This window comes from Mustela erminea, chromosome 5 (genome assembly GCF_009829155.1).
Source record: "Mustela erminea isolate mMusErm1 chromosome 5, mMusErm1.Pri, whole genome shotgun sequence".
In the NCBI taxonomy this organism is placed as follows: Eukaryota; Metazoa; Chordata; class Mammalia; order Carnivora; family Mustelidae; genus Mustela; species Mustela erminea.
Window position 1 is genome coordinate 133,159,518 of NC_045618.1, and position 140,294 is coordinate 133,299,811.

General features: G+C 47.7%; 5 protein-coding genes, 1 long non-coding RNA gene and 1 pseudogene across 12 annotated transcripts in view; 2 read left to right on the forward strand and 5 right to left on the reverse strand.

The window, feature by feature from the left end:
• The first annotated feature begins 8,813 nt into the window (after window positions 1-8,813).
• On the forward strand, window positions 8,814-77,701 carry MIDEAS (mitotic deacetylase associated SANT domain protein). Of its 3 annotated transcripts, XM_032344993.1 has the most exons (14): window positions 8,815-9,115; window positions 11,016-11,995; window positions 55,704-57,397; window positions 58,623-58,922; window positions 64,121-64,466; window positions 66,408-66,474; window positions 66,968-67,110; window positions 67,214-67,317; window positions 67,804-67,879; window positions 68,486-68,574; window positions 71,081-71,230; window positions 72,379-72,591; window positions 74,531-74,727; window positions 75,128-77,701. In XM_032344993.1, exons 3-14 carry the CDS (start codon window positions 55,937-55,939, stop codon window positions 75,306-75,308), a joined length of 3,327 nt encoding a protein of 1,108 aa, XP_032200884.1. In that variant the 5' UTR covers window positions 8,815-9,115; window positions 11,016-11,995; window positions 55,704-55,936; the 3' UTR covers window positions 75,309-77,701. The 3 variants fall into 3 exon arrangements, with proteins under 3 accessions (XP_032200886.1, XP_032200884.1, XP_032200885.1); XM_032344995.1 differs by lacking the exon at window positions 72,379-72,591 and having other exon boundaries at window positions 8,814-9,115; XM_032344994.1 differs by lacking the exons at window positions 8,815-9,115; window positions 11,016-11,995 and adding an exon at window positions 35,612-37,459.
• Window positions 77,702-80,101: 2,400 nt separating this feature from the next.
• On the forward strand, window positions 80,102-82,031 carry PNMA1 (PNMA family member 1). Its single transcript, XM_032344997.1, has one exon. The coding sequence runs from the start codon at window positions 80,158-80,160 to the stop codon at window positions 81,217-81,219; it is 1,062 nt and encodes a 353-aa protein (XP_032200888.1). The 5' UTR covers window positions 80,102-80,157; the 3' UTR covers window positions 81,220-82,031.
• Window positions 82,032-87,275: 5,244 nt separating this feature from the next.
• On the reverse strand, window positions 87,276-120,872 carry DNAL1 (dynein axonemal light chain 1). 2 transcript variants are annotated; one of them, XM_032345003.1, is made up of 8 exons: window positions 120,764-120,872; window positions 115,041-115,079; window positions 111,564-111,673; window positions 107,969-108,024; window positions 106,395-106,450; window positions 95,066-95,192; window positions 92,989-93,129; window positions 87,276-89,437 (listed from the first exon to the last, which is right to left on the reverse strand). In XM_032345003.1, exons 1-8 carry the CDS (start codon window positions 120,764-120,766, stop codon window positions 89,397-89,399), a joined length of 573 nt encoding a protein of 190 aa, XP_032200894.1. In that variant the 5' UTR covers window positions 120,767-120,872; the 3' UTR covers window positions 87,276-89,396. The 2 variants fall into 2 exon arrangements, with proteins under 2 accessions (XP_032200894.1, XP_032200895.1); XM_032345004.1 differs by lacking the exon at window positions 115,041-115,079.
• LOC116592049 lies at window positions 99,813-99,962 on the reverse strand (annotated as a pseudogene).
• A 1,800-nt stretch (window positions 120,873-122,672) lies between the features above and the next one.
• On the reverse strand, window positions 122,673-126,504 carry LOC116591774 (bile acid-CoA:amino acid N-acyltransferase-like). Of its 4 annotated transcripts, none has more exons than XM_032345002.1 (4): window positions 125,984-126,504; window positions 125,618-125,768; window positions 124,572-124,632; window positions 122,673-122,802 (listed from the first exon to the last, which is right to left on the reverse strand). In XM_032345002.1, the coding sequence occupies exons 1-3, from the start codon at window positions 126,395-126,397 to the stop codon at window positions 124,574-124,576; spliced, it is 624 nt and encodes a 207-aa protein (XP_032200893.1). In that variant the 5' UTR covers window positions 126,398-126,504; the 3' UTR covers window positions 122,673-122,802; window positions 124,572-124,573. The 4 variants fall into 4 exon arrangements, with proteins under 4 accessions (XP_032200893.1, XP_032200891.1, XP_032200892.1 ...); XM_032345000.1 differs by having other exon boundaries at window positions 122,673-122,924; XM_032345001.1 differs by lacking the exon at window positions 122,673-122,802 and adding an exon at window positions 123,629-124,088.
• A 1,836-nt stretch (window positions 126,505-128,340) lies between these two features.
• Window positions 128,341-131,881, reverse strand: LOC116591773 (acyl-coenzyme A thioesterase 6-like). The gene is made up of 3 exons (XM_032344998.1): window positions 131,281-131,881; window positions 130,594-130,796; window positions 128,341-129,052 (listed from the first exon to the last, which is right to left on the reverse strand). Exons 1-3 carry the CDS (start codon window positions 131,735-131,737, stop codon window positions 128,447-128,449), a joined length of 1,266 nt encoding a protein of 421 aa, XP_032200889.1. The 5' UTR covers window positions 131,738-131,881; the 3' UTR covers window positions 128,341-128,446.
• A 6,368-nt stretch (window positions 131,882-138,249) lies between these two features.
• LOC116591777 overlaps window positions 138,250-140,294 on the reverse strand; it is a 10,359-nt gene continuing 8,314 nt past the window's right edge. The window contains exon 3 of the long non-coding RNA XR_004286159.1: window positions 138,250-138,425. This is a non-coding gene — a long non-coding RNA (uncharacterized LOC116591777). The remainder of the gene's footprint in view (window positions 138,426-140,294) is intronic.

The following is a 140,294-nucleotide window of genomic DNA, read 5'->3' on the forward strand; positions in this document are numbered from 1 at the left end:
CTCCCCACCTCTACTGTTTTTTGCTTAATAGTTTACTTAAATCTGCCTCCCGTTTTGCTTTAATTAATGTAAAAAGAGCTCTGAGATATTAACCCAGAGGTCATCTAATTCACCCGCATCCAGTGTACAATTCAATGTATTTGGCGTAGTCACAGAGGTAGGCAACCATTACCACAACCAATTTCAGAACACTTTCATTAATTAATTTACTTTTTTTTTTTTTAAAGATTTTATTTATTTATTTGACAGAGAGAAATCACGAGTAGACGGAGAGGCAGGCAGAGAGAGAGAGAGAGGGAAGCAGGCTCCCTGCTGAGCAGAGAGCCCCATGCGGGACTCGATCCCAGGACCCTGAGATCATGACCTGAGCCGAAGGCAGCGGCTTAACCCACTGAGCCACCCATGCGCCCATTAATTAATTTACTTTTAAAGGAAACTCTGTATCATTTCCTTAAATGGCAAACTTGCATTATTTACCATCAATGGAAGGCAAAACAAACATAAGCAAAGTAGCAACAGGAGCGAGACCCTATTACCGACACGGCCTGTGCAGTGTCTAAGCTTTAGACTTCTCTCTCTTCGCCAAAAAGGGAGATTAGCAGGTACTACAAAGCTGCAACGACACACTGACATTCAAACGCGACCGTCTCTTTGGCATACTCAGGACAATAAAAAGAGAACTGAAAGAAAACTTACATTCTCACTGTGTAATTTCACGCCACATCCCTGAGCCACCGAAAATCATCTTTTGCCAAAACTGTCTTCCCATGCTTGCCTCCTTCTGGTAGGTTGAGTGACTTGTCCAACATCACACAGCAAGGCGGTAGCAGACCCGGTCTAGAATCCGGACTTCTTTACCTTTTATTTTTTAAGATTTATTTATTTCTGGAAGAGAGAGAGAGAGAGGCCATGCGCCACACGCGCACCGGGAGAGACAGATGGAGAGGGAGAGAGGAAGCCGACTCCCTTCTGAGCGCACAGCCCCACACAGGGCAGGAGCTCAATCTTTTGATTGGAAGATCATGACCTGAGCCAAACCAAGACTGGATGCTTAACTGACTGAGCCACTCAGGCACCCCCAGGGTTCTTAACCTGCACTGCTATCTTCTTTCAATTAACATCACAGTCGTCTTTGCAATCATTATTTTAAATTAAGTCAAGTGCCTAATTTTTATGCTGGACAGATGTGTTACAGATTCATAAAGCACGCATTTTATAGCTAAGAAGGAACCTCAGAGGGAATACAAGCCAACTCATTTCATAGATGAGAAAATCAAGGAGTTTGTCCTTCTAAGCATGTTTAGAATTGCTTGCCACTGGGGCGCCTGGTTGGCTTAGCTTGTTGGGCAACTGCCTTCGGCTCAGGTCACAGTCCCGGAGTCCCGGGATCGAGTCCCGCAGTCCTGGGATCGAGTCCCGCAGTCCTGGGATCGAGTCCCGCATCGGGCTCCCAAAGATCACAGGTGTGAGGGGAATTGGTTGGTGGGTCAAGGGGCATGACATATAAGAAAGAAGTGAGAGGTTGTCAAGAACTGTGAAGGCTCTGAAATTTAACCCTGCTTGCAAGCTAACACGTTAGCCTGCCACAGCTCCATGGAAGCTGGCAGAACACACAAGACTTCTGGGTCAGAAACAAAGGACTGCTTTACTCACTGCAACAGCTGCAGCAGGAGCATTGACATTTTCTTGTGCCGGTTTCCTGCTATTCCCAATTCCCAAAGGCAATGCAAAGAGGTACAATGAACACTCATACACACAGTGAGGTCCATTCCAAGAGAGGAACCCCAAAGCTCAGAGAACCAGATCTTAAATAATGGACAGTAAGCATGCCTATACTTTGCTTTGAGAAACATACGGTCTTTAAAAAGATAGTCTGAACCAAAGGGTGTTCCATGACTCTGCTCATGAGGCATGCAGAAATGTGATAGACCCATCGAGAATTGACTCCCAACAAGTGTTAAGTACAAATACGGAAAGTGAGCTCACAGTCCTCCAGCCGCATCCGAAGACAAAGGTTGGGGAAGATGGGGACGTGGAGGTATAGGGTAATCAATCCTGTCCTTTCTGTATGGATTCTTACTGGTGGTCAGTTATGGCAAGAGCACATGGGGCTCGTTTGAGGAGACTGGCGTGTGTCTCCTGTTTTGATGTATGTCGCCCTCAATTCACTGCCTTGACAGGGTTTAGACAAATCCTATCACTTCTTCGCATAGCTGTTAAAAATCTCTAGTAGCTCTCAAACTTCACAGAGGAGGGAAGAATGCAGGCTTCCAAACATTATCTGCTTCCTGGAGACAGTATGTACTATGAGAACGCAACGTGTCCACACTGTAGGTTGGGGGGTGGTGAGGCTTTGGACCCCTCCTTTGTATCATATCCATCAATACTTACAATAAATGCGGTAAGGGGTGCTCACCGCTATGATGCAGTCCACAAGACCCCTGACCTGGTCTTGCCTCTCATTTGAAACCACAGCTAGATGGGCCACGAAGTCAGGCTTTATTTGTTACCTGTGCTCCATATTTAAGGTAGCTGTTTTGTGGGGCACCTGGGTGGCTCAGTGGGCTAAAGCCTCTGCCTTCAGCTCAGGTCATGATCCCAGCGTCCTGGGATGGAGCCCGACGTCAGGCTCTCTGTTCAGCAGGGAGCCTGCTTCCTCCTCTCTCTGCCTGCCTCTCTGCCTACTTGTAATCTCTGTCAAATAAATAAATAAAACATTTTTTAAAAAATAAAAAAAAAAAAAAGGCATCTGTTTTGTATCTATAACTAAGACCCAGAATCCAGGCCTCTGGCTGACAGGCCTTAAGGCTGTTAATTTTGTTCCTTTGCCTAGAGGGGGATGGATCCCTAGGCTGAAGGAAGGACAATGCAGCTCAGGACAGAAGCTCACAGATATTGCCAGAATTACTTCAGGACCTGGGATATGGTCCGTGGAAGGATTCTGTGGCATTCCATTGGTCCTCAGGCTCTCTGCAACCACAGGAGATGGGAGTTGACCAATCATCTGGAATCAGGCAGGGAGAACCTGGCTGGTGAGTCACCGACCACACCTTCTATCTAGGGTCAAAGGGCAAAAATTATGTCACGAAACTAGGTAAAACCCAACACTGCCCAATGCGGGGCAAAGGCCATTCAGGGGGGTTAGCCTTAGAGAGTGATTCTGAAAGTGTGATAGAGGGATCACAATGATCCTGCTGAGGCAGTGGGCTGCTCTAAATATAATGCATTGTAAATATAAGTCAGAGCAGGCCTCCCAATGTGACCTTCCCATATCACTAGAGGTTATTTAGAATTTGGGAGGTGGGGGCCTCTGGGTGGCTTAGCGGGTAAGCTCTGACTTTGGCTCAGGTCATGATCGTGGGATCCTGGAATCGCGTCTCATGTGGAGTTCCCCACTCTACAAAGTTGGGCTCCCCACTCAGCCAGGAGTCTGCTTGTCCCTCTCCTTCTCCTTCTGCCTTTCTACTTGCTCATGCTCTTTTTTTCTCTCTCAAATAAATAAACAAAATCTTTTAAAAAAAAGAATTAGTAGGGGCGCTTGGGTGGCTCAGTGGGTTGAAGCCTCTGCCTTCGGCTCAGGTCATGATCCTGGGTCCTGGGATTGAATCCCGCATCGGGCTCTCTGCTCAGCGGGGAGCCTGCTTCCCCCTCTCTCTGCCTGCCTCTCTGCCTACTTGTGATCTCTGTCTGTCAAATAAATAAAATATTAAAAAAAAATTAGGAAGTAGGAGATAAATTAGAGGGTCCACAGGGTCCTTTGCCCTGTTCAAGTAATCTGCAAACTACAGCTTTTACACACAGTTCCTTGAAGCTACTGTAAAGAATTTTAGCTCATGAAGATATCTCCAAATAGCTGTAGCTCCTTTGGGACACTATATACTGCCACAGTATACGGTCCCTTGTTGTAATCTCTATAGATATTACCCCACCCAGGAGAGGAGGACTTCCTTCTTCCCGTGAGAAGTCATAAGACCCAAAGTAATCTCATGAATGTCTAGCAACTTCTTGGCCTGAGACTTCAAATGACACCACCCATGTTAATGCTGGGACTAATGTCCCAGGGCCAATATATATTACCGGCAGTTGATTGTGTAAGGGCTTCCTCCCCAAAATGCAGTAATCTCAACCTTTGAGCTGTGCATGCCAATATAGTCACCTCTCTCAAACAGCAAAAAGCAACCTATGCTCAGTGATTGAACTCTGGCCCCGCTAGCCACTCTGGAGCCCAGAAACACTGTGCACATTGCCTTGACTCTTGGGTTTGTGTTTTTCCCTTCATTGTGAAAAGAAAAAGTCATTTACAAACTCCAGGTGGTGGTATAGCCTTGCTGGGGATCTGTGGTCATCAAACACACAGAATTTCCACAACAGCTTTTGACAATGAACTCTGGCTTACTTTGTTAGCCACTTTTACACTCAGCCTCCACACTGTGGCCTGCTAGCATCAACAGTTGGCAAGTCTGAGAAGTTCCAAGAAGAGGTTTGTGGATTAGCGTTCATGCCTAAACCGGGGGACTGCTTACAGATTGAACGTTCAAGGTACTGAGTTTCTAGTGGCCGTTACTCAGCATGGGACTTTGCCTGGCCCAGCCAGCCTTCTTTTCCAACTTACAGTCTGAAAACTGGGGCTCTTTTTTTTTTTTTTTTTAAGATTTTATTTATTTATTTGACAGACAGAGATCACAAGTAGGCAAAGAGGCAGACAGAGAGAGAGGAGGAAGCAGACTCCCTGCAGAGCAGAGAGCCCGATGCAGGGCTCCATCCCAGGACTCTGGGATCATGACCTGAGCCAAAGGCAGAGGCCTTAACCCACGGAGCCACCCAGGTGCCCCCAAAACTGGGGCTCCTAATACACAGTGTAGCACATGCACCTAATACGTGAAGCAAACACTTCCCAGAAAACACCTTATTTAGGACATGCCACTGTGTTCATTTTCTGTGACTATTGTAACAAATTACCACAAAATCAGTACCTTAAAACAACACAGGCTTTTATCTTATAGGCTGAAACCAAGGTGTCCGTAAGGTTGCATTCCTCTCTTGAGCCTCTAGGAGACAATCTGTTGCCATGCTTTTCCAGCTTCCAGAAGCCACCCATAGTTATTGGCTCCTGACCCCTTTTCTCCAGGTTCAAAGCCTGCAACATGGCCTCTCTCTGGCCATTCTTCCGTAGTCACTTCTTCTCTGACTGATTCCTCTCCTGCCTCCCTCTCCTTCTAAGGATCGCTGTGATCACATCGGCCCATCCTGACAATCAGGATCATCTCCCTATATTCAGATCAGCTAATTAGGAAACTTAACTCGATTTCAATCTTAACTCCTCTTTGTCATGTAACCTAATATATTTGCACGTTCTGGGGATTGGGACATGGGCATTTGGGGGAGAACTATTATTCTACCTACCAAGTCCTTTCCTGAATTACATTTGGACAATCAGAGGTGAGCTGAATGTAAAGACTCGCTCGATGTCTATCTTCCCAACTGGCCCATGTAGAGGGGGCAAACCTTTTCACTTGCACAATGTCGTAAATGTACGATTATAGCTGATTTGATTGTCCCCAGGAGCTGATGGTTGGTGGGGGAGGGGGATCTGTAACAGAACGTCCAGTTTGTGGGTCTTGGAGACATTTGATATCCATATACAATTGTTTTTGTTGGTGAATGATTTACTTATTTAACTGACACTTAACATATATATCAGAGCTTTACAAATTCATTTATTCTTACAAGAACTTTATCAAGTCCGTAATATTGTTATCATCATCCTCATTTTGCAGATAAGGAAACTGAAGCATACAAAGCCGAAGTAACTCCAAGGTCATATAGGTAGTATGTGGCAGAGGTGGGACTTGAAGCCTGGCAGTGTGTGGACAGTCCAGAACCCTTGTTCCTGACCACGGTGCTGAGCTGCCTTTTCCTCTTGGTTTCTGACTGTGCCCCAGGCTCCTGCTGCTACCAGCTTTGGTAGGTGGACGGGTGCTCCCTTCTTCAGCAACACCCCTTCCCACTTCCCAGCACTGGCTTTTCCCCTTTGCAACCCGGTGCTCTTTTTCCCCTCTGTTCTCCGTGGTGCAGACCCCTGATCCTCCCCTAAGCTTGCCACAGGTTGCCGTGTGCCACCAGGACAGCCATACAGCAGGCCGCTTGCTCTCAATGTGATGTCCATGCCATGTGGGAACCACCGGGACTCAGGAAAGCTGAGCCTCAGAGCCTCTCTGCATACCCAGGCTTGATCACCAGGTCACTTTGACATGGCAGCCCCTAGTTTGGTATAAAACCACCTTTGGTGGCTCAGTCGGTTAAGTGTCTGACTTCAGCTCAGGTCTTGATCTCCGCGTCCTGGGATTGAGCCCCACATTGGCAGCCTCCCTGCTCAGTGGGGGAGTCTGCTTGTCCCTCTTCCCCTTACCCCATTTTCATGCTCTATTTCTCTCGCTAAATAAATAAATAAATAACATCTTTAAAAAAAGAAGAAGAAGAAGAAGAAGAAGAAGAAGCAAAACACCTTCGGGGCAGATTCCTCTCAGTATCCCGGTGAGGGGACATTTTGGTGGCTCCGTCTGTTGCGCATCAGGTCATGATCCTAGGGTCCTGGAATGGAGTCCCACATTGAGCTCCTTGCTCAATCGGGAGCCTGCTTCTCCTTCTCTGTCTGCTTCTTCCCCAGCTCATTCTCTCTCTGTCAAAGAAAGAAATAAATCTTTTTTTTTTTTTTTAAGATTTTATTTATTTATTTAACAGACAAGTAGGCAGAGAGGCAGAGAGAGAGAGGAGGTGGCAGGCTCCCCGCTGAGCAGAGAGCCCTATGTGGGGCTCAGTCCCAGGACCCTGGGATCATGACCTGAGCTGAAGGCAGAGGCTTTAACCCACTAAGCCACCCAGGCACTCCGAAAGAAATGCATCTTAAAAAAAAAAATACCAGTGGGAAGTTGGGTGAAGGCCCCTGCCATGCTCAGAGTAAGGCATGGTTCCTGCTCTCATTCAAGGAGGGAAAAGCATGGGGCACCTGGGTGGCTCAGTGGGTTAAAGGCTCTGCTTTTGGCTCAGGTCATGATCTCAGGGTCCTGGGACTGAGCCCCACATCGGGCTCTCTGCTCATCAGGGAGCCTGTTTCCTCCTCTCTTTCTGCCTGCCTCTCTGCCTACTTGTGATCTCTGTCTGTCAAATAAATAAATAAAATCTTAAAAAAAAAAAAAAAAGAAAAAGAAAAAGGAGGGAAAAGCGTGAAGCACTTCTGACCCTCCTCTCTCTCTCCTCTTTTCTCCTTCCCACCATCTGTCTGGCCAGAAAAGAGGTGACTATTCACTCTTTCGTTGCCTTAGAATTGGCCTAACAGTCCTGGGGGTCAGGGCCTGGTGCTCTATTCAGAGAGGAGTCAAGGAGCTGGTCCTTCAGGGTTGGCCTTGATTTACTAAGGGAGGAGAATTTGGAAGGATTTGGAAAATCTCCTAAGTCCCGGCTAGTTTCTTCAACTACACAGTGCGACAACACTTCGAGCCAAGCCCGTCATAAGCCCCCAGTGCTTTGGGGTGTTTAATATTCTCTAAACCTACAACTTTCACACTTCTTGGTCTATATGTAGGAAATATGTTTTACACTGTGACTCATACAAATGTAAATATGTACATTATCAACAATGGAATTAAAAGCAACACAGACAATACTTACTACTTAATGCAATGCATCTGATCATTATTTATTTATTTATTTATTTATTTATTTTTGCATCTGATCATTTTTAATGCATGCCTTTTTCTTTTTCTTTTTCTTCTTCTTCTTCTTTTTTTTTTTTAATAAAAAGAAAAACCCTGGCGGTGACCCATCACTCCTATTCCCAGGCCAGCTTACTTGCTTCCTTCTCTGGGATCCACAGTCCCCTATGCAAAGCTCCATTGTAGCACTTCTCAGGTCACATTGTAATTTACATGCCTTGCTCTCCCTCTAGGGAGAGACTTTGTCCTTTTCATCTTGGCATCCCCAGCCCAGCTACCAGCAGACATTTAGTAAGTGTTGGTCGAAGGGGTGGAATGAAAGCCAGTGGTTTCTCTTTTCACAGCACAGGTCACCTCCTTCTGGGGTTGGAGAGCTTGGACCCTGTCAGTGGGAGACCTGGGCTCAGGGCAGGATTCCTGGGCAAGTTAGTTTATAAGCCTCCTGCAGAATGGACCGTAATGTGCAAAGAAGGAAGACCAGAGACTTTATTTCCCCTCCTTGGATTTTTTTTTTTTTTCTAAACTGACCTGTTTGCGTCCCCACGCCAGAATGGCTTTACATCCCGCTCCGCAGACACTAAAGGCTGCCAAACTGACTGTGGGACGCCAGATCCAGGGCACTTGGCATTTTTGCAAAGCTAGACTCTAGGAAATGTTCTCATTGCTGAACACATTGGATGTGGTTTAGGTAGCAAAGCAAATGACCTAACAAGGAATATATGTGCTGAGCCTAGTTCTTGTTAAATTAATAGATTCACGTCCTGGCACATCCACGACGGTACAAGTCATAGCAACCGGATGACGGCATGGCAACCCAGCAGCTGTGGCCACGGCACATGAGAACAATCAGAGCCTGGTGTCTCCGGAGAGAAAACAGAAGAGGGCCCTACAACTGCCAGCTTGTACGGGGTTGGCCGAGGGGAGGGGGGATGCGGGATCAACCGCCAAGGAGACCGCCTGCCCTAGTAAGGGATGAAGGAGTGTGACCTCGCTCCTGCTTCCTCAAACTTTGTTTTGTGTTTTCAAAGCGAATAATTTGTTCTAGTGGGAGAGGAAATGATGTCGAGAGAAAGATACCATCACGTGGACAGCATGTTCTTTGTGGCCCTGGAAGGAGTGTGGAGGCGATTCTTATCTGAGATTGTCCACCACCTGCTGTTCAGCCGCGGGCCCACGAGACTTTCCTTCCAGTTTTAGAGCTGTGCTGAATTCACCACCTCTTTTGGCTGCCAGGCTGGGGAGCCCTCCTTTCCAGCACTCCTTCCAGGACCAAGGCCTGACCCCACCACCCCTTGGGGTGTGCCGGTGCCTCAAGAACAAGGTCGGCGATCTGAGCCAGAGGGAGAGGACACCCGGACAGATGTCAATTTCTCGTGATCAAACACATCTCCACATCCTCTCAGGTGGGTGACATCCAACCCCACTACACCCTCTGAGCTGGTTTAAATTCAAGGATGACCCCGGCTCTGCCTTCTGTTCTTAGGATTCACGTGTTTCCCTTTAGCTCTGGTCCAGGCCCCTGCCTCTTCCTCCATGTTCTGCTTTCCAGGTAAGGGACCAGGAAGCCGTGTGGGGTTGTCACTGGGCTCACACTGACTTCTCTTTTGGCCTGTGCATTAGTTACCCACAGCTCTCCAACAAATGACTATAAAACCCTGCACCTTAAAACAACAAACATGTATTATTTTACAGTTTCTGTGGGTCAGGAATCCCAGCAGCTTAGCCGGAAGCTTTTGCCTCAAGGGCTCTCTTGAAGCAGTGGGGTTATAGGTCTCATCTGAAGGCCCCATTATCATTGGCGAAGGGAAGTATCCCAAGCTACCTCAGGGGGGTTGTTGGCAGACCCCACTCCCTCTCCACAGGGCTGCCTTGGGACATGGCAGCTGGCTTTCCCACAGTGAGTGATCCAACCAAGAGAGAGCAAGAGAGAAAGAGCACTCACGATGGAAGCCGCAGTTTTTTAAGAATCTAATCTCAGCAGAGGTGTCACGTGATTTCTGCCATATACTATTTGCTGGGAGGGAGTCAGTGAGTCTAGCCCACACTCAAGAAGCCAGGATTACACAAGGGTGTGGATACTGGGAGGCAGGGGATCACTGGCGGGGGAGGAGGGGAAGAGGCGGTGGCGATACTGTCTCTGAGACCACCTACCTCCGCTTCTGGGCTGTGGTCCTCCAGCAAATGCCACTCCCGTAGAGAGAAAAAGCAATGCATACGTGTGCATATGTAAGTGTCAGGCCTTCGCACCTTTACACCACCTGTTAAATTATTCCTGGGCATGCAGAAATTCTGAATATTCATGAAATTGTGACTGGGAATTCAGCATTGCAATACCGTCCTAGCAAATACGGAGCATCACGTGATTGTTTTTAGACTCCTGGGTGACCTACTGTCTTTATTCCCCTTGATTGTATCATTGCTTGCTGGAAGCAGAATGCACGAAACAATTGCTTCTATCTATCCCCAAACCGAAGTGGGCAATCCTTCTCACTCCCACCCCTCCAAGAGTGCGATGCAATAAGAATTTCAGAAAATTGTAATTATTAGGAGTCTAATAATACAAGTATACTTCTCAAAGCAGCGTTATTTTTCTTCCATGGTATATTTTGTATTTATAAGGTACCATTAATTATGTCTGGGTAGAAGTCAGAGCTAGTACATAAGGGCTGCAGTGTGGGGGATTTCATGTTGCTAGGAGAGCTTCATCTGCATACTCCCCATTTAAAAAAAATATATTTTATTTATTTATTTGTCAGAGACAGAGACAGAGAGCACAAGCAGGGAGGCGCAGGCAGAAGGAGAAGGAAGCTCTCCGATGATCAAGGAGCCAGATGCAGGACTCAATCCCAGGACCCAGAGGTCAGGACCTGAGCAGGTGGCAGACACTTAACCCACTGAGCCACCCAGGCATCCCCCCATCTCCCCATCTTCGGGTGAGTCTGCGTTTGTGGCTTCCCACTAGGTATTAACACAGACCTGGGGATCAATTTCCAGTTGTCATTTTCCACCAGTTTCACATCTATCTTTCTGGACAAAGCCATGCAAAAAGATGAAGCATTAGAACGGGAGGTTCTGTGATCCGGCCAAAGTGCTAGTAGAAGCAGTTATTTGGAGGAAAAGGAAAAATTGTTGAGCCCTAAGGGATGCTTTTGAACCACCTTTAAAAAGCTCCCTGTTTTCCACAACAAGCTACAATGAAGCTAATGTTTCTGTTATGAAAGCCCTCCACTGCAGTTTCAAATGTCCGAGTTTTGTTTTTTTTTTTTTAAACCACAGCAAAGTCTAACCCAGTTTTCTCTCCAGCTTTACAGGAGAGAATTCTTCCCTACAGACTGCCGTTTAACTACTTTGTTGCTGTTTATCAGAAACCAAAAAGGTGGTTTTTTTGCTTGCAGTTTTGAATACAGAGAGCGAATTTATGTTGGGCCGGAATGAATTTCAAGACTACTACTGCCTGAAGCTGCGCTTCTCAGGGCTCCACCCCAACCCTCTAAGGCGCTTTTGGCCCGCGATGAAACACGGAATGCATCAGGCCCCAAAGAGATCTTCTGAGAGTTGAGTGTAAAGGAAGAGGTGGAAGTCGCGGGGGAGGATGAGAACAGAAACCATTTTGCAGCGCCAACTTGGACGCTGGAACAGCCCCCCTGAAGTGTGATAAATGGTAAACGTCCTGCGCGCTTAGAACCCGTGGAAATGACGAAGGACAAGCGCGCAGACTTTTGGAGGGAACGTGGGAGAGGAAACCCGGGTTTTAAGGCCCAGCTTAGGCGTTCTTTGGCAAAACACAGAGCACTTCGCTTTCTGACTTGACCTAGCCTCAACGCGAAACTGAAAAACTTTCTCTTCCTCCTCCCCCATCCTTTTGTCTGTGGGGTTGGGTGTGTTTCGCCTGGAACCCCCAGCTCGCCGGGGTCCCGGAATTCCAACACCACCTTCCAGACCCAGGTTTGAGAAACAGGTTCGGTCGCGTTTCTTCCGCGCGTCAAGGACCCCGAGGGCTGCAGCCTCGGAGGACGACCGCCCGCGGCCCCCCGCAGCCGTGGGCCCGCCGAGCCGGGGAGTCGGCGCCTCCGGGGCAACCGGGGCGCGCAGAGCCGGGGGCGGGCGGCTGCAGGGCCCGGCGCGCCACCGCGCGAGCTGCTGGGTCACACGCCCGGGCCGCGCCGCCGGCTCCGCGAGGAAGTGACGACTGCGCCGTCCCGAGAGCAACAAAGTTTGAGTCTGCGGGCTGCGCTCGCCTGCGCCCCGCGCCCCTCTGAGCGGCCCCGGGATCCAGCGTGCAGGTGAGCCGCGGGCTGGGCGCCCCTTCGGCCGCCGGGGCGCCGACGTGGGGCTCGGAAACGCGGTGAGGGGGGGCGGGTGCCGGGGCTTGGTCGGGCGGGCGGGGTTGTGGGGGGCCGGGTTGGGCCGGCCGCGCTGGGCGCAGGGGTGCGGGCGGCGCGGCACGGCGGGGGGCTGGGGGGGCGCTCGGCGGCCGGGATCCGGGCCCCGGGCTGCTCCCCTGCTGTCGCCGGTTTGCCGCGGGGCTTGAAACAGCGGGCTCTGCAGCTGGGCCTCTCCGGGCGCCGTTTGCGAGAGGAGGGGTGCAGGGAGGGGCTGCCCGCGGCCTGCGTGCGGGGCTGGTCCTCCTCCCGGCGTCCCGCATCCGCACCGGCTGGGCTCACCCGCCCGCCCCTGCCCTGCCCGGTGCTTCCCAGGGAAACGTGCTCTTCCTCTTCGTAGCCCTCGGTGAGGTTGCAGGAAGGAAGTTAAAGGAACTTTCCCCCCACTTTTCTTCGCTCGGCCCTGCAGTGACGAACAGCAGAGCGACTCGGACGTTTGGGAAAACAACCGTACGCATTTCCCAAAAGCAAAACCAGAATGGGCCCCAAGCCCCCTTTCAACAGATCTCTCCCGACTCCCCCAACCCTTCCTCCTCCCACACCGCGTCCGCAACCTGACAGTAATCCCTAAGGCCTAACACTTTGCAATTTAGCCATAAAAACTGTCAGCACACCCACGTACATATGTGAGTGTTTTCTATATAAAACTCCGAAACCCGCTTCCAGTGCACTCTGGCATCTCGCTCTCTTCTGTTTTCTAAAACTGCCAGGGCTGCAGGGTGGTGCTTGCGAACTTTGCTGGTGCTTCCCGCCGCCCTCGGTAGCCTCGTGGCGCACGGCTTTTTAAAGACCATCCGAGAAGTTTATGACATCCCCACAGAGCAACTCGGGGCTGGCAGACTGGGCGGGAGGTGTTGGGGGCGGGGGGGTGCGCCGGGGCTCCCTGACTTGGAGGCTGCGAGCGGAGCAGCTGCGGCCGGAGCGGCGGGGCGAGTCAGGGTATGCTGGAGTGTCCGTCGGTGCGGTGGAGACTCCGGACGTGGGACGTCTAGAGGTTGGATGGTGCAGCACCTTGCTAGCAGCAGCTTCCTGCCGGCCTGTAATTACAGCGTGATTGCACAGTCAGGCATTGTTGGCGTGGATGTTTATACACAGGCTATTGTGCAAGACGTGGTGGCTGCGAACAAAACGCAGATTTGCATTGCAAATGTCTGGGACAGATCTGGGCTTGAGCAGCAAGTCACCAAGTTCTTTCTGGCCTTTAACCTTAGCTAGGTGATTTATTTCCTGGCCTCTCCCTTAACCTCAGACAACTTGCCAAACACCGGAGAAGTGGAGACCCAGGAGGGCAGGATCCCTGCACTCCCAACTTAGGCAGCCTAAAAACTATCCCAAGGACTGTACCCTTATTTGTGTCTGTAGAAAATGTGGGATGACGTCAGCAGGAAAAGGAGATGGGAGATGGCTATCAACCTCCCTAAACGGGAAAGCAGTTTGAATTAGCAAAATTGCATGGTGTTTGGAGTGGGGCCTGGTTGCAAAGAGGACACGTCAGACTTGTGTGACTGAGCTGGCGAGTTAGACTTTGAGCCTTGGTGTCAGCTGCAGAAACTTAGTAGGTGGGTCCTAATTCCTTTATTGTGTTCTGGGCAAAGGGAAAAGTGCTGGGGCTTGGAGACTGGGTGTCTGGGATGGTGTCTGGGGAGGGCAGGATGGGGCCGGGGCGTGACACCCCCTCCTCCCAGAGGCATGACTCAAGTACACTTTGTCCAGGAGGGCCCCAGGCCCATTTCCTGAGTCAGGCCTACAGCACAGAGAAGGGTGGGGGGTCCTCCTACCCGCTGAACTTGTGTGCCGCAGGGAGAGAGCCAAGCCTGCAAGTGTGGAAATAAGGCAAACTGGTTCTCCTCCACGGCCTCCGATGTGGCTAAGATACGGCTAACGGTAGTCCTAGTCGAGGGATTGAAAACACAATCAGAAAGCATGTACAGGATATAGGAGGGTCCTTCTGCTCCCACCCCTAGAAGCACCCCTGCTCTCTCCTAGAGACAGAGTGGCCTCGGTGAAAGATTCTCATGGGACAGCATTCAGCCCCGCACCACGGGGCTGCTCTGTGACTCTGTGGTACCCTCTCCCAGTGCTTGGGCAGCCTCTCAGCTTAGAGTGGCAGGAACAGATAGCCCTGGCACCCTGGAGCTCCCCATGCCTGGCCTTCTCCCCAGCCCAGTCACTGAGTTTCACCTGGAGGAGAAAAATGCCGTTTTGCAGGCTTGTGCCAACTGTGTGTCATGGGCACAGTGACAGTTTGCCAAAGCAAAATATTAGTGCATAGTCCCTGGCAGTCACCTATGTGCTTCCAGAGACTCGAGGAAAAACATGTGAAATCAGCATGTTTCTAGGAAGTCTGGAATATACAGGCCCAGCAGCCACAGGGGAATGAGGTTTAGAGCAAAACACCGCTATGGTAGGAGTTCCTGAGCTGCACGGCCTCCTGTTCCGGGTCCATTTGGGTTTTTCTTGAACTTGACTGTCAAGGTTCGGGTCAGCTGCATCCCCTGACCTACTGGTGTCCGGCACTAGCCTTGAGGGGGAGAGGAGGGGAGCATTCCCTTAGGACCTCAAAGAAAAGACAGCTCTGAGTCGAGGTACTTGGTGTTCATTTAGAACCTGCAGAGCCTCAAGGTGCCGAAAGGCCCTCCAGTAGTGTAGGCAGGAGAGTGGAGCAGAGGGACCCCCTCCTTGTAAAGGCCAGAGAAAGAAGGAAGGAGTTTCCCTGGAGTTGTGGCCCCACCAGCAGCCGTTGCCTGCCCGCATCTTCAGTTCAGCCTGGCTAGTTTTTGTGCCTAACTCAGGCCCTTCTCTTCTTGGCTTGCCCAGTTTTGCCTCAGCGTTCAGAGAGCTTTGCCTGCAGTTGTACCCAGCCCAGGGCGAGACCAGAAACAATCCTGACTTCCTCTCCCACCTTACATAAATGCTGATTAGTGGCCCAAAGTTGCTGCCCAGTTCATGCCCGCCCCCCCCCCCCCACCCCCGCAGCAGCCCTCCTGCCTCGCGGTGCACCACTAGGAACAATATTGAAAAAGCATGATTCAGAACCTGACAGAGTTTACACATCATTTTGTTTCAAAAGGAGAAACCATTGGAGGTAACTAGTAAACTCAGCAACTCTCTCAAACGCCCCAAAGTGCCACTGACAGAGGCAGAAGGAAAAGTCCCCTGCAAGACGGTGGTCTCCGAGGGAAGGCCTTTTATGCTCCCCAGGCCCGAAAGTTCTCTCTCTGTTCATCTGCCTCCTCCCAACTGCCTCACTCCCTACACCACAATCCAGTGTTTTGACACCACAGCTAACCTCCAAAAAAGGAGGCAGAACACCCCACCAGCTGAAAGAGGGCATGCCAGACTCTGAAGAAAGTGCCGCAGTTTTCCAGATGCCTGGCGGGTCAGTGCTGCACATTGATTTCCTTCTTTAAAATGCTCTCGCCTTCATTTCTCGCACTTCCTGAAGCATCTCTTTCTGAGACCCTTAAACTGCTTTTATTTCCCCCGTCTACATGACACAGGGCTTTGCTTTATGACTTTCTGTATCGAGTGCTACTTGAAATACACACAGGGCTTTGCATAAGCCTGGGATAAAGGGCTCTCTGTAATGTCACTTAAAATGCCTGGTTGCAAGGGTCACCCTCTTGCTCAGCAACCTTCAATGGCTCCCTGCTGTCTGCACGGTAAGGATCAAACTTCTAGGCTGGCGGTCAGGGCCTTCCACACAGGGGTCTGGCCTCTGCCGCTCTCCTGCCCTCACCCTCTTCACTGACCCAGTGACCTACTCTGTGTGTTTGTCCAACTGCCGGTGGCAAGCCTTCCTGCCTCTCTTGCTTCCCCAGAAGCCTGGAATGCCTTTTTCTTCTGTTCTGCTTGGCTCGGTCTTGCTTTCTCTCCAGCCCGGTTCTGTTCTCCTCTGGGACGCCTGGGTGGCTCAGTTGGTTGGGCAGCTGCCTTCGGCTCGGGTCATGATCCCAGCGTCCTGGGATCAAGTCCCACATCGGGCTCCTTGCTCGGCGGGGAGCCTGCTTCTCCCTCTGCCTCTGCCTGCCATTCTGTCTGCCTGTGCTTGCTCTCTCCCCTTCTCTCTCTCTGATAAATAAATAAATAATAAAAATCTTTAAAAAAAAAAAAAAAAAGAACTTCCCCATCCCATCCTGTGCTAACATTCACCGGGACCCTGTACCTAAGAAAAACCTAAAAACCTGGACTAAAGGATTTTTAACATTTCCTCTGGGCTTCAATTATACACTTCATTCAGCTTCTTCTTCTTTTTTTTTTTTTTTAATTTATTTGACAGACAGAAATCACAAGTAGAGAGAGAGGAGGAAGCAGGCTCCCTGCTGAGCAGAGAGCCTGATGCGGGGCTCGATCTCAGGACCCTGGAATCATGACCTGAGCCGAAGGCAGAGGCTGTAACCCACTGAACCACCCAGGTGCCCCAGCTTCTTTTTTTCTTTTAAAAATATTTTATTTATTTATTTTTCTGAGAGAAGAGAGAAGGAGCATGAGATAGGGGAGGAGCAGAGGTAGCGAGACAAGCAGACTCCATGCTAAGTGTGGAGCTTGACACTGGGCTCTTTCTCAGAACGGTGAGATCATGCCCTGAGCGGAAGTTGAGAGTCAGACACTCAACCAACTGAGTGAGCTAAGCCACCCAGGCACCCCACCTTCATCCAGCTTCTTTTTTTTTTTTTTTTTTTTTTTTTTTTTTTTAAGATTTTATTTAATTTGACAGAGAGAAATCACAAGTAGTCAGAGAGGCAGGCATAGAGAGAGAGAGAGGGAAGCAGGCTCCCCGCCGAGCAGAGAGCCCGATGCGGGACTCGATCCCAGGACCCCGAGATCATGACCTGAGCCGAAGGCAGCGGCCTAACCCACTGAGCCACCCAGGCGCCCCTTCATCCAGCTTCTTAATATGACTTTGGGTGGATCACTGTTACCATTTTTTTAAAAAAGATTTTATTTATTTATTTGACAGACAGAGATCACAAGCAGGCAGAGAGGCAGAGAGAGAGAGAGAGGGTAAGCAGGCTCTCTGCCAAGCAGAGAGCCCGATGTGGGGCTCGATCCCAGGACCCTAGGATCATGACCTGAGCTGAAGGCGGAGGCTTTAACCCACTGAGCCACCCAGGCGCCGACATTGTTACCATTTTTCAACCAAACTGGAAGTTCCTATTTTAAGTGTATTTGTATCTCCAGGCTGGGGGCCCGAACTCATAGCGAGTCCTAGTAAGTATTTGGTGGTGACGATGAAGATGATGGTGATGACGACAGTGATGATGATGATAAAATGGCAATAGCTATGCTGTCCTGTGTGCTTTGTGTGTAGACACGCGCAGCCACTCCAGGCTCCGAGGACCGTGGTTCTCAGGCTGTATTCTGAATGTTCACCTAGCCTTCCCTCCTCCCGGCGCCTCCTGGCTTTGGACGTCACCATTCTGTTCCATTTCCAGCCCCACTTCCCCAGGGCCGCCGGATAGTATCTGTCCAGCTTCCACACTGATTTGAGCCTGGTTGACCTGCCCCACAATGTCCTATACCTGAGCACCAGCTCCCCCGGGAGAGCCTTTGTCATCTGTGTTGGCCTGTTCTGCCAAGGGAACCAGTCTGATAGGAGGTAGGGCAACTCTCAGGCAAGACTTTGGAGGAAGACAAAGGTGCTTCCTGGTTCGTTGTAGCTTTGTTTCCCCCAAAGAGGCACTGAACCTACAAAGGTAGGCTAAACTAGAACACCGAGTCTCTGGGAGATTCTGGCTAAACCCTTACATTGGCCTTGACCGGGCTAGTTCTCATGCTGTTATTCTCAATTTTGCCATATAAGCTAGATTCTTTTCTTTTTGAATTGAGACATAGTTGAGATATAATTTGCATACTATAAAATGTACCCTATAAGATAGATTCCTGAAAATATTATTTTTTCAAAGATTTTTTTCTTAAAGATTTTATTTATTTATTTGGCAGAGAGAGACACAGCAAGAGAGGGAACAGAGCAGGGGGAGTGGGAGAGGGAGAAGCAGGCGTCCCTCTGAGCAGGGAGCCCAATGCAGGGCTTGATCCCAGGACCCTGGGACCCCCATGACCTGAGCCGAAGGCAGACGCTCAGAGGCTGAACCACCCAGGCACCCCTTAAAGATTTTATTTTTAAGTAATCTCTACACCTAGCCTGGGGCTCAAACTCACAACCCCAAGATCAAGAGTCATATGCTCTACTAACTGAGCCAGCCGGGTGGCCCCCACGTATATATAAATATTTTTAATGAAAATGGCTCATAGACTTCTTTTTTCTTTTTTAAAGATTTTATTTATTTATTTGCCAGAGAGAGATACCACAAGTAGGCAGAGCAGCAGACAGAGAGAGGGAAGCAGGCTCCCTGCTGAGCAGAGAGTCTGATGCGGGGCTCCATCCCAGGACCCTGAGATCATGACCTGAGCCGAAGGCAGAGGCCCAACCCACTGAGCCACCCAGGCGCCCCCCAAATATTGTTTTATTTAAAAATAAAATCTGGGGTGCCTGGGTGGCTCAGTGGGTTAAAGCCTTTGCCTTCGGCTCGGGTCATGATCCCAGGGTCCTGGGATCGAGCCCCGCATCGGGCTCTCTGCTCAGCGGGGAGCCTGTCTCCTCCTCCCTCTCTCTCTCTCTCTCTCTCTCTCCCTGCCTCTCTGCCTACTTGTGATCTCTGTCTGTCCAATAAATAAATAAGATCTTTAAAAAAGAATACATAAACTTAAAAAAAATAAAATTATTAAAATAAAATAAAATAAAAATAAAATCTGATAGATTCTCTTCCTCCCATTTCCTATTGAAAAGGTAATATTTAAATAAGGTTCAAATTTCAAAAGAGATAAATTATATAGTATAAAGTAAGTCTCAAAAGTCATTTCAACATTAGATAGGAGATTACATATTATGCCCACATATACAAATGCAGTAGAATTAGAAAAATATCTATTTTTAACCTTGAGGGAAGGAAGACCTTCTTAAGAAAGATTACAAAGCAGAAGCCATAAGAAAATACTGAGTGATCTGATAACATGAAATTTTCAAAAAATAAAATTCCCCTTCTCTAATGTTCCCATTTCTTCAATCCGTCAGTGTCCCTGTCTTGGGCAACTATGATTTGTCATTTTTCAACCATGCTTCCAGAGGTAGCCTTTGCAGACAAGAAAATCTGAATATGTAAGCAAAATTCTGGCATACTGTACCCAGGGTTCTGCATTCTGTGTTTTTCACTTAATGTATCTTGTCGGTTATCCTATAACAGTGCATTTAGAGCTGCCTCATGTTTTCCACTGGCTAGATTGTATTCCCCTGTAGGAAAATGCCATCATTTATGTAACTAGTTTCTTACTGAAGAGCACTTGGTCTGCTTCCTGTCTTTCTCCAGGACACACAATGTTGCAGTTCATATGTAGAGCCGACTTTGAATTGAAAATTCCTGAACAACATACATGAGTGAAACTGTGATTTACATAGAAAACTATTTCTGATAAGTTATGCCTAAACGGCATTTAATAAAGCAATCATTTCTAGAATCTGTGGTTTCCCTAAGTAATCAGCTTTTATTTGTCTAAGATTTTATTTTTAAGTAATCGCTGCACCAAATGGGAGGCTTGAACCCACAACCCCGAGATCAAGAGTTGCCTGCTCCACCAGCTGAGCCTGCCAGGCGCCCTGAACAATCCCCTTTTTAAAATTAATTAATTAATTAATTAAAGATTTCATTTATTTATTTGACAGATCACACGTAGGCAGAGAGAGAGATGGGGAAGCTGGCTCCTTACTGAGCAGAGAGCCTGATGCGGGGCTCTATCCCAGGACCCTGGGATCATGACCTGAGCTGAAGGCAGAGGCTTTAACCCACTGAGCCACCCAGGCGCCCCACGAATCCCCTTTTAGAGTTGACTAGGCCCTCAGGGATTGTTTTCATCCAGCTCCCGATTTACAGTAACTGTGGTAACAGCATCTCAGAGAATCCTGAGGTTAAGCATTTAAAGCCAGGAAGGGCACTTGTAGTAAATCATCTTTAATGCCGTTTCAGAGAGGGAAAGTGTCTTCTCTGAGATCACACAGCTATGGAGTGAAGGGTTGGGACACAAATTCTACATTCTATTTCCTTTTGCCATCCTGCATGGATTATCTCAGTCACCGTAATCATTAGTTCCCTCATGTCTGTTTGTGAGCCAAGAACTCGATCTCTTCAATTTCCTTAAGGCAGTACACAAAGACTTAAAAAGAAGAAACTTGGGGGACCTGGGTGGCTTAGTTGGTTAAGTGTCTGCCTTCCGCTCAGGTCGTGATTCAACGCCGGGACTGAGCTCCTGCATCAGGCTCCCTGCTTGGCGGGGAGTCTGCTTTTCCCTCTCTCTCTGCCCCGCTCTCATGCTCTCTCTCTCTCTCTTGCTCACACTCAAATAAAAAAAGTCTTAATAAATAAAAAATAAAAATAGAAAGATGAAACTTACAAACAACAACGAACAAGGGGGGTGTAGGGGAAGGTCTTTAAGAAGAGAGTGGGATACTTTTTTAGTAGGCTTCTTACCATTTTATCATCTCATTACAGACTTCATTGGTCTTAATTGCTGTCAACTTGTTGAGTCCCTAAAAACTCCTAACCAGGCCCAGCTGGCCAGTGATTACTGGGTATTTTCTGAGCGTAGGACGTGGGTTGGGCTACCTTGAGGAAATGGAGAAATACTCCTAGTTCCTGAGATCCCATTCGTCTCCTGAGGGACCCAGGAGAAGGCCCAGGAACACACTTTTCTCTGCCGTAAAGCACTAGCCCTCTGTCTGCTCTCCTCTGTCCCTCCCCAGTCTCCCTGTGGCAGCCTCCGTAAGGGGCCTGAGTGGGATCTTCCACAAGTCTGTGTCCACTTCCTCTGTGGCTTCCCAAGAGCAGGTGTTCTGTGACAACTTAGGAGCCAACAGCCACTCCCCAACCCCACTTCCACTTGCCCTAGACGTGGTGGGAAGCTCAGAATTTCCTCTACCATTTCCCCAGGGAGGCTCTGCTGAGCCACCCAGCTGGCATTTAGGATCTGACTTGCCCAAGGACAGAGAAAAAGAAACCAGCCAGAGCCGCAGTGGGAACCCTGCCCAGCATGGTTTACAGGGTACTTTCCCTCGCGTTCTTATTCCTTGTCATTCGCTCGTGCGACATGCATTTATTGAATCCCTACTGTGTGCTCTGGGCTAGGTCCTGGAGATACAAAGATCAGGATTCAGCCCCCCCCCCCCCCTTCAAGGTACTCATGGTCTGTGAGGGAGACAGACATGAGCAAAAGCCAAGGACAGTTAGTGGCATGGACATCAGTGTGATGGTGTTCGGGGGTCTGTGGTCACTTCTGCCAGGCCAGAGGAGACAGGAATGTTAAGAAGGGTCCACAGTGGCCTCAGGACCTTGCATGGTGCCTGTGCTTGGTGAATGCTGTGGAATGAATGAAGAAGGTGATTTTGAGTGGAGTTCTAAGAAACGAGTAGGTGTCCACCAGGTGGCAAAGAGAATCAGGGTATTCTTGACACGGGGAGCAGCTCAGGCCGGTGGAGTGGAGGCATGACACGACATGGGTCGCTCTGGGAACCGCAAGCAGCGGAGTGTGAGGGAGCACTGGTGGGAGAGAGTGCTGAATGGGGCAGGCAGAGGCCGGGGCTCATGCCAGCTGTTTGTGTCGGCTAAGAGGTTTGGATCTTACTGTGAGAGCAGTGGGAGCCGCAGAGGACTGTGTGTGAGTGTGTGTGTGTGTGTGTGTGTGTGAAAGAGAGAGAGAGAGCTTTATTATTATTTTTTTTATTAAAGATTTTATTTATTTATTTGACAGAGAGAGAGATCACAAGTAGGCAGAGAGTCAGGCAAAGAGGGGGAAGCAGACTCCTTGCTGAGCAGAGAGCCTGATGTGGGGCTCAGTCCCAGGACCCTGGGATCATGACCTGAGCTGAAGGCAGAGGCTTTAACCCATTGAGCCACCCAGGCGCCCCATTAAATACATATTTTTATTTTTATTTTATTTTTTTTTTTTAAGATTTTATTTATTTATTTGACAGAGAGAGATCACGAGTAGGCAGAGAGGCAGGCAGAGAGAGAGAGAGGAGGAAGCAGGCTCCTGCTGAGCAGAGAGCCTGATGCGGGACTCGATCCCAGGACCCCGAGATCATGACCTGAGCTGAAGGCAGCGGCTTAACCCACTGAGCCACCCAGGCGCCCTAAATACATATTTTTAAAAAATGACTTACTGTGTAGCTGCAGCTTCAAGACAAGTTCCAAACAAACTTGATTATCTCCCTTCAGCCCCTCTGTCTATCAGACCTCCTGGAGCAGACATTTGGGGATCCCAGAACATAGATGGTGGTTGGAGATAGGGAAGCTGATGACTTGACCCGTGAAGAGCAAACAGTAGAAGGTGAGGGCATCACCATTTAAGAGGTGCAGTGTGGGGGCGCCTGGGTGGCTCAGTGAGTTAAGCCTCTGTCTTCGGCTCAGGTCATGATCTCAGGATCCTGGGATCGAGCCCTGCATCGGGCTCCCTGCTTCCCCCCACCCCTCTGCCTGCCTTTCTGCCTACTTGTGATCTCTCTGTCAAATAAATAAATAAAATCTTAAAAAAAAAAAAAAAAGAGGTGCGGTGTGAAGGTATCAGCAGTAGAGACTGGGAAGGAAAGAACGGTGGGGAAGGAAGAACCCCAGGAGAGCATGGTGTCATGCTGAAGCGGGGGGACAACTTTGTGTTTTACGAAAACGGGACTGTGATTCTGTGCACCTAGTATGGCGGGCGGCACATGGAAACTCTCCGCAAGTATTTATTACACGGAGCTGAAATTGATTAACTGTTGATCACTGGGCACGTCAAGAGAGAAAGGACCAAAAAGAATGATTGATCTAGGAATTAGGGGGCTTTGCACTGGGGGCTTCTCCTTTGCTTTCACCTCCCTGTGAAATAGGTGTTGCCAGTATCACCTGCCCAGGGTTGCAGTGGCATGTGCAATCTGTAGAAGCCAGGTTTCCTGGCTCCATGTCCACCTTTCCCTGAGTTGGTGGAGAAATAGGGAAGAGTCCCAGGGAGAGGCAATGCCTTTCATTTCTTTTTTTAAAATTTAATTTAATTTTATATTATTTCTTTTCAGTGTTAATGCCATTCATTTCTTTCTTTCTTTTTTTTTTTTTTTAAGATTTTATTTATTTATTTGACAGACCGAGATCACAAGTAGGCAGAGAGGCAGACGAGGCGGGGGGGTCGGGGGAAGCAGGCTTCTCTGCTCAGCAGAGCCTGATGCAGGGTTCGATCCCAGGATACTGGGATCATGACCTGAGCAGAAGGCGGAGGCTTTAACCCACTGAGCCACCCAGGGGCCCCAATGCCATTCATTTCTGATAGTATTGCCCCAACCAGTAGAATCAGGGACAGAGAGGTTGTGAGAGCCAGCATTTATGGCATTTGCCCATATTTGCAACGCTTAGGTGGCTGTAGTCCTCTCAGATGTGTGGGTATTTAAGTGAGACTGCCTTCACAGAAGGTAAGATAGAAGTTTGAGTGTAGCTGTTATCTTGGGAGCCAGAGGAACCACTGTGGAGGTAAAAGGACATGGTAGGGTAGTCTGGCCAAATGAAGGAGAAAAGGAATGCATCGGGACGATACATGGTGTCTCCCTGAGAGCCTGAATAACAAGGGCTCGGAGTCCATCAGGACTGTGGGGCCTTGGGTGTCTAGAACCAAGATGCTAATGCCACTGACCTTGCATCTCAGTCCTGGATGCTGCTGCCCCCTCCAGAAGGAATTCTGAACTTGCAGCAGAGGCAGAACCCAGGCCAAGCAGCTGGTTGTCCAGCTTAGGTCACACGCCCGTGATCTCACTGCGGGGGGTGGGGGGCGGGGGGGGTGGTGATGAAGAGTGAGGCCGTGGAGGTTCAGGTGCCATCTCCCTGCAGCAGGTGGAGCTCTGCCTCCCACCGGGGCTCACTGCGGGGTGGGGGGGGGCATGCCTGAAAGTGGTCTGGGGAGGCAGAGACCTAGCATCCCCCCCTTAGGCTGCTGAACGTATCTACATCTTGATTGTAATCTCTTTTTGACATTTTTCTGAGTCCTTTAGCCTCCAGCTAAACAGCAGGATTCTTACATGCTCCAGAGAGCTCTGGAGTCTGAAAGATTCCAGTGGAAAAGACAGGTCACCCCGGCATCTGGATCCTCCCCGCACATTTGATTCCACTCGGAAAACTTTATCGCCGCCTTCTGAGGACGGAGTCCAAGGCTTGGCTCTCTCTAGCTAACAGCTTGAATTCTCTTTCTCCTCCGGAGTTGGGCGAGACTCTCGGGGCCATGAGGCACGGGGTGTGGGGGTGGGGCATCCTACCTTGCTTTTCAGACTGGAGGCTAGAGGTCTGGCTTCAGGCTTGGTCTGTGGCATGACTGAGGTCCCGGTGCCCCAGCTGTCCAAGACAGCGGGACTGGGCATCTCTCCAGTTCTGAAGATGTCAACCTCATTGAGATGTTCTACTCAGCATGCTGACTGAGAGGGAAAGCTCAAGGAACTAGAACTTGTCTGCCTGGGGTTGTCAGCGTCTACAGTCAAAATCCACAATGAGAGTGTGTTGGGTTAGGTGAGCACTGCCTGCCTTCTTACCCTCCAGTCCTCGGGGTATAGCTCTCTGAAGCAAGGGCACCCTGCCAGAAGTCTTGATCATTCATTCCCAATCGCCTTAGACAAAGGATTTAATTTCCTTGAAAAAGGGGAATGTACTTTTGAACTTAACTGGACTCAGGCCGGGGGGACTGGCAGCCTTGCGAGAGTCTTTCCCCTTGGTACCTGCAAGTGGAAGCTGCTGCTTCGGTGAAGCCGGGTGTGTGTCAAGGACGAGCTTACAGTCTGGACTGGAGGCCATTCCCAAGGTGAGGCGTGGTCGCCCGTGTAAGGTCATAGTGGTCCTCGAGAGGGATAAGCAGGTGTGTTCCTGGCCCGGACTCTGGCACAACTTCTACTGACTTGTGTGTGTTTGCCCCCGTGACGTGAAATCATATTAAAAGCAGCACTGAAATGTAGACGAAATCTTGAAGGACCTGGTTATTTTACTAAAACATGGCTTTGCTCACATCCCCCCTCTTACAAACCTCCGTGAGCTGCCCAGGTCCTTCGGGAAAAGGCTTATAGCCCTCAGAAGGCGCACAAGGCCCTCTATGGGGGCCCGGCACGCCTTCCTGCCTCTTCCCCTGCCACCGCCTCTTTCCCCAGCATGGCCTGTGTTCTCTCTGGGGCTCAGTGCACTTCGGCTCCTCTCCGTCTGATGTGTGGTTGCTCCCTCTCCCTGGAATGCCCTCCCTGCCCTTTTCCTCCTGGCAGCCGCCCACAGGAGCCACCGGAAGTCACCTGCTTCCCTGCCACCTTCCTGAGCCTCCGCCCTAGCGTCTCTGCCACAGAACTTACCACTGGAGGGGCCTGGCTCCTCCCTGGGGCAGAACTGTGCCTGGCACACTGTAGGTGTCCCATGATGGGCCCGGAAGGGCAGCCTGCGGGGACAGGAGGGAGCCATGGGCAGGCCCAGGACCCAATATGGACCAGGTGGACGCACGGGTGGACGAACTCTTTGTCGGCACGGCGGCCCTCCCTTGGCACCTTTCGGAGCCACGGCCTTGGTGGCTTTGCTGTTTCTCTGAGCCTGCCAGGTAGGCCCCAGTGAGGGTGTGAAGGGGACTTAGGACCCCCAAGCCTAGCACCTGGGTCCTGCTCACCCTGAGGAGGGCTCTGACGGGGCATCGACGCGGAGCTGGTTTAAAGGCGACACCTTTGAGACGCTTGGACTGCATGTGGTCCTTCCCTGCTCAGAAATCCCACAAGCCTGTGAGCAGAGTCTGGCAGGTGGTGTCTCTATGGTCCATCACCATGGAACCTGACTATTATCCAGGGCATTCCTGGTATTAAATAGTCATCTGGGGTCGGCATGCCACTTAGGGAGTACTGACAAGAAGCATCTTCCTGTCATGGCTGTGGGGGTAGACTTGTTTTCTTAAAGTTGAACCATGCTTAGGGCAGAGCCCACACATGTGTGGGCCTCCTTGACTAGTGGTGAATGTGTGGCTTATGTTGCTTGCAGAATATGTTTCCAGAACTTAGAAGCACATAGCATTGCTAAGATCTTTAGGAACCCATGCAAGTGTGTTTGGTGGGCTTAGGTGGTGGGATAGGTTTGATGTCCTTGTTTTGGAAGGGATAGTCTGTAGGATTTGCCTTTGTTTCTGCCTCCATGGGGCATACTACCCCCTGGTATCCCTCCAAGTCCTCTGCCTCTCTACCCACATCTCTCTGTCCTCCTTCTTTATCCCGCCATGGAAAATCAGCTGAGTTCCTCCGAAATCCATTCAGTCCTAGGATGTGTGCTTCAGATGCCAGACCCAATGGGGACTTAGGGAAAGTGGGTTTTAAGAGTAGACCTTGGGGGCTCCTGGGTGGCTCAGTGGATTAAAGCCTCTGCCTTCGGCTCAGGTCATGATCCCAGGATCCTGGGATTGAGCCCCGAATCGGGCTCTCTGCTTGGCCGGGAGTCTGCTTCGCTTCCTCTCTCTCTCTGCCTGCCTCTCTGCCTACTTGTAACTTCTGTCTATCAAATAAATAAATAAAATCTTAAAAAAAAAAAAAAAAAAGAGTAGACCTTGAAAAAAAAGTAGACCTTGATTGGTAGGATTGGGAAGTATGGAAAGGAAGGAAAGAATGGAAAGGAAAACTACCTTGGAAAATAGGCAATCCAGGTAACTGACACAGATATATATATATATATATATCTTTTTAAAAATGTAGAGCTTGAAGTTACTAAAAAATGTTAATTACCTATCAGTATTACTCTTGGGAATTTCTTTCTTTCCTTCTTTTTTTTTTTTTTTTTAAGATTATCTATTTATTTGAGAGAGAGAGAGAGAGAGAACACAAGCACAACTTGGGGGAGGAGCAGAGGGAGAGGGAGGAGCAGAATCCCTTGGTGAGCAGGGAGCCTAATGCGGGCTTGATCCCAGAATCCCGGGATCATGACCTGAGCTGCAGACGGACTCTTAACCCACTGAGCCACCCAGGTGCCCCTCTTGGGAATTTATTCTAAGGAAATAATTCTGAAGAGGAAAAGAGCTAACTGTATGGATAAAGATATTTATAGCAACATTGTTTAAGATAGCAGTAAACTGTAAACAGCCTAAATGTTCCCACATGGCTTTATAATTCATGAGTTCATGATACCTAAATCCAGTGACGTACTGTGCTGTTATGAAATTAATAGGAAGATGATACTGATTCATAGGAAAATGTTGATGGATTTTGGTGACAAAGTGGTTTCTGTCTTAGCAGGCAAAGTTACACATACACTTGAGTGACTAAAAGCTGATTACACCGGCCGTAGCGTAAATTGGCATAAGGTAGATACTGGGTTTAGGTGAAGTAAGTGGCCATGAATATTTTGTGTGTTTGAAATTGCTTAATATACACTTGATACACTTTTTTAAAAAGAAGACCTTAACGTATCAAAGACTTTGGATCAGGGTGGGAAGGCCAGGGGGAGGGACCTCCAGACCTCCCATCTGTTACCACTGGGAAGACAGAACTGTTGGGTCTTATCAGCCGCCTGCACTGCAGGGGCTGGAGAATTCAGATTGGCTAACTGAGTCTTTTCGTGATGGAAGGCCTGACCTCACCGGCTGGCTAATTGTACAACTGCTGGCCTCGCAGCTCGGACTCTGCGTGGTGCAGATGACCTCCAAGTTGCCTCAGAGCCCCAGATGATTGCTCACACCTGGTTTTGCAGGGAACCAGCCCTTTGAGTACGTGTGGCCCTGAGGCTCAGCTCTGAGCCACCCACTTACCTCCAGGCAGAGGGAGGCAGCCTCCTATGCTCTCTTCTGCAGCTCCGGTAGGCAGCGGCGAGCAAGCGTATGCTTTGCACACTGACCTCCTGCGGCCCTGCCTAACCCAGGTAGGGCCCTAGTGAGTTAGCATCTTGGGTGTTTGCAGTATTGTACATACTTATTATAGGATTGAAACTTTGAGTTGCCCTTCATGGTTAGCCTCGAAAAGCCCCCCACATTTATCCGGTCTGCCTCTACCTGCTTAGCAGTCAGCTCCCTCTGAACCCCCGTCTCGCCATGAGCTCTGCTCAGACTTGCAGCTGGAGGTGTGGCCTTGTGGCCGAGCAGCTGACCCTCTTCTGACCACTTTCTCCTGTCTCTGGCATCTCAGAACCTTGGGATGCCTGGTGAATAGGCTTCTCACCGTTCACCCCGTGCCGGTCCCTGCCTCCCCATGTGTGTGTAGACTTTTCTTCTTCTTTTTTTTTTTTTTTTCTTCTTAATGGGGCACTTTCTGGACATGTGGAGTGTCTCTGCAGAGGGCGCTTGATCATCCTTTCCCTGTGGCCGCTGTGGTTCGGGGCAGCAAAGGAGTCTTCCCAGTGTTGTTCGTGGAGTCCTCAGGCGGGTGAGAGCTGGAGAGCCCTGGGCAGACCTTGTGCAGGCAGGTTGGACTTGCTAGAACAGACCATGGCAGCAGCGGTGCCTGTGTGGAGAGATGTCGGGGCCCTGCTGGGGCCCTGGTTATCTCAAGCACCTATCTGCAGAAGCCAAATTCCAGAACTGTCAAAGGTTTGGAGTTTCTTTGTTCTGAGATCAGACTGAATTGAGGCCTTGTGGCTAGAGTTTGGCCAGGGTCAGGAATGAGTTGGAAAGCGTGTGGGCTCAGGGCTCATCTGGATACTCGGGAGGGGCACTGAGGCCAATTTCATATTTTCCGTGATGTGTTTGGAGGCAGCGGGGGAGGGGAGATATCTGTGTGCTTTCCTGGAATATTTCTAGATGGCCACGGTCCCACCCCACCCCGGACAGCGACCTCCGGCCTGCTCTCATGGGATCATTGCTGGTGGTGTGCAGCACAGTCTAAGTAACAAGCTGTCTTCTGAGCCCAGGACCCAGCAGTCACTGCTCGTCTCAGTTCCCTAATTTAGAGACCACGTGCGTGCCCCAGGGCTGTCAGCAGCTAGATTTCTTGAAGCTTGAAACACATTTCCATAGAAACAATGCTATAAATGGTGGTTGGGTTCCTAGGCTAGCCCACAGAGAGCCCTGGTGTCACCTCTGAAGTTGCTGAAATAAGGTATTAGTAAAATTGAGAGCGAAAATGCAGCAGCGAGATCCAGCACCCAGGACGTTAGAGGTTAAATGGTGTGGGTTGATTTGTGTAACTCTGTTTCTTTAGCGGGAGGTATCTTCCTGAGCCCTCCTGCTAAGGGAAGCTCTGGGGCCATCCTCCTGCCCTAAGTCCTGTCTCTCCTGGCTCCCATTCCTTCTTGCTCCCTCCTCAGGCCAGGAGTTGGAGCTCCCCGGCTTCCTGGGAGCTGGGCGGGGTATCTTTAGGGTCAGGAAATCGTACTCAATGGCCCGGACATTTTTATCATCATCATCATTGTTATTTAAACCATTTCCAGTTAGAGTAAACATTACACCTTAGCAATTTGTGCTGTCAGGATTCTCTTCTGATTGCTGCTCATGCTCCTGTGGATGTTTTAACCTCGTTTTGTAAGTCCTTGTAAGTCCGCCTGTCCTGTTCCTTCGTGCTGATTTTGTCACAGAGCGAGGTCAAATGGTTTCATCAGATTGTTTCCACGTGCTGATCCCTTTCAGGTTTCATTCTGAATGGATTTCAATTTGGGGGGGTTGGTCTATATATAGGTGCCATGAGTATCGTTTGTAAAAACTCCTTTGGGGGAGGGTATTTGAGATTATTTTCATGGAAACTGGTCTCCCAATCGTAACTACCTGGTCAAAGTCGTCAACTCTAGAAAGGTCTGAATGGTGTAGAGTGGCACAGCAGTGTCGGGGCGGCTGTCTCCGGATGGCCATGCCATCAGCAGCCTTCTGGTTTAATTTATTTACTTATTTGCACGTGGACTTGAGGCCATAATGGGTCCTTAATGGGGTTCTAATTTGCATATCTTAGATTGCTGCTGAGACTGTACATTCTTCGTCCTGATGATTTACTGTTTGTGTTTCCTCATGTGTCAAACTGTGTTTGTCCTCGGTGTCTGCAGAACCTCCCCACTTCCATCTGTCTCCTTAAACTACTCTCCTGTGGAGAGACGAGGGACGAGGGACACACGGTCCTGCCTGCCTCCCTCCTGGGGGGCGTGGGGGGGCCTCCCCTTGGCCTGGGCTAACCGGACTCCACACCTGCCTGGCTCAGCCCCTCACTGGCTAGGACTGGTGCTCTGGGTGTGGAGGGGGGGAAGGGAGGGAGAGGGACAGACCCTGGGGGCCCAGTGATGGACGTCAGAGGGGAGGTAGGGGAGAGGAGGGGCTTACCTGAGTGGTTCCAGTATAGGCTCCTGAAGTGACCTCCTTGTAGGGCTACAGGGGAGGTTCTGGGAGGAGCTACATAGGATGTCAGGGCTGGAGAGAGCACCGGGGTTCATCTGATCTAAGGGTCACCCACTCCAAGGTCCCATCCCCATCTCCAACAGCACAGGTGAGACGATAAGTGGTCAAGAAAGCAGTGGAAAATTGGGGTGTGGGCGTCCCACCACAGGGCTGCTCCTGTGGTGCTGCTGGTCTCTCCTAGTGCTACTCCCCTCAGGTAGCTACTCTTCCCCACCTCTGACAGGGAAGGTGGCCAGTGTTCCAATTTTTTTCATGACAAACCAGAAATCCTGATTTTTATTTTTCTAATTTTAAAAAAGATTTGTTTATTTATTTGAGAGAAGGAGAGAGAGCAGGGGGAGGGGAGAGGGAGGGAGAGTCCCAAGTGGACCCCGCACTGAGAACAGAGCCTGACACGGGGTTCAATCTCACAACCCCGAGATCATGACCCTGAGATCACAACCTGCACCCGAAACCAAGAGCCGGGCGCTTAATCAACTGCGCCACCCTGGTACAGTTGTATTTTATGTTCAGCTAAGAAGGAGAAAATGCTGTTGATTAAACCATGGCATGCTCTGTTGATTGTGGGGTGCATCCTGATTTCAGAGAGGTTAAACGTGCATTTGGAATGGGAGAAATAGTTATGAAAACAGTGATAATAATAATAATGCTATATGTGATTGCTTACCTCAGATTTTCTCATGTATTACTTGTGCATTTATCAGCAAGAATTTCCTGGGCACCCACTCTGTGTGGGCGCCAGGGATACAAGGTGACTGGCATCTAGACTGTTCTCTCTAATCCTAGTAAGGAGGTAGCTCAGTTAGTTTAGGAGCAGGGACAGAGGCAGTGAGGGGTGCTTGGGATTGACTCAGGAAGTGCTCTCAGGGGAAGGGATGAAGGAAGAAGGCTCGAGCTGGGGAGGACCTACTGTGGAAGAAGGAAAGAAGGCCCTACTGCAGCTGGAGCTGGCTCGCTTCAGCTAGACCCCACCGGGATCTCAGGGGTGTGAGTTGAACCATCACAGCATGGGTTCCACCTTGAGGGGGGGGGCTGAACTTTCTGACCCAGCCCCTTGCCCCACCCCCTATTCAATCATTGGCTCTAGTGCACTCTATCAGCAAAGGCTCCCTTTGAAAAGGGGGCAGCTTTGATCTCTTCTTAGTGACTAACACAGTGGTTGGGGGATGGTGCCCCAGTCTGACGGAAGGAGGTCCAGGAGGGCTCCAGGGGTATAAACTCCAGTGGGCTTCCTCTGTTTGGAGAGGTCAAGGAAGGCTTCCTGGGGGAGTTGCCATTGAGCTCAAGTCTGATGGGAGACTGGGGGTGTGGGGTTTACCTGTGGATGAAGGTGGGGGAGGAGGAGCATGTGTGAGCAAGCAGGTCTCTTGAGGAACTTCAGCTTGTTTGGTTGTGTGGCCTTGACGCTGGGGCGTAGGACAGAGCTGGTCATGTCCAAAGTGTCCGCACCTAACAGTTTGGCTAACGGGCTCAGCCTTTTGTGGAAGAATGCTGGGAACTCCTGAAAAGGGATGTGATCGCTCTGATGGCATTGAGGATGGTAAGTGTGCAAGACGAGACGCAAGGGGATGAATCAGGAGATGACAAAAAATGGTAACCAACACTTACGAAAGACTTCACGTGTGCCATATGCTGTGAAGATCTTGTCTCCATTTTGCAGATGAGAAAACCAAGCGGTTAAATAACTTGCTCAAGGTCATCAAGCTAGTGTGAGCCAAGATTTGGACTTAACCTGTGTACTCCCATGAACACAAATAAGGGGTTCTAGTCCATAACCTATCAGTATTTGTTTTCATTTAAGGATAATTTTTTTAAAAAAGATTTTATTTATTTATTTGAATGACAGAGATCACAAATAGGCAGAGAGGGAGGGGAGAGCAGGCTCCCCACCAAGCAGAGAACCGGAAGCGGGGGCTCAATCCCAGGACCCTGGGATCATGACCTGAGCTGAAGGTAGAGGCTTTAACCTACTGAACAACCCAGGCACCCCTAAGAATAATGTTTTACTTATTTATTTATTTACTTTTAAAGATTGTATTTATTTGAAAGACAGATCTCAAGTAGGCAGAGAGGCAGGCAGAGACAGAGGAAGGAAAGCAGTCTCCCCGCTGATCAGAGAACCCGATGCCGTGCGGGGCTGGATCCCAGCACTCTGGGACCATGACCTGAGCCAAAGACAGAGGCTTTAACCCACTGAGCCACCCAAGCGCCCCACGAATAATGTTTTGAAGCGTGCCCCACTGCACACACTCGATCTTGTGGGAGTTCCTCCTGGCCCATGGCCACAAGGTAGGGAAGCTGAGCTCCAGCGAACAGCCAGTGACTGGAGTCTGTCTGGGGCTGGTTCGGCAGGGGGCATGGAACTGTGCTGAAAGGAGGCCTTTGGGAAGCTGGCAGCCTTGGCTCTGTGAAGAAAGGGTGCTTCTGTCCCCGTGGCCCTGCTGGCCAGCCCTCCCTGGCAGCCACACCTGTTTTGTTCTTCCCCTACACCCAGCCAGACATCGCTCCCAGAGTGACAGCAGCAACTGGGGACATCTGCAGAAGCTCCCTCTCAGGCCTGACAAAGGCACTAAGAACGTCGTCTGGGGCCTGCAAGAAAGGGAGGTGGAGGCGAGGGTAGGTGGGGTAAAGGATGCGGACAGCTGGGCCTGGTGTGGCACACATGGCCCTGCCCCAGAACAGGTGAAGTAAATGTGAACGGAGCTTTCATGGGTAGAAGAGAAAACAGTTAGCACACGATGGCTTCACTTACTGGCTGGGGTGGTTTTGAGCTCCCTGCCCTCTCAGAAAGGACATGACAAAAAGTGGTGAGGAGAAGGCACGGCCGGTGGGTGGCCTGGGGAGGAAGTGTAGGGAAAGGACATGAAGAGAGACTGGGACGGGGGCCTTAGAAGGACACCCAGATGTCGGGGTTGAAAAGAATCTGGGACGAGCCCAGCAGAGGGTCACTCTGAGGCTCATGGGGGATGGACCCAGGGGTCTTCAGGGGAAAAAATATCTTGCCTGGGCTAGGTTGAAAGGAAGAAGCTAGATTTAGCAGAAGGGGATGTAGGCTAAAACAGTAAAAAGAGGAACAGTTGTAATCCCTTAAATGTACCTAGCAAGATACCGTCATAAAGCAGTGTTTTGCCCTTGGAGTTCTCCAGGCCCCTAGAAGGTGTGTGTTCTCTCAAGGTCCGTGGAACAAATTAAGTACATCTGCTACGGGCCCCAAAAGCGAGGCTCAGCGGTGTCAACTTCCCTGAGAGCACACAGGGCGTTAGCGATAGGCAGGACCAAGACTCTGTCCTGGTGACTGTTTTTTCCAAAACCTCTCTTTTCTTCTGTTGAAACCGTAGGTAAATGAGGTCTTAGAGGCGGAACCTTTATTCTGCCAAGTAAGGACAATAGGGACACAAGGAACCCAGCATCGTCGATTTGTGATTTTCCCAACAGTATTTGTTCCTTGATTCCCCAGGCTCCAGTACAGGTCGCTTCTCTTATTCGGTGAAGCACACCATCTGTGCCGGCCTCCATGGAAAGATCCTGACAGAGAAGGGACAATGGAAAAAGGGCAGGAATGCAGGCCTGGGGCTTGGTGGGGTTGGAGGCAGGGAGAAAACCCCTGTTTAAATAGTAACTGATGGCAGCAGTTACTTAATAGAGGTGGGTGGCTGGGTAGGGAGGACCTAGCTTCCGTGGAAGTTTTTTTTCCTAATAACACCTTTATTGGAATGTAATTCAATACCACAGAATTCACCCTCAGTAGCTTTTTAATGGTCTCGGGTTGTCCCAGAAGTGGACACTGCTGATGGTCACTCGGGGCCAAGTCCAGAGAGCTGGTACAGTCCCAGGAAGCCTCTCTAAGGCCATTTTCTGCCCTCATCAGGACACAGAGTTTGGAAGCCTGTCAAGGGTACTTTGCCTCCTGGAGTGTCTCTCAGCAGACACACTCCCTGGACACTGGAGCTCTGTGCTCCTCTCTTCCCTGCAGTTTGTAAAGGTCGAGAAAAGCTTGCTCTGTGGGGAAGGTCCCTGGAACACCTTTTTTTCCCCCTCTCCAAAGGGCACCCTTGTTGGCTGCCCCAGAGACTAGAGCTTCTAAAACCAAAACTTTCACTTCACATGTCAGTGATTCTGCACTGTCATATCTGCAGCAAAACTGACCTCCAGGGCTTTCTCGGAAGAGCTGCAGCTGTCTCTACACATCCTTGTCTGCCCGCCCGTGGGAGGCGCGCTTCTCCTGGGGAGGGGGCATCGGTCGCCATCTTGAGCCCTCCTCCCTTTGACGCACACATGCCCCTCTCCTTCCTCTCTTCTTTCTGAAACGGCCTGAGTCTGGAAGTTGAGTTGGGGTGAAGGGATATGCTGTTGCAAGATGAGCGGGACTACTCCGGGTCAATGACTTCTGTTTCCCACACACCCCCTGCCACCTTCCCCTGCTCCTCGCGCTGCTCCCTGGGCCAGGCCCAGCTACCCCACATGGGACAGGAGGAAGTCCTGGCCCGACGAGGCTGCGTGAGGAGTGCCCTCTGGAGTGGCTCCCATTCGTTTCCTGGAGGTTGGGCCCTGGCTCCACGGTGGCAAGTTCTTCCAGGAATGTGCTTCCCAGCTGGGTTTTCTGGTTGGTTGGGAACATCCCTGGGCTGGTCTGCCCTGGCTCTCAGGGGCTTGCTCCGGGGCTGGCTTGAGGCCAGATTTCAGGGTTAGGCCCGGTGGTGGGGGTGGGGAGGACAGGTTGGCCAGAGGCCTGCAGAGGAAACCTGGCAGCAGCAGGCACTGGACACCAAGTGGCTTTGCTTTTGCTTCCCTCACGTGGATGAGGTGTCAGTGGGAATGAAGAAATCAGACAAATGGAAAAAAACAAAAAGGCTTTATACACCAAACCTCTGCCTAGGAGTCCTGAGAATCTAGTCTCTTCTTGGGGGACCGGGCCTGCATGCCTCAGCACCCCAGTCCCCCAGCTGCTCACCGCCTTCCTCTGGGGGAGCTGGGAAGAGGAACAGAGAAGTGACAGATGATTGACTTGTCCTGTGATCTTGCGCAAGTCCCTTAACCTATCTGAACCTCCGTGTGCTCGTCCATAAAACCAGGGGGATAAAACTCACACATACATAGGGTTGTTAAGTAGGCTCTGTGTGGGGACATGCTTTAAGAATTGCCAGAAACAATACTGTCATAGGAGATGCTAAATCCCAGAGCCTGGGCTTTTCTTTGTTGAAGGTGGTTTCCCTGGCTTCTCCATGCACTTTTTACAATCACGGAATCCTGGATTTTAAACCAAAAGGGAGTTTTAAGAGGTCCTCTGGTCCAGTGCCCTGGCATAATGATGGCTGTTTTGAAGAGGAGACTGTTTTAGGTTGTCCTTCTTTTGCCGTATGTGTTCTATTCGGGTGCAGTAAGCCCTTTTCCTCCTGGGTGAGGTGTGAGCTCCAGGGGCGCACAGGTGCGTCCGCCGGCAGAGGCATGGAACAGGACTAGATGGTGGTGCTCCTCCTCGGGAGCAAGGCTGGGTCTCTGTCATCTCGTCCCCAACGGCAACCCTGCAGGCTCGGAGGGTCTGTGAGGATCCCATTCCACTGCCTCTCCCCAGCTCCCTGAGAAAGCAAGAGAGGCACTTGCTTCTCAGGACTGGGCCCAGGGGAATGCCGCTGCCAGGACACAGTGTTTTCTTCCTTCAAAGGCAAACCTCCTTCTAACCCATCTCTTTGGGAAAAACAAAAACCAAAACAAATGGAAAGAACCTCCCCTGGACTTTCTCTTGGCCCTGGAGCTTCACCGAATGTGGGCGCCAAGGAGAACCTCCGGGAGCAGAAATGTTCCCCATCTTCCTGGCAGCCAGGCCAGAAGGCATGGGCTTTGGGGTGGGGGAGGGAGGTTAGGAGGGAACGGAGGGGAAATGTGGGCCTCAGTGAAAAGCTGCCCCGACTCTGCCCTCAGTGGCTAGAATTAAACCCAGGAGCTTTTCATCACCTCAGTAACTGGTCTTTTATGGGGGCTGGGACGTTTCTCAATAACCTTTACACCACTAGGATGCCAAAAGTGAAACTTGGGGAAACATAATGAAGTGCCTTAGAGAGGATTGTGTATGATTTACCGGATCCAAAACCAGAGTGCTCTTTGTGGAAAGAAAGCGACTTGTGTCCTCCCCAACATCACATACACACTTTCCTGGCAGGACCGATGGGTTTCCAAGCATTTCGTCACCGTCTCCTTCTGACCTTGGTGTGAAAGGAACGGGCCGCGTGGCCTGTTGGTTCCAGCAAAGCCATCGGGGGCGCCGGCCTGGGCTGAGGGAGGAGGGCGACCCACTCGGCAGTGGAGGTGAGGTCTGCTGGAAATCCCCAGCCCGGCCAGCCGCCCGAGGTTTAAAGACGCCTTCTCCGGCCTTATTTGGTCGCAGGAAGTGGGCGGCGCCAGGCCTGCTGGCGGTGCGGCCGACCCGAGACAGTTGTGCTGATGGAGTGGTGGAGCTGGTTCCTGCTCGCCGCCGTGCCGCGCGCGCCGGCCGGCCGCTGGGCGCTCCGCGCTCCCAGCCCGGAGTTGTGCAATCCTTTGTAGCACGCCAGAGTCCTCCTCCTGCGCTGTTGCCTCTCACCCTCTCTCTCTCTCTCTCTCTCTCTCTCTCTCTCTCTCTTTTTTTTTTTTCAAGCTGTGAGCTCAACCGATGAGTCAGAGCAGTGCAATCCTGACACTGCATCGCAGGACTGGGGGTGACACGGAGGGAGGGAGAACGATCGCGAGGCAGACACCGCGGGCGCGGGGTGCGCCGAGGCTCCTGCGCCGCAAGCGTGGGGTGACAGCCCGCGCGTCCCGCCCGGGCCCCGCCAGCAAACTTCCCAGCCTTGGGAGGCGCGGGCTGGCGGAAGCCCTGCGAGCGCGGCGGGGAGGCGGAGGCGCCTGTTTGTTTTTAAAATCCGGGAGTGCGTGCAGGCGGCTGGAACCTGGGAGGCGACCGAAGGCGGCGGCCCGCGGCGGAAGGGGGACGGCCGATGCTGGAGCTCGGGCAGGAGCGGGGTAAGTGGGGTGCCCGGCTGGCTGCCGAGGCCTGCACGCGGCGAGGCGCAGCCCGCCCTGGCGGCGGCGGCGGCCCAGCGACCCGGGGCTGCGCGCAGGCGGTGGCGGCCGGGCGCGCGGGCTGCAGCTGTGCAGGCGCGGCCGGGAGCGGGGGCGCGGGGCTGCGGGGGGTGCGGCGCGTCAACTTCTGCGGCCTGGGCCGCCGGGGCGGGGTGTGCGTGTGTACGTGCGTTCGCCGCCCCGCAGCCCGCGCCTCCGCGGCCCGCACCTCCAGCCCGCCGCTGCGTGTGCCCCGCCAGCCCGCCGTGTTTGTGCAGCTACGCAGCTCGCGCGCGGCCCCCGCCCACTCGGGCGCGGCCCCGGCAGGAAAACCCTTCGGAGCCGCCTGGCCCGCCGGGGCGGCGGCGGCGGCGAGTCGGGAATCCGGCTCTTGCTCCGCCGGAGAGAAACGTGGTGTCCGCGGGGACCGGCTTGCGGGACCGAGCCCAGGCCCCGGAGGAGTCGGGAGGGGCTCGCGCGAGCTGCGGGAACTTGGCGCGGGAGCCCCTGACCCGGGTCCTGCCAGCGTGCACGGCAAAGTGGACGTGGAAACCGTGCCCGCGCCGGGAGTGTGGGGGACAGACGTGCAGGGGCGGCAGGGAGCTGGGACAAGAGCGGCAGAGGCCTAAGGGGAGCGCTTCGCGCTGGCCGGCCGGCCTCACCCCGCGCTCCCCGGCGCTTTTGGCGCACCTCAGACCTGTCATCCTTCTCGGCCGCCCCCGCACGCCCGCGCCTCTGCGGCCTGCTAGCTCTCCGCGCGCCTCGCCGCGTGCTGTGTTTGTGGGTGCCCGTCCGGAGCTCGGGGGCCCGGGTTTTGTCTGGACCCTGCACAGGGCCGGCGTGGTGGAGGTAGTCCTACCCTCCCCGGCCACGCTGACGGGAGCGGGAGCGGGAGCGTGTGCACCAGGTTGCCCCCCTGCAGGGCCCCCACCCAAGCCTCTGGCTAAGGGCCTGGTGCCGCCCTGCCATGTTCAAGCCTCAGCCCCGAAGAAGGCAAGACCTGGAGGAAGTACCTGCGTCCGGCCAAAGTGGAGGCCACTGGGTACTCCGGCCCAGCCTCCTGAGCAAGCTGCTGGAGAGATGAAAGGGGAAGTTGCGCGCCCCACTTAAAACTTTGTTGGTAACAACTTTGTTGGCTACTTCCTGCTTCCACCGTCCCACATCGGAGCCGTGTGCCCGCCTGCGGAGCCCGGCCCGTGGGATGGGAGGAGAGCTGCCTGGCCGAGGCTGACTGTGGAGGCCGCCGTGGCACGTGTGTGCAGGGGATCCCTGTTGGCAGTTGTGGCTGGGGGGGAGGGGAGGTCCGGCTTGCTCCAGCAGGGGGAGCCTAGCCTGTGGAGGTCTGCAGGGCTGGCCTCTCCTTGTCCCTGCAGCTTCGGGGCGGAGACTGGAGGCCTGATGAAGGTGGAGGGACCGCACCTCTGAGGAGAAGCCAGTCCTCCCCTGTGGAGCCCCGGGGGGAGGAGGGAGAACCACCTGTCCTGCTCTAGAGCCCCCCAGAGATGGTGTGGCACATACCGGAGAAATAGAGACATGCACCCTTTCCATAGGCGGTTGGATGGCTTCGGGACAGGGGGAAAGGAGAAACCTTCCTAGGTTGAGAATTTATGGGTCCTTTTTTTCCTCCTGCTCTGGACAGTGAATAAGAGGGGTGTAAACATTCAATTACTGTGATAAACCATCTCATTGCACGGTCCTGGCCTAGTCTCCATTCTAATCGTATTGGCCTCTGGCTGGTTACTCTGATCTCTGTAAAGCCTAGGGGACAAGGGGGTGAAGAACCTGGAGGGTGCTCCTCCTCCCCGCACCACCATACAGCTTGCTCTGGGACAGTCTGCCCACTGCCCGCTGTGACTTTTCCAAGTGCCAGGCCGAACTCTCCCCTTACCTTAGGAAAGGGTGTCCTGGAACGCCCATGAGGATGAGAGTTCAATTTTTAAATACGGGATTTAAAAGTAACCCAATTGTTTAGCCCTGTGGGCTGCTACTTTTAATAAATGGAGGGAGAATAAGGCAGTATGCAGCTACAGATTCAGTTAGGGGCCGCCCAGTGCCTGCAGAACCCAGGGAAGGGCTGCCCTGTGGAGCCAGGAGAAGAGAGGAGTGGGGGAGGGGGTGGCGGGGGGCGGGGCAGGCACCTGGGGCAGAATGTCTTAGAAGGGGGAACGGGCCAGTCTGGGAATCTGGCCTTGAGGGCCCCCTCCTGCCGCTGGGTCTCCCAGAAGGAAGCCTTGCTCGCAGAGGAGTGGGGATGACCACAAGCAGCTGGAAGAATCCTGCGGATCCTTTTAGGCCTGTTTCAAATGGTACTTCTTTGGCGACGCCTCAGCCTTCTTCCGAACACTCATTTCCGCCTTATGTAGTCATTTGTGTATATACCGTACTCTGGTGCTCAAAACATAAACTCAGAGGAGTCTCCCAACCTCCGTCGCATAGTTGTAGTGAGGAGTCTATACGTGAAAGGCCAAAAGTACGTCTCAGCATCACCCTCACCTCTGCCCTAGTATTTGTCCCGTGTTGTTCTCACAATGCCTGGCTTCTGGTAGGCATTTAGTACATGTTAGCTGAACAAATGGATGAAAGATCTCTGGCAGAAAAATGTGGACTTGCATAGGGCGGGCCCTGTGAGTCTGGCCGCTGCTGGGATTCATACCGCACCGTTGGCTTCAGGAGGGGTCACTCCACGAGTGAGGCTGGTGCTGGTGAGCCCAGTTCCTTGGCCCCACACTACAGCTGGCCCTCCGGAGAGCTGGAGAATGTGTCTGGTCGTTCTGACCCCAGCGGGACCTCGGGGTAAACGTGGGAAGCCTCCTGCCTGGGAATCTGCTAACCTGGGCATTTCCTTTGCCTGGGCCAAACTGGCGTCCTTTGTGTGCATGCGCGTGTGTATCGGTACAGAAGCAGCCGGGGTGGGGAGGGGGGCGGCGGCTCCGTTCTTCCCTGACTCACCAGCGGCTGCAGGAAATGCAGCCAGGGGTTGCATTCCGTTGGAGAGGTTGCTGCTGCGCCATGGAGCCGTGACGCTATGGGGCTGAACTTGCACACCAAGGCTGGAGCTAGGCGGAGTGTGCCGAAATCCCCAGGTCTTACTTAAGGGATCTTTCATTTGCATTCGAGGCAGCATTCAGGATACCCTGAGACTGTGAGCTCATTTTATGAATCAGAAGCATTACAGCATAAATTTGGTGTTGGAAACGGCTGCTTTGAATCCAGATTGCCTCTCCCTCCACCCCAACACGTGCATGCTTAAGGGGTCTCTCACAGCCACACACTTGGGAGTGATAACAGTTGGGGGGGGCATCAGGTCAAATTCCAGAGCCATCAGGAAAAGCTTGTCCACACCCACTTCCGCCCCCACACTTGGGACGTCATTCCTGTATGGTGTGTGGACAGTAACCGGGGCGGTGACTACGAAGGAAGCCCAGTAGGTGCACGGGAACAAGGACTGGGCAGACCCTGGGGTTCCCACTCCAGCTTCTCTACTTCCTGTGTGGCTTTGGGCCTTGCTAAACTTGCTGAGCCTCAGTTTCCTTACCTGTAAAATGGGGATGATCCTAGTACTTTGTAGGATTGCTGGGCAGGTGAAACAAGATCTTGCATGCGGAGGGGTGCATAGTAGGTACTCAACAGATGGGGACTGTCATTTCCCTGGTCCCTCCCAAGTCCAGCCATTTGCCTTTTACTCTTCCCAGGGAAGAGGAAATGAAGCGTGTCCGGCTTGTGGTGGGAGGGCCCTCCTGCAGGGCATTGGGGCATGTGTGAATGAAGCTCCTTTTCTAAGTCCCCAGGCCCAGGGTACAGCTGTGTGATCCTCTCACCTAGACAGGGCCAAATCCTGGTGCCTCTGCGCTTTTGCAAGGGATTCTGTCCCTGCAGCCCAAAGTTAAGGGCTCAACTTCCCAGAGATCAGATTGTGCTCTCGGGAACCTACCCGCCCAGGCCTCAGGCTGAACTGCTCACGTGGGTGGGAGGAAGGCTGCTTTCTCAGCCACGGAAAAAGTCCCCTTGTCTTTGCCTCACCTGAAGCCTCCCAGTGTGACCTCAGTGGAGGTTTGGGTGGAGCTGAGGGTGGGAGTTGCCCTCTAGAGAGCTCTTGGGCTCTTTGACCAGTTGAAGTACTCTTTCACCGATTGAAATAGCAGGGGAGGGGGAGACACCGAGGTATTATATAAGAAGAAAGTTGCCACATGTCAGAAAAGAGGTGGGTTTTTGCTGGGGTGGGGGTGGTGGGTCTCCCTGAGGGACACAATTACGGGCTGTGGTTTGCTGGGTTGGTAGGGAGGAGGGGGGCGGGAGCCTGAGGCTTCCCGGGCAGCCCTTCCTGCTCTTGCTCTTTGTGGAACAGAGCCCAGTGCTGTGGCCAGCTGGGGAAGGTGCTCCCTGTTCTCTCTGCCTTTCTCTCCAGCCGCAGGGAGCTTGTGGGTTTTTTTTTTTTTTTTTTCCAGGCAGTGCTTCTTCCTCCAGGAGTCTCAGGAAGGGGGGAGGGGAACAGCCAGGGCAAGATTTGACCAGGCCAGAGCTTGAAGTGTGGGGAACGTCTGCCTGGCTTGCAGCCAGAAGGGGGTTCCCTGTGAGGCTGCCCAACTTCTCTGGGGAAATGGGGTCCAGAGAGGAAGGAAAACGGTGAGGGATTTCAGTTCCCAGCTTTTTCCAGCAGTTGGACAGACAGAGGCCCAGTCCAGCCTGCTGTTGGCAGAATGTGCCAGGTCCTTATGGGGGAGGGCCCCAGAGCTCAAAAAGGGGCTCAGAAAAGCTTAAGTGATAACTGGCAACTCTTGAGAGTGCTCCTAGGCTGGCTTTCCTCCCCCTCTTCCTTCTCTCCTATCTCCACCGCTGCTGCCTCCTCCTCCTTTTCCTGGTCCTGCCCCTCCCCCTCCCAGCCTCCTGGCAGCTCCTGGGGAATGTACCTGACTGCTGCCCGGAGTCTTCTTCCCACGTGACCTTGCTGGGTCTGACCTCCCCAGCGGGCCTGGGTCACGATCCTGGGCTCCCCTGCTCCCAGGAGTCATCCCAGAGCTGGAAGACACTCTGGGACATCGAATCCCACTCCTTTGTTTTCAGATGGGGAAGTGCAGAGACAGTGAGTGCCTTGAGATTCCCCTCGGTGTCCACTGTCACCTGAGGCCATTGGAAAGAGTAGCTGCTGTAGCGTCCTGCTCCTGGTTCCTGCCCCTCCTGGTTTGGAAGGTGGGAGGGGCTGCCCAGAGGAGTTGTCTCCAGCTCCTGGGCGTGGCTCAGTCCCCAGCTGGCTCCCTAGTTATTTATTTGTCTGTGTGTGCGTGTGTGTCTGCATGTGTGTGTGCGTGCCTGCGTGTGTTTCTGCGTGTGTGTGTGAGAGACTTTTGTGGTTGGGAGACTGGATCTGAGTGAAAGCAGAAGTACCCATGTTATGTCAGCTATGTGACAGGCAGATGGGACCTCATAGGGACAGTCAAGAGAGGAAGAAAGGGGGCCAAGGCCTCCCCTGTGCAGTGGCCGCTGTGCTCTTTGTGTTCCTGCCTCAGTGCTCGCACGCTGAAGCATAAACACCCCTTCCATGTTGCTAGCAGCTGCCTTTCCTTGCTGGCTTTGGGCGGAAGAGGTGCCAAAAATAACCGGCAGGCACTTGGACTTGTAGGACATTGACTGTGGTCACCCCGGGGGCAGGCTTACTGGCTGGCTGCAGGCCGGGTGCCTTTGGCATCCCTGCTCATACTTGCTCTGGCCACCCCCCTCCCCAGCTTCCCTCCGGTGATGGTACTTTGCCTCTTACTGCTTTTCTTCGAATGAGCCCAGCGGGGTGTGGAGGCTCCGTGCTGGGCCTGGAAGCTCTGCCCGGTATCTTCCAGGGACTCTTGTCTCACCATGTCCCTACAGGCCCTGCTGGCACAGCGGAGCCCAGGAGGGGCCTGTGCTGGGTGTGCCCCTCCTGGGTCCCTAGGGCAGATGCCCTGCGTGCCTGCAGAGCCCGACACGAATGTTGGGACCGCTCAGCTCCTTGTCTGCTCAGGCAGCTGCGGGACGAGAGCATCAGACTAGTCAGGTCCTCCCAGGGTGTTGAAGACTGATAACGATGCCGCTCCTGCCCAGCAGAGGGGAAAGGAAAGCACATTTACTGAGCCTCTACTTTGTGCCACACACTCCATGTACCTGTTACCCTCATCAGATTCCATGGTAACTAGGAGGCGGGGATATTGTGCCCATTTCCTGATAGGGAAACTGAGACCCACAGAGAGGCTGGCGATTGGAGAAGCTGGGATGCATTTTGTCAGACCCTAAGGCCCTGGCTCTTCTTGCCGTGCAGCACCCACTACCTGGGCTGTTTGCACGTGCACAGGGAGCAGTGCTTTGAGCCTTGGAATGAAGTGCTGATGGTAGGAATTCAGGCACCTTTAGACCGCTGATGAGGGAAGATATTTTGGACTGGGAAGGGCACGGAAGACCCCTCTGAGGCCTCCCTCTCCAAACATGTCGGAGGGCAGTCAAGCCCAGCCCAAGCCACAAAGGCCCTCCTGTAGATGCAGCAGACACCTAAGGGTCAGCTGTCCCTGATCTGGAGGGTTGCAGGGGGAGTCCCTCATGCATGGGAAGAGTGGAAAGCCTTAGCATGGGTCTCCCCAAGACTTTCCAAGTGTTTCCTCCTCCCCAGACATCCCAGCCTCTGTAGTCAGCCCTGAGATCAGTTCTAGGACCGTAGGCCAGGAATGGGTGGAATCTTGGGTCTCCCTTCCTGGCTGTTGGGTCTGACCCTAGCGTCCATCATCCCAGCAGGTTGGCCCTGCTCTCAGAGAACCTGGTCGGTGTGTACTTGGGGCCTGGGCTGGATGTACCAGGGCCTGGGCTGGATGTACCGCTGGTGGCTGGTGCCAAAGGCCTCTGGGTGTATTTCAGGAACAATAAAGAATAAATCAACACAGGAAAAAAGGCCCTGCAGCAGCTGCTCAGAGACTGAAGAAACGCAAGGAATGTGTGAGCATTTGGCAGAGGCCCTGGATCTTGACCGGGGCCTGAGAAAGGGCGAGGCTCCGACTGGCTGGCCGGGCCAGGGAGGCAGGCGGCTCCGTGCCCACGTCCTAGCTCCTCCGGGAGGCCCAGGCAGCTGTGCTGACCCCCCACTGCAGCAAGGGTCTGTGCTTCTCGGACACTAGCAGGTCCTGGGGAGCCGTATTGTCCCCAGTCTTGTTCCAAACCAGCGAGACAGCCCTCCTCGCTGCCTGCTCTAGGCCACTGGGTGGGTGTTGGCGCCCACACAGGAGACCCCGGGCTGATGCAGACACCACATGCTAGTCACCCCTGTTCCACTTCCCTCCCGAGAAGGACATGAGCCAAACGTCAAGGACCTGGCCCTGCCGGGAAGTGCTGGGTGTGAGAGCATCCACCTGCGAGGCCCTGACCACACCTGATTACCCGAGTAATCAGTTGTGTGTCCTTGGGCACGTCACTTCACCTTGTAGGGCTTCAGTGTTATTTGTCATGAAATAGAGTTGTGGACCAGTGACCTTTGGTGTGGGTAGACACTATCTGTCTCCTTTAATCAGGATGTGCAATGAATAGCTCTTATTTAGGAATTCAGGTTCTTGAGAGGAAGCCTCCAGAAAGTCCTATGCAGGAGGCAAGTTGCTTTGCTGGGGCTGATAGTCAAAGCGCTGGGTGGGGGAGGGGGGATTGTTACCAGTGGGAACCCAGTCACGGAGTTGACCTGACCCAGACTCAGGTGGCCAGAGGAAAGGACGGGAGCCTGGGCCCCATGAGGGTTTGGGTTGTCTGACAAACAGAGGACAGTCAAGGCTTTATGTGTAAAGAGCTGTTTGCCCTGCCATGGGTGTGGGGTTGGGGAGTGTGGGAGGGGTGTGGCTTCCTCCTCAGCAGAAGGTGTTGGGACTTCCACAGACTGTCCCCTGTGGTGTGATCACCAGTAGTCTCTTCATTTTCAGAGCCGCTCACTTCCCACGCCTCTGTCAGCCAGCACCCTTGCCCAGCCACGCTTGCAGAACACCCTGGTGGTTTTCAGGCCCGCCGAAGCTGCTCTCCAGGGAGAAGACGTGAGCCATCCAGAGGCTGCCACCAGGTCCCAGCTACCAAGCAGGAGGCTGAGCGTGAAGCTTCCTGGGAAGGAATTTTGCAGAATGGGCCATGGGTTCCAGTCCCAGCTTCCCCTCTTTACTCCCGTGGCCTCGGGCAAGTGGCTGGACCCCTTGGATCTTCAGGTTCCTCATTGGAAAAAGGGAGAGAGTACTAATGCGTACCTTGTTTTGAAGATTAAACCACGTCATGGGTAGAGAGCGCTTAGCACTGTCCTGGCACACACATTGGCACCCTCAAGAAATGGTAGAGATGCTGGTGGTGGGAAAGGAGAAATGTGTGTGTGTGTGACGTTGGGATTGGCTCCAGGCCCTGCCCAGTCTCTTGCCAAAAGGTGTGGCTTGCCTGAGTGGAGGCACGAAGCATTGTTAATGGAGTTCTGGATTCTGGGCCCTGCTCTTCTCCTGGCTGTGCATCCGCAGGCTAATTTCTTTCCCTCTCTGCTGCTCTGTGGAACGAGGAATGGACTCCGTGAGCATTGGCATCCCTTCATGTTTGGAATCTGTTCAGCTTCCTCAGCTGGGTCCGGCTTGGCTGGTTGGCTCTGAAGAGAGGCACCGGCCAGCTTTCTCTCTGTGGTGTGGAGGCTCTTACTCCGGTGAGCGAGATCCTCCCGACCCTACGGCTCCTGGCTCACCTCTGCTGTCCCCTCACAGTCCCCCCGGTAAAAGTCCCCTAGGGATTTTTACCAATACCCCGTCTTGCGAGGAGCCTGGGTCTGACAGACCCGGGTTGGGATGATTTCTTAGTGGGAGTGTTAGAGACTGTGCTCTACTTGGAAGTGCTCCCAGGAAAAGCAGCCGCTGGGAGGGAGCATGAGGAAGGGGAGGGTCCACAGCCCGCTTTGTGGGGTTCTGGGGTTCTCACGTGTGGCATTCCTTCTGAAGCCCACAAGCGTGCAGTTGGGAGTTTTCTGGAAGAATGATGGAAAGACCAGGGACTCTGAAGGCAGGCAACAGAGACCTGAATCATGCTTCTGCCACTTTAGCAGCAGAGCCTTGGTTTTTGTCTAGAATGGAGACAGTAATATTGATGCTTAGATGGGAAGTTTGTAAGCATGGATTAGGGTATGTCAAGGGGCTGGTGTGGGGGAAGTGCTCTGTAAATGTTTGCTTCCTTTTGGATATTCTGTAGAGGGGCAGGGGGAGTGAAAATATTTGCCTGTGGCCTTCCCCACCTCCCCTCTAGGGAGAGGCAGCTGCCTAATAAGCTGTTACAGCCCCACAGGCCTCTCCCTCCCACGGCTGTTTGGATTCTGGGGTCAAGCTTGGGGTCAGGTTCAGTGTGTGTCTGGAACGGGGGATGATGGAAGAAGGGCTACGCAGGCGTTGGCAGAAATCTGAGATCTGCAGCTTCCCAGGATTGTGCAGAAGGTGCAGAGTCCATGATCTGAGGGAGTGGCCTTTCTGGGCTGGGACAACCTGACAAATTCTTAGAACCTTCATTTCCTGTAAATTCCCCAAATTTCCTTCTGTTGTTGATTTTTAATTGTTTCATTTTGATTGGAGGACATGCTTCGAATGGTTTCACTTCTTTTGAATTTATTGAGACATGTTTTATAGGCTAATTTACGATCTGTCCTAGAGAGTATTCCATGTGTTCCTGAGAAGAATGTGTATTCTGCTGTTGTTGGGTGGAATGTTCTGTAGGTATCTGTTTAGATCTGGTTGCTTCTTGGTGTTGAAGTCTTATGTTCCTTGTTGATCTTCTGGTTAGTTGTTCGGTCCGTTAGTCAAAGTGGACCATTATTGAAGTCTCTGGATATTACTGTTGGGATTGTCTGTTTCTCCCACCCATGCTGATAGTTTTTGCCTTACGTCTATTGGGGACTCTGTTGTTAAGTGCGTATATGTTTTTAATTGTAATATTCTCTTGAGGGGTGGATGCTTTTATCATTATAAGAGGCCCTTCTTTGTCTCTAGGAAGAATTTTTTTTTTTTTTTAAGATTTTATTTATTTATTTGACGGGGAGAGAGATCACAAGTAGGCAGAGAGGGAGGGAGGAGGAAGCAGGCTCCCTGCCGAGCAGAGAGCCAGCCCAATGTGGGGCTCCATCTCAGGACCCTGAGATCATGACCTGAGCTGAACACAGAGGCTTAACCCACTGAGCCACCCAGACGCCCCTCCAGGAAGAATTTTTGTCTTGAAGTCTGTTAGCATAATATTAGCATGACTTGTCCAGCTCTCTTTGGTTACCCTTCATGTGGTCTTTTCCCATCCGTTTACTTTCACCCTGTTTACGTCCTTGAATCTAAAGTGTGTGTCTTTTGTAAACAGCATATGGTTGGGGGCACCTGGGTGGCTCAGTGGGTTAAGCCTCTGCTTTCAGCTCAGGTCATGATCCCAGGGTCCTGGGATCGAGTCCCGCATCAGGCTCTCTGCTCAGCAGGGAGCCTGCTTTCCTTCCTCTCTCTCTGCCTGCCTCTCTGCCTACTTGTGATCTCTGCCTGTCAAATAAATTTAAAAAAACAACAAACAAACAAAAAAAACCCAGCATATAGTTGGGTCGTGGTTTCTTTTTTTATTTTTTAACCCATTTTCCCCACCTCTCCCTTTTAATTGGAGTGTTTAATCTATTTACATTTAAAATAATTATCGATAGGGTAGAGTTTATGTCTGCCATTCTGCTGTTGATGTCTGTCTTAATGTCTTTTTGTTTGTTTCTCTGTTACTCTGTTACTGTCTTCTTTTGCGTTAAATATCATTGCTGACTTCCAAAATGAGACTGGGAAGAGTGAGGGTTCAATGAGATGTTTGGCACCATGCCTGACAGTAAGTGCGTAGTAGACAGTGGTGGTCATGGGGGTGGGGGCCCTGGCCGTCTCAGAGCCATGGTCGGCCCTAGGGCTGACTGAGAGCAGAGTCCAGCCAGGGCTCCGTGGGATTCCGCTCATCTCCTAGGCAGGATATGGCCCTCTGGCAGTCGGCTCCTTTGGGGAGGAAGGAGCAGTGGGTCCTCGGAAACCATCTTATGCCCTTCCCCAACCCTGTTATCTGTCCCCTGCTCCAGCACGCGGCCACCACCAGGGCTGCCTGTGGAGCTTTGCAGCTTTCCACCCCCCACTCCTCACCGGACTCCTAAATCCATCTCTTAGGATAGGTTTGAGAATCACTGCTCAACACAGGTGGGCAGCAGGGTGTGATAGAGGGAGATCTGGTTTGGAGTTGCTGGACTTGGATTTGAACCCTGGCTCCTCACTGTGTCCTCAGGCTCTGACCTGGAACAAGTTGTTTTCAGAGCCAGCCTTTTCTCATCTCTCAGGTGGGAATAGTGGTTACACAAGAAAGCAGTACTCACACATATGGGGCATGTGCTCAGTGCTGGTGGCTAATACTCCATGTCGCAGTTGCTGGTTACAAAGGTGTTTGTCCTGCCTTGTTCCCTCCACCGCCCCCATGGCCTGCCCAAAGCTCCTAAATTCTTCAGAGGCAGGAACCAGGGAGCTGCAGCTTCTGGACCAGACATGGGTGACTTGGGTAACCAGTCCACGACACTCGCCATTGGGCCACACGGCCTCCAGGCCCTGGTTCTCCCAGTCTTGGGGCAAAAACAGAGTGAAGTAGTACTATGGGAAAATGATTAATACGGAGTTAGAGCGTGAAGATTCAGAAAGGGTGGGAACTGTGTGTGCCAGAGGCTGCCGGCAGGAGGTAGACAGTCAGCTTGGAGGCAAGGCTTCCGGGTGGAGGGAACAGCTCTGGCCAAGGCTGAGAGTCAGGGAACTCTCCGCAGGTCACCTGTTCCTGTATTTCTAGCCCCTATGGGCCACTGTGGGTTATAATCTGTGTGTCTCCTCCATTGGTCTGGGAGCTCTGTGCGGGTAGGGACCGTGCAGTGTCTCCTGTGTCTCCCCAGAGCTGGAGGGCTGCAACGGGTGTGTGTGTGTGTGTGTGCGTGCGCGCGGTGTGGAGGGGGAGCTGTTCGGTAGGCAGGGTCAGGCCCTGTTTAGGGAGGCCCCTGTGACACAGCTCCTCTGTGTCTTGGCCTGGGGCAGAGTCTAGCCCTGAGGCTTAGGCACAGACTGCAAAGAGCCCTGCCCCTAGACCTGCTGAGGAGCCAGCCTGGCCATTCCGAAGGGGAGATAGAGGTTGGAACAGCCTCTGGGGGTGCAGAGATTTCATATTTGCTGTATCTCTTCTGGAGAGAGCCAAAACCTGCCAGCTTTTACCTTGGTCCCCTGGGACTCTCAAATCCTGCCGGAAGGGATTTTCCTAGGCTACCTGTGATTGTTGGTGGCCCTTGCCTCAGAGGGAGGCAGCCAGTCCCTTCCGTGTGGGCAGAAGCTGGGCCTGGAGATTTGATCTTTTCCAGGCTCTTCCTGGGACTCTCTTTTCTCTCTGCTTCCCCCCTATAAAATAGACCTCGCTCTCGTAGCTTCTTTTGAACATTCTGGCGGCTGCCTGTAGACTTCCTGAGGGTGCTTGCTGGCGGTGGAGCAAAGGAACAGTGAGGGTAGGTGTCTGCATGAAGCCCCGAGAGTGCCTGGCTGAACCATCTCACCCGCTTGATGGATCAGATCCCTGGGACCCTGGGCTCTGCATTTCCGAGCTGAAGCCGGGTCCCCAGAAGTGCTGATCTGGGAACGCGTGGATCATACAGGACCTGCTTTCTCACCCCCTGACCCCCTCCCCAGGGGAAGTGACACTTGTCAGAGTCAGGTCTTTGTCCCTGTTGCTGGTGTGTCCTTCCTTACTGGTAAGCAGACTGCTTATGAACAGAACGTGTGTCCAGTGGTTTGGAGACAGGGGGCCCTTTAGCCTGGTGGGAACTTCTAGTTAAAGTTGGGGAGCAGGCTGGAACACAGCATGGCTGATGATTGCACTGTGGCCAGAGGAAGGGGGTTATCTAGGGCCCCGGCAACTCTAGCTAGCCCAGGATGACGGTTCCAGGCCACTTGCCTAATCTCGTGGTAGCCACAGACCCCAGAGTACCTGAAAGAGAACTTTCCAGGATAGGAGCGTGGGTGGAGGGCCAGCTGGGCCAAGGAGGGCCCCTTCTCACTGCTCCTGGCACTCTAGCCAGACACCTTGGTGTCTCGAGGCCCAGCCCAGCCTTGTCAGGGCACAAGGTAAACAGATCCACATGTTTCTGGCTATGGTCAAAGCAAGGGTGGGGGGCCATGGGGGAAGAAAAATCGGACAGGGCAGCAGGGGGGCTGGCACTTTTCCAGGTGGCCTGCCCATGGTGTGGGGCAGCAGCTGAGGGGGATGCGGTGGGATGGAGTTTGGATGGGCTTTTCACTTCATCTCAGGGTCACGGGGATCTCCGTTGTGCATCGGGGAGAGAGACTGGGAGCCAGGGCCTGGGTGGGAGCCCAGGGTGGCCATGCTGGCCATGAGTGGTACCCCTGGCCAGGCAGAGCTCTGACTCACCTTGGGCGCAGTCTTGAATGAGCATCCCGTGGGGCAGGTACAAGTCAAGTGTCAAGGTACAATGGTCTGCAAACTCTGCTCCGTGGAGCTTGCTGTCTACTGGGGACGAAGATACAGGCCTCTAGAGTTCTGTGTGCTAAGCGTGGTATGGGACGGGGAGGTGGGTGGGAGGTGTTGTGGGTGCATAAGGAAGCTCCTGGCTCAGCCCTGGGGTGAGGGAGGGCTTCCCAGAGGAAACAGTGTCTCAGACCTGAAGGACGAGTAGGACCTGGCCAGATGAAAGGGTTGGGAGGGTGTCAGGGGCAGAGGTTCTGCCTTGCCAAAGACCTGAAAGCAGAGCAGGAACAGCACTGAAGGAGAGCCCAAGCGTGGCAGGTGGATGTGGCGGGAACCAAAGTCTGCGGGTCTTGTAGGCAGGTTGGGGAGTTTAGACTTTGTCCTGACATAGCCTCTCTGGTGCTCTGGGAATTGGCTGGCCTAGGGATTTGTTAGATGCCATAAATAGGTGTGTACTGTCTTCGTTGGGGATGCGTGAGCTCTGACTGTCCGTGCTCCCAGCGCTGAGTTTGTGGGGCTGGGAGTGGCCCAGGTTGTGAGAGCAGGAGCTAGAAGCTTTAGGGAGAAGGGCCAGGAGGGTCCTCCAGTCAGCTGCCGTATCTGGGGCAGAGCTGAGCTCCTGCAGCTGCTGTGGGACCAGGTGAAGCATCTCCTTCCTGGCCTGGGTCACCTTGACTCACACTGGTTTCATCTCTCAGATGGCCACACTCGGTGTCTCAAGCTTGTGGATGGCTCTGGTCTCCTGGTGGTCATGGCCTGGCCCCACCGTGCCCCACCGCTGAGGGCTAGGCATGTGGCAGGGCTGTTGAGGACACTTGGGGAACTGCATACTTTCTAGCTGCCATCTCTGGAGGGCATGGTCTCACCATCAGCACAGGGCGCCCAGACACCCTTCCAGCGCCTTCCCTCATGTTCTGCAAAACACGAATGCGGGTTTAGCACTGTTTCCTTTTCTTGGTGCATGTTGCTTTTTTCCGTAGAGAGAAAGTGTTTTCCACCACAGATCCTCCTGAAAGCGTCATGGGTCCCCGGTCATTGAAAACAGACTCTTGCCTTGTCTTCAGCCCGGGGGCATCTCTGGTCAGAGATCAGCTAGAGCAGTGAGGTGCCCAGAGGAAGGGAGAGGGACTAGAGCTGGGACAGACAGTCGAACAGACTGGTAAGTGGCTTGCAATGTCTGGGGCCCCTCGGTGACTGTGGGTTTCCTTTTGCAGTGTTCCTGCATCCGCTGTTAGAGACCCTGCAGCTGGTCCCGGGGGAGGGGGAGAGCCACTGCAGAAGTTCCTCATTACACCCCCTTCCCTGTATCTTCAGGGAGTTGGCCCATAGGTCAGTAGCCTTTGGAAAAGATGGCTTCCTTCCTCTTCCTCACTGGGAGGAAGGCCAGGCTGACTTCCACCTGAGGAACAGAGAAGTGGGGTTGGGGCACAGGAAACAAGAGGAAGTGGCTTGGTCTTGCCCAGAGTTGCAGGCTGTGAGGTTCAAGTAGGGTATGAGAGCTGGAAGCCCCACCAGCAGCAAGTAGACCCGAGGCAGGGCTGAGTTTGCAAGGGTTGGAGAGTCCAGGCCCGGAGGACTAGACTGAAGTGGCTGTCTCAGGCCTCCTTGTGGGTGGCCCTTCTGTGGTGAAGCCCCATTTCTTCCTTCCCTTTCTGTAGGACTGAGGGCCTCAGCTATATGGGGTAGAAATAAAAGAGGTTTACCTGCCAATGGTTCAGGCAGGGGTGAGGGGCCTGTCAGTGAGGAGGTGTATCTGTGTCCAGAAGTCCTTGCCCTGAGATGGTGGGGTGCATGCTGTGGAAGGGGGGATGCAGAGAGGGACCTGGTGTCTTTGCGGCATGTCGTAGGGACAAAAAAGAAGAGCTTGGTCTGGGAGGCAGACAGACCTAGGTTCAGGTTACTTAGCCCCCCTGAGCCTCAACTAGTTCATCTGTAAAATGGAGGTTAAAATAGCAATACTTCATGCTTGGCCTTCATGCTGCCGTATAATGCTGTTGTGGAAACTAAACCTATGCAAAGCGCTTAGAACAGGCCTGGCACAGGTGCCCTTCTGCTGCTGCTGCCGCAGCCACCTGCATCCTTGGAGCCCTGCTGCCTTGGTGTGGGACCTCCCCTCCTTCCTCTAGGGTTCCAAGGCATCTTTCGGTCTTATCCCCCCCAGATCATGACCTACCTTCTCTGAGGGTTGTAGGTTTGGGTGTGCTCTTGGCACTCTTAGCCTGCCAGTGTGTGGGGACAGAAAGGCCTCTGCAGAAGCTTCTGGGGTGATTCAGCCTCCCCAGAATCTGCTGCCTTGGTTTCTTCTAAGGAAGGTCCCAGGCCAGTTTTAGAAACCTACTGCGGGTCCTTCTTGACATGCAGGGTGGAGGAGGGGAGGGTGACCAGCCTGACCAAGCAGCTGGTGAGCCAGCGTGGGGCCCAGGGCCCTAGGCCCCCAAGCAGCCCTGCCTTGAGCTCCATGCACAGCCTTGACCTCCATCTCACTCAACCCAGCCTGCAGAACTCACCCTCCCCGCTGGGCTCCCAAGTGGCCATCCGCCCCCCCACCCCCCACCCCGTGCTGCGTGCCTGGGTTACCCTCCACCAGGTGTACACGCTCACACGTGCACACAAGCTCCTCTGTCACGTGGGCCTTCCCTTCTTCCAGTCCCCAAGCCCATGAGCTGGTGCTGCAGCTCATCAAAGGCAATGGGGCTGTAGCTGGGGAAGGGGGGGCAGCCTGTGCCTGGAGGGCAGGGGAAGCAGGAGTGCACGTGAGCACCTGAGGGGCTGGGGGGGGGGGTGCTGAGGCACGTGGATCGGCCAGCTCCCCCTCGGCGCCCTCCCTCTCCCCTCGGGCATATTCTTCCTTCCTCTGGCTTCTGCAGCCCCGTCTCATTTGCTCACGCTGATTGGAGAGGCCGAGCTTGACGCCTGTCACCAACAGTCCCAGCCTGCGTCTTCACCCGGCCACCCAGGATTATTTTCATTGGGGAGGGGTCGCTGGCTTTGGGGTCTCTGGTCTGAGTCAGGTTGGCTGTCAGGGAATGAGAATTTAAAGGCAACAGAAAGGGGTTTGTTCTAAAGGTGGTTTCCATGGTCCTCTGCACTGCCTGCTTGTGCAAATTGTCCCCCTGCTGCCAGGGCCAGGGGGGCTTGGATGCCCACCTAGTCTCTCCCCACCCCTCCCCCAATTTCCATAAGTGAAGTCGAAGAGGGTGCTGGCAGGAAGCGCTGTCTGCTTACTGCGGGGCCCAGAGCTGAGGAAGGAAATGGAGGAGGAAGTCCCTCCCCTTCTGGGTGCTGGTGAAAGTGAAAGGCAGGTGGGGGGGGGCGCTGGAGTGAGTCACTGCAGCTCCGGGAGGGGAAGGGCTGGGGAGCTGCGGAAGCCTGGGAACGGCTGATAGGGGGCCTTGCACCGAGAGAGCCGGCCCTTACTCCCAGCCCCGGCCCTCCTTGGCTGGGCTGGTTTCCCGGGAACTCCTGGGACTACTAACTGGGACCTGGAGCTTGTAGGGTCTGAGGTCTGAGGTTGGTCTGGACCTGCAGGCTCATTCCCCCGGGGCTTCCTGAGCATCCCTCCTCTCCCTCCCCTTCCCTCCTGGCCTGACTGGCTCAGGACCAGAATCTTAGCGGCTTTGGGAGGAGGTAGGCTGAATAGCTCCCACCTTCACCAGCTTCCGGGGGTGGGGGTTGGGGGGGGAAGCCCTCTGACGAAAGACAGAGCTTTGAAAATACATGCAAGGTATACATGTAGGTGATAAAAATACACGTAAGTTATAAAATACTGGTCTTGATTTGGGCTGTCCTATAGCAGCATAAATAGAGCAACCTGCTTTGGGTTTTGGTTTTGTTTTGGTTTTGTTTTTATGAAGTTAGAAAATAAACACAGACACCATGAACACTTTTAAGTCACACCATGTCACAGAAAAACATTTCAGATCTAAGTCCTAGCAGTCTGCATCCCCTCGGTATCGTAGTGGCGCCAGTCCTTTGCCCAGGACGCCAGGAGCTCTTTGACGGTGGAGGAGGGTAGGTGAGGATTGCTGACCAGGTACCAGGCTGGATCCCGCCTCCAGCCAGCCAGGGCTGCAAAACAGGTTCTGTGCTGTTTTGGGAAAGACTGGCCACAGCAGTCCCACCCAGCAGCTCCTCCCAGGGGTGGGGCTAGAACTGCACCTACCCTTCTAGGGCCTCACCTGCATGCCTCGGTGCAAAGGACAGGGAGCTAGCCCTGGGCTCTCCAAGGACCTGGTGGGCTCCCCACCCTGGAGCCACATAGTTAGGAATGACCCCTGTTGTCTCCACTTCCTGTGTCTGAGATATTCTTGGAGCATCGCCGGAGGCATGGTGTGGATAGAACTCCTGGGTCTGCTGGGGAAGCTACTGTGTGGACAGACATACTCAGCCTGTGGGCAGCCAGACCTGGCCTGTGAGAAGGCCTTTGTTGCCCCTTTTCCTGTCGTGGCTGTAGGGGATCCGACTGGATCTCAGTCCCGATTGTTCCCTGGTAGATACCTTTGTGTCGTGTACAGATTATACACCCAAATGCTGCAGGGTGAGCTGGTGGGACAAGGAGGGTCACAAAGCACTGCCTTCTAGTTTTCCCACCGGAGGCCCTGGCTCCTGCCTCGCCAGGGCTGCTCTGTGAGCGTCGGCCCCTCCCTCATACTTGTGCTGACATCTGGGGCATCCTGGGAGGCTGTGACTGACGCTATCGCTTTTCTGTCTGCAGGCTCCAGGGCCCTGTGGAACATCATGAACTGGGCAGAGTAGCCGAGCCCAAGAACCTCTCCGCCAAGCGCAAGGAAGAGCCGACCTGCTATCTCCCCGTGCCTGGCCTCATCCCTCTCCCGCTCTGCCCCCACTGGCTCCCGGACAAGAGCTGGTCTTCCAGCAGGACCTTCCCACAGGGGATGGGCAACTGGTGAAGTAGGGCTCACTGCCAGGGGCCCGGTTGGCCACACCATGAACCTCCAGGCCCAGCCCAAGGCTCAGAACAAGCGGAAGCGTTGCCTCTTTGGGGACCAGGAACCAGCTCCCAAGGAGCAGCCCCCACCCCTGCAGGCCCCACAGCAGCCCCCTGCCCCTCCACAGTCCACCAGAGTGAAGGAGGAGCCTTACTTCGGGCACGAGGGCCTGGCAGGGGCGGCCCCGGTCTCCCAGCCTGTGGAGCTGCCCCCTCCCAACAGCCTGGCCCTGCTGAACTCCGTGGTGTATGGTCCCGAGCGGACCACGGCGGCCATGCTGTCCCAGCAGGTGGGCTCGGTCAAGTGGCCCAACTCCGTGATGGCTCCCGGGCGGGGCCCCGAGCGCGGAGGCGGCGGGGGCGTCAGCGACAGCGGCTGGCAGCAGCAGCCGGGCCAGCCTCCGCCCCCCACGACGTGGAACCGCCACAGCCTGCCTCTCTACAGTGGACCCAAGGGGAGCCCCCACCCCGGCATGGGGGTCTCTACGTACTACAGCCACCCCGAGGCGCTGAAGCGGGACAAAGGAGCGGGGCCGCAGCTGGACCGCTACGGAAATGCCGTGCGGCCGATGATGCCGCAGAAGGTGCAGCTGGAGGTCGGGCGGCCCCAGGCGCCCCTGAACTCTTTCCATGTGGCCAAGAAGCCCCCAAACCAGACCCTGCCCCTGCAACCCTTCCAGCTGGCGTTCGGCCACCAGGTGAACCGGCAGGTCTTCCGGCAGGGCCCACCGCCCCCCAACCCGGTGGCGGCTTTCCCGCCGCAGAAGCAGCAGCAGCAGCAGCCGCCGGCGCCACAGGCCGCTCTCCCGCAGATGCCGCTCTTCGAGAACTTCTATCCCATGCAGCAGCCCCCCTCGCAGCAGCCCCAGGACTTTGGGCTGCAGCCGGCCGGGCCGCTGGGGCAGTCGCACCTGGCTCACCACAGCATGGCGCCCTACCCCTTTCCCCCCAACCCTGACATGAACCCAGAACTGCGCAAGGCCCTCCTGCAGGAGTCAGCCCCACAGCCTGTGCTACCTCAGTCCCAGATCGCCTTCCCCCGGCGCTCCCGCCGCCTCTCGAAGGAGGGCGTCCTGCCTCCCGCCCCCCTGGATGTGGCTGGCACCCAGCCTGGACAGGAGCCCACCAGCAACCTGTTCCTGCATCACTGGCCCCCACAGCAGCCGCCGCCTGGGCCCCTGGGGCAGCCGCATCCTGAAGCTCTAGGATTCCCGCTGGAGCTGAGGGAGTCGCAGCTGCTGTCCGACGGGGAGAGACTGGCACCCAACGGTCGGGAGCGAGAGGCTCCCGCCATGGGCAGTGAGGAGGGCGTGCGGGCCGTGGGCACGGGGGACTGTGGGCAGGTGCTACGGGGTGGGGTGATCCAGAGCACTCGACGGAGGCGCCGGGCGTCGCAGGAGGCCAATTTGCTGACCTTGGCCCAGAAGGCAGTGGAGCTGGCCTCACTGCAGAACGCAAAGGTGAGAGTGGCACGGGGTGCAGGCCTGGCCTGGCACAGGGCACGGGGAGCCGTGTCTGGGGCCAGGGGAGTCCGCAGGGCAGTGTATTCCCTTCATTGACGGAGACGGAAAGAACCTGTAGCCTTTGGGAGTTCTGAGCTCCCTGCGTGCAGAGAGTCTCTACGTGGGTACCTCCCGACCTGAAGGAGAGAGGAAGTGTCTGCACAGGTGTAGTCCACAGGCAGGAAGGTGCCACGTGCCCTTGTGGGTTGGCACATGAAGGACTGGGAATAGGGGCAGGTGAAACCATTGCCAGATCCTGTGTACTAAAAGAAGAACGTGGCAGTGGTTACACAGATGATTATACTTGTCAGAATGCTTCAAACTAATTAAAAATAGGTGCATTTTGTTTTAGTAAATTTTGCTGAAATCGGGTGGATTTAAAAGAAATGGCCACAAGGAGGGAAGAAGAGTGAACCGAATCTGAGCACCTCTCTTGTACTTGCACTTTCTTATACTTCCTCACAAATGATTTGTCATCAAACCCTGTGACGGATGGTGCCATTATCCTGTTTTGTTGCTAAAGAAGCTGAGGCCCAGGGATGATTTCATTGACGGAGATGGAAAGAACCTGTAGGCTTTGGGAGTTCTACAAAGGGCACAAAGCTAAGATAAAAGCCTAGTATCTGGCTCCAAAGCCAGTGTTTGCACCTTCCTTCCCTAGGGGTTTCAGCCCTCCCCCCCATTCTCTCCCTTCGCTTTTCCCCATGCCTTTGGGCCAGGCTGACAGGTCAGAGGCTGTAGAATTTGACTTCCCTCCAGCCACTTGCCAATGGGGAAAAGGTACAAAGACCACCATTGCTTGGTAACAGGTTCCTTGATTACTTTCTTTTGCAGAGATTCGTTTTGAATTTAGATACTGTTTCTTGTGCCATGCCCCATGCAGATGAAACAAAACAGTCTGTAAGCCACTTGTGACTTGAGATGGCCATCTGAGGACCCCCGTGGCAGGCAGGATCCAAAGTCCTGGCAGAAGGGAGGTTATAGGGAGTATTTGGGAATGTGGTGAGAGAAAAGGTATTCAGGGAAAGACTGTGAAAACCATCGGTTTTCATGGGAACCATCATAGCATCAAATGCTGTGGTTCATGGGAATGAACCATCGTGGGTGTCTTGAGTTCCTGAATCCAATGGCGACTAGAGGTCCAGGACTTAACCTTCTAAACCTTAACCTCCCTCTCCTCCAGGATGCCAGTGGCTCTGAGGAGAAGCGGAAAAGTGTGTTGGCTTCAACTACCAAGTGTGGGGTGGAGTTTTCTGAGCCTTCCTTAGCTGCCAAGCGAGCACGAGAGGACAGCGGGATGGTACCTCTCATCATCCCAGTATCTGTGCCTGTGCGGACTATGGACCCAACTGAGGCGGCCCAGGCTGGAGGTGTTGACGAGGACGGGAAGGGCCCTGAACAGAACCCCGCGGAACACAAGCCGTCCGTCATCGTCACCCGCAGGCGGTCCGCCCGTCTCCCGGGGGCTGATGCCCCAGCTCAGGTATGAGAAGCTCCCCGTGGAAACCCCTCTCCCTCTAGTACCTGTGTGCTCCTGGGGACCTGATACCCTGTGGGAAAAAGGAGAACATGGCAATACAGGAGGGATTCAAGCAACCTGAGGAGATACTAGTTATATTTTCCAAACCAAACTGACAGATAAATGCATTTATGGGAGACAGTTGGACAGTATACTTAAAATTAAGACTGCCCAGGAAAATCTAGGATGTGTGAATCTCACTACAGGTTAGCAAAATTTCTAATATGGGTCAGGTTTTGTGCTAGGCACTGGGATGCAGAGATGTTCACTTGTTCTGTCAATACCAACATAGGTGTGTTAAAGTCTCTCACTAAGATTGAGGTTTTATCTGTCTCATCTTTTCTGTCAGCATTTGTTTTTATACATTTTGATGCTGTGTTATTAGTTGCATACTCCTTTAGAAGTGGATTAGATACTTCATCATAAGGAAATGCTTCTATTTATCTTTCATAATCTCTTTGCCTCTTAAAGTCTATTTTGTGAAACAGTAGCTTTCTTTTGATTAGTGTTGCAGGGAGACGGAATGGATGAGATGTGTACCTTTTCCATCGATTTATTTTTAGTCCTTCTGTAGCCTTATGCTTAAGGTGTATCCTTTCAAGTGGTCTGTAATTGGGGTTTGTTATTATTTGTTCTGACAACCTTTGTCTTTTAGAGCATTGCTGTAGTTTACTTTAACATAACTACAGAAATACTTGGGTTTAAATTTGCCTTTTTTTTTTTTTTCCTTTGAAGATTTTATTTATTTGTTTGACAGCCAAAGATCACAAGTAGGCAGAGAGACAGGCAGAGAGAGGGGGGGAAGCAGACTCCCTGCTGAACAGAGAGCCCGATGTGGGGCTCGATCCCAGGATCCTGGGATCATGACCTGAGGCTTTAACCCACTGAGCCACCCAGGCGCCCCTACTGTTTGCCTTCTGATTTATCCCATATTGCCTTTTCTGTTCCTTTCCCCCACGCCCCCTCACCCTGTTTGGCTTGATTGGGTTTGTTACTCCATTTTCCCTCTCAATTAATTTATTAGTTATATACTTGTTTATTCTTCTTATTTGTTTACTTAATTATTACTCTTATTTATTCATTACTCTTTTAGTAATTATCCGGGCAGCCTTTCTTTTCTAGATTCATGTGAGAGAACTAAGTCCCACAAAAAGGAATTTGAATGACTACCTTCTCAGATGGCACAAAGCTAGTACCATTCCAGATGCATAAGCAAGCTAAGTCATTACGTATAGTGAATGCCTCATGACATTAGGGCTTAATTTTCTGGTTGAAAAGAGCTACTACAGTGTAAAACATGCATTCTTGGCTTATTGAAATCTAATATAAATTAGTATTTTACCTCTTCCAGAACAATGCAAAGTTCTTACAACACTTTTAACTCCATTTTTCACCAGTCTCTAACTTGTAGAATTATTAACATGTATTTTCATTCTCTAAACATTTTAACATCACCAGGGCATTATAACATCATTGTTTTTATTAAGTTTTTAACTTTAATTCCTATATAATTAACATACAGTGTTATTTTAGTTTCATCTGTACAATCTTGTGATTCAACAATTCTATACATTCCTCAGTGATAACATTGTTTTGTTCAGATTTTAGATTTACTGAAAGACTTAGCAATTTGTTGCTTTTCATTTCTTCTCATATCTCCAGGCTTCCAGCTCAGATCATTTATGTGCTGTTTGAAGAACGCCCCTAAGTATTTCCTTCAGTGCGAGTCTGTTCATGATGAAATTTATTAGTCTTTGATTGTCTGAAAATGTTTATTTTTTTAAGATTGATTTATTTATTAGAGAGCTATCAAGAGAGGAGGAGGATAACTTTGCTGGGTGGAGAATTCTGTGTTGGTAGTTACTTTCTCTTGGCATTTAATATCATCCTGTTGTCTTTAGACTTTGTTTTAGTTACAGTATTAGGAAATCACCATAAACCATATTGCTGTTTCTTTGAATATAAGGTGTCATTTTATCTTCCTGTTTTTAAGTGGTTTTTTTGTTGTTGTTTTTGTTTTTGTCATTGCTTTTCAGCCCTTTTGCTGTTAGACCTAAATACTGGTTTGCTTTGTGTTTATCCTGTTTAGAGTTTTTAGTCCTTCTTAAATATTTTGTCTACCCCGTTTTTTCTCTTCTCTCCTTCTGGAACTCCATTTACACATTTGTTGGAGTCTTTCACCATATCCCCTATTTTGTCTGTCATGCACTTTTCTGTATTTTCCACTTTTCTCTTACTCTGGACTTTCAGTTCACCCATTCTCTCTTTAGCTGTATCTAATACGTTGTTAAGCCCACTCATGGAGTTCTTATTTTTAGTTATTTTTTTTAGTTACTGAATTTCTGTTTGGTTCATTTGTAGCATTTCTAGTTCTTCAATGAAATTTTCAACCTTTTCTTCTATTGCATAATTTAAGCATAGTTTTCTTAGAGTTTATGTCTGATAACTCCATTAGTGGGATCCTCGTGGGTCTCCTTCTGTTATGTTACTTCTTGTTTGTTTTTTTTCTTAAATGCCTGTTACTTCTTGTTTTTAAATAACATTTTGTTCTCTTACAGACCTGGTTAGTTTTAATTGCATGTCAGACAATATGAAAAATTGTTGAGGTAATTAAAGACTGTGGATGACGTTCTTGTCTTCTAGAGAGGATTTAGCTTTGCATCTGACAGGTAGCAAAGGGCATTAGCAATCCTGAATTATTTAATTTAATCACCGATTGAGATGATATGATTTTTTAAAAAAGATTTTATTTATTTACTTGTCAGAGAGAGAGAGCACACAAGCAGACAGAATGGCAGGCAGAGGCAGAGAGAGAAGCAGGCTCCCTACTAATGAACGAGCCCGATGCGGGACTCGATCCCAAGACCTTGGGATTATACCTCAGCTGAAGGTAGCGGCTTAACCGACTGAGCCACCAAGGCATCCTGAGATGAGATTATTTTAAGTTAAGCATTATTCCATGTGATGATGAGTGTTTTTCTGAGTCACCTTTATTCTGAGGAGTTAGCCTTTTGGAGCCCCAGTCCAAGGCCTGGGGGTTTATCAGGCTTGCTTTCTTGGGCAAGGATTTTTTAGTTCTCCGCTGGAGATTTGGCCTATAAGCCTGTCTTCCATAACAGAAAAGGGAGCTCTAAGATTATCACGGGCAGCTCAGTCTCTACTCCCTGGTTGTGATAGAGGTTGGAGGCTAGAGGCCTTAGCTTGTCCTGAGGATGATTGGAAGGAGCCTGAGCAGCTGCACAGCTCCACGTGCCCATTTCACAGATGAGGAAGTAGGTCCAGAAAATGCGAGAAGTTACCTAAGTTCATACAGCCAAGAAATGACAGAGCTAGCCCTGGAATTTGGATCTCTTGAACCCCCACCTGTGGGTACTTTCACTTCACCAGGCTTTAGGAGGAGGTCTGTTTAGGTATTTATTTATTGTTACTGTTTACTTAGTTATTTATTTTTCCTAGTATTATAGATATTTTCAGTGTTGCACAAAAGTGTAGAGGATGGTAAAATGAACCTCAGTATTTGGTCACCCCCTGACTTTAACGGTTTTCAGAATACAGACATCCTTTTTTAAATTTGTACCTCCACTTCTTCTGCCACTAGATTTTTTGTTTTAAACAAATCCGAAACACCGTATCATTGCATTCGTAAATACTTGGGTTTGTATCTGCCGTACACTACACATAAGCTTTCTCCCTTCCTTGGGTTTGTATCTGCCGTACACTACACATAAGCTTTCTCCCTTCCTTGGGTTTGTATCTGCCGTACACTACACATAAGCTTTCTCCCTTCCTTTCCTTGCTTCCTCCCTTCCTCCCCCTGCCTGCCGCCTTTCCATACAACCTCAGTACTACTACCACATCTACAAAATTAATACCAAAAATATTGTCAAATATTAGTTTAATTCCATTTCCCTAATTACAGAGTTAACAAATCAATACAGCTAGCTGAGTTCATGTTGGGTTTCTTGTCTAGCAAGTTTGGGGGCCTTCGGTTCTGCCGTATTTTTTTCTGTGTAATCCTCTTGTTCCCCTAAGGGAGGAAGAATGAAACATTTCATTTCTTCCTCGTAGAAGAAGAAAAGAAGGGCAAGAAAAGAAAAGGGCACAAATGGGTAAAGGCCATGGCCAAGACTTCATGGACCATCAAGGCCCTCTGCTGAAAGGGGTTGTGGGCTGGACCCTGGGAGGGGGAGAAAGGCTGCTGTTCCCAGGCCTCCTGGGCCACTGTGACCCAGCCTCACCTCTCGGCCAGCCCCGCACCCAGGGACACGATGTGGATGTTGCTCATCCTCATAGGGTTCCATTCTCCTGAGAGGATAGAGATGGAACAGAGAAAGGCCTCTATTCCCTTACAGCCCTACCCTCTATGCTGTCTGAAGACCCATGAGGCCTACTGAGCAGGGAGAAGTGGAACCTCGGAGCGCTAACCATGGGCTAGTCTCTGGTCATGGGACTGATGCTATGAGGACAGGACTGTCTTAATCATTTGGTGGCCCCGTACCCAGCTCAGGTCTTGGCACATAGCAGTCACCTCCATCTAATACAGAGCTTGATAGCAGCTCGTATTTATTGAGCAATTACTATATATCAGGTACTGTTCTCCATGATTTCCAAGTATTAATTCATTTCATTTTCATTGCTAACCCATTTGGTAGGTAATTATTATTCCCGTGTTAAAAATGTTGATGCACGGAGAAGTTAAGAAGTTTTTGGTGTAAGTAAAGGAGGTCGATCCCATTCTAAGCAATCCAGCCGTGAGGCCTGGACCTTAACTACTACAGCTCCCTGTCCAGTGGCATATTGATGTCAGGGGTTGCGAACCCAAGCGTGTGGGCCACATCAGACCTAAGAATGGACTTTACATTTTAAAAGGATTATTTGGAAAGCGTGGGGAGGAGGGGGAGAAGAAGGATATGTGACGGGGATGGGCATGTAGCCCACAAGCCGAAATTTACTTTCTGGCCCTTTACTGAAACAGTGTGCTGACCCCTAGCCTAGAGGAGACCGTCAAGGGATTTTTGGACCTGTTCCCTGTCTCAGGCTTGCCTTGGTGGGTGTAGCGGGCAGACGATGTTCCAGAGGTGAGACTGACAAGGAGTGGTCAAGTCTTCAGTTTTCCCAGCACCTAGGAGGCTGAGCCATCTTGGTTCTGTTTCCGTCTCCAGGCTGAGGACATGAATGTCAAGCTGGAAGGGGACACTTCAGTGCGGAAACCAAAGCAGCGGCCACGGCCTGAGCCCCTGATCATCCCCACCAAGGCGGGCACCTTCATTGCCCCTCCCGTCTACTCCAACATCACCCCATACCAGAGCCACCTGCGCTCTCCTGTCCGCCTCGCCGACCACCCCTCTGAGCGGAGCTTTGAGCTGCCCCCCTACACGCCTCCCCCCATCCTCAGCCCTGTGCGGGAGGGCTCCGGCCTCTATTTCAATGCCATCATGTCAACCAGCAGCATCCCAGCCCCTCCTCCCATCACGCCAAAGAGTGCCCATCGCACCCTGCTCCGGTCTAGTGAGTGACACCCCCCATCAGGGGCCATGGGGGCAGGGAATGGGCGTGGGGAGGGCAGCGGGCAGGGATGAGACTCTGTTTATAGGGCTGCCGGAGATTGGGCTAAAACACTGCGGGCAAAGGGGTTCCAGTCCCTTCTCTGAGAGGAAAAGGAGACTGTCCTGGTTCAAGAACAGGCAGGGGTGTAGGAGGCAGGTGTAAGCCCAACTGTGCAGGTTCAGATCCCGGTTCTGCCATTTACTATTACTTGTGCAAGTCGTTCAAATCCTCTCAGCTTCAGTTTCTTCCGTATTCAATTGAAGATACTAGTAGTATTTGCTTGATGGTGAAATTGCCGATCTCAACTCTTATCCACAAATAGCGGTTTCCTGGTTTCAAACTAATAGCCACCTCGCAGGGTTGTGGGGAGGTTGACGTAAAGCACTTAACATCATACCTGGAGCGTCCCGTATGCGCTTACCGTCTGGTAGATCCTGTCTCCCGGCTCTCTCAAACAGTAGTGTTGGCGTAGAGCAGACATTTTGGCTGGCCTGGATGGTGAATTGTTGAAGAGTGTTTCCCTCTCCACGAAAGGCTCCATTTCCTCTGAAAAATGGGATAATCCTGCCCCTTAGCGGTGGTGGAGGATTAAGTGGGAGTAAAGGCTACCTGAGGTGGAGGGGTGAGGCCACGCAGTCAAGATGTTAACCTCCAACCCTGACTGCCCTTGGCCTAGCTCTCTGATGCCCCCTGGTGTCTGTGCATGAGAAATGGCTGACCCTGGGCTGGCTGACCTCCTCCCCTCTCACTTACCCTCCAAGCTTCAAAGCTTCTCTCCCTGTCTGGGTTATGCAGGAAGAAGTCACTGTAGAGACCGGACTGGAGGCAGCGAGAGGTCTCCTGTCCATCCAAGAGTGTTTATTGAGTACTTGGGTGTAAAGCGTTGAACTGGGCCTGTGAAGGCTCCAGCAGTGCATGGGACAGCATGGTCTGTTCTAAAGGGAGTACAGGGTCATTGGGGAGTTGACCTGGGAACCTGGGAGACAGAAAAGCAGAGGTTGTGGGCAGAGTGGGAGCAGCAGCCGGCGAGTGAAGCAGACCCTGAGCTCCTGAGCCTGGGGTCTTAAGACAGCCTTCAAGAGAGGGTGGGGCTAGAGCTGAGCTTCAAGTGGGAAGGGGGTGGGGAGGGTCCACCAGGGTGAGGAAATGAGCAGTACCAAGCCCTGGAGGTGGGGCTTGCAGGGAGAGCAATGAGAGCCGACAGTAAGCTGTCTGCTGGATCCGGGGTCCGGGCGAGGAGCTGGTGGGAGGCATCGATGGAAGGGGACTGCGTGAGCCAGCAGAGTGAGGAGTTCGGGGTTTATCTCAGGCTGCAGAGGGGAGTCAGCCAGGGTTTAGGTTTCAGAGCAAGGGAGTGTCTGGATCCTGTGGGACCTAAGATTAGCTCAGGAGAAACTGAGGCAGAGAATCCAGGATGGAAGGGAGGAGATGAGTGTGAAACAGGGGTCCCCTTCACCACCGTGCTAGTGTGCCAGAAGTTTTAGCCCCTTGACTAGAACAAGTACGGCCTAAGGCCAGAGTTAATTGTGTAGTGTGGGAGCTCCTGGGGCAGGGACCCAGCTCTGGGTGGGAGTAGTAGTAGTAATCATAGCTAATATTTATCGAGGGTGCGGCTCTGCGCGTGACTTATTCAGCCCTCACCTTAACCGTGGAGGGGGGGTAGTAATAGCCCCTTTCAGCAGGCGTGAAAGCAGAAGCAGCCACATGTTCGGCAGAGTCACAGGTAGCCGTCACAGTCGCGGGCTGAGGAGCCAGGATGCAGGGTGCCTGGTTTCCTAGTGTGAGTTTCTGTGAGTCACTGCTGTGGCTCTTCACAAACAGAGCAGCCACATAAGGTGGGGGTGGGGGGTGCTTGCTAAAGGGAGGAGGGGACCATTCACCAACGTGCCTTTCGTCCCATAGATAGCGCTGAAGTCACCCCACCTGTCCTCTCTGTGATGGGGGAGGCCACCCCAGTGAGCATCGAGCCGTAAGTGCAGCCCTTTCTCTGGCCCATGGCATGAGGGTGGCCGAGAGGGATCCGGTGCATGCGGGCCCTGTGAGGAAGAGGAGGGTCGTGTGGGGCCCGCAGAGGGCTGAGCGGGCCTCTGAGACTCTGCAGTGGCCTCTGGGCTTTACTGTGTCCAGCCTGCTTCTCTGTGGAAGTCCCAGGGAAAGGGAAAGGACCAGCTCGGTTTAAATTTCACCTCTGAGGAGAATTAGGGGGATAGTCCAAGAGACTACTTCTGTGTCTGGAGACCTGGAGCTTCTCCCCTTTCCAATCTCTGGGCCTTGTCTTTCTGGCCATACCAGGTGCCCTTCGCCAGGCTGTCCTCACAGAAGCCAAATTCCTTTCCACCCAGTTGAGGCCTTACTGTGCTCAGCCTCTGCTAGTTACCCCTGCACCTTCTCCCACCCCAGCGAGAAAGAGTCCCGGTCACCGCCAGGCGAGGCCTCACTCCCTGCCCTTTCCACCCCTGCAGACGGATCAATGTGGGCTCCCGGTTCCAAGCGGAAATCCCCTCGATGAGGGATCGCGCCCTGGCAGCTGCCGACCCCCACAAGGCTGACTTGGTGTGGCAGCCGTGGGAGAACCTCGAGAGCAGCCGGGAGAAGCAGAGGCAAGGTGAGAGGGGACGGGCTGGGGAGGTGAAGGTGGCCTGTCGGGCCGGTGGCTGGGCTGGGCCCGGAACCTGATTCCTTCTCCTCCCTTCCCACGCTTGCTCCAGTGGAAGACTTGTTGACTGCCGCCTGTTCCAGTATTTTCCCTGGTGCTGGCACCAACCAGGAGCTGGCACTGCATTGTCTGCACGAGTCCAGGGGAGACATCCTGGTGAGACAACGGCCCTGGTGGAGGGAGGGCCCCTCGGGGAGGCTGGCCAGGACCTCGGTCTGCTGACCAGCTGATCTGAGGCCGGCAGGGGCTCTGACCAAGCCATCTTAGTTCCAGAGCCCAGACTTCACGGCACAGGGTCCTCCTGTGTACGTACCCCAGTCTCCAGTTCTGGGTCAGTGAGTCCCCACCCTCAGAAAGACCGTCATTGAGGGCTTTCTGCACCTGTGGCTCTCTGTCCTGGGGACCGCATGTTCCCCTCTGAGGAGGCCCATGGCTGAGTTCCTGAGCACCCCGCCCCCCATGACATCGCCATCCCGCCAGACCCCTTGTCCCTCAGCAGCTAAGTGTGTGTGTGTCGGGATGAAGGCCCACCCTACCACTCGGAGGGCTGAAGAGGCCTTCTGAGTTGTGCCCGGCACCTGGGATGCTCCGACCACCGAGACACCTGCAGGGCCCTGAGCTTTCCCCCCACTTCCCCTTCAGGAAACGCTGAATAAGCTGCTACTGAAGAAGCCCCTGCGGCCCCATAACCACCCGCTGGCGACGTATCACTACACAGGTGGGCCTGGACTTGCAGCCTCCAGGGGTCTCCGGCATGGGGGGGTCAGCTCTGCACTGAGGCACGGCCCCGGCAGGGGTGGGGTGGTGAGGGGATGGATAAGCCAAGAGCCAAAGAGAAGGAACTGATACCAAGCTGGGGTAGTTCTCAAGGGGCTTCCTGTGCCCTGGAGGCCGAGGGGGAAAGGTGTGGGCCAGTGGGAGCCTGTGCAGGCGGAAAAGTCTGTGGCAAGGTGCACGGGACAGGTGTCTAGGGGGTGCTGTCCATACCAGCTCGGGTGCCTGGAACTTAGGCAGCCCCTGGAGTGCCACGTCCCATGCCGAGCACTGTGCTTTAGAAGGGACAGTGACCCGGTGGCATTAGCACAGCAGCCACTGTCCTCGATTCCTACTGAACGGTGCATCTTGCCCAGGCCAGGCAAAGCATCGAGGGTTCCACGGGCTTAAGTCATTCAGTCTGTACCATAGCAGGGTGTGGATCCGGCTCTGAATGCCCCCGGGGAGCACCGGTGGGCGCCCTCGCACCTCTGTGCCGACTGGGGTCGCCCCCCCGCGGTGCACACAGCCCCATCGAGCTCACTGCCTCGGCTCCCTTTCCGCCCCGCAGGCTCTGACCAGTGGAAGATGGCAGAGAGGAAGCTGTTCAACAAGGGCATTGCTATCTACAAGAAGGACTTCTTCCTGGTGCAGAAGCTGGTAAGCTGGGGCTCTGTTGTAGGGGCGGAACAGGCTGCATGATTTGGGGTTCTGTCTGCCAGTGGTGAGCCCGCAGTCCCTTCCAAGGCCCCCTGAGAAAGCCGTGAGGGTAACGCCACTCAGGATCCTCAGAGACACTTTTCCAAACAAGGGGGAACAATTGGGCCTCTCCTCCCCTTGGTTCCAGGCCTCCTTCCCTCAGGTTAGGGTCCCCTGCTCTGGACTCTCGGAGGTCTGAGTGGACAGACCCACCCAGAGAGGTCAGATTTGAGGCAGTGACTTGCCTGGGGGAGAACAGGAGGAGAAGGAGGGCTGCAGGCAGGCGCGAGCCGTCCCCACAGGGGCTGAGCACTTCGGAAGCCCCAATTACACATGGAGGAGAGGTCACCCTAAGAACGAGGGGAACTGAGAGCCAGCAGGGAAGGGACTGTGTGACTGACCTGGGGGGCCAAGCCTAGTTTTCCTAGATTGAATTTCTCTTGTCCTCTCCCCATCTTCTGGAAGAAGAGAGCTTTGCTAATCCAAGGACTTGCATCTTTCCAGCAGCCTTGCCTCACAGAATCTGAGCCTTGTGGCCTGCTGAGGCAAGAGAGTTTCCAAGAACATGTTCTCTCCTCCTGGAACTATACACTGTGCCAGGACAGCTCTGGGGACTGGGTGCTGAGGAACTCTCCTCAGGGCCCTGTTGTGAGGACAGTCAACTTGCTGGGTTTTAGCAACACTGCGTTCCTGGATTGGGCAACATTTCTGCGAAGTATGTGCCTGTGAAATTCACGGCGGGGCCCCTAATGCCGTAATGAAAAGAGCAGACCATTAGTCATACAGATGATCAGAGAGAATTGATAGCAAAAGCATAAACAGGGTCTAATTAATACATCGTGACTCGGCCATTCCTGAGAGATGGGAGCACAACTGTTTCCTCCTCGGGCGCTGAGGACTGTCACTGACCCCTGCGGCTCTGTGGACAGGACTTCCAGCTCCCTCTGCAGCCCCACAGTTGGCGGAGCAGTCTGGGAGCCTGGGGCAGAGGACTGTCACTGACCCCTGCGGCTCTGTGGACAGGATTTCCAGCTCCCTCTGCAGCCCCACAGTTGGCGGAGCAGTCTGGGAGCCTAGGGCAGAAAGGGCAGAGTCAGAGAAAAACAGCCGCTGTGTGGGGGAAACCTTCCAGAACCTAACCCCCGGAGCCAGATGGGAGTGCTAGGATTTCAGAGGCTTGGGAGGCCCGCTGGAGGTCATCTGCACCTGAAGAGACTCACCTAAGGTTACACAGACGTTTAGTTGGCAGAGTTTAGTTTGGAGGAAGACTTGGGCCTTCTGATTCCTTTTCAGGTTTTCCAGAGCTTTCTTGTTAGTCTCCCCTGAGTCCCTCTCTGCCTTAGGACGTTGACCATTTCTCTAGACTCACTCACTGTCCATTGCTGCTCCGGGCCATTGCCCGGCTCAATGAAGGGAGTTTGTGTTGCCAGGTCTGGGCTGGCTCTGACTGTGGATGGTGTCCAGATTGTTTTCACCCTGGCTTTTTATTTTGAAAAATTTCAAACTTAGAGCAACATTGAAAACATAGTACAGTGAACAGCCACATACCCCTTACTTCTATTTCCCAGTTGTTACTGTTTGCCACGCTTGCTTTCTCTCTCTCTTTTTGTCAATACATAAATTTATATACATTCTGTTTCCTCTTTTTCTGTTTTAATCATTAAAAGTAAGTTACAGGGCGCCTGGGTGGCTCAGTGGGTTAAGCCGCTGCCTTCGGCTCGGGTCATGATCTCAGGGTCCAGGGGGCCTGCTTCCCTCTCTCTCTCTCTCTCTCTCTCTCTGCCTACCTCTCCATCTCTCTGTCAAATAAATAAATAAAATCTTTAAAAAAAAAAAAAAAAGTAAGTTACAGACATCGTGATGCTTGATCCGAATATTACTTAAAAAATAAGGACATTCTTAAAAAATGAAAATAAGGGCGCCTGGGTGGATCAGTGGGTTAAGCTGCTGCCTTCGGGTCAGGTCATGATCTCAGGGTCCTGGGATCGAGTCCCGCATCGGGCTCTCTGCTCAGCAGGGGGCCTGCTTCCCTTCCCCTCTCTGCCTGCCTCTCTGCCTACTTTTGACCTCTCTCTGTCAAATAAATAAAATCTTTAAAAAAAAAAAAAAAGAAAGAAAGAAAATAAAAATGAAAAATAAGGATATTTTTTCGCAAAACCACAATACCATCGTTATACCTAAGAAATTGAAGCTGATACAGTAATACTCTCTAATATGCAATCCCTATTCAGGTCTCCCCCAATGGCCTCATGTTGTTTTTTAGCCCCCCCCCTTTTTTAATAGTGCTGAAGCATTGGTCAGTGGTTTATTCTGAATAGGCATTGGAGAAATGATTGTATTTCCTGGGTTTCTTGGGTTTAGGATTTGCTGCGGCTGAGGGGGTACATGCGTGGATGGGAAGGATTGGCATATCCCCCGGCCGGTGAGCTAACCCAGGAGCTCTGACCTTGTTTTGTCTTCCAACCAGATCCAGACCAAGACGGTGGCCCAGTGCGTGGAGTTCTATTACACCTACAAGAAGCAGGTGAAAATTGGCCGCAATGGGACGCTAACCTTCGGGGATGTGGATATAAGTGATGAGAAGTCGGCCCAGGAAGAGGTTGAAGTGGATATTAAGGTGACTCCCTTCCCAAGTCTCCGCTGCTTTGAGCCTTGACTGTGTCTGGGGCGAGGGGCCGAGTTGGGAGCCTGAGACCAAGCTCTCTGGAAGTCCCTGGAGGGTAGAGAGAGGTAGGCAGTGTCCCTGACCGCCCCAGGGAGCTAATATCCTGGGCACTGGACCTGGACCTTTTAGGTTCCCCTCTCTGTCTACCAGTGTCAGGGGAATAATGGATTGTGTCAGTGCAGAACGTCGGGAGTTTTCCCACAGTACTTGGACCAGCCCTGACTTACTGTCCCCTCATGGCAGATCTCTAACCCTGTTGCCCAACTATACGGCGCTGCTACTGATAGCGTCACTATCACACACCACCTGTGCTACTACTTCATATTTTTCTTTCAATCAACTCATTTCTTACTCAGAAGAGAAACACTGTATCACAGTCATAGAAAACCAGTATTGTTTGCCATAGAAGGTACACTAAAAATAGATAGATAATGAAAATCAAACAATGTTATTAAATTCTGGGTAGATACTCTTACCTGCCAAGGCTCCGAGTCTCAGGCCTGATCTCTGTTTAACGAAATCTGGAGAAGGATAAAAAAGACACGTTAGTCCTGACTCAAAACTTTGTCCATGACACAGTCGGGATTGAAAGAAAATTGAAGAGCGAATGTTATTTAATTCTCTGGCCATGTATCCACCTGACATCATCTTGGGGTTCAAAGTTCACACTTGGCTGACATGCTACACTAAGGAGAGATTGTTTTGGTCCCCATTGTGCAGGTGGAAAGTGGGCGCAGGTCCCGAAAGCATGACAGAGGTGGTTTAGGATTGCAGCTAAGGTTGCTGCCTGGCCCCACCAGACCACCTTGCTGAAGGGTGTGTCTTGGACTGGCCTGCCTTTTCCCTGCCTTTAAGTCAGTCTCGAGGGCTCTGTCTCTTCCTGAGGGCCTCCGGGGCTCAAGACTCCATCCTCCTTCCTAGGTGGACCAGCGGGGGCAGGAAATGGAGTTGTAGCACAGGAGGCCGGGCGGGGCCAGGCCAGGCGGGGCCAGGCAAGCAGGACGATCAGGGGCTAGTGGCCTCTGGCTGGGTCAGAATCCGGGCAGTACGGCTGTGTAACTGTGCTCCAGGCTCACTGCCCTTGCTCTTGTCCCCTGTAGACTTCCCAGAAGTTCCCTAGGGTGCCTCCTCCCAGAAGAGAGTCTCCAGGTGAAGAGAGGCTGGAGCCCAAGAGGGAAGGAAAAGAGACCAGGAAGGAGGGGGAGGAGGAGGTGCCAGAGACCCCGGAGAAGGGAGAGCAGGAGGAGGGGCGAGAGCGAAGCCGGAGGGCGGCGGCTGTCAAAGCCACACAGACACTACAGGCCAATGAGTCGGTAAGTGTGACCTCCGCTGGACTCCCCCAGCGCCAGGAGGAGGGCTGGTGCTGGGCCTGGGGCTGTGGGAGGGAGGGCAGAACAGGAACAAGGTGATGGCGATCACCGATCATCCTCATCGCCACAGCAGGAAATGTTCTAAGTACTTTATGCTTTTAATTCCTTTAATCCTCATAACCCTGTGTGGTAGGTACTGTCATTATTCCCATTTTACAGATGAGGACATTGAGGCCCCTAGGTAAGATAGCTAGTAGGCAGCCTGACTCCGAAGTCTGCTATTAGTTTTTTTTCTTAAAGATTTTATTTATTTGTTTGACAGACAGAGATCACAAGCAGGCAGAGAGGCAGGCAGAGAGACAGGAGGAAGCAGGCTCCCTGCTGAGCAGAGAGCCTGATGTGGGGCTCGATCCCAGGACCCTGGGATCATGACCTGAGCCGAAGGCAGAGGCTTTAACCCACTGAGCCACCCAGGCGCCCCTGTATTAATTTTTATACTATATTGCGTCTGGATCTGAGACTCAAGAAGAAGGCGTGTGGGACGGTGGGGAGGCATTTGTGAGTTGTACGTCAGGCAGGCTCCCCCTGAGTGAGCTGTGTCCCTGCCAAGGACATCTGACAAGAACAAGCTGAGACCGTGAGAACGGCCCCTCACATATGTTCTCCGCATGGTGCCCTCCTGCCCATTTTTCTCGTTGATTCGTCACGGTAACCCCATACAGTGTTAACCCGTACCTGGAAGGTAGAGGACGCCGGGTTCGGAGATGCCGAGTAACCTGCCCGTGGTTCTCATAATGAGGCCCCGTCCACTCTGTCGCAGACCGAGCAAGAAGCAGGACGTACCAGCCAGAGGTGTTCTTGTCAGGGAGAGATGCCTCCAAAGAGTAGGGATGGGAAGGGCCTATTAAGGAACTACTGTGAGAGTTTAAAAAAAACAAAAACAAAAACAAGTATGTCGTACACTTGCGCTTTCAGCCCAGACTGCAGACTCCCAGCTGTCTCCTCCCTTCGGAGACTTGGCTGCGCTCCTTCTCCGGGAGCTGTGCTCTGTGCACAAGCTGCATGGAGTTCTGCTGACTTCTGTGAATACGTCCCTGTGAGGGTCAGACCGTGCACAGACATGACTCTCGATGGCCATCTGAGGCTTCCCTGACTCAGAGCCCATGATTCTGGTGTCCTGAGCAGCACCTCTCCAGCTCTGTGCCACGGTCCTCTGCTCTCCATCGTCTGCTTGCCTGCTTGGTTATTTCCCTTGGTGGCTCCTGTTGTCTGTCCCATTCACTAGACTGCGAGCTCTCTGAGAGCAGGGGTTCCTGTCTGTCACCTCTGTATCCCCAGCACCTTGTGGACTTGCATCTCATTTATGGAATTCTGGCACGAGTGAATGGGCTAAATGACTGCAAACATGCAGACATCATTAATGGAGACATCTAGGCCTCCTCATCAGGTAGATGCATGGGGAAGTCCTGTGGCAGCTAGGGCTGTCCCACAGAACAGCTGTACCAACAGCTTTGTAAAGATTGAGTTGGCTACGGGGTATCTGGGTGGCTCAGCTGTTAAGGGGACTGCCTTCGGCACAGGTCACGATCCCCGGGGTCCTGGGATCGAGCCCCACATCAGGCTTCCTGTTCAGTGGGGGGTCTGCTTCTCCCTCTCCCACTCCCCCTGCTTATATTCCCTCTCTCGCTGTCTCTCTCTCTCTGTCAAATAAATAAAAATTTAAAAATCCTTGGGCGGGGGGCAGTGGGGGGAAGAGTTGGCCAAAGACTGGAATCAGCTGCCAAAAAGAGGTGAGTCCCTTGTCACTGAAAAGATTCAAGTAGATTCCAGAAGGCCATTTGGCAGGAGCGCAGGACCTTCAAGAGCCCTCTGTTCCCTGCGATACTAGAATTCAGGGAACTCTCTTTCCCAGTCTCACCTGTCCTGGTCTGATCCTCTCCAGGCCAATGACGTCCTCATCCTCCGGAGCCATGAATCCAATGCCCCTGGGTCTGCTGGTGGCCAGGCCTCAGAGAAGCCAAGGGAGGGCGCCGGGAAGTCACGGAGGGCACTACCTTTTTCAGAGAAGAAGAAAAAACCGGAGACATTTAACAAGACCCAAAATCAGGAGAACACTTTCCCTTGTAAAAAATGTGGCAGGTAAGATGGTGGGCCCTGCCTCCCCTGGGACCTAGCAGAGTGGCCACCCCTGGGGAGGGCAGGGAAAGCTGCTTTCGAGGGGAAAGGGCAGAGGTAGTGGGAGCTGTCCCCTTGCTTTCCGATTGGCAAGGGGGGTTTCTAGGGCAGTGATGTCACCTGGCGGCTCTGAGGAGAGGGATGATGGTGCTGAGTCAGGAACCCATCTCCCCTGGAATAGGGGTGGGAGTGAGTGGGCCGTGTGGCCCGAGCCCATCAGGCAGGGCCGGGGCGCCCCGGTGGGGTGCGCATTTGCACACTGCACAAACACACGCGTGCACGCGCGCTGTCGGGCCTGGTGGCCCGGGTGGCCCCGGGGAGTGGGGCCGGCCCTCTGATTTGAGCCCCTCCTGCCCCGCCGCAGGGTGTTCTACAAGGTGAAGAGCCGCAGCGCCCACATGAAGAGCCACGCTGAGCAGGAGAAGAAGGCCGCCGCGCTGAGGCAGAAGGAGAAGGAAGCGGCGGCTGCTGCGGCCACCGCAGCCGCCAACTCTCCCCACCAGCCGGCCCTGCGCGAGGAGAGTGGCGCGGGGGAGCGGGGCTGACGGCCCGGGGTGGGGGGGCCCGGCCGAGAGGGCGCCCCGCGGCTGGCCCGAGCCCCTGCAGCCCCCGCGGGCCGCCGGAGGGAGCGACGGCGCGGACTCTGCTCTGCAGAACCAGACAATAAAATAAACGGCTCTGGTAGTTATCAAAGGCCCAGGAGCAGTCTTCAGGGCTGCAGGATCCAGTTCTCTTGCATTCGGGGTCAGAAGTCCTCACGCTCTGCTGGAACCGCGGAACAGCGAAGGTCCCTGCCGGCTGGGGCTGCCCCTCGGGAGGGCTGTCGCCGCCACCCACGCCGGGATGTCTGCCACCCCGTTCCTCTTTGTGTGTCCCCGCCACCACACCCCCACCACCCCTTCGGTCGTGGAGAGCCAGGCAGGATGGTTCCCCTCCCCGAGGACGTCAGAGGCGGCACAGGTCCTGCCCCCAAGCCCCCGGCCAAAGGGACTCCCCTGGAGGGAGTGTGGCGGGCCTCTCTGAGAGGGAGCTCAGCCTGGTACCCGTGCTGTCCCCTGTATGACAATGGCCAGGCCTACGCTGCTCCAGTGACCCAGTCCTCAGGCCACCTCCTCTGGGAGGAGAGCTGCCGGAATGCCTAGAGGTCAGAGGACAGGTGCCTGTCCCTTTGCTGCTGGCCCAAAGCTTGCTGGGGCTCAACAGTTTCTCGAATAGGGGTGGGGTGGGGGTGGGGCAGCGTTCCTCTCCGGAGCCGCCCAGAGGGGCTAGGAAGGGTGCAGAGAGTGGAAGCTGCTGGGCTGGGCTGGAGGGAACTCTGAGGTAGACCTTGACTCTTCCTGCTTCCCACCTTTTTGCCAAACACCTTTGGGCCCTGGAGGCTGCAAAGGGAGCTTATCCGGGGCCCAGCCTGCTCCCCCTTGGTGCGAGTTCCTTCCCTGCCTTTTTCCTGCCCTTGGCAGCTCCCCTCTATCCCCATCCCCTCTGGTCTAGTGCAGCCCCCAGTCCTGCATGCTGGAGATTTCTGGATCCTTCCCTGGGAGGGCGAGGTCTCCTAACCAGATTGGACAGGAGCCTTCATTCCTTGACTTGTGTCATTTGGGAGCTATTTATTTATTCGTAATATTTAATTTTTAACATCCTCTCAGGGACCAGGGGCCTCCTGCTTTACGGAGGCCCAAGTGCATTTATCCCAAAACAAGGCACCTTCTTGGCATCCACCCCACCCCCCATTCCTAAGACCCTAAGGTCCCTCACCTCATTGCTCTGGAAGCTCTTGCCTTTAGGAGTGATAGTAGCACTGAAAGAGGGTAGAAAGGTGTAAGGTGTCACCAAAGCCACACACAGACTAGCAGAAGCAAGGGAGCTCAAAGGCAGTTCTTAATTGCTACCTCTTCTCTGGCGGTATTTTCAAGTTGCCTGAGGGGATTGGCTGGAAGCCAGGATTCTGGCCTTGTTTCTGGCTTGACTGAAGCCATATTTGGCATGGAGTCACTGAAGTGAAGGGTTGGAAGTTTCTAAGGGCCCCAGCACTTGCCAGTCCTGTAGGAGGGCTGAGTTACTTTTCTGTCTTGTTATTCAGCCTTAGTTGTGTTAAAAGCTACAAGTGAATGCAAATATATGACAGGTCAGCAGGTTAGGAAGGAGCTAAAAATTCTGCCACTCTCCTTATGAGATAGCCAAAAGGCGCCTTGTCTGATAGGGAGTGGGGAGGGAGTTTCTTTCTAAACTATGCACTAACAGGTGTTTCTCAGCATTCATTTATGCATTAATATGGTTCTTCAGGACCCCAGTGATGGGAGTAACAAAATTCTTCTCCCTGCCAGACTCCAGGAAGCTACCTACATCTTCAAGTTCCCAGTTAATTTCCCCCAAAGGCTTCTTCATGGTCCCAAGACTGCAAAAATCTGGTATACCCTCCGGAAACAGGAGGGTGGCAAATTTAGGCTGTCTTCTCAATCACTTGTATAATAAGAGTGCCTTCGCAGCTTTGCCCCAAAGTGCTACTTATGTTTCCCGAGGTTTTTTCTATTTCGGTAGTATTTAGTTTCAGGCCCCTCTGTAGACACATGGTAAGAGGAAACCTCCTTCGTTTAGAGTAATTCTCCTATTCTAAGCTCATAGAAACCAGACTGGGTAAATGTTGGTGGAGAAAATCAAGCTGGTACCTCTGTATGTATTCCACCAGACACTGTATTTTAGAAGGGCTCATGCTCCATGGTGGAGTCATATCTAGAATATTTGGTGAAAGTTAAAACATGTAGCGGGCAGATGCCATTGTTCCAAGTGACTTGCGAACAAAGTAGGTGCAGCCATAGGAGTTGGGACAGGTATATCCTTTATGGTGCTTTTTCCCTGTGAACACAATTAGCTCGTCTTTTGTTCATTCTTTTTCTTACTGTCTTCTGTTCAGAGCTGTTTGCTTTAAGAAGTTAAATGACAACTCCGGCTTTCTGATGCCCTCCCCACACCATCTCCCATATCTATCTTCCAGTCTCCATCTACACTTAGCTAAGGGCATGAAACTAACCTAGTGCCTGTGTTCCAGACCATTTCTGAGGTCTCTTACCCACCCAAGGAGACTGTGCTCCAGCACACTGTCCTCCATGCCTTCAGCAGCCCCCCTCACAGCTAAGGTACACCCTCATCCCTTCTGCCACCCCCTCTACCCCTGACACAGAGGTGGTATGTTGCTTATGTCTAGAGAGATCCCCTATATTTAACTGCCTCAGTAACCTGACCTCTTTCTTCTCATGTGCCAGATGTTAAGATGAAGGAGGAATACAACACATACTCAAGCCTCAGCTATTTAAATATATTTTCCCTGGGGCTGTCTTTTTTCGAATGGTATTTATTACCAGACTGGCAAGCCTAACTCCTTAGGTTTACAGGAAGTATGCATATTTTTATAAAACAATTGTATGTCCTCCCCATATTTTGCTGTGTTAATATTTGCCTCTAACAGTTTGCAGCTGTTTCAACTTTCCCTCATTTGTCTCTAAGTTGAAGGCCTTGTTTGGAGGGGACAGCACAGGAACAGCCTTGACAGTCTGTAATTATTGTACAAATATTTTAATAGCATATAAATAAGTATATTCCTTTTATTTTGGAAAAAAATGATCAGACACTGCCTTTTGTGTGTTTGCTGCCTGTGGCACCCTTTTTTAAAAAGACTGTTACATATTAAAATAGTGTGTATATATATATATATAAATATTACCTCTTTTGCTGTACAGTTGTGATAGACCAGACTGAAGATTTTATTTTTTGTGTGCTTTTTATAAAAAAGAAAAAATAACACACTAAAGTAAATCTTGCGGATGTGATTGTAATGTACCTATGTAACTTATTTACTTTTGAATGTTCTTCTGTATCTTTAAACCTTTTATTAAATAAGGTTTTAAAAATTCGGAGTTGAATTCTGTGTTCTTTTGGGGAGATTTTCACCACCCAGGATTGAGGTTGGGTGTCCCCGTTTTGCTTGCAGGGGATTACTTGACAGTTTTGAACTACAAAGATTCTCTTTTATCACCTTTTTGTCAAACGATGCCAGGACTGGAAAAACAACAAGCTAGCGTCTGCCTGGCTACAAAGATTCCTGAAAAGATACAGGTATTTTTACAAAATTTTAGACAAGGAAAAGTCTCAACTCAGTGTCTCACACAAAAATATGTACAAAGCACACTTCCCACGGGTTAGTTTCGTGGAGATGAAGTACCGAGCGTGCAGAAGGCAATCAGGTGGACAAGCGAAGCCGGTATTTTTCCTACGCAGCGGTAGGCCAGTCTGCTTTGACGGACGTCACCTTCACTCCACTCCTGAATTTTCGTTTAAACACGGTGCTTTGTTTAAAAAAAAAAAAAAATTCTGGAAAATGTGAAAAAGGAAATGCACCTTCAGAGTAAGCTGTGCCCGGAGCGCCTCGCACCATGGCAACCGCTCGACCCCCGCCAACCGCGGGAGCGCGCGGGACTCGCGTCCTCCAGGCCGCCGTTGCCATGGCTACGCCCAGCCGCGGGGGCGGGACCTGGCGGAAAGGCGCTCCGGGAGCCGCCCCGCCCCCCACTGCGGCAGGAACGCCTCCGAGGGCTGCGGGTCGGACGACCTGGTGGCGGAGCTGCGCCACACCGCCGCAGCCGGTTGCAGCCGGCGCACGGCTGCCCCTGCCCGCCCCTGCCTCCGCCACCTGCAGCGTCGTTTCCCCGTCCTTCTGGCGCGTCCGCTGCCTGGCCTGTGTCCTCGGTCCTCAGACGCCCTCGCCGCCTGGAGCCATCACCGCGTCTGCAAGGAAGCCGCTTGCGGCCTGGGCTCGCCGCCGCCGCCGCCGAGACCTCAAAACTGTCTATTCCTTCGGGGACGACACAGCCTTCGTCTGCAAAGCAGCCGCTCCTCCGCCTGAGGGCCGGCCTCCGACCGCGAACGCCGCGGGATCGTCTCCCGGGAGGTGCAGCGGGTGCCCGGCGCCCCGGCTGCAGGGAGAAGGCGGCCACGCCCCGCGGCCACACCCCGGCGCCCCTCCAGCCCCGCGGTTCCAGCCTTGGCCACCCGCCCTCGCTCCTCGCCTTCCTTCTTCGCGGCGACGCGACCCCCTGCCTGCGCGTGGAGACCCCGCCTGCGGACCCCGGCCGGAGACGCCAGGTGGCGGCGGACGCGTGACCGACTGCCTCAGCCTCCCCGAGGCTTCGCTCCGAGAACGAGCCGACGGACTGACTTGGGGGGGCGGGCAGCGAAAGGACAAGAGCAGGATTCTGGTGTCATTTGTTAATTGTGATCGCGTGAAGCTTGCCTCCCTCGGGCATATTGGGGCGAGTGTCGGCAGCTGTTCTGAGTCCTAGAGCACAGGCAGAGACAGCCTAATCCGTATTTATAGAATTGGGGCCCGTGATAGTTGGGAAAATGGCGATGACACTGTTGGAAGACTGGTGCAGGGGGATGGATGTGAACTCCCAGAGAGCCCTGCTGGTCTGGGGGATCCCAGTGAACTGTGATGAGGCTGAAATCGAAGAGACCCTCCAGGCTGCGATGCCTCAGGTGCCCTATCGAGTGCTTGGGAGAATGTTTTGGAGGGAAGAGAATGCGAAAGCAGCCTTGTTAGAGCTCACTGGCGCTGTCGATTACGCCGCGATCCCCAGGGAGATGCCGGGGAAAGGAGGGGTCTGGAAAGTGGTCTTTAAACCCCCGACTTCCGATGCTGAGTTTTTAGAAAGGTTGCACCTCTTCCTGGCGAGAGAGGGGTGGACCGTGCAAGATGTTGCCCGCGTCCTTGGCTTTCAGAACCCCGCTCCCGCCCCAGGCCCAGATATGCCTGCAGAGATGCTAAACTATATTTTGGATAACGTTATTCAGCCTCTTGTTGAGTCCATATGGTACAAGAAGCTGACGCTCTTCTCGGGGAGGGACATCCCGGGGCCCGGGGAGGAGACCTTTGATCCCTGGCTGGAACACACTCATGAGGTTTTAGAGGAGTGGCAGGTGTCTGATTTAGAAAAGAGGCGGCGATTGATGGAGAGTCTTAGAGGCCCTGCCGCTGATGTCATCCGCATCCTCAAGACTAACAACCCTTCCATAACCACTGCCGAATGCCTGAAGGCGCTCGAGCAGGTGTTTGGCAGCGTGGAGAGCTCTAGGGATGCGCAGGTCAGATTTCTGAACACTTACCAGAACCCGGGAGAGAAGTTGTCTGCCTATGTCATTCGTCTGGAGCCTCTTCTGCAGAAGGTGGTGGAGAAGGGGGCCATAGATAAAGATAACGTGAACCAGGCCCGCCTGGAACAGGTCATTGCAGGGGCCAACCACAGTGGGGCCATCCGAAGGCAGCTGTGGCTGACGGGGGCTGGGGAAGGGCCTGCCCCTAACCTCTTCCAGCTGCTGGTGCAGATCCGGGAGGAGGAGGCCAAGGAGGAGGAGGAGGAGGCTGAGGTTGCCCTCCTGCAGTTAGGCCTGGAGGGGCACTTCTGAGGCCCTGGAGTGGGGCTGTAGTGCAGATGTAGATCACAGCCGATTTCCTTGTCTCCGTGCTGTCTTACAGGTGTGTCTCTTAGTTGTGAAGACTTCGCCATGTTCTCTTGTTTTTGGTGGATGGGGGGGGGGGCGGAGGGAGTCAGGCCTGGGTATTCGTGTAACATTAGTACCGCCTCGCCAGTGAGCACCCTGCCCTGCTCCAAGGGAGTGGTACTGGCTGCAGTGCCGAGTACAGACCTGTCCGCAGGAGCTCAGCTGTCCTTGTGGCAAACTTCAGTTGTAAAAAAACATGTGAATTCGTGACATGTCCCATTGAGACAATTAAATGTGAAATTGCATGTTCAGATGTTCAGCGCAGGGCCTGGCAAACCCGAGAAGTGTTCAGTAAATACAGGAGCTGTTGTTAACTAATACCGTGAATAGTTTTTTGTGTTTACAGTAAATTGCTCCTCATTTACATTAATGGAAAGAAACGTGACTTAATTAGATGCTACTTAGTTATTCAAACAAAGCGAATTTCTTACTTTTCATCTTGAAACATCTGGATCAGTTTAATTGAAGAGTATTCTGAGACTATGGAATGGGGTGTTAGAAAAATACTGCAGTTCTAGAATTATGTAAATCAATTTTTCTCTGTACAAGATACAGATATAAATTGCATGGGGAGGTTAATAAGAACCGGTTACAGTATCTGTACCCCCATTTCAAATATTTGTCATTGAATAGTAGTTCTTGTTCATGCTGATTCTAAGTGTTCTAAATTTGAAGTTATCAAAATACATGTAAATGAATAAAAGAATTTAAAAAAATTCTGTTGTTTTTCTGACATGTATACAAAATTTCATTGTAATTAAGCTCTATATTCTTAGGAAGACTTCCCCATGTCACTAAAACAAACAAACAAACAAACCAGTTACTTTATAGCATACTACGTTAAGTTTAAATTGCAGAACTTTTTAATGTATTCCATTTTTGCACGTTTTCTACCAGGCAAATGTTAGAAGGCTAAATAGATATAAGTAAATATTAACTTACTATACAATGTTAGGAAATCCTGAAATGAGGCTCAGTATGCTATCTAGCAATGCTTTTTCTCCCCTTTTAAATCCCTTTTCAGGTAAAAATGTTTTGCTACAGGAATTCCTCATACCTGTTTAAAATGAATGTTTCAGATTTATAGCAGTCCTTTTATATGAAAATGGTATAAAGAGGGACAGTTTAAAAACATGTTTGACTGAGGGACGCCTGGGTGGCTCAGTTGGTTAAGCAGCTGCCTTTGGCTCAGGTCATGATCCCAGGGTCCTGGGATCGAGTCCCACATCGGGCTCCTTGCTCGGCAGGGAGCCTGCTTCTCCCTCTGCCTCTGCCTGCCTCTCCTGTCTGCCTGTGCTCACTCGCTCTCTCTCCCTCTGTGTCTGACAAATAAATATAATCTTTAAAAAAAAAAAACAAAAACATGTTTGACTGAAGAGAATCAGTGACTGAAGATGTTTTGTCTTGAGATCCCAATAAATCCAGAAATAGTTACATGAACATAAGAGTTCAGTGGGGTTTTCCCCTAGTAACAAGGCTTTAAAATTATAGCCAATCTATTTAACAATCATAAGGCAAAAAATTATTTATAAAGGCTAATACTGATATACAGTCTAACAGAGTTTTCTGCATACTCACTTATGTCCTCTCTGCCATGTCAGGTCTGTTCCACCCTCACAATCTTCTCTCCAGAGATCTCCACATACTTGACCCTCACAACAGATACCGAGTCTTCGCTTCCCCCACCAAACATGGCCTCATTCCTCCACTCCCCAACTCATTCCCATCATCTTGGTGGCATGGCACTGGGTACACACACCCCACTTACTTCTTAGAATCTTACCTGTACACACACAGCCACTCCCACCTCCCCCCCAGCACTCCGTCCCCACCCCCATGGATACACTGCAGCAGTCTCCACCGCAACCATACGTTCCCGTCTCTCCACACGTACACACACATGTGCTCCCACTGCCGCTTCACACCAACCGGCCACCACACATATACACACATTCTCACCCACACATACTACATTCATAACAAAAATAATGAGTTCATTTTTTTCACCCAGTGTCGCAGGCATCCTTCTACGTCTGTACATAGGGATACACCTTCTTATAGCTGCAGAGTTGACTAAATTTTAGAAAGGAGGGTTATCACTTAGGATTCTTTTATTATATATAACAATTATATATCTACATATACATACATATATATTTAATACAATACATATAACAGTATACATGTCAGGATTCTAGACATCCACCCTTTAGTCTAGAAAATAATGAACTAAAAGTAATCAGCTGTTTCTAATCTGAATTAAAGTTTTCTCTTTATAGGCTCAGAGACTAAAATCTGCTTTTTAAAGGAGGACAGCAGGGCGCCTGGGTGGCTCAGTGGGTTAAGCCACTGCCTTCGGCTCAGGTCATGATCTCAGGGTCCTGGGATCGAGTCCCGCATCGGGCTCTCTGCTCAGCAGGGAGCCTGCTTCCCTCTCTCTCTCTCTGCCTGCCTCTCCGACTACTTGTGATTTCTCTCTGTCAAATAAATAAATACTTTAAAAAAAAAAAAAAAAGGAGGACAGCAGCAAGAAACATCCTTAAAACCAAAAAACTGTGGAATAAAGAAGTAGAAACTGCACTACAGTACCATTCTGAGACCAAAATTATATTCAGCTGATAGTGCAGAATACGTGCTGAGACAGCATATAATGTTACGGCCATTCCGTATGGAAATTCCGTAGGGAAATGCTATGCTCTTCCCTACTTCTTGTGTATCACAAAGGGGCTGGCCAATGTCAGGTTATTCCAGACTACACATCAGGGGCCTGTTAACCAATCTTAACCTCCTATACCACTAGTGAGGAGAAGACTAGGACTTGTCACGTGCAGTAGTAACTTGCTCTCTTGGGAAGCACTCTTTCCAGGATACTAATCATTGAAACAGTGCCCAGAGAACTTATGGTGAAGACTTAGAAAACTGGGAGAGGAGACTGTCCTATAGGGGGAAAAAAAAAGCATAAAGAAATGAGTCAATCTCTCCCCCGCTTCTCTCATGCACACGCACATAAGCTCTGTGGAATGTTTGATCCGAAGACCAAATTTCTTCAGAATTGAATGTCATTGGAAGTCGTTGCTCTGTACTAGCTAAAACTAATGGGTCATATAACCAAAAAAGATACAAATTATTTTTTTTTATAAAATAACACAATTTATTACTATTTTAAAACATGTCTCACAAAATAACATTCAGAAACTCAACATTTCTAAATAATTTAACACAATAAGTTTAGTCATAAAGTCATGCTACAAAATTCCTGCATATAAAAGATTATTACCAAAGTATTAATAGATGTTAAAATGTTCTTCAGAATGGAGTTGGTTCTAGAAGCCAAAGATTCTGGAATGATGCTCGTTATCACGACTGACACCCTGGGAGAAGTACCTAGCTGTATGCGTATTCTCCATAGCTACTGACTCGCCAGTCCTGATGGAACTGATCCCTCTAGGCGATAGCACCTTAGAGGCAGGTACCCTGTGACAGATCCAAGAAGCAAAGAACTTCCCACCCTTGTAACATGAGCCACAACTTAATTTAACCAACATCTAAATTAATTTTGCAAATCTAGATGTGGGAAAGATAACTCACGAAGTTTCTATTCTGAGAGGATTCTACTTGACACATTCCCCAGAGGGACGACTGTCAATGTAGCAGATGTGGAAGATGACACCAACAAGGGACACAGGGAAATCCTGACTCTGATTATGTCAACAGACAACTACTGCGCAGGTGGGCTTAGAACGAGCAAGGATGAAGTTGGATTCTCCAATATCCACGTGCAGGCTAGGTATTTACCTATCTGCCCTTTGGGAGTACTTTCCACCAACATCCAGTTTATAATTTTAAAGTGCAAATCTACTGCAAAATAGTTCATTCTCCCCCACTCCCTTGTTAAATTTGCTGGATCAGAATTTGGTTGGCTGGTTCCCCTCTATTTTAGCCCAATATGGGAAATTTACTAGAATCCAGTTATGACTTCTCCAAGTGGCAAGAGAAAATTTTTCTTAGTTTAGGAAAAAAGTAAGACTCCGTCTCAGTTTTTTCTTTCAGTTTTCTTCCTTTGTAGTCATTAGCTTATAAAAAGGCAGGGATAGAGATTTAGATGTCGGATTTCTGAAAGTTCAGTGATTTTTTTTTTTAAACACACCCCCCCCCTTTTTTTATTGCACCTATTTTATGGTTTTACAAAAACAAAAACCAAAACCTCATGCTGGAGTGAAGATAAAGGAATACGATCAAGTTAGCTGTGACGGAAGCACCAAATCCATTACACTGAATCTTGCTTTATATTTAATTTTTCACAGACCCATTAAGCAGCCTAAATAAAGAAAATGTGTGTCAAAGGAATAAATTTCAGTTAAAGAATAACTTTCAGTTCAGCAATTAGTTTCCTCCCTTTACCAATACTTACAAAGTAAGGTCTTCACAAATTGACAGACTGTGGTCAGAGAGACACTAACTACTCATATAATCGATACTTTGACACTCCTCTCCCCCCACACACATCAATTTTCAAAAGTTAATGATTAAATCCAAACTTTCTAGACCCTACACTTCTTCCATTTAATCTTAAGAAAAACCCAGGTAGAAGATTCTGGGTCAGAGAGATAAACAATCTTCCATTCCACTTACACATCACCGATTTTGAGAATAAATCAACAGTTAAGATTCATTTCTTATTCCTTGTTACTCTACTTCAGACCACTGGTAAAAGGTATAAGAAGAAGTGTCTATTCAAGCCAAAATTTCTTTTTCCTCACAAGAACCACATTTAAGTATCTTGTAACATCATGATCAGACATTCCTCTGATCACATTCAAAACTACATCAGCTAACTTTCACATCTGATTACCAAATTTTGCCAAATTTTATACAATACTTTTCTGTATTTAATGACTGCTACAGTCTGGAAAATTCTATGCATTAGTGGACAATGAAGGAACATTTAAAGAATGAACACTTAAAGAATGATCCATTTTCTAAAAGCACACTCAGAAAGTTCAACTTTAGAGATAAAGAAAAATCTACCATAAAGTTGAGTTCTGTTAGAGTGATAGAGAGGTAGGTTAATAATTACTGTCCTAAGAAAAGCAAGAGTGCTAAGAAATAGAAGTTGAGACCCTGCTGAAAAATATAAGCTGAACCTTCCAGCCCTGAGTTTCTAGTGTTATATGAAAATTATTAAAATGACCATTACCAAAGAGAAAAACACCAAGGACCATTTTCGTTCCACCCATGATTATTAAATATGACACCTTCTCACATATAATAACTGAGGTGGCATATATGACAATGGAGTGAAAATAATGCACCCTGGACAAAAGGAATGTTAGTATAAAGCACTGGTTCTTCACCAGGGGCAGATTTGCTCCTATGCCCTGCCAGAAGGGACAGATGGTAATGTCTGAAGACATTTGTGGTTGTTACAACTAAGCAGGGGGTACTGCTGGCATCTAGTGAGGAGAAGCCAGATATGTTGTTAAACATCCTGTAATACACAGGACAATATCATCCAACCCATCGTGTTAATAGGGCCAAGACTGAGAAACTCTGATTTAAAGGAATAAAATCCTATGAACAGAGAACACAAAAACCTTTCAAGGTCTTGACGAGGTAATATACCCATAAGCTTAGAGTTAGGGAACACAGAAAAGTTGAATTCTTTGTAGACTAAAATCAAGTTACCTGTGAAAAATTAAAATACTGAACTGATTTTAGAGCTCTACCATCATTATGAGAATAGAAGAAATTTAAATGAGCCACTAAAATGGCATAATGCTTTAAACCAGGAGCACAGAGAAAAGCCATTCCAAGTAGGTCAAGTATATAATCCATAAACCAAAGGGATTTAGTATCTGCTAAATTTGCCAGTAAAGGATGATTTAAGGAATGATTGGAGAGAATGTTCAGAACGAACTCATACATCCTATCTTCCATTTTCTAATGGCATGGATTCTGGCTTTAACTCCATGAAATGGATGCATAGAAGTCATTCAAATATTTGCTGAAACTAAATATGAATTTTGTGTGAAATGGACACAGAAAAGCACCTTTCATTTCTTTGAGAACTATCAGTGATTAAAGACATTAAGAAACAAGGAGAAGCTGAGAAAATTAGTTTCCATATTATAAAATTCAGAAAACCACACACCAACACTGTAAGCCATTTTACAGATTCAATATGAAGTCATCCCTTCCTATTACATTCACTTCCAGAGTAACTTTTGAAAATATATCCATAAATTGTAAAATGGCTTCAAGCTTGCCTACTGGGTGAAGTGTAAACTACAACTGAACTACAACCGAAGAAGATCGTCTTCCCTCCTAGTTTGGGGGACTTAAACATCACCACGGGGAATACTCATTGTCTACAGTTCACAAAAGAAGTACCCAAAGGCTTTGAATGTATAAGCCAGAGTAAAGATTTCTTCCTATCAGATTATGAGGAAGAACAAAAAGGAAGCTAAAAAAAGTGTTGGACTCATTTTTCCTCTTGCTGTTTATACTTAGTATTGATTGTCAAAGCAGTGGTCCCTTTAGATCAGAGTGACTCAGAGAACTCATGTAATTCCCACTTAAATGATAGCTGAAATTTTCTGAAAGCTAGGACTATGCAATCACTTTTTTAAAAAATGACTCTCCCCTCTGACTGATTTTACACAAGTAAATGGGGAAATAAGAATCAGTCTCTGGTTGAGGGACTTTAGGCACAATTTGGCAGAGCGCCTCTGACTTCTTTTCTGCAATCTGTGATTCAGTCATGACTTGCTATGAACTTCCTCTGGTTACTGACTACTGACTACTATACCTGGTACTTTCCAAAAAGATTTTTTTTTCCTTACAAATTCTAAGCTCTGTATCCAACTATTGCTTTGCAATTTTGAGGTTAAGTCACCTACCATGCTTCATAGAGAAGGCAATCTTCAAAAATATTGCCATTTGTCTGGGATCCCATAATGAAATACCTCTTCTCTTTTCCCTCCATAATCACTTACATAATTCATTTTAAGAGCTGGCTAACTTAGAAACATTCTAAAAATATATTTTGAGATTCTAAATTTAATCTACTGAAAGGTATCAGATGCAGTCTTTTAGGTTCTATATTCTTATTTATAGCAACCACTTCTCCCAACATGAGGGTCAACAGAACAAAGTTATTGGAGAAAATTTTGATATATATGAATAGCCAACATTTATACTAGGAATTCAAAATATAACTACTGTTTACATATATTCCCTTATATAACATATAAGGGACTATAAACCAAAAAGTGTGCCTAAAGTCAGGTCCACATGAATAACATGACCACAGCAGTGGTCAAAGGAATGATCATGGCCGTCATTTTCACCACTGACCCGGACCACAGCATGACTGACTGTGCGCAGTGACTCAAGTGGCCAGGCATGCAAACACAAGCTAAATTCCAGTTGACAATGCACATGTTTTTTAGAAAAACAAGTAAGTAAATATAACATGGGCTATAAGGCCTCCAAGATATTAATTTTTCCTTTTTCACCACAGCTTTTCCAACTGGGCTTTGGGAGTCTTTGTTCTAGGACTGCTTTGTATTTCTTCTAAGAGGAACCCTTCCTGTCACTGTGGTGCCTTCTGAACCAAAGGCATAACACATTTGTGCTTCTGAGTCATAAGGACATGGACCTTCAGGAAAGATGGTCTACAGATTCAAAAGTTAAGTATATATATTTAAATGCCTGGTCTGAAAAAAAAAAAAAAAACCTAAACAAGCTGAATAAAGAACAGTATTTGTTGTTCTTTGTTGTTAAAAATGACTGGTCTATAAAAGTTTTGTAGACGGGGCCACATAAGTACATAACTGGGACTGAAGACAAAAAACTGAGAATTTGAGTTTCTAAAAAAAGTACTAGGATGTATGAAGTTGGTGTTACCGTTTGCGGGGAGAAACACTCAATAGGTTTAAAAAAAAGATAGGAATGAGAGATTTGTTTTATCTGAAGAACCTTTTGCCCCACACAGAATCTTTAAAGTAGACAATTATACAAAACTTATCTATTGTTCTTATGACATTTAAATAAGTTAACACAAAGCAGAAAACGTGGTGTTAGTTATCTTCTTCCTCATCCTCTTTAATTACTGGGGTACCTAAAATGAAAAAGAAAATTATTTCTGGTCATTCTCAAAAGATTGTTAAAATTCTAAATGAAAATATTTTCCTATTAACTTGAGAAGCTATGAGATGCTAGGAAGTGTGCCATAATAAAAATAATTTCATAAAATAATCTTAATTTCAAATTATCCAAAAAGCCCCTCAGGGAAATTCTCAAATGGATTAATATAAGTACTTATGAATATGGCTCCCCAAATACAGAGTTGCACATGAAATGGTTACAGGTGCCAGGCAGAAAAATAAAGCCCGATCCACAGTAAAAACTTTGTATGTTAAACACAAAGAAATATTCTTCATTTTTCACAATAAAAATACAATCCCAGTGTTGCCAGAAATCTGAATTTTTATATTATTCTCCCAAATATTAAACAATAGGGACAAATTTGGGGGCGGGGACACATCTGCAGGCTGTCACTGGGCCAAGGGCCACCCATCTCTGAGCACTGGCATTTGAAGCCTGCCCACAATTTGACCTCGATCCACTGTTCTGTCTTAACTCCTCAGACAGTCACCTTCTGCACCAGCTAAACTGATCAATTCACCGTCTCCCAAACTCACCGTGCACACTCTTACCCCTGGAGCCTTGTTCGACAGAGTTCCTCCATTTTGGAATGTCCCACAACTCGCCTTCCATCTAAACCCCACCCTTAGTAAGAAACCAATCCACTGCCTCTTCCTCTGTGATCCTTCCGTACACAACATTTATGTTGTTTATGTCAGCAAGCAGAGTTTCATCCCTCTGCACTCCCCACAGCATCTTTTTGCAGGGGGAGAGTGAACGTGTTATTGGAGTATAACATCCAAAGTACAAAAATTACAGATCAATAAATATACACAAAGTGAACACATCTGGTAATCAGCACCAGATTAGGTAGAGAACATTATTAGAAACGCCAAAACTTCCTCAGGTCCCCTTCCATTCACTATCCCCCACAAAAGGCTTATTCTATCCTAATGTCCAACACCACAGGTTATTTTGCCTGTTTTTGAAATTGATATGAACAGGATGGCATAATATACATTCTGTGTCTGGCTTCTGTTACTCGACATTATGTTTGCATGACCCATCTATACTGTGTGAAATTTGTAGTTCATTCTTTCTTATTGCTGTTTAATATTACATTGTATGAATATGTCATAATTTATTCTATTGTTGATGGGCATTTGGGTTGTTTCCAATTGATAGCTATTAAAATAGTGCTGCTATGAACATTCTCATACACGTCATTTGGTAAACATATATATCCTTTTCTCTTGGGTATATAGCTAGGAGGAAAAGTGGGGTCATAACGGATATGTATGTAGAGCTTTCATAGATAATGCCAGTTTTCCAAAGTGGTTATACCAAGTTACATCACCATCTGGCAAGGTCTGAGAGTTCTAGTTCTCCATGTCCCACTAATATTTGGCATTATTCTTTTCATTTTAGCTTTTTAAGATTCTCCAGTTCTGCTTATAAGCAACAGAAGTGAAGCAAAAGTAGGCAAATGAGCAGCTGTAGCTATCTCTGTTCTGGTCTATTCTACTAGGGTAGACTAAGCTGGTTCTCCTAGGGGCTGTTTGGATTGGCTTGAGGTCAATACTTGGTCCAAAAGCCTACAATGTGGCTTGGTCTATTCAAGGTCTACATGGGGGGTTCTGTTCCATTTTTAAGGGAAGGGTTTTATTTCCTGTAGGCAACCCTGAAAGAAGACAAATGACTTTAAATGGTTTCTAGAATCCAACCAAAGGTGAACGTTAAAAAGCTAAAGTTCAGGGGCGCCTGGGTGGCTCAGTGGGTTAAAGCCTCGGCCTTCGGCTCAGGTCACGATCTCAGGGTCCTGGGATCGAGCCCAGTATCAGGCTCTCTGCTCAGCAGGGAGCCTGCTTCCTCCTCTCTCTCTCTCTGCCTGCCTCTCTGCCTACTTGTGATTTCTCTGTCAAATAATTTTTTTAAAATCTTTAAAAAAAAGACAATAGGGGGGCACCTGGGTGGCTCAGTGGATTAAGCCGCTGCCTTCGGCTCAGGTCATGGTCTCAGGGTCCTGGGATCGAGTCCCACATTGGGCTCTCTGCTCAGCAGGGAGCCTGCTTCCTCCTCTCTCTCTGCCTGCCTCTCTGACTACTTGTGATCTCTCTGTATCTTTCAAGTAAATAAATTAAAAAAAAAATCTTTAAAAAAAAAAGACAATAGGGACGCCTGGGTGGCTCAGTTGGTTAAGCAGCTGCCTTCGGCTCAGGTCATGATCCCAGCGTCCTGGGATCGAGTCCCACATCGGGCTCCTTGCTCCGCAGGGAGCCTGCTTCTCCCTCTGACTCTGCCTTCCACTCTGTCTGCTTGTGCTCCCTCTCGCTCTCTCTTTGACAAATAAATAAATAAAATCTTAAAAAAAAAAAAAAAAAGACAATAGGGCAAATATGTATTTGGTACATGGGATGATGATGATGATGATTACGTAGTTGGATATTGCTTATTTGTTTCTTCTAAATATTTTTCTTTCTCTCCATTCAATCAGGTAGCCTAGTTGGCTCTGGATCACTGCTACAGGGGCATGTGGAAAGTAGAGAAAGACCATCAGATTTACCGGCTTTTGTCTTTGAAAGGCCTAAGAAGATTCCTGGAAGACAGTTTGTGAGAAGATGCAGAATGATGTGGAAATAAAGGAGGGGGGCTAGTGATTCTCTTTAGATTAGAAAGGTTATTTCCCTGGGCTGGCAGAAAGAGAGAAGTCTGTGGATTCTGGAACAGTTGGGATCCTTGCCTGACTTCCTGGGAGGAGGTAAGATCCAGAGAAGTCTAGGACTATTATCATTTCCAGTTTTTAGCTTATAAAAGAAAAAGATTTGGTGAAATTAATTAACTAGGGACGCCTGGGTGGCTCAGTTGGTTAAGCAGCTGCCTTCAGCTCAGGTCATCATGCCAGCCTCATGCGATAGAGTCCCACATCAGGCTCCTTGCTCCACAGGGAGCCTGCTTCTCCGTCTGACTCTGCCTGCCACTCTGTGCCTGTGCTCGCTCTCGCTCACTCTCTCTCTGACAAATAAATAAATAAAATCTTTAAAAAAAAGAAAAGAAATTAATTAACTAGCACGATGACGAAAAAGCTATTAAGTGGGAGAAATGGAACTTGAATCCAATCAGTCAGGGATAGCTACAAACATTGACACCTATCTTAAATATTGGTTAACTAAAATGAGAGGATGGGGGTAGAGCGAAAACTACAATTTGGGTCCAGCTGTGAAAAAGCGACTGCTTACCATTTATGTCTAGTTATCCTGCAAAATAATACCTGCCTTGAGAACAAGACCAGCTTTCTTGAAAGTTTCTGGTCTAGGGATGACCTTATACCAGTCTTAGTATGCTAGAAGGTGTTCATCTCACCCTGGCTCGACCCCGGACTGTAAAATTTCCTATGGAATGAAATGGCTTTGGAGATCAGGGACAAGCTATTTCTTTTTTAGTTTTGTTCCTTTTCATTATTCCACGTCACAAATTCAATCCCTATACCCAAAAAGCATTGTCCCAACCTCGCCCAGAGTCACTCACCATCCAGCTTTTTCAGTTTGGGAACTCTCTTGGTGGCCTCTTCAACCCAGTTTCCATCAGCAGAATGTTTCTCTTCCAGGGGATTGCCTACAAACACCAGGTCTTCCAGACATGGCAATTCTGCCAGCTTTACAAATTCAGCTACAAGTACAAGGAACACATTCCATATTAAAATGCCAAGTTGTCCTGTTACAATTTTGGGGGTTGAACTCGAGTATGTGTTTGTGACTATTCAGAACCCTCAGTGTGTGACAAATCGTTCAGAATGATTTGTTGGTTAAGATTTTGAAGAAAGTAAGGGAAATTATATCATATGAAGTCATTCTCTGAAGACATTATTGAAAGGGAAGGAAAAAGAAGACATACCTCTTCTATCTTTACCCTAGCCTAAGGATGGGGTAAGAAAAGGAGATGAGGTTCAGAATCACAAAGACAGTAGCAGGTCTTCTCTATGCTGTACTGTATCAGTGTGGGTTAAGTCAAACTGCTTTTGTCTCTACCCATTCCCTCATCTTCGAGTTCTTTTTTTTTAAAGATTTATTTATTTTTATTTGAGGAATGCTTGGGTGGCTCAGTGGGTTAAAGCCTCTGCCTTCGGCTCAGGTCATGATCCTAAGGTCCTGGAATCGAGCCCTGCATCGGGCTCTCTGCTCAGCAGGAAGCCTGCTTCCCTCTCTCTCTCTCTGCCTGCCTCTCTGCCTACTTGTGATCTCTGTCTGTCAAATCAAAATAAATAAATAAATAAGTAAATAATTTTAAAAATTAAAAAAAATATTCATTTATTTGAGTGTGTGGGAGGGAGCAGAGGGAGAGGGAGACAGAGAATCTCAAGCAGACTCTCCTTTGAGTGTGGAGCCTGATGTGGGGTTCAAACCCACGACCCCGAGATTGGAAGTTTAACCAACTGAACCACCCAGCCGCCCCTCATCTTTGAATTATTCTTTTAAAGATTTATTTATTTATTTTATATAGAGAGAGAGTGGGTGGAGGGGCAGAGGGAGAGGGAGACAGTCTGAAAGAGACTCCCTGCTGAGTACAGACCCTGCAGGGCTTGATCTCACAACCATGAGATCACGACCTGAGCTGAAACCAAGACTCCAGAGCTTAACTGAACAAGCCATCCAAGTACCCCTCATCTTTGAATTTTCAAGGCACTGCATTCACACACCTATGGAAGAACTCATTACAGTTTTATAATTATTAACTTATAATAACTATAAGCTGTAATAGCTATAATAGCTATAATATAAGAGCCTGGCACAGTCCATAACACTGAACAGGGCTTTAGTAAATGCTGAATGAATAATACACTGTAAGAAAACGAAGTCAGGGCGCCTGGGTGGCTCAGTAGGTTAAAGCCTCTGCCTTCAGCTCAGGTCATGGTCCCAGGATCCTGGGATCAAGCCCCGCATCGGGCTCTCTGCTCAGCAGGGAGCCTGCTTCTCTGCCTGACTCTCTGCCTACTTGTGATCTCTGTCAAATAAATAAATAAAATCTTTAAAAGAAAAAAGAAAACAACAACAAAAAAAGAAAATGAAGTCATATAGATGGCAAATACATCTTCCATCCAAGAATTATTAAATTTAAACTGATTCCATTCAAAAGTTAGGAAAGAAAGACTTTATTTAAGATTATTGCAAGATGCCTGAGTGGCTCAGTTGGTTATGCGGCTGCCTTTGGCTCAGGTCATGATTGCAGGGTCCTGGGATTGAGCCCTGCATCAGGTTCCCTGCTCAGTGGAGAGCCTGCTTCTCCCTCTCCCTATGCATGCTGCTTCCTCTGCTTGTGCTCTCTCTCTCTGTGTCAAATAAATAAAATCTTTTAAAAAATTAAAAAAAAATCTGATTCCATTCAGCTTTTGGACAATAATTTTTTTCCATGATGAATAGGACCAGGATCTATTCAATTATAATCACTTTAAGTAAATATTTAAATGTAAATTTTACGCATTCAGCTGAAAGGCTGGAACCCTGTGTGCATTTAAAGAAATGTCCCCATTTTGCATCTTGTTCTCTATTTGGACGATTTTCCATAAATACGAGGTAGAAGAGCCAATGAAGAGCCAGCTTCAGCTTACCCCAGTCTTTTACGAGGTTATTAGACATGTAGAGAATCTTCAATTTCTTCATTACATGGATCCCTTTCAACTTCTCAATAAAATTGTAGGAGATCCATAGTTCTTCTAATGTGTCCCCTACTGCTTCCTGAAAAAGAAAGCAATTTGGTTTACAAGCTTATTTTTAAACATCAAGCTTTTAAAAAAACTTTTCCTCTGTCCCCTTTCTTTCTTATAAACAAAGGGGACAGAGGAAAAGTTTTTTTACTTTTCCTCTGACAATGGCCTTCAGAGTGAACTGAAACACACCTGACCATTAGCAGGAGAGCTGAAGGCAATGTGCAAGTTATTTTCTCATTAAAAAGGCAAGTACAACATTTTCTTCCTCTCTTCAAACTGATCTAAGAATAGCTACTGAAATATCAAAAGGGGAAATAACAGCAATATTTTATCACTTTTATTGAACTGTATAGATTTCAAATTATTTCCCTGTACATTTTATTATTTGATCCTTATAACATTTAAGATAGGCAAAGCAGGTTACTTGATTTCTATTATAGAGAGCTTAAAGGCATTTTCTAAGATCACAATGTTATCAAATAATAAAGCTAGGTCTAAATTTCAGGGTTTTTTTGTTTCAGTATTTACTACATAAACTTTCAAACACAAGAAGTTGGAAGAATCTTACAACAAAGGGCGCCTGGGTGGATCAGTGGGTTAAGCTGCTGCCTTCGGCTCAGGTCATGATCTCAGGGTCCTGGGATCGAGTCCCGCATCGGGCTCTCTGCTCAGCAGGGAGCCTGCTTCCTCCTCTCTCTCTCTTTGCCTGCCTCTCTGCCTACTTGTGATCTCTCTCTGTCAAATAAATAAATAAAATCTTAAAAAAAAAAAAGAATCTTACAACAAGTATCTATGCATCTACGACCCAGACTCTACCATTAATATTCTACTATCCCTTTCCTATCACATATCTGTCCATCTAACCATCCACTATCCATTAATTCCTCTTCCTTTATTTATATAAAATAATCAAAATTTATTTTATTATTTTTCTTCTTATTTTGATGTATAAAATTCAGCTTAAAACCCACAGGCTTTCCTTTATGGTATAAAGATCACACTGGATCTCAAATGCTAGATTAATCAATGGTGGTACAAAGACTCTTCCTTCCTTTATAGACATAAGACAAATATAATGATTATTTCTCTTTATAAAAAAGAAATGAGGGGAACCTGGGTGGCTCAGTCGGTTAAGTGCCCGACTCTTGATTTTGGCTCAGGTCATGATCTCAGGGTTGTGAGATCAAGTCACATATCATGTTCCATGCTGGGCAGGAAGCCTGCTTGGGATTCTCTCTCTCCCTCTCTCTCTGCCTGTCCCTCCACTAAAAAAAAGTGCTATGCAGGATCAATTATATGCTCAATTCCCTCTTATCCCCAAATAATTTACCTACAACCACACGGTAACATCTAGACTGTGGGGCCTAGGTCTACGTCCTGGTAATTTTCCCTTCAAAGACCCCTAAAGAAAATAAGTGTACCCTGGGTAAATATCCTTAATGCATTTCCTGTACTGGTGGAAGCAGGGGGACGCCAAGAAGGGAGTGGCCTGGATTAGTCTGTGTGTCATCCCAACTCCCACAATTCATCATAGTTTCAACTTTGAACTTTCAGCTTCATTCGTATATCAGAACTTTGTGATTTAACCAAACCCCCTCCTCTAGTAGTTTTCTGGTATCTTCTCCCAAAGGACCTAATATAGCCTATCTTTCAGAAGAGGGCAATCAGTCTTCAAATAATTGAAAATGTATTGCGTAAAGTTTCATCTCACCACATCTCCATTCATCTCATGTCTCCAATTTAGAAAGTGTGAGGTAGCAGGAAAAACACTGACTAAATATGGATTATAAGATTTAGGCTCAATTCTGGGTTCTGCTGCTTAGTTAGCTTTGTTTTACATGTGCGAGTGAGGACCCTCAGTCAATTTCACATAGCCAATTTGTTGAATTTACTCTTTCACTGATCTGCTGAAAAACTGTTCAACTACTTATAAATGACAGCAATTCATTTTAGATAGGGTAGAAATTTCTTTAGCTAGGATAACTTTTGAAGATGTCTGTGATGTTTTATTCATCCAAGTACTAATTAAATTTTAGTTTAGTTTTCAGCCATCTGGATGTAGCTGTTTTACCACTGCTGAACTGCAGTGCACTTGAGGACTTTTCTTTGCTTGGCAATATGACTTTGCAGAATGAGAGTTTCTTATGTATATTGACTCACAAATGTATAGATTTGGGATGCCCAGAGCATAGTTCTTTCAAATCATTTTCAATCCATTCCACTACTGTACTTCTGTAAATGGAAGGATTTGCTAACCAGCTCAATTAGATTATTGTTTTTATTGTTCTAATCATTTGAGAAGTGATTAGTGTCTAAATTATGAAACTGACATTCTACAAAGATGAACTGAAAAAACACAGCTGAGATGAAACAGCTGTATATTAAGACTAAATAAAACCTTAAAAATTTTCAAGGTGTTGAAACACAATTTCCTATATAGTTTTATGTAGGTAATAATGGTAAGATTTTAGGAAAGCAATCTGGTGACTATGAACCAGCAAACCTGGCTAAACTGGTGTAGATCAGTTCAGTGAAATCTGTCATTAAGTGCACTGGCTCTTTGGAGAACCGGACATTGAGTAAACAGGTACTTAGCAAACTGGTCTGCTTCTGCATGTGATCAAATCATTCCTCCTCCTAGTTTCTTAGTCTGTAAAATAAGGAGGTTGGCATATTGAGATATCATTTCACACTCATCAGAATGGCTACTATCAGGCAAATGGAAAATAACAAGTGTTGGCGAGTATAGAAAGAAATTGGAATCCTTGTGCAATAGTGGTGGGAATGTAAAATGGTACAGCTACTATACTACAGAACAGTTTGGTGGTTCCTCCAAAAATTAAAAATATGTGATCTAGAATTCCCATTCCTTTTTTTTTTTTAAAGATTTTATTTATTTATTTGCCAGAAAGAGAGAGAGAGCACAAGCAGGGGAAGTGGTGGGCAGAGAGAGAAGCAGGCTCCCTGCTTGGCAAGGACTCTGATGCAGGACTCAATCCCAGGACCCTGGGATCATGACCTGAGCCGAAGGCAGACGATTAACCAGCTGAGCCACCCAGGCATCCTGGAATTCCCATTTCTGAGCATACACCCAAAAGAACTGGAAGCAGAGTTTTGAAGAGATACTTGGATACAGATGTTCACAGCAACATTATTTATGAGTCAAAGGGTGGAAACAACTCAAGTATCTATTGATGGATGAATGGATAAACAAAACAAAATATGGTATATACATACAAAAGAATATTATTCATCCCTAAAATGGAAAGAAATTCTGATACATGCTACACATAAATAGGATATTATGCTAAGTGAAATAAGCCAGTCACATGAAGACAAGTACTGTATGATTCCATTTACATGAGGTACATATAGTAGTCACATTCACACAGACAGAAAGTAGAATGGGGTTTTAGAGCTGAGGGGAGGGGACAGGGAAGTTATTGTTCAGTGGGTACAGAAGTGCAGTTTTACCAGTTGAAAAGAGTTTTGGAGATGGATAGCACTGATGGTTGTACAATAATACAAATATACTTAATACCATTGAACTGTACTTTTAAAAATGGTTACCATGGTAAATTTTATGTTATGTGTATTTTGCAGTAATTTTTTTAAAAAGGAAAGGAAACGAGGAGGTTGGACAAGAAGTTCTCTTAGATCCCTTTCAGCTATTAAAGTTTACGATTCTTTGAGGTCAACAAAATATGAAATTACAAGTACTGAAAACAAACAAAAAGAAGTGTCTTCCATAAATAGTATTACATTGGAAGTTGTAGGAATGGGAAGGGCTTAATAAAGTGCGATAAAAACCTCCATTTTGGACCACACAAAATGATGATGATTATTATTAGTGTTTGCTTTTGATATAAAGTAATAAATTCAGATAACAATTTTCTTTAAGAAGATCTGATTCATAAACAGTTAAGAGCTGTTTATAGGCAATTGATTATAAATATACCCAAAACAGCTTTTAATATTATAAACAGGAAGTGATTAGAAATTACCTCATTCATCATAGCAACAAAAACTGTAAATTATCTAGGAATACATTTTTTTAAAGATTTTATTTATTTATTTGACAGAGAGAGACTGGGAGAGAGGGAACACAAACAGGGGGAGTGGGAGAAGGAAAAGCAGGCTTCCTGCTGAGCAGGGAACCCAATGTGGGGCTCAATCCCAGGACCCTAATATCACGACCCGAGCTGAAGGCAGATGCTTAACGACTGAACCACCCAGGCGCCCCAGGAATACACTTTTGTAAGAAGTGTACAGGCCTTACAGGAACTAAAACTAAAATTCTACTGAAAGACATAAAAAAATCTGAATAAATCTGCCTGTAAGGGAAGTCTCATTATTATAAAGATATCAATTTTCGGGTGCCTGTGGCTCAGTGCATTAAAGCCTCTGCATTCAGCTCAGGTCATGATTCCAGGGTCCTGGGATCGAGCCCCGCATCAGGCTCTCTGCCCATCAGGCAGCCTGCTTCCCTTCCTCTCTCTCTGCCTGCCTCTCTGACTACCTGTGATCTCTGTCAAATAAATAAACAAAATCTTTAAAAAAAAAGATATCAATTTTCTCCAAATCAATCTATAAATTCAATGTAGTTCTAAGACTTCCAATGGGAATTTATTTTTGTGAGCTTGATAAACTGATTTTCAAGTTTCTCTTAGGGAGTAAATATTTAAGAAAAGCCAAGCATTTTGAACAAAGAAAGAGGACCTATCCAAACAGATATCAAAATACATTATAAAGCTAAAGAAAACTACACTTGATCTTAGCCAAAAGGCCGAGAAGCGATAAAAGCTAAAGAAAACTAAACCAGCATATTGGAGCTGGAGTATATATATAAGTAAAACAACAAATAGAAAGTTGGCCATCCAGGAACCCACTCATGCATACACAGAATTTGGTAGGTGGCACTTACAGTGGGAAAAAGAGATTTTTTCAAAATATGGCTAACCATTTGAAGAAAAAAAAAATAAGGTTTGATACCTGCCTAATGAAATATATAAAAGTAAACTCCAGATGGACTAAATATATAAACTTCAAAATTTTACACTTAAAAAAAACTATAGAAGTACTAGAAGAAAATGTGACTATTTTTATAATCTAGAAGACCTTCTATATAAGATACAAAACATAGAAGTCATAAAGTTTGATGAATAAATTTGACAAATTTTAAAATTCCACTTGGCTACTACAAATAAAGTAAAAAGACAAGGGACAAACTAAGAGAAAATACGTTTAATAATTCTGAAAACTGGGGTCCTTGGCTGGCTCAGTTGTAAAAGCATGTGGTTCTTGATCTCGGAAGGTGGGTGTGAGCCCCATGTTGGGTGTAGAGATTACTTAAAAATAAAATCTTAAAAAAAAAATCTCAAAACCCTTTGCATTAAATTGAAGTGTGGAATCTGCAATCAGATTGCCGAGATTTGACTGTCTTGGCCAAGTCCTCCACCCTGTCCACCTTCTTCCTCCTACTCTCTGCCGCTCTTCCATCATTTTCTTTTTTGTTTATCTATTCATCCATTGAAGTACACTTGGGTTGCTTCCATCTTTTGGCTATTGTGAATAATGCTGTTATAAACATGGGTAAACAAATATTTGCTTGTATTTTAGAGGAGAATCATTAGTTTGTTTTTTGAATAAAAAGTAACATACAAAATAACAACAAACCAAAAAAAAACAAAAAACCCTGAACACTACAAAAGAAAGCATAAAAAGAAAAGTGTTTCACATCTCATACCTCTTCCTTCCTGCAGAGGTAACAGCTATCACCAGAAATATTATATATAGATCTATCTATCTATCTATCTATCTATCTATATACATACACATTGCTTATTTTTTCACTTGACAATATACCTTGAAAATTATTCTACCCACCATGTAAAGGTAAGTCCTTCCTCATTTTCCCCTTGATATGTTATTTATTTATTTAATGTACCTAGTCCAGAACTGACAGACACCTAGAGTGTTACAGCTTTTTATACAAGCTATGTTGCAAATAATATATTTGATCTAACATCTTTGCCCATATACAGGAGCATGAAAAAAAACTCTTAGATGTGGAATAGCTGGGAAAAAGTAAATACATACTGGGGGCCTGGGTGGCTCAGTGGGTTAAGCCTCTACCTTTGGCTCAGGTCATGATCCCAGGGTCCTGGGATTGAGCCTCGAGCCCCACATCGGGCTCTATGCGCAGCAGGGAGCCTGCTTCCCCCTCACTCTCTGCCTGCTGCTCTGTCTACTTGTCATCTCTGTCAAATAAATACATAAAATCTTTGAAAAAAACAACAACAACACAGTACTCCATTTTTGCCTATCATATTTTACCATAATAAAAACAGGGATAATACTCATGATATTGAGGGCGGAGGGGATAATCCTCTCCCATACACCATTGATGGAAGTAGAAACTGGCACTAGCATTGTAAGAGCAATTTGAGGTATCTACCAAAAATTTAAATATGCACAAATATTCTCAGCATTTCTACTTACAGCAATCTAGCCTACATAAACATTCAAATAACTGTTGAAGGTTATGTGTGAAGATATTCACAGCAGCATGATTTGTAATAGCAAAAAGAAAAAAGATACCCCTTCCTGAAACAAATAATATGAACACTCAGCAGTATAAGGAATAAATGCATTGTTATATACTGAAATGTGAAACTATAAGCTATTAAAAGCTATTTATAAGCTATTAAAAAAATAATGCACTGGGGATTCAGTTAAGTGTCTGCCTTGGGCTCAGGTCATGATCCCAGGGTCCTGGGATTGAGCCCCGTGTCAGGCTCCCTGCTCAGCCGTGAGTCTACTTCTCCCTCTGCCCCCACACCCCCAATTTGTGTGAGATCTCTATCTGTCTCTCTCTCAAATAAATAAATACAATCCTTAAAGAAAATGAAAATGCAATGGGGTGCCTGGGTGGCTCAGTCGGTTAAGCATTCCACTCTTAATTTTGGCTCAGGTCATGATCTCGAGGCTGTGAGATCGAGCCCCACACTGGGCTCCCGGCTCACTGAGAAGTCTGCTTCTTTCCCTCTTCTCTCCCTCCGCCCCTCCTCCAGCACACGCTCTCTCTCAAATAAATAAAATAAATCTTTAAAAAAATACATTAAATCTTCATGTTTTGACATGGAAGGATATCTCTGATATACTGATGAATGAAAAAGCAGAAAAAATATGGCCTGTATATTATCAGTACAAACATATAAACATATATAACATATATACACACCCATACACACGCACACACACACACAGATATCTATAGGTATAAAGAGGAAAGACTTTCAAAGTGTATTTCATGTATTAATGAAATGCTTGATTTGCTTTTTATAATTAACGTATATTACTCTTAGAATTAAAAAGGTAACCTAATAGTTTCTGTAATTAGGAACATATTGAGTCACTCAGTAAGTATTTACAGAGTGCCTACTACACGTATCCAGCACTAACACAGATGCGATGAACAAAACTAATGCACTCATTAGGACTTGAGTGTGTGTGTGTGTGTGTGTGTATGCGTGACATGACAAAGAATAAACAAATGAAAATTTCAGATAATAACAAGGAAGATGAAGAAAACTGTAAGTGGTGAGAGTTACTGCCTAGAGGGCAACTTGAGATATATGGCAGCTGGGTCGCTTCTGCGCAGGAGACATCCAGGCTGAAGTGTGAAGGTCCGTAATGAAGAAATCCAAAGTAACAGAGTTGATAAGGCCGTAGAAATAGCAAGTACGGGGGTCTTCAGGTGGGAACAGACCTGGTGTGTTCAAGGAGGAGACGGACCAGTGGCTGTAGATTACAGCTATGAAGAGTAACATGGAATGAGATCTGAGGGAGGCAGAGGCCAGATCACATACACAAATGGGCTTGCAATGTACCTTGTTAGCTTTCCTGAGTCCTTTCCTTTGATTTAACAATCCAGGTTTCACACATTAGTCATCTGTAACTTACGGAGCCAGCTATGTGAATTCATGCTTTGAGGCTGGTGTGTCTAGGTGAATAAATCAGTTAGTACGTGAACCTGCCTGAAGCCTGGTGTCTGTATCCCGATGCACTTATTTTCCTTTCGTCTATGCATAAGTAGTAAAACTTGTGGATTGGTAAAATGTTTGATGTATACATAGTATATACACATACACATATATGTACACACATACACACACATACACACACACACACACACACACACACACACACACCCTGGGAAGAAAACTGCTGGGTGGTATTGATAGAAGTCTGTGGAAAGTGAAGAGATCTAAGCAAGTGATGGTTCAGCTACATAATACCTCTACACATGCCTTTAATCCTGTATTCATAATTTCTTTGTGGTTTCTAGGTATATATTATATTTCATGGGAGAAGGTATATACTATAGCAGTGCTTGAGAATCTGGTGTTCTGTAAAAACCTGGGGAACATCAAGCATCTGGCATATTAATCCCCAGAATTTGGGGCATGTTTACTTGCAAACTCTTCCTTTACAGATAATTCAAAGTAATGTTCAGCTTGAAATATATTAAGTGAACTTCTGTTGACAAATTAGCATTGTACCCATTATGAATAATGTCTCTATACTTGACATTTTTACCATCTAGGGCCCAGAAGAATGGAAAGAAGGAAAAATTCCTTTACATTTGTGAATCATTTAGAACAGCAAAAAAAATTTCATTTCACAGATCATTAAAGGATTTCACTTATCATATCCAACTAGCAAGCACCCAGTTCATCTACTGGTTATTATTTTGAGGGAGAAAACTTCTTTTATTTAACTCCAGAATGTAATCTCTAAGAATTTCCAAATATTTTGTAAGTTTATTATTAACACTTCATGTGGGTGAGTAAAGACATTTCAAGATAATTCCAAAATCACAGCTCTGAACACGGACTCCTGTTCAGGTATTATAGTGGCCTCTGCAACAAGGGGACGGCCACTTCAGCCTGTCTGGTTTGGTGAGATTATTGTCGAGAAGCTCCGTAGATTCATCCCTGCTGGTTCTTAGGAAGCACAAGCTAGACTTACTGGGGGAGTGAGAGGAGAAGGCCAGAGTCATAAAAAATATCGGACTGCTGGGATGCCTGCGTGGCTCCGTCAGTTAAGGGCCTGCCTTCAGCTTAGGTCATGATGGAGCGCCACTATCAGGCTCCTTGCTCAGTGGGGAGCCTGTTTCTCCCTCTGCTTGCCCTTCCCCTGCTTGTGCTTTCTCTTTCTCTCTCTCTCTGATAAATAAATAAAAATAAAATCTTTTAAAAAATTTCAGAATGTTTATAAATTATTTAACAATAAACACTTTAAAAAAAATTATTGTTGGGGGACCTGGGTGGCTCAGTCACTAAGCATCTGCCTTCAGTGCAGGTCATGATGCCGGGGTCCTGGGGTGGAGCCCATCATGCTCCCTGCTCAGTGGGGAGTCTGCTTCTCCCTCTCTCACTTCCCATCCCCTCTGCTCATGCTCACTCTCTCTCTCTCTCTGTCTAAAATAAACACATAAAATCTAAAACAAATTTAAAAATTTGTCTTTTAGGGAACGGATACAAGAAAAAGACATTGACTTTGTCATTCCTGAAATTGCCTAGTTTTACAGTATTGTTTCATCTCAACATTTTTGCAAGGAAATTCAAATGGCCAATAAATACACAAATAAAATACAGTGTCAAAAACTTAAAAAATTTTAAATGCCCATGTTTGGTAAGGGGAAACAGGAGCCCTGATACATTACTGGTAGGAATATAAATTGTTTCAAACTTTCTAAAGGGTAACCTGATAATATGTTATTTAGAAGCCTTAAAATAAATTTATACTTCTTGACCCAGCAATTCCACTTCAAGGACTTTATCCAAAGAATTACTCACAGATATGTGTAATAATATAGCTAAAAGGAGATTTATAATAGCATTTATGGTAACAACTCCAAACTAGAAACAATGACTAATAAGTAACTGACTTAAATTATGGTAAATCGATAAAATAGAATATTACGCTGTTATTTAAAAAGGGTATGGTTGAAAATTATTTTAAAAACTTGAGTTATGGGGCACCTGGGTGGCTCAGTGAGTTAAGCGTTCAACTCTTGATTTCGGCTCAGGTCATATTTCAGGGTCATGAGATTAAGCCCTGCGACAGGCTCTGCACTCCACAGGCAGTCTGCTTCTCTTCCTCTCCCTCTGTCCCTCCCCCTGCATGTGTGCACACAGGCATGCTCTCTCAAATAAATAAAATCTTAAAAAAAAAAAAAAAAAAAGAACAACTTCAGTTACATCCTCTGATCAAAAACCTCCAATGACTATTCAAGCCATTAGGAAAAAAAATCCAAAATCTTATTATGACCTATAAGGCTCCATGTGGCCTGGTTCCTGGCTTCCTACCTCAGAGAGGACAGCTTCCCCCTGCCCCCACCTCATTCACGTCTTCTGCTCTTACTCAATCATATCAAGTACCTTCAGTTTCAGGACATCTACCTTTGCTGTCCCACCTCAGTCTGGAACACCGTCCCTTGGTCAGCTCTAGAGCTTACATCCTCACTTCCCACCCACCCATGCTTTTGTATGTTTTGTTTTTCTTCATTGCCTTCATCACCACCCATATTATATAATCTATTGTTTATGTACTCTACAAATATTTTCTAGTCTGCCTCCCTCTACTGTAATAGAAGATCTAGGGGAGCAAGGACTTCCTTTCATATTTTTCTGTATCTCTGATGCCCAGAACAGCACCTGGCTTAAAGTAGGCATTCAGGAAATATACTAAATGAGTTTGTTAAATGAATGAATAACATGAAAAAAATCATCTTTACATATTAAGTAAAAAAATAAAAGATCCAAAATAGTATGTATAGTATGGTTTCATTTTCTACATCAAAGAATAGAAAAACATGCAAGAAAGATGACAATCAAAATGTCAGCAATATTTATGAGGTGCCTGGGTGGGGTAGTCAATTAAGCATCCGACTCTTGGTTTTAGGTCAGATCGTGCTCAGGGTCACGACTGAGCCCCACCTCAGCTCTCCATCTCCCTCTGCCCCTCCTCCTGCACACTCTGTCTCCCTCAAATAAGTAAGTATATCTTTAAAAAAAAGTTACCAATATTTAAACTGTAAGTGATCTATAGGTACCTTTCATAGTTGCTTTTCTATTTAGTAAAGTTTCTACAATGGACAAATATTGCTTGTATATTAAGGAAAGAAGTGCATGCTTTTTTAAAGAAAGAAATAACAACCTACCAGTCCATTTAAGTTCTTTATGTTGTTTCTTCCTAAAGACAATATCCTCAAGTTTTCTGCAGTGGGGAAAAAAAAACCACAGTTATTTGTTTATGAGAATCATATTACAGCTGTTGTAAATCTAGTATAATGAAGTGTTAATAAACTTTATATAATAAATATACTTACCTAATGAGTAAGAAAGGCTGTATTAATAAAAAGTGGTATTCAAGTAGGAAATTGACTTACTTATCATTGAAGGTAAACACTACAGCTATAATTTCACATCATGACAACATGAAATTTACAAATGGTCAGCTATTTTGAAAGCATGGTTTTAAATTGCTGGCTAGGAAAAATACTTCAGGGATAAAATAAATAAAGAAGATTTGAACTTTAAATTTGGAAGCATATATACTTCAAATCTACTATAGCATGAGGACTCACATTAGAAAATAGGAACATATCTATGTATAGCCCGCCTCACTCCACAAAGGATTAAAAGTGAAATCAAATGAATTAGTATTTTAAAATCTTTTGCTTTCAAACATTTAAAGAGTTAGATTGTGATTTGCTTTAAAAATGCTTATTTGTGGGGCACCTGAGTGGCTCAGTGGGTTAAGTCTCTGCCTTCGGCTCAGGTCATGATCTCAGAGTCCTGGGATCGAATCCCGCATCCGGCTCTCTGCTCGGCAGGGAGCCTGCTTCCCCTTCTCTCTCTGCCTGCCTCTCTGCCTACTTGTGATCTCCCTTTCTCTATCAAATAAATAAAAAAAAAAAATCTTTAAAAAAAAAAGCTTATGGGCACCTGGGTGGCTCAGTGGGTTAAGCCGCTGCCTTCGGCTCAGGTCATGATCTCAGGGTCCTGGGATCGAGTCCCGCATCAGGCTCTCTGCTCAGCAGGGAGCCTGCTTCCCTCTCTCTCTCTCTGCCTGCCTCTCCATCTACTTGTGATTTCTCTCTCTGTCAAATAAATAAATAAAATCTTTAAAAAAATAAAAAATTAAAAATTAAAAAAAAAGCTTATTTGTGGGGTGTCTGGGTGGCTCATGTCCTGCCTTTGGCTCAGGTCATGATCCTAGGGTCCTGGGATCCAGCCCTGCATTTAGCCCCACATCCAGCCCTGCATCCAGCTGCTTCTCTGCAGAAGACTGATTCTTCCTCTCCCCTCCCCCTGCTGGTGTGCCCTCTCACTGTGTCTCTCTCTGTCAAATAATAAAGAAAATCTAAAAAAAATTAAAAAAAAAAAAAGATAAGGAGTACAACAAAAACAACGATGGTGAGGAATTAAAATTTAAATATTACAAGTATTAAACACAAGACAGATTTGAAAAATATATAATTAAAAAATCTAATTCTTCCATTTAATTGTAACTCTAAAAAAGCTTTAAAATGTCTTTAAAATGTTCAGATCTCGTGTTCTAATGTTCTTTGGATGACCACATTTAAGACACATGGTGGATATAGTCTCTCTGCCATCTGACAATTACTGTGGTTAAAACAGGTGCCAGTTTCTGGGATTACACAGTGTCTCTGGAATGTTTATTTCAATAATGAGAAAATCCAAGAACCATCTGTTACTGTGGATCACTTACTTAAGCCATTGAGGTTGGCAATTTTTTCAATGCAGTTTGTAGACAGTGAAAGCTTCCTTAAAAAGAACAAAGGAAAACTTGAATTAATACGAAACAATTTTAAGTGGTATATTAGATAAATAAATAAGTAAACCGTGTATCAGGAATTAATCAAGTGCCCATACAAGATAATATTTAAGTCATGTTTTCTTTTTACACTGAATCCTTTTTTTCCCCTCTCAGACATGGCATGTATTCTTTCATTTTGAAATCAATCCTCATACTTTTTTCCTGATTACAGAAGTTAATACATATTTATTGTAGAAAATTTAAAAAAAATTTCTGAAGGTAATTTGGTGTTACCTATTAAATTTTTTAAATGCATGTGTTCTTTGACCCAGTAATTCATTTCTAGGAATACGTCCTATTGAAATGCTAATACCAATGCCAACAGATCTATAAGATCTATAAGCTAGATTATTTAGTGTATTATACCCATGCCAACAGATCTATAAGATCTATAAGCTAGATTATTTAGTGTATTATTGTAATAGCAAAAAAAATGGGGAAAAATCTGTAAACATCTAGCAACTGAGGGATAGGTAATGGAAAACTATGCTGTCACTAATACAAATGGAATTGGGCTCCGGATACCAGCTTGGGAAGATGTCCATGATGTGCGCTCAAGTAAAAAACCACCTAGCAGAACGATACATTTTATATGATCCCTTTTGATAAAAAGCAGAACTATAGGGTATCTGGGTGGCTCAGTTGGTTAAGCAACTGCCTTCGGCTCAGGTCATGATCCTGGAATCCTAGGATCGAGTCCCACATTGGGCTCCCTGCTTGGCAGGGAGTCTGCTTCTCCTGCTGACCTCTCTCCTCTCATGCTCTCTCTCAAATAAATAATAAAATCTTAAAAAAAAAAAAAGGCAGAACTATATATGTGCATGTGCAAAGATATTTATTTGCTTGAGTGTTAAATCATTCAGAAATGAATACTGAGGAAGTCATATGTAATCCTAACCACTCCACAGATTTCCCCAGAGAGAACTACTTTTAATAGTTTGTATATATTTGTCTAGATTTTTTCTACTCATAACTCAGTTATATAAAAAAATAATTTAGGGGTGCCTCAATGTCTCAGTTGGCTGAGCCTCTGACTGTTGATCTCAGCTCAGGTCTTGAGCTCAGGGTCATGAGTTCAAGCCCTGGATTGGGCTCCACAGTGGGTGTGGAGGCTCCTTACCGAAAAAAAAATAAAGAAAAGAAAAAAATATTGTACAGGGACATAACTACACATTCTTAGTCATCCCTTCTTTTCTTTCTTTTCTTTTTTTTTTCATTAGACATCCTTTCTTGACAAAAACATTTAATATTTTAGTTTACTTCATGCAAAAAATATAATAAAAGCTAATTTTATTGAACACAATCTGTGCTCAGAACTCTCCCAAGTACATAAACTGTTTTAACCATCACAACAATCCTGTGAAGTAAGTACTATTATGATCACCCGTATTTTACAAATGAGTAAACTGAGGTACAAAGATGGTAAGGAATTTGCCTAATATTACATAGCCAGAAAGGGGCAGAGACTAATTTAAACCCCTCCAAAACTGACGCTAAAACATGTGGTCTTATCCTTTCTGATATGACTTGAAGAAGAATTCTTCATTTTTTTTTAATAAAAGTAACTACTGTACAGTGTAAATTATTGGTCAAATCTGTATATTTTCCAATAATCCCCAACTCCTGACTACTACCAGTGGAAAATGGGAGTGCCTTAAATGTGGGAATGTGATTGGGGATGAATTCTTTAATTGGTGTCCAGGCAACCTACCCAAAGAGATTGTCAGCAAAAATATGAATAGGCTGACTCTTTCCAAGCCGCTTCCTAGTACTCTGGTACTAGGTACAAAACCTTCTCAAATGTTTGCCTTTGAGATGTCTTTATGATAAAAAGATATCTGACCATTTTGAAACAGTGCTCTTTGAAATCATGCTTTTGAAGCAAAAAAAAAAAAAAAAATCTAAGATGGAATTTTATATAATACACTGTGCTGTCATCATAAAGGACAAGTTGCATACAATAACGAAGTATGTTTGCTTTTCCCTTTCATTCCAAAGACAGATACTAGCCTAATGCATGGGTTCACAAATTATGTGTCTAAGAGATATCAAGTTGCTTATTATAAATACAGATTGGGGTGCCTGGGTGGTTCAGTCATTAAGCATCTGTCTTCGGCTCAGATCATGATCCCAGGGTTCTGGGATCGAGGCCCACATCAGGCTCCCTGCTCAATGGGGAGCCTGCCTGCTTCCCCCTCTCCCACGCCCCCTGCTTGTGTTCCCTCTTTTATTGTCTCTGTCAAATAAATGAATAAACTTAAAAAAAAAAAAGATTCCTAGATCTCATCAGTAGCTATTTTGTTTCTGTAAATTGGGATGGGGCTTATCTCCTGTATAAGGAGATTCTTATGTTGGTGGTCAGTGCACTACACTTCAGTGCACTTCGAAGCACACAGGGTGGAGAAAGCAGAAAGAACCCTAGGTGTTTCTACAATAGTCTACAGCTCTGAGAAGAGACATTGCTGCCAGAGAGCATGGTCACAAGGTGTCATGGTTTAACTGCCTCAAATTTGCCACAGAAGCTTGCCAAAAAGTATATAAGTATTTAGAAAATAAGTTAAGAGGATGAGTCCTAGGATCAAGTCCCGTATGGGGCTCCCTGCTCAGCAGGGAGTCTGCTTCTCCCTCTGACTCTCTACTTCTCCTGCTCTCTCTCTCAAATAAAAAAAAAAAAAAAGAAAAGAAGAGGAATTAATATAGATTTGGTACTTAAAGTCATGGGAAAATAGAATTACAAAATAATAAATATAATTTGATCTCAATTAGGAAAAAAATTAGAAGGCTCTATATCAAAATGCTAATACTGATTCTCAAAAGGTGGGACCATTTTGGTTAATATATATATTTTTTAAAGATTTTATTTATTTATCGGGGGGGTAGAGAGCGAACACAGGCAGACAGAATGGCAGGCAGAGGCAGAGGGAGAAGCAGGCTCCCCGCTGAGCAAGGAGCCTGATGTGGGACTCGATCCCAGGACACCGGGATCATGACCTGAGCTGAAGGCAGCTGCTCAACCAACTGAGCCACCCAGGCGTCCCCATTTTGGTTAATATTAATTCATTCCTTTGTGCTTTTTGTATTTTCTAGAGGTTTTACAATGTATTTTTATAATTTGAAAAAATTTTACAGCAGTATCTCTTAGTCCTCTGCTAAGTATAGTGCTGACTGGCTAATCTTGTAAGAGAAATTATTAGATTTTATGCCAAGATAATAGTATTACTGTGTTATTTAGTTTCTCCCAAGAGACAAGGAAACCTCTATTCTCCAGGCACATTATACAAATTTTACTGTAAAAAAATACTACATTGTTCAGGGTTACTTTATTAGTAGTCCCATAAACCAGTAATCTCTTATGTTTGGCCTTGCCAAAGGGGGAACTTCATTAACCAAACAAACAAAAAAAGAGAAATGAAGATCATAGGAAACTAACACATTTTTTCTGGTTTGTGTATTTAGAAAAGAAAGAGAAAAAGACAAGAGAACTTACTCGCAATTAGCAAGTGTGGACAAGGAGGCATCCATCTTCTCTATAGGGGGAATCTGAGCATAAAGCTTAATCTCTTTGGCTTCGGATGGCTTCTGACTGGTTTTCTCTTCCTGTGACAAAAATTAGTTCAGAAGAAAGTGAAACCTGATTGTAACACAGAACTAAAAAAGTACAGACTACCCTAAGGCTTTTCAAAGTTTATTTCAAAACAATTCTTAGAATTTGATAACTCTGCATTCTTTACAATTCACTTACTGACATTTACTAACTGACCCTGACAACCAGGCTTCTACATGGCCGGTTCAGATAATTTACTGATAGGTCCCAACCAAGTGGAAGGGAGGAGGAAAGAAAATAACTTTCATTTCTGTAATATTTAAAATCCTTGGGATGCCTGGGTGGGTTAAGCATCTGCCTCCAGCTCAGGTCATGATCCCAGCACCCTGGGATCAGTCCCACATCAGGTTCCTTGCTCAGAGGGGAACCTGCTTCCTCCCTCTGCCTGCTGCTCCCCCTGCTTGTACTCTCTGACAAATAAGTCAATATATAAAATCTTTAAAATAAAATAAAATCCGTTAAGAGTCAAGACACCTGAATGGCTCAGTCAGTTAAGCATCTGCCTTCAGCTTAGGTCATGACACCAGGGTCCCAGGATCGAGTTCCCATCTGGCTCCTTGCTCAGCGGGGAGCCTGCTTCTCCCTCTGCCTGCCTCTCCCCCTGCTTGTGCTTGCTCTCTCTCTAACAAATAAACAAACAAAATAATTTTTTAAAAATCCTTTAAGAATCTATCAATAAAGAAAAATACAGCAATAACAACATGTTCTTGGGAAGAGTTCTTTGTCCCTAAGCACCCTTTTCTTAAATATCAGATTTAGATCTATAAGATCAACTATTTTGTCATCTTACCTTGCTTTTCCTTTTTCTTTTAATTTTATTTATTCATTTGCCAGAGAGAAAGAGTAAAGCAGGGGGAGTGGCAGATAGAGGGAGAAGCAGGCTTCTGCTGTGATTCCATCCCAGGACCCTAGGATCATGACCTGAGCCAAAGGCAGACACTTTATTGACTGAGCCACCCAGGTGTCCCTCTTCTTGTTTTTTTCTGCACACAGTTCAGTCTGAGATAGAGCTCCAAAATACCAAGAATTCGGGAAGATGTCATCCTTACAACACAGCCCAAGTCAAAGAAAATAATTTACTCTATAATAATTTACTATTAAATTCTATCTTAGATTTTCAGTACTATGTACACAATTTAATATTACCAATATATGCTGCCTAGTAATATTTTCAAAGTACCTCCATACTTAAAGTTAGTTCTCTCTCTCCAACAAAACAGGAAGCTCCTAAAGTGCAGGACCATTTCCTTTGCTTTCCTGCATTTTCTATAACAGTGCACTATCAGACATACAGAGGCTTATTTTTAAAATTCAAATGGTACCATGTCAATACTAGAAAATACTCAATTTTAAAAAACAACAAAAAAATACACAGTACATTGAAAGAAAAAGATCTAATACACATACACTCAATACTTATTTTTGTGTCATACATTTGTAGGTTATGAGAGGGAAACTGATACATAGTAGATCCTGAATAAATGTTAGGTTAATCAGTGAAAGAACGAGCTTAATGTCTTCAATTTATCTTAAAGTCAAAGATTTATGGCCACAATATAATCTAGAAATAGAACCTACAACCCAAAACAAAAAAGCAACCACTTATTATTATAAGTAAATTAAGTCCTAAAATCTAATTCATGGAAAATCTAATCTAATACTAAGCTTATTCCATATTTACTTTTCTTCTTTAAGAAAACAGATTTTTCATTAACCAAACAGAAATGAATTTTTTTTTAAAAGATTTTATTTGTTTATTTGACTGAGAGAGAGAGAGATCACAAGTAGGCAGAGAGGCAGGCAGAGAGAGAAGGGGAAGCAAGCTTCCTGCTGAGCAGGGAGCCCGATGCGGGGCTCGATCCCAGGACCCTGAGAACATGACCTGGGCTGAAGGCAGATGCTTAACCATCTGAGCCACCCAGGCGCCCCCAGAAATGAATTTTTAAATGTGAAGTACAGAAAAGTTTATAAGCACCAAAACAAGAATTCAAATATTTCATTATTCTATCCACCCTCTTTTCCCTACACACAAGTCTCCTGAAAGATTTTCTTTTTTCCTGAAAGACTTTTGATTCAAAGCTCAGCCTCAAAAGCAAAGACATCCATTATACAAAGTACTATTGATAATATCCACCAAAAAAAGTTATCACTGGGCATAGAAATTGAGGAGCTATGTCAATACTCTAAGGAAATTCTATTTATGATGCTGAATTACAAATGTTCAAACTTTATAGAATGATTTATTCAAAATATCTATAGTTTATATTTAATTCATGTTTTTAGAATGCAATTTCCTTTCTTATGTTAATATACACCTTAGTATTTTTTCCAGTGTTATTGACATGTAACATTCTATAAGTTTAAGGTGATGATCTGATACTTGTATATACTGTGAAATAATTAACACAATTAGGTTAGCTAACATATCCATCACCTAATTTTGGGGGGGGGCTTGCTAAGAAAATTTAAGATCCACTCTCTTCACAACTTTCAAGTATATAATGCAATATTATTAACTATAGTCACTATGCCGTATATCAGATCCCCGACTTGGCTTATAACTGGATGTTTGTACCCTTTGACCAACATCTCCCCTTTCTCCCACACCCAAATCCCCGGCAATCACTGTTCTACTCTTCATTTCCGGGTTCAGCTTTTTTAGATTTCACATAGGTGTGAGATCATAGAGTATGTGTCTTTCTCTGTCTGACTTATGTCACTTTGTATAATGCACTCAAGTTCTGTCCATGTTGTAAATGGAAGGATTTCCTTCTTTATTGTGGCTAAATAATATTCCACTATGTAGATAATCAATGTTTTTTATCCATTTACCCAATGATGGGACATGTAAAATTTTGATATTGATATAATCCACTGATTTTAATCAGACTTTCCCAGTTTTAGTAGTACTCATTGACACACAAGTGTGAATGCATTTGTATGTGTGTATTAAATGTATGCAGTTTTATCACCTATATAGGTTCATGTACCCACTGCCACAGTCAAGACAGTTAAATAGTTCCAGTACCACAAAGGTTCCTTGTGCTGACTGGTCAGATTTAAATAACTATTCAATAATTCTTGTATGGTTTCTAAAAGAGGTAAAAATTCATACACTCATGGTATTGGGAGGGAGACAAACCATAAGTGACTCTTAATCTCACAAAACAAACTGAGGGTTGCATGGGGGAGGGGGGTTGGAAGAGGGGAGTGGGGTTATGGACATTGGGGAGGGTATGTGCTATGGTGAGTGCTGTGAAGTGTGTGAACCTGGCAATTCACAGACCTGTACCCCTGGGGATTAAAACATATTACATGTTTATAAAAAATTAAAAATTAAAAAAAAATTCATACACTCACCCATCTGGCTAGAGCTTCTTTGATTGTTGTTGCTTTTGCCTTAAAAGGAAAGGAAACATGAGTATCTTTATTGGTATGATTTGTTGATTCAATTTTCACGCAATGAGTATTAGCCTCAGCATCTACCATTGAAAAGATTAACTTCTTTCTTTGAGACGTTACATGCAAACGAAGTGTTTTAATTTCCTCAAATCAGGATGATTTATTTAAATGCCTCTCAGAGAAATTAAGGAAATCATCATGTAATGCCCATATACTTCTCTCCCACTTGGTTTACAAAAAAGATACAGTTTTCAACATTTGATATTAAAATAGATTTTATGGGGCACCTGGGTGGCTCATCGGGTTAAGCCTCTGCCTTCGTTTGGCTCAGGTCATGATCTCAGGGTCCTAGGATCAAGCCCTGCCTTGGGCACTTTGCTCAGTAGGGAGCCTGCTTCCCTCTCTCTCTGCCTACTTGTGATCTCTCTCTGTGTCAAATAAATAAATAAAATCTTTAAAATAAAATTTTAAAAAATAGATCTTATTTCATTGATTCAAAGATCAACAACTTTTACGTTTTAACATCTTTGGAATTTGGATGCATTTTACAACTGGGAACAATCTACAATTACTGTGGCCAGGTAGCAGTGGTGATGACCTAGAAAAACATTAAGCAATTTATTTGATATACATATATTCTTTTTTATGTTTGCAAATAATGACTTACGATAAAAACCTACATGTCTAAAGACATTTAAAAGAACTTTGTTGGGGGGTGCCTGGGTGGCTCAGTGGATTGAGCCTCTGCCTTGGCTCAGGTCATGATCTCAGTGTCCTGGGATCAAGCCCCGCATGGGGCTCTCCGCTCAGCGGGGAGCCTGCTTCCCTCGCTCTCTCTCTGCCTGCCTCTCCATCTACTTGTGATTTCTCTCTGTCAAATAAATAAATAAAATCTTTAAAAAAAAAAAAAAGAGAAAATAAGAAACAGAAAACAAGCAAAGTATTTGAGATATTTGAAAAAGCACATTGTTGCAAACACAAAGAAGGCTAAGGAAAATACAAAGGAATAAGTCAATAAAAAACAGACCTGAAGAAAAAAAACTTAACAAAACTAAAATCTGGTTCCTAAATCTCTAGCAAGCCTGACTGAGCAAAAAGAGAGCTGTACGACGAAAACAGAGAATCAGAGGAAATAACAGATACCACAAAGGTTTAAAAATAAAATATCATAAGCAAACATATGGTAGTTTGAAAACCTAGACAAAGAATGCATTTCTAGAAAAAACACAAAAGTGTCAAACTGTCACAGGAAGAATCAGAAAATCCGAATAGACCAATAATTATTTGCAATGTTAAAAAGATAACCAGAGATTTACCCTTATCCTCTTCCCCTACATCTCCAAGCTTAGATAATTTTACAAGTAAATCCTAACAAGGTTTCAAGGAACAGATATTCTCTGTTAACAGACAAGTTGTTTTAGAAACCAGAAAAGGAGGGAAAGCTGCCAATTTATTTTATGAGGCTAGAATAACATTGATGTCATAACCAGATAAGAGGCCCTCCTTACTTCTCAACACAGATTTGAAAATCCTAGATATAACATAGATCTCCAAAGCCAATGGTGAATAATAATCGTGGTCAAGAATGGCTGATCCCAGGAGCATAAGGATTGTTTAATCAAAAAACCCTATAAATGTGGGGGCGCCTGGGTGGCTCAGTGGGTTGGGCTGCTGCCTTCGGCTCGGGTCATGATCTCAGGGTCCTGGGATCGAGCCCTGCATCGGGCTCTCTGCTCTGCAGGGAGCCTGCTTCCTTCTCTCTCTCTCTCTCTCTCTGCCTGCCTCTCTGCCTACTTGTGATCTCTGTCAAATAAATAAATAAAATCTTAAAAAAAAACCCTATAAATGTAAATCATCTATTTATGGATTAAAGGGGTGGAAATCACATTTATTTCAGTAAGTGAGGAAAAAGTACTTTATAAAATAGTTGTACATCTGGGGCACCTGGGTGGCTCAGTCAGTCAAGAGTCTCCCTTCAGCTCAGGTCATGATCCCTGGACCCTGGGATAGAGCCCTTCCTCTCCCACAGCCTGCTTCTCCCTCCCCCTCTCCCTCTTCCTCTCTCTGGCACTCCCCCTGCTGTGCACTCTCTCTCTCTCTTTCTCAATAAATAAAATCTTTAAAAAAAATAACATTCTACATCTAACATTAAAAGCCCTCAACTAAGAGTTATAAGGAAATTCTTTACTTGATAAAAGCTACATACCAAAAGCTATCATAAACGCCAGTCTTAATGAAGACATCCATTCATTTCAGCAAATATTCAGTAAGTGTCTATTATATACCAAACATACTTTTACATGCTTGGGATATATCAAGGAACAAAACAAAGATTCCCACCTTCTGTAACTTACATCCACTGGCGTGAGACACATGGTAAATAATATATTAAATAAATACATTTTATAGTATATTAGAAAGTGACAATTACTAAGGAAAAAGAAAATACAAAAACAAAAACAAAAACGCTGAATTTGGAAGAGGTATCAGGATGTGTGTTTATGTGTATAAAGTATGTGTATTTTAAATAACATGGAAAGAAGAGCAAATTGGGAAGATAACACTAGAAGTCTTCTCTTTAAGATCCTCAATACATCAAAGATCCCTACTACCACTGCTATTGTTTAACATGGTACAAGAGATCTTTATCAATGTTATAATAAAAGAAAATACACATTGGAAAGATTTAAAGGAAGAAATAAAACGCACTATGCGCAAATGATCATTTACATAGGAAATACAATAGAACAAACTGAGAGATAGAACAAATGGAATTCAGCAAGTGAAGGACATTGTTGAGTTAACAGAAAAGCTGGGAGAAGAGATTTTAAACATAAAACCAACAAAAGACTAATAAAGAATATAGAGAGAACTCCTAAAATTAAAAAAAAAATGGAAAAAGTTAGCAAAACAAATATAAACAGAGAATTAACAGAAATTGAAATCCAGGGGCACCTGGGTGGCTCAGTGGTTTAAGCCGCTGCCTTCGGCTCAGGTCATGATCTCAGGGTCCTTGGATCAAGCCCTGCATCGGGCTCTCTGCTCAGCAGGGAGACTGCTTCCTCCTCTCTCTGCCTGCCTCTCTGCCTACTTGTGATCTGTCTGCCAAATAAACAAAATAAAATCTTAAAAAAAAGAGAGAGATTGAAATCCAAATGACTGACAATATCATGAGGTACTGGAACTCACTGAAAATCAGAGGAATGCAGAGTAAAACAATGGAATACTAAAATACATCCTCAAATTGGCAAAGGTGAGAAATCTGGTGAGAATGTAGAACTCTCAGGCAGTACTGAAGGAAGTAAAATCTAGTAGAGACAGGGGTGGCTGGCTGACTCGGTCAGCAGAGCATGCAACTTTTGATCTCAGGGTGCTGAGTTCAAGACCCACTTTGGGGCAAAGCTTACTTAAAATCAAAACAAAATAAAACAAACTAGCACTTCTGGAAAGCAGTCTGACAATACCTAGGGAAATTAAGTATACAGAGGCCCTATGACTCGGAAATCCCACTGCTGGGCAAATTTTCAAAAAAAATCCTGAAAAGATACATCTAATAATACTTTCAAACTGGAAGCAATCTGGCTGTCTACAGTTTGGTTTATGAGGTTACTAGTTCCCCTATAGATAGAAGTCAAAAACTGAAATGCCTAAAGGACCAGTGGACATCTTTAATGGGTAAAGCTGGCCATATAAAGAGAATAACCTTACCTCTGGCATTAGAAAACAGCTGGCAGGTGGGACTTGGGACAAGATCACTCCACACATTAAAACTCCATTACTGAAAATAACACCCTTTACTAAGAAAGTAAAGAGGCTGCCATTTATACAACACCATCATATTTTAGTAATACAAAAATAGGGTGAAAATGTGTCCAGTGGTGAAATATGATATTTCTGATTTTTTACATAGGCCATAAATCTGGGTTTTGATGTGAAATACAATCATTTAAGGACAATGGAAGCTAAGGCAGTTTTTTTTAAAAAAAAATAAAGATATTTATTTATTTATTTGAGAGAGAGAGAGAGAGAGCAACAACACAGGAGCAGACTTGATCCCAGGACAGGGGGATCATGACCTGAGAGGAAGGCAAATGCTTAAGTGACTGACCCATGCAGGCACCCCAGAGGCAAACGTATTGTTTATTGAGAAAACTATGCTGGCCTGATTTCTGGAGGGCTCTGAACCTACCGGTTTCCAGCCTTAGCTAGCTTCATCTAATTACTGGTTCTGATTCTCTATTTGACGACTTTCAGTAATTCTCATGGATCATGCTCTCCAATCGTTTAGGGCTGATTATTTCTTCACCTGAATATAAACCTGGGTTCCAGAACTTTTTACTTTCTTTGGTAGTGGTTTTCAGCTAAATGCCTGTAGAATAAAGTAAGGAGAGTGTGCGGGAAAACTACTTTTAAAAGTGGTATTTAATCCTGTGGTGGAAGGCAAGCATGACTTCGCCATCATTTCAATTTCCTGGGCTCAATTTCTGCCCACTTACACAGCACTGGAATCACAAAAAGAAGACAACCAATTGTACTTGTTCTTCATAAACACCTCTACCCGACAGGACAATCACAAACGCTGCTAAACAGCTTTGACTCTGTAATCAACCAACAACATCCCTTTTCAAACTGCTAGATGGAACGACCAAATCTGTAAGCAACACTGCACATTTTTAAAAACTTTTTTCTCTTTTTTAAAGATTTTATTTATTTGTCAGAGAGAGAGAGCACGCGAAGACAAGCAGGCAGTGTCAAGCAGAGGCAGAGAGAGAAGCAGGCTCCCTGCCCAGCAAGGAGCCTGATGCAGGACTTGATCCCAGGAAGCTGGGATCCTGACCTGGGCTGAAGGCAGTGGCTTAACCGACTGAGCCACGCAGGTCTCCCACCACTGCACATTTTAAGGAGGAGTTGAGGAGCATCAGTAAGTAAAATCACTTCTTCATAAAGGTCTTTGATTGGATAGATCGCGGAGAGATTTCAAATCCCAGGTAGCAGAATTTCTCAAGGTATGCTGGGACGCCCTCCAATTTTGGAATCACTTGCGGTGCACCGTCCTCAAGTGGGACATTGCACATTCCCGAAAACCACTGCATTAAGAATTCATAATCTGCATTCCAGCAAGCTCAGTCTTCAGCCGACGATACTTACGCATACTTACACGTGAGGAACATCTCCTATACAGTCTATCCGAATGGGCTTTACAGTGCTCCCTAATAACTGCACTTACAGTCATTCAGAGGACAACCCGGGCACCTCACAGGTAAGGAGCACCGCGGCAGTCGGGGTTACACACACGCCGCTCATAACCAGCTCCCCGCGCCCCGTCTCGCCAGCGGGAAAATGACTGCTATGCACAGAAAAATCCTTATTCGCACTCCGCCTTCAACACCTTTCCCACTCTAATCCGCTCTTTTTTCGAGAAGTTCCCGCTCTTTGCGCTCCCTTTCTGTCAGAGTCCCTCCACACGAACCAACCTCCCATCTGCCCCAGGCCGCCCGCGCCCCAGACCACCCCGTGCGGGGGCTTCTCTTTCGCCTCAGGCCTCTGACTGAGGAGCTAGCGCCGGCGACCGGCTTCCTTCCGCTGACCGCCAAGCGCCCCGACCCTCAACCCTCCACAGTCACCCTTTTCCACCTCCAGTCTCCTCTCCTCTTTGACTACGAGGCCTAGAAGGTACTCACCATTCCGGCCGTTGCTACTGTCACTGCTCTGGTTGCTAGGGCCCGCCGAGGTCAGTGCGCGTGCGCACTTCTCGGAGCCCTCCGTGGATCCCACCCCCGGCAGTGGTCCTTTCTCTCCGCCCTCCGGGTGGCGCGTGCGGGGCATTGTGGGACCGCCCGGCCGCCGCCTCGGTCCTCCCGCGGGTCAGCTGCTCGCTTCCCAGCATGTGCGGCGGGGCTGCTGGGCTCTCGCAGGACGCGAGAGCTTCTCCATGCAGGGTGGTCAGGAGATGCTTTCTATGGGAAGCGGTGTCACTCGCTCTGCAGTGACGTGCCTGCCTAAATTGAAAACCTCGCTATAAAATTGCCCTTCCCGAAAATAACTTTAAAAATTCCCTTCTCCTGCAGATTGCCCATCCGCATCCTTGTCTTTATCGCCTGTTGTAATTCACCTGTAGTTGGACCTAAACTAAATTCCTTTTTTTTTTTCTTTTGTTCTTTTTATGACTGAAACTAAATTCAGCTGTATTTCCCCGGTTGCCTTTCCCCAACCCCTCCATGGAGCCAGAGGCGAATGAAAGCATAAAACGGTGGTTTTAGATGACCGAGATGCCCTCCCTTCCTCTCCTGCGATTAAATTAGACAAAAACTGTAAAAATACTGAGTTGCTAGGGGTATGGAGAAATGCGGTTGCGTATATACACTGCTCTTTATAACTGACACAGCCTTTGTGGAGAGCTGTTGGTAATAGTATGAAAAGCTTTAAATACGTGTGCACCTCTGTGACCCAGCAGTTGGACTTCTGGGACTTCATCTTGAAGCAATAATCAGACAAGTGCACAGAGATTTGTTCAAGGTTTTAATAGCAAAAAGTAAAATAACCAAAATGTCAAGGAAAAAAAAATTGGTATTATCAAAAATCCAAACAATGAAATAATATACTTCCATTAAGAATGTTGCTAGGGGCGCCTGGGTGGCTAAGTGGGTTAAGCCTCTGCCTTCACCTCAGGTCATGATCTCAGAGTCCAGGGATGGAGCCCCGCATCAGGCTCTCTGCTCAGCAGGGAGCCTGCTTCCTCCTCTCTCTGCCTGTCTTTCTGCCTACTTGTGATCTCTGTCAAGTAAATAAATAAAATCTTTTAAAAAAAGAAAAAAGAGTGTTGCTGAAATGGGATTCCTGGGTGGCTCAGTCAGTTAAGCTTCTGACTCTTGATTTCAGCTCAGGTCATGATCCCAGGATCCTGGGATCCAGCCCCACATTGGGCTCCTTGCTCACTGTGGAGCCTGCTTCTCCTTCTCCCTCTGCCTGCCTCTCGGCTCACTTGCGCTCTCTCTCTCTCTCTCTCTGTCAAATAAATGAATAAAATCCTTTTTTTAAAAAAGTTGTTGAAATGCATCTATTCACATGCAGTCATGATGTCCTAATTTAAAATGCAAGTTACCAAACAAAATACTTGGTCTAATCTTCTTAAAAATGATATACTGCAGGGATGCCTGGATGGCTCAGTCCATTAAGCCTCTGACTCTCCATTTTGACTCCGGTCATGATCTGGGTGGGGAGGGGGGGAGGAGGGAGTGTGGATCTCATCCTGGGCATGGAGCCTGCTTGGGATTTTCTCCCTCTCCCTCTCTCTCTGCCCCTGCTCCCACTTGAGCACACACACTCTCTCTAATAAATCTAAAATATATATATATACCGTGCACACATTTATATATAACATATATCTAAAAGAATATGATGAGAGTCTAATGTTTGCTGCAGATTGAATTGTGTCCTCCCCACTAAAATTCATATGTTGAAGCTCTAAGGCCACTGTGACTGTACTTGGAAAGAGGGCTCTTAAGGAGGTAATTTCAGTTAAATGAGGCCATAAGAGTGGGGCCCTAATCCAATATAACTAGTGTCCGTAGAAGAGGAATAAACAAACATGCTAGGAGTGGTGCTCACAGAGGAAAGGCCATCCAAGGACACAGTAAGAAGATGGTCACCTGCCAGTCAACAAGAGAAGCCTCTCCCAAAACTAACACTGTTGGCATCTTGATTTTGGAATTTCAGCCTCCTGTATTGTGAGGAAATAAATTTCTGTTGTTTAAGCCACCTGGTCTGTGGTATTCTACTATGGCAGCCTGAGAAGTCTAATATGGTGTTCATTTTGCTTCTCTATTTTCTCATTATTCTATTCTGGAATGTGAATACACACACACACAGACACACATATATATATATATAAAATAAATTTTTATCTATTCAATTATTTAATATTTTATATCTAATTAAACAATTAATTTAAATATTAATGGAGTTTAATATTTAATTTAATATTTAAATTATTTGAATTATTTTTTAGATTTATTAATTTTTCGTTATTTTCTGATTATTCTATTCTGGAATGTGAATATTTATTTATTTATTTATATTTAATTTAATTAATTTTTGTTTTGTAGATAGGCTTGGCTCCACACCAGGCATGGAGGCCAACATGGGACTTGAACTCATGACCCTGAGATAAAGACCTGAGCTGAGATCAAGAGTTTGACCCTTAACCAGCCAAGCCACCCAGGAGCCCCAGTAATGTGGATAAATCTACATTAGGGGTATTTCCCAGAATGAGGTTTACTACCAGAGATAAATTTTTTCTGAGTGTCGTCCATATGGCAAGGCAAAAATCTAATTTCCAGGGACGCCTGGGTGGCTCAGTTGGTTAAGCAGCTGCCTTCGGCTCAGGTCATGATCCCGGGGTCCTGGGATTGAGTCCCGCATGGGGCTCCTTGCTCGGCGGGGAGCCTGCTTCTCCCTCTGCCTCTGCCTGACTCTTTGTCTGCCTGTGCTCGCTTGCTCTCTCTCCCTCTGTCTCTGGCAAATAAATAAATAAAATCTTTAAAAAAAAAAAATCTAATTTCCAAACATCTGGTCTTCTTATTGCCCTGTGAGCTGCACTCCTTCCCTTCAAAGTCCTAGACCCCAAACCTTTTCTCCTTAGTTCAGGATGACATATATACTTCGTTTTGCCTCACTGTCTTTGGAATTTCCATGTCTGTGTGGATTCCCCGTATATAAAAAGCTAAGTTTCATTTCCTCCTATTAATCTGTCTCATGTCAATTTGATTCTTAATCCAGCTAGAGAGACTTTGAAGGGGACAGTAAATTATTGCTCCCTCACAGTAGAAAGAGAGTAAAGTGTCAAACTATTTCCTTCTGATGTTGAAGTCATTTCTCTTTCAACATTTCTATGGTAGGTTATGTTATTCATTCACCATTCCAAGAGAGGAATGTCTCAGCCAATTCCCTCCTAGTATTTTTCAGATATATTCTTCTGTGTTATTCCAATAAAAGTCCCAGATAAATCTATAAAAACGGATGGAGGGGCAAGAACATTAGACTATAAACCAAACTAAGAAATCTAAAATTCCAGTGCAAAAGGCCATTCTAAATTTTCAAATCTAGAAAGAAATTAAGGCACACCTAGTCACCAAAGTGAAAGCCAGGATGTATATGTTTAGGTAGCAGTTTTTACAGTATAGTTTTCTTAACATTCAGATAACTTGACATATCTTGATCTGCTCTTTTTAAAATTAGATAAATCTCAAGCATCTCAGGACTCAAGTTTACTTTTAGAAAGCCTAAAGCAAACCATGAAAAAGACATAACACATAGGTCCTCAATTATTCCAGCAATGGATTTTTCCAACCACAGGTTTACAACATTAAAATAACTGAGAATTTGTTAATTTTGTTTCAATTCAGCTATTTGATCCCCAGTATGTAAACTTGCTACTACCTTTTAGACTCTTTAGAAAAAAAGAAAGAAAAGAAAAGAAAAGCCACTTACCCTCAACTATGAAATGTTTTAAATCTCTCATTTGAAAGATTCTTAGTTGTTCCAAAGGATCCTGAGAGTGAGAGTAGAAAATAAGCCAGACAAGTTTTTTAAAAACAAAAACCTATTTCACTCATTCAGTCAGCCCGTTTTCGGTGTGAGTGTAGCTCTCAAAGAATTTGACTACGGCCTGATTTTAGCACCATCTAGCTGTGTGATTTGGATAAAACACTTTAAGCCTCCGTTTTCCTCATCTGTAAAAGAAATTGTTCTTTGATCTATGAAACCAGCAACGAAGTCTGTTCATCATGATGAATATCTCCAAGCAATCAGAGTATTTGAAAATAACAACAAAAAGGTCATCTGGGGGCGCCTGGGTGGCTCAGTGGGTTAAAGCCTCCGCCTTCGGCTGGGGTCATGATCTCAGGGTCCTGCAATAGAGCCCCGCATCAGGCTTCCTGCTCCGCGGGGAGCCTGCTTCCTCCTCTCTCTCTGCCTGCCGCTCTGCCTACTCTGTCTGTCAAATAAATAAAATATTAAAAAAAAGAAAGGGTCATCTGTATCCTAACGTAAAACCAGTGTATAAAAAAAGTGAACAATGTATGTAATAGAACTTCAGTTACGTTGGAGCTTGAACCGATACCAGTGAAAGATCTGGATCCACTATTCTCGTCATTTTTACAAGGAATAACTGGAAACGTAAAATGAACACAAAGCTCCGCCTACTACAGAGGTAAACCAAATACTTAAGGCTAGAAACTGTACCCCAGCGTTGTGCTTACTATAGCAGAGATGCTCGCAAGGAATAGCGCGGGCAGCACTAGGAGCTTAAAGGGGGCGGCAGCTGGCAGAACAGAGGTTCCCGAGCAGATTAAATTTAAATCCCAATCACCATTTGGGAGAGTGACTGTCCCACCTGAGTCTAGGGAGACAAAATCAAGGAATTAAGGCGCTCGTTCTGGTTTTTTGGAGATAAACTAGCCAGCAAAGCAAGTCAGCTTTCCTAAATCGATTCCCCAAATCCATGCGCAGCCCTCTGCCGAAAAGACCTCACGCACCCGGGGGCAGCAAGAAGACGCCCCGCAGGCGGCCGGCCTGCAGCCGAGCACGGCGCAGCTCGGGGCTGGAGAACCAGCGCTGCACCTGAGCGGAGGCCAGCGCCGGGCCCAGCGACACCGCCGGCTGCGGCGGCGCGCGGTGGACGGTCACCTCCACTTTTTTTTTTTTTTTTTTAAAGATTTTATTTATTTATTTGACAGAGAGAGTACAAGCAAGCAGAGAAGCAGGCAGAGAGAGAGGAGGGGAAGCAGGCTCCCTGATGAGCAGAGAGCCTGATGTGGGGCTCGATCCCAGGATCCTGGGATCATGACCTGAGCCGAAGGCAGAGGCTTTAACCCACTGAGCCACCCAGGTGCCCCGGTCACCTCCACTTTGAGCGGGCTTCTCACCACGCCCCTCGGCACCTGGTTGAAGCAGGGATCCTCGCAGCCGACCCGCGAGAGGCTCCACAGGAGCCCCATGGGCTCCACGCCCGTGAAGTCGCCGCCCACAGCCGGGGCCCTGGCCGGGTCCAAGCCCCCGCGGCCGTCCGCCTCGTAGTGCGCCAGCGAATGGAAGGGGCGGCCTCGGAAGCTGACTGCCGACGGCCGCAGGGTCGCCCGCTCCCTCGGGCCTAAGGCTTCCACTTGAATGTGCAGGAGCTCGACGGCCAGCCCAGTCTTAGGCGTGACGGTCAGGGCCGCGGACTTCTGGGAGTGAAGGGTCGATGTGGACATCGACCTCCGGGGCAGGAGGGGGATCCTGGGGGTTCCGAGCACCGCCTGGGCAGCCCTCCACATGACCCCGATATCTTCGCGGCTTTGGCTGGGACGCGAGACCCGCAGCCGGGCGGCGGCAGGAGGGAGAGTCAGTGGTCTCCAGGCGCGGCTGGCCGGAGCCGGGCGGGGCAGAGCGGGGCGCGGCAGCCCGGGGGTGGGGGCCGGGCAGCCCGCGCGGTAAGAGCCGAGCGGCGCCGGGCCGGGTAGGGCCCAATGCGACGTCCGCTTTCCCGGAGGGCCCTTGACGGGTCTCTGGGGCGCCGCTCAGCAAAATGCTGCAAGAAGAGGCGACTTAGGAGGACCCGGGGTCGGTCATGCTTTTGGAGTCCTCGTCGTGGGACGGCTTAAAAGAGGCAGGAGCTCCTCCCCACCCTACTTCTCCACGTGGCCAGGGAGAGAAGTTACTGATCTGACAGAATGCTGGCCGGTCTCTTTCTTGAAAGTCCCTCCCTGGCCACCAGGGGTCACAATTCCCTAAACCTGGTTGAAGGAGGCTACGTGTAATAGCCTTTGGCCAAATTCCTTCCTTGAAATTTTTTTGCCTGGGATTAAGAAAGACTGCCAAGGTTAAAGCTTAAACGTGTAGATGAGGCAGCGCTACAGATGTATACGCTATGGAAATAATCGTTATTGTCTTGGGGCCTGGCCCAAGTATGAAAAATGTGTTTTTTTATGCAGAAAAAATTACATCGAGACTGTCCTTGTTTTCCAGAAAAAGCCCCGGGACTCACAAAATAAAACCGTATTTTTTTACATTCATACAAATATTTGCATGTACATGCATATAAAATGGTTCTGGAAGGGTATACTCCAAGTTGGTAACTAATGAGCCCTGTGAGAAGCCTGGAACTGGGTAATAAGTTAAGAGGGTTAAATTTAATCTGACTGTCATGTCCAACCTCAGAATGCAAGAACAAGTCCAAAGTTCTGGAATCAGCACCTCTGAGAATCTCAGAGTTGGAAGACACCCGAAAGGCCCTTATGCCTTCTCTCTTTTAAGTTGGAATCCTCACTTAGATTTTGTAGGATCCATTACTTCTCCCTCATGAAAATTTAACTGTTGGGGTTTTTTTTAATTTTTTAAAAAAGATTTTATTTATTTGTCAGAGAGAGAGAGAGAGAGTACACAAGTAGGCAGAACAGCAAGCAGAGCCAAAACCAGGCACCCTGTTGAGCAATGAGCCTGATGTGGGACCAGATCCCAGATCTTGGGAGCATGACCTCAGCCAAAGGCAGAAGCTTAAAGGACTGAGACACACAGGCATCCCTAAATGTTATGTTTTTAAAAAGATAAATAGATAAAATTTTAAAAGACTTTTAAATATTTTATTTATTTATTTATTTGACAGACAGGGATCACAAGTAGGCAAAAGGCAGGCAGAGAGAGAGAGGAGGAAGCAGGCTCCCTGCTGAGCAGACAGCCCAATATGCTGCTCCATCCCAGGATCCTGGGATCATGACCTGAGCCAAAGGCAGAGGCTTTAACCCACTGAGTCACCCCGGCGCCCCAGGGGATACAGAACTCTTAGCAATAAAGATGCTCAGTCTTCAAAACCAGAACACAGGTCAAAGCTAGACCAGCAATTAAGAGTTGGGCAGGTACTTCTCACCTTTCTCCTATTTCAGGTTAGGACTGATCCTATGGATAAGACCACGGTTAAGCCTATATGGTAAGGAAAGTTCAGGGAGAAAGGGGTGGCAGTGAAGAAAGGAGGGTCCCAAAGTCTGGGAATCCAATAGGACCTGACCAGAAGATAAGATAATTATTTTGTGGCCAAAAGTTTCCTATGTGCTTTGGAAAACCCCATACATGTTCTATGAATTAATTTTTTAAAGATTTTATTTATTTATTTGACAGACAGAGACACAGCGAGGGAGGGAACACAAGCAGGGGGAGAGGGAGAGGGAAAGGCAGGCTTCCTGCGAAGCAGGGAACCCAACGTGGGGCTCCATCCCAGGACCCTGGGATCATGACCAGAGCCAAAGGCAGACGCTTAACGACAGAGCCACCCAGGCGCCCCTATGAATTAGATTTTTATTCAGAGTATCTGGTCTATGATTACTACAATGTTATATTTTGCTGGACTGGGCAAATTTTTTACCACTGAGATGTTTATGGAAGAAAGTCTGAATTTGCTGCCAGGCATCTACCTGTGCCCTTGACTGAGCCTTTGGCTCACCTCCATGGACTACTGCTTGGCCTAACACTGTATGTACAGAAACTCTGCAAGGAGGAAAGTAAGGGGGATCAATACAATGACCAGTTCCTGGGTAGCAGATTATCTGGGGCCTGTCTTTCCCATGGGCTTGTAACCGTTCAGAGGCTATCTGAGCATAGACGGGACTCTTCCAGTCTTGATCATCCATGCCAACAATGAACAGGAAGGGCCCCTGAGCCCTTTCCACTGGAATAATACTTGGGTGATTGGGTTCCTCCAGTGGGTTGTCCCAAACATCCATAAAATGCAAATGTCCCGACTCATTAATTGTACATCTCCCTGGGTCACTGCCAAGACTGGGAATAATCATATCCTTGTAATGCAGAGAAGCTATTGTGTTGGCCACACAGGTATTGATAAGGACCGTGGCTGTGATGCCCTTCAAGAAAGAGGCCATTGAGAGACACAGGTCACCTCCTTTGGAGAAGCCAAGAAGCCCAACATTTGGGCCTTTCACCTGAAGAAGAGAAACAGAACAAGTCCAGAATTTGTAACTGGAGGACATAAATGGTGATTTTTATATTCTCCTGGTAGCTTTCTTAAGTGTCATTCACTTTCTTTCCTTATGCAGCAACCCACAAAGCTCAACTGTGTCTTGTAAGAAGCAAATCAATTGATTTCCTAGTACGCAGGCCTTCCACTAATATTCATGGCAACTGGGTCAAGAGTATACACGGAGACCCATACACCCCATATCTAAGTGTTTAAAAGTTACAAATCAAATCAACAAACTCTTCAAATATATTTTTGGCTCCCACCTTCATAAATATACCTCCATAATGGAAAGTCTGAAAGCTTGGGAGTCCTTGAAGTTCTGTACTGGGATGTGGCCTGGCGGAGAGCCAGTCCAGTCCTCCATCCCTGGCCCACCTTCCTTCTTTTCCTGCCCCTACGTCCATCATGCACCTTGAGAGGCCTCTCATACATGTATGTGGACACCCCAGCCTACATGTTTAAGGCCTAGGTGTGTTCACATTGATAGCTCAGAGAAGAGACATAGGGCCTGGAAGCAGGATCAGTGCTATTTGGCAAAGAATTCTGGGGCTCCAGATCACAATGGCATGGGGTGTGTGTGTGTGTGTGTGTGTGTGTGTAAGGGACACAAATTCCAGGTGGATACATTGCCTGGGTGCTTGGGACTCCTTACCCTGTGGGTAGGGATGCAGCCCAAAGGAAGGCCAGAGTGTGGCCATCTAAAACAAAAGGCCCAGGACAGAAGACCCTCTTGCCTAGGTCTAAGGGCATTTCTGTCCTTATTTCTGGTCTCTTCTTTTTCCCTGGGGCCTTATCTCCTCTAATAAACCAATAATCACAGTTCAAGATCATCTAGGTTTTAGCAACTCTGCTAAGAGACCATTCCCTGCATTCTGGCAGAGTTAGAGTACCTTACAGAGCTGACAGAACATTTTATTACTTAACAGTAGAAGATTTGGGTTTAAGTGTATATAGTTGTAGAGTATGTATTCCATTTACAATCATACCAAAATGTTTTGATTATTTTTTCCAGTCTCAGATAAAACTCTCTCTCTAAAATCATAATACCATCATCACACTTAACACAATTAATGATTCCTTAATATCATCAAATATACTCCCTTTTCAAATGTCCTAAAATGTCTCTTAATAGTCAAATGTTTTCCGCTATACATTTAGAATAGCCTTATACATGAAAAAAGCTGAATCTCAGAGAAAGCAGTTGCCTTATTCAGGATTATAAGGCCATGTGGTGGTAGATGGAGAATCAGAATGTCAGGTTACTAACATTTTAGTAGAGCCCTTTGAATTATGGTCAAGAATTAAAGGGAAATAAACAGTTGAGTCATAAGAGATTGGAAAAAGATGGGTAGAAACAAAAAGAATAATCTTAGTAACTTTTGAAGGAACTTTGGTGTCTCACAACATCTTTCTATGCCCCTGTGTCCTGGTAGGGTTTTTGAATCCAGTCCTGTGTCTGCTCTACTCCCTCTCCTCTGCATCCAGGCAAGCAGCAGAACCCACCTGTGGATGCTGCAGCATGAAGTTCACAGCTTCTTCAAAGTACTCCAGGTGCAAAGCTTCCAAATTCTCAGGGAGGTCTTCAAATCTGAAGTAAGCCAAAGCAAGCACAGCGAAACCATGTCCAGCCAGGAGGCTGGCCCTATATTCACAAAGGCCACCACCAGTTCCAAACAGATCGATGATCCCAGGGAAGGGTCCTGCACCTAGAAAGCACCACAAATCATAAGGAGCGCCCTCTGCCCCTCCTTGCTGCTTATGTGTGGTGGCTATCGGTTTGATTTTTTTTAGGATTAGGGAGCACTGCCTCTACCTGTGACGTTTAGCTTCCTTTGAAATTTGATGTGGAAAGAGGCCAAGACCACTCTCCACAGCGACAAAAGTCATTACCTAATACTGGTATCTGAAACACAGCCGCCTGCTGGCACTTGAAATAAATGCACTTCCTGAGCATGTTGAATGCACATTTTACCGTACAGCTCAGGAGTGGCAGTGACTCTAGGAAGTGCCATGAAACTTAAAGAGGAAACAAACTTCTATCCAGAAACCATAATAGGCTCTGGAGTGTGCGGACGAGCTTAGGAAAATTCCCCAATCATGTGGTTCCCCGGGCCAGCCAAGAGGCCGCCCGGGGTCCCGGGACTCCCCCACCACGCTTCTCCAGAACAGCCTCGAACCCCGGGCGCTCACCTGGGGGCAGGAAGAGCGTGGCGCGCAACCGGCCCGCGCGCACCGGCTCCCGCCGCACGCCCGGCCGCAGGAACTCGCGCTCGTGCACCGTCCGGCCCAGGACACGACCCGCGTCGGGCTCGTGGCCGTCGAGCACCTCCAGCTCCACGGCGAAGGGCGTCTGCACGTTCCGCTTCACGAGCCGCTCCAGGGGCTTCTCGGGCTCCAGGGCCCAGAGCAGCCCCATAGGCTCGAGCCCCACGAAGCTGCCGCCCAGCGCGGGCGCGCGCTCCAGGTCCAGGAGGCCGCCGGCGTCGGCTTCGTACCGCGCGTGGGCCCGGAAGAGCGCGCCCTTCTCGTCGCGCAGGGACGCGCGCAGCGTGACGGGCTGTCGCGGGGCCAGGCCGTGCACGGCGATGCGCACGGGCTCGTCCCAGCTGCAGCGGCCCGCGGGCTCCAGGATCCAGGTCGCAGGCATCCTGATTTCTGCTGAACTGAGGATTGCAGGCTTCAGAGAGCTCAGAGTTCAGTCACGTGTTTATCCAGGCTTCTCTCCACCTACCTGGGAAGCAGTTGCAGTTGGAACCTTTGCCCGTCGCATGTTGGACGCACGTGGGACACCCTCAGCCGCTGTGTGAGGTCTCCTAGTGTTTGTGCAAATCCACTAGTGTCTGGTCGGAAGAAAGTAGCTGCTAAATTAGGAATTCATTATTGATTCTGCAGTCCGGCGCAGTAAGTGTGGAAGAGAGGTAAAAAGAAGGCTGAGCTGGGGGAAACGATGGCAGGTCCAAGAATCTGGAGCTGTAGAAAGCATCCCCGGTGACTGTAATTCAGATGGCAGTGGAGAAACAGCCTGCTCCTTCCTTTGCCTCAGTCCTTTACAGAGCCTTTCCCCCAGAGTCAAGGGTACCAAGGGTGCTTCCAGAGCAGGTAGATGTTGATGGAGTGTAATTTACCTGAATTCCAGTCTGATCCTGCTCCTTAATATCCTGCTGATCCTTATTTAGCAAGATGTGTAATTAAGTCCCTGAATTCAGCCTCTTTGTAAAAGGCATATTGGGATGAATACGTCGGCTACCATATGTAGAAACACTGCATGGATAAAACCTTTTAGCAGGTGCTCAGCAAGAGTTTTGCTTAGCTTGAGATCTGTTTATTTGAGAGAGCACTGGGGCATAAGCAGCGGCAGGGGCAGGCAGAGGGAGAGAGAGTAGCATGCTTCTTGGGGAGCAGGGAGCCTGATGCTGTGCTTGATCCTAGAACTTTGGGATCAGGACCCCAGCTGAAGACAGACCCTTAAGTCACTGAGTCACCCATGTGCCCCTGGAGTTTTACTTTTTAATTCACAGATCTGGTCACTGACAGTCTCCGTGTTGTTGAGTTGTGTCAGAGTTCTGGCAGGGAACAAGTGGCACTTTCCAATTGCGTAATTTGTGGAGAGTTTCATAAGAGGACTATTTCCAGAATCATCGGCAAGGTTAAAACACAAACAAGGTTGGCTACAGAACCTTGGGCCCAGAAAGCTCAAGGGCAGAGGGTTGCCTGGCAGGATGGTTTAGCCAGGGTGGTGGGAGGAAGGCAATCCAAGGTGAATTAGGAGGAGTGGGGAGAGAATGAATACCTTGACCTCACTCTTCTCTCGCCCTTCACGTTTTTTTTTTTTTTTTTTTTTTTTAAGATTTTATTTATTTGTCAGAGAGAGAGAGGGAGAGAGAGCAAGCGCAGGCAGACAGAATGGCAGGCAGAGGCAGAGGGAGAAGCAGGCTCCCTGCCGAGCAAGGAGCCCGCTGTGGGACTCGATCTCAGGACGCTGGGATCATGACCCGAACCGAAGGCAGTCGCTTAACCAACTGAGCCACCCAGGCGTCACTACGTTTGTTTTTTTAATTAAGATTTTATTTATTTATTTGACAGACAGAGATCACAAGTAGGCAGAAAGAGAGACAAGAGATGGGGAAGCAGGCTCTGAAGCCAGGGAAGCAGGCTCCTTGCTGAGCAGAGAGCTGGACCTGATTTGGGGCTTGATCCCAGGACCCTGGGATCATGATCCGAGCTGAAACATTAGCTTTAACCCACTGAGCCACCCAGGTGCCCCTCCCCCTTCACACTTTTGCCAGTGCCCTTCATTAGCTAAACCCAACCATTCAGCTCAGCCTACTGGTTGGAGCGCACAGAAGATGCCCAGGGAGTGGAAGCTCAACACATAGTTATAAACTGAACAAAAAGAAGCCAGACTAGGTCCCAGATCTCAGAGTGCAGTGAGTTTGGAGCTCTCTACCCCTGAAGTAACTTCTGTGGAGTATTTTAAATACCTGTTGTTTAAAGTGTTGCAGGCTGTGGCCCTTGGGTGGCTCAGTTGGTTAAACATCTGCCTTCGTCTCATGTCATGATCCTGGTGCTGGGATCAAGCCCCGGGTTGGTCTCTCTGCTCAGCAGGGTGTTTGCTTTTCCCTCTCCCTCTTGGTGTTCTTTCTCTCTCAAGTAAATAAATAAAAAAATAAAATCTCTTTTAAGAAATAAAAAAGTGTTGGGGCACCTGGGTGGCTCAGTGGGTTAAGCCTCTGCCTTCGGCTCAGGTCATGGTCCCAGGGTCCTGGGATTGAGCTCTGCGTCGCGCTCCCTGCTTGGTGGGGAGCTTGCTTTCCCCCTCTCTCTGCCTGCCTCTCTGCCTACTTGTGATCTCTCTCTGTCAAATAAATTAAAAAAACAAAAACAAAAACATGTTGCTGGCTGTGCTCAATCCAGGAACACTCAGCTTACAAAGAATTTACCTGGCCTGCTGTGGCCACCAGCACAACTGACATCGGCACTCAGGGGCGCCTGGGTGGCTTAGTAGGTTAAGTGTCTGGCTCTTATTTCAGGTCAGGTCATAATCTTAGGGTTATGAGATCAATCCCCACATCAGGCTCCATGCTGGGTGTGGAGCCTGCTTGAGATCCTCCCTCTCCCTCTGCTGCCCACCCAAAGAGAGAGAGAGAGAGGGAAGGAAAATAAATTTTTTTTTAAGATTTTATGTATTTGACAGACAGCGAGAGAGGGAACACAAGCAGGGGGAGTGGGAGAGGGAGAAGCAGGCTTCCTGCTGAGTAGGGATCCCGATGTGGGGTTCGATCCCAGGACCCTGGGATCATGACCTGAGCCGAAGGCAGATGCCTAAGGACTGAGTCAGCCAGGTGCCCCCAAAAGAAAGAAACTTAAAAAATGAAATCTGCACTTAGGTTTTAGAAAGGCCAAGAAAAAGGTGATTTCTACCTCTCACTTCCCTGTTACCTAGGTTGTTGTGAAGAGGCACAGAAATGGCTCCCAAGGACATGAGGGAAAAGCAGCAAAGGAGGAGGCCTGGGGGTCCTGGGATCAACCCCCACAGCGGGCTCCCTGCTGTGGGGAAGCCTGCTCTTCTCTCTCCCTCTGCCCATCCCCCTGCTTGAGCGTGCTCTTTAGGTCTCTATCAAATGGATGAATAAACTCTTTAAAAAAGGGGCACATGGGTGGCCCAGTGGGTTAAAGCCTCTGCCTTCAGCTCAGGTCATGATCTCAGGGTCCGGGGATCAAGCCCCACCACGGGCTTTCTGCTCAGCGGGCAGGATGCTTCCTCCTCTCTCTCTGCCTGCCTCTCTGGCTACTTGTGATCTCTCTCTGTGTCTAATAAATAAATAAAATCTTAAAAAAGAAAGAAATATTGAGAGTGCTTAGAATTCAATAAGAAAAAAATAAAGCCAATAGAAAAATGGGTAAAAACTTTATTTGGTCAATTTCCAAACAAGGAAACATACATAACAAAGATATAGGAGGACATTCAAAGTCATAACTAGAGAATACAGATTAAAACATCACAGTAGTCCGGGGCGCCTGGGTGGCTAGGTGGGTTAAACCTCTGCCTTCAGCTCAGGTCTTGATCCCAGGGTCCTGGGATGGAGCCTGGAGCCCTGCATCAGGACTCTGCTCAGCAGGGAGCCAGCTTCCTCCTCTCTCTCTGCCTGCTGCTCTGCCTACTTGTGATCCCTGTCTGTCAAATAAATAAATAAAATCTTGGGAAAAAACCAACACCACCACCACAGTACTCCATTTTTGCCTATCATATTTTACCATATTAAAAACAGGAATAGGGGCACCTGGGTGGCTCAGTGGGTTGGGCTGCTGCCTTCGGCTCGGGTCGTGATCTCGGGGTCCTGGGATTGAGTCCCGCATCGGGCTCTCTGCTCAGTGGGGAGCCTGCTTCCCTCTCTCTCTCTCTGCCTACTTGTGATCTTTCTCTGTCAAAAAAATAAATAGAATCTTTAAAAATAAATGAATAAATAAATAATAAATAAAAACAGGGATAATACTCATGGATATTGAGGGCGGAGAGGAAAATCCTCTCCCATACACCACTGATGAAGTAGAAACTGGCACTAGCATTGTAAGAGCAATCTGAGGTGCCTACCAAAAATTTAAATGTGTACAAATAGTCTCAGCATTTCTACCTACAGCAATCTAGCCTATATAAACATTCAAATAACTGCTGAAGGATATATGTGTGAAGATATTCACAGCAGCATGAATTGTAATAGCAAAAAAAAAAAAGATATCCCTTCCTCAAAAAGATAATATGAACACTCAGCAGTATAAGGAATAAATGCATTGTAACTTTCTGAAACTGTAAAACTATAAAGCTATTTCAAAAATAATGCACTGGGGACTCAGTTAAGTGTCTGCCTTGGGCTCAGGTCATGATCCCAGGGTCCTGGGATTGAGCAGGCTCCCTGCTCAGCCAGGAGTCTGCTTCTCCCTGCGCACCCACCCCCCAACTTGTGTGAGATCTCTATCTGTCTCTCTCTCAAATAAATAAATACAATCCTTAAAGAAAATGATAATGCATTGGGGTGCCTGGGTGGTTAAGCATCCCACTCTTGATTTTGGATCAGTTCATGATCTCGAGGCTGTGAGATCGAGCCCCCCATTGGGCTCCCGGCTCACTGAGAAGTCTGCTTCTTTCCCTCTTCTCTCCCTCCGCCCCACCTCCAGCACATGCTCTCTCTCAAATAAATAAGTAAATCTTTTTTTTTTTTTTAAGATTTTATTTATTTATTTGTCAGAGAGAGAGAGGAGTGAGAGTGAGCACAAGAAGACAGAGTGGCAGGCAGAGGCAGAGGGAGAAGCAGGCTCCCCGCCGAGCAAGGAGCCCGATGTGGGACTCGATCCCAGGACGCTGGGATCAATACCCAAGCCAAAGGCAGCTGCTTAACCAACTGAGCCACCCAGGCATCCCAAATAAAATAAATCTTTAAAAAAATACACTAAATTTTCATGTTTTGACATGGAAGGATATCCCTGATATACTGATGAATGAAAAAGCAGAAAAAATATGGCCTGTATATTATCGGTACAAACATATATAACATATATACACACATACACACGCACACATGCACAGATATCTATAGGTATAAAGAGTAAAGACTTTCAAAGTGTATTTCATGTATTAATGAAATGCTTGATTTGTTTTTTATAATTAACGTATATTACTCTTAGAATTAAAAAGGTAACCTAATAGTTTCTGTAATTAGGAACATATTGAATCACTCAGTAAGTATTTACAGAGTGCCTACTACACGTATCCAGCACTAACACAGATGCGATGAACAAAACTAATGCACTCATTAGGACTTGAGTGTGTGTGTGTGTGTGTGTGTGTGCGTGACATGACAGAGAATAAACAAATGAAAATTTCAGATAATAACAAGGAAGATGAAGAAAACTTTAAGTGGTGAGAGTTACTGCCTAGAGGGCAACTTGAGATATATGGCAGCTGGGTCGCTTCTGCGCAGGAGACATCCAGGCTGAAGTGTGAAGGTCCGTAATGAAGAAATCCAAAGTAACAGAGTTGATAAGGCCGTAGAAATAGCAAGTACGGGGGTCTTCAGGTGGGAACAGACCTGGTGTGTTCAAGGAGGAGACGGACCAGTGGCTGTAGATTACAGCTATGAAGAGTAACATGGAATGAGATCTGAGGGAGGCAGAGGCCAGATCACATACACAAATGGGCTTGCAATGTACCTTGTTAGCTTTCCTGAGTCCTTTCCTTTGATTTAACAATCCAGGTTTCACACATTAGTCATCTGTAACTTACGGAGCCAGCTATGTGAATTCATGCTTTGAGGCTGGTGTGTCTAGGTGAATAAATCAGTTAGTACGTGAACCTGCCTGAAGCCTGGTGTCTGTATCCCGATGCACTTATTTTCCTTTTGTCTATGCATAAGTAGTAAAACTTGTGGATTGGTAAAATGTTTGATGTATACATAGTATATACACATACACATATATGTACACACACACACACACACACACACACACACACCCTGGGAAGAAAACTGCTGGGTGGTATTGATAGAAGTCTGTGGAAAGTGAAGAGATCTAAGCAAGTGATGGTTCAGCTACATAACACCTCTACACATGCCTTTAATCCTGTATTCATAATTTCTTTGTGGTTTCTAGGTATATATTATATTTCATGGGAGAAGGTATATACTATAGCAGTGCTTGAGAATCTGGTGTTCTGTAAAAACCTGGGGAACATCAAGCATCTGGCGTATTAATCCCCAGAATTTGGGGTATGTTTACTTGCAAACTCTTCCTTTACAGATAATTCAAAGTAATGTTTAGCTTGAAATATATTAAATTCTGAACTTCTGTTGACAAATTAGCATTGTACCCATTATGAATAATGTCTCTATACTTGACATTTTTACCATCTAGGGCCCAGAAGAATGGAAAGAAGGAAAAATTCCTTTACATTTGTGAATCATTTAGAACAGCAAAAAAAATTTCATTTCACAGATCTTTACTTATCACAGGATTTCACTTATCATATCCAACTAGCAAGCACACAGTTCATCTACTGGTTATTATTTTGAGGGAGAAAACGTCTTTTATTTAATTCCAGAATGTAATCTCTAAGAATTTCCAAATATTTTGTAAGTTTATTATTAACACTTCATGTGGGTAAGTAAAGACATTTCAAGATAATTCCAAAATCACAGCTCTGAACACGGACTCCTGTTCAGGTATTATAGTGGCCTCTGCAACAAGGGGACGGCCACTTCAGCCTGTCTGGTTTGGTGAGATTATTGTCGAGAAGCTCCGTAGATTCATCCCTGCTGGTTCTTAGGAAGCACAAGCTAGACTTACTGGGGGAGTGAGAGGAGAAGGCCAGAGTCATAAAAAATATCGGACTGCTGGGATGCCTGCGTGGCTCCGTCAGTTAAGGGCCTGCCTTCGGCTTAGGTCATGATCCCAGGGTCCTGGGATGGAGCGCCACTATCAGGCTCCTTGCTCAGTGGGGAGCCTGTTTCTCCCTCTGCTTGCCCTTCCCCTGCTTGTGCTTTCTCTTTCACTCTCTCTCTGACAAATAAATAAAAATAAAATCTTTTTTAAAATTTCAGAATGTTTATAAATTATTTAACAATAAACACTTTAAAAAAAATTATTGTTGGGGAACCTGGGTGACTCAGTCGCTAAGCATCTGCCTTCAGTGCAGGTCATGATCCCGGGGTCCTGCGGTGGAGCCCTGCATCGGGCTCCCTGCTCAGTGGGGAGCCTGTTTCTCCCTCTCTCACTTCGCCTCCCCTCTGCTCACGCTAGCTCTCTCTCTCTCTCTCTAAAATAAATACATAAAATTTAAAACAAATTAAAAAATCATCGTCTCTTGGGGAACAGATACAAGAAAAAGACATTGGCTTGTCATTCCTGAAATTGCCTAGTTTTACAATATTGTTTCATTTCAACTTCTTTGAAATGAAGGAAGTTCAAATGGCCAATAAATATATGAATAAAGTTCAAATGGCCAATAAATATATGAATAAAGTACAGTGTCAAAAACTTAAAAAATTTTAAATCCCCACGTTTGGTAAGGGGAAATAGGAGCCCTGATACATTACTGGTAGGAATATAAATTGTTTCAAACTTTCCAAAGGGTAACCTGATAATATGCTATATAGAAGCCTTAAAAGAAATTTATACTTTTTGATGCAGCAATTCCATTTCAAGGAATTTATCCAAAGAATTACTCACAGATATGTGTGATAATATAGCTAAAAGGTCATTTATAATAGCATTTATGATAGCTACTCCAAACTAGAAATAATGAGTAATAAGTAACTGACTTAAATTATGGTAAATCAGTAAAATAGAATATTACTCTGTTATTTAAAAAGGGGTATGGTTGAAAATTATTTAAAAAACTTGAGTTACAGGGCACCTGGGTGGCTCAGTGAGTCAAGTGTCCAACTCTTGATTTCAGCTCAGGTCATGATTTCAGGGTCATGAGATTAAGTCCTGCGACAGACTCTGCACTCCACAGGCAGTCTGCTTCTCTTCCTCTCCCTCTGTCCCTCCCCCTGCATGTGTGCACACAGGCATGCTCTCTCAAATAAATAAAATCTTTAAGAAACAACAAAAAAAAGGAACAACTTCAGTTACATCCTCTGATCAAAAACCTCCAACAGCTACTCAAGCCATTAGGAAAAAAATCCAAAATCTTATTATGACCTATAAGGCTCCATGTGGCCTGGTTCCTGGCTCCCTTTCCAACCTCAGGGAGGACAACTTCCCCCTGCCCGCACCTCATTCACGTCTTCTGCTCTTACTCAATCATATCAAGTACCTTCAGTTTCAGGACATCTACCTTTGCTGTCCCACCTCAGTCTGGAACACCGTCCCTTGGTCAGCTCTAGAGCTTACATCCTCACTTCCCACCCACCCATGCTTTTGTATGTTTTGTTTTTCTTCATTGCCTTCATCACCACCCATATTATATAATCTATTGTTTATGTACTCTACAAATATTTTCTAGTCTGCCTCCCTCTACTGTAATAGAAGATCTAGGGGAGCAAGATCTTCCTTTCATATTTTTCTGTATCTCTGATGCCCAGAACAGCACCTGGCTTAAAGTAGGCATTCAGGAAATATACTAAATGAGTTTGTTAAATGAATGAATAACATGAAAAAAATCATCTTTACATATTAAGTAAAAAAATAAAAGATCCAAAATAGTATGT

What these genes read in the sequence shown, in the direction of transcription:
- MIDEAS (XM_032344993.1), top strand. Translation starts at nt 55,937, where the DNA reads ATGAACCTCCAGGCCCAGCCCAAGGCTCAGAACAAGCGGAAGCGTTGC. An exon ending in AGTCCAGGGGAGACATCCTG is followed by an intron (nt 67,318 to 67,803) that starts GTGAGACAACGG and finishes CTTCCCCTTCAG; the next exon opens with GAAACGCTGAATAAGCTGCT. An exon ending in CCTTGTAAAAAATGTGGCAG is followed by an intron (nt 74,728 to 75,127) that starts GTAAGATGGTGG and finishes GCCCCGCCGCAG; the next exon opens with GGTGTTCTACAAGGTGAAGA.
- PNMA1 (XM_032344997.1), top strand. Translation starts at nt 80,158, where the DNA reads ATGGCGATGACACTGTTGGAAGACTGGTGCAGGGGGATGGATGTGAAC.
- DNAL1 (XM_032345003.1), bottom strand. An exon ending in TCCACACTTGCTAATTGCGA is followed by an intron (nt 108,025 to 111,563) that starts GTAAGTTCTCTT and finishes GTTCTTTTTAAG; the next exon opens with GAAGCTTTCACTGTCTACAA. An exon ending in CAAACTGAAAAAGCTGGATG is followed by an intron (nt 89,438 to 92,988) that starts GTGAGTGACTCT and finishes TTTTCATTTTAG; the next exon opens with GTACCCCAGTAATTAAAGAG.
- LOC116591774 (XM_032345002.1), bottom strand. Translation starts at nt 126,397, where the DNA reads ATGTGGAGGGCTGCCCAGGCGGTGCTCGGAACCCCCAGGATCCCCCTC. An exon ending in GAAGCCCGCTCAAAGTGGAG is followed by an intron (nt 125,769 to 125,983) that starts GTGACCGGGGCA and finishes AAAAAAGTGGAG; the next exon opens with GTGACCGTCCACCGCGCGCC. An exon ending in CGTCTTCTTGCTGCCCCCGG is followed by an intron (nt 124,633 to 125,617) that starts GTGCGTGAGGTC and finishes TCTCACTCTCAG; the next exon opens with GATCCTTTGGAACAACTAAG.
- LOC116591773 (XM_032344998.1), bottom strand. Translation starts at nt 131,737, where the DNA reads ATGCCTGCGACCTGGATCCTGGAGCCCGCGGGCCGCTGCAGCTGGGAC. An exon ending in CACGCTCTTCCTGCCCCCAG is followed by an intron (nt 130,797 to 131,280) that starts GTGAGCGCCCGG and finishes GGTGCTTTCTAG; the next exon opens with GTGCAGGACCCTTCCCTGGG. An exon ending in TCATGCTGCAGCATCCACAG is followed by an intron (nt 129,053 to 130,593) that starts GTGGGTTCTGCT and finishes TCTCTTCTTCAG; the next exon opens with GTGAAAGGCCCAAATGTTGG.